At 47.4% G+C, this 144179-nt stretch overlaps 2 protein-coding genes and 3 pseudogenes across 2 annotated transcripts; 2 read left to right on the forward strand and 3 right to left on the reverse strand.

Annotated features, from left to right (window-relative positions):
• Positions 1-23601: 23601 nt before the first annotated feature.
• Positions 23602-37764, reverse strand: LOC147113600 (interferon-induced protein with tetratricopeptide repeats 5-like). The gene is made up of 2 exons (XM_085994844.1): positions 37627-37764; positions 23602-29064 (listed from the first exon to the last, which is right to left on the reverse strand). The coding sequence occupies exons 1-2, from the start codon at positions 37629-37631 to the stop codon at positions 27612-27614; spliced, it is 1458 nt and encodes a 485-aa protein (XP_085850970.1). The 5' UTR covers positions 37632-37764; the 3' UTR covers positions 23602-27611.
• An 18368-nt stretch (positions 37765-56132) lies between these two features.
• Positions 56133-58384, forward strand: LOC147113601 (large ribosomal subunit protein uL30 pseudogene; annotated as a pseudogene).
• Positions 58385-61552: 3168 nt separating this feature from the next.
• Positions 61553-63060, reverse strand: LOC147113602 (interferon-induced protein with tetratricopeptide repeats 5 pseudogene; annotated as a pseudogene).
• A 3910-nt stretch (positions 63061-66970) lies between these two features.
• On the forward strand, positions 66971-76457 carry LOC147113603 (protein NYNRIN-like). Its single transcript, XM_085994842.1, has 2 exons — positions 66971-72222; positions 72852-76457. Exon 1 carries the CDS (start codon positions 68018-68020, stop codon positions 71450-71452), a length of 3435 nt encoding a protein of 1144 aa, XP_085850968.1. The 5' UTR covers positions 66971-68017; the 3' UTR covers positions 71453-72222; positions 72852-76457.
• Positions 76458-87535: 11078 nt separating this feature from the next.
• LOC147113604 (interferon-induced protein with tetratricopeptide repeats 5 pseudogene) lies at positions 87536-97323 on the reverse strand (annotated as a pseudogene).
• Between the last annotated feature and the right edge of the window lie 46856 nt (positions 97324-144179).

Below are 144179 nucleotides of genomic sequence, written 5' to 3' on the forward strand. Positions count from 1 at the left end.
TAACCACGCCCAGATTGACAGGGAGGCCCTCAGCCTAGTGTGGGGAGTGAAAAAGTTCAACCACTATCTGCACGGGCAGAAGTTCACCTTGCTGACTGACCACCAACCACTTGTCTCCATCTTTAATCCAAAGAAGGGCATTCCGGTGATGACTGCGCAAAGGCTACAAAGATGGTCCCTTTTTCTAGGGGCGAACCAATATGAAATCGAGTATAAGGGCACGAAACAGCATGGAAACGCTGATGGGCTATCACGCCTGCCACTGTCTACTGCGGAGGAAGCACCAGCAGTGGACCCTGTCGAAATATTTTATTTGACTATAATTGAACGCTTGCTAGTAACTAACGCTGGTATAGAGAAAGAGACCCGAAATGACCCGACACTGTCTCGGTTATATGACTTGACGGTGAAGGGATGGCCAACACATGGCGACTCACTGTTGCCAGCATTCTCATCCAGAAGAGAACAGCTGTCAGTATGCCAGGGGACCTTGATGTGTGGATCCCGAGTGGTAATTCCACCCAAGTTAAGGGAGAGAGTGCTAAATGAGCTTCACGAAGGCAATCTGGGAGGGGTGAAAATGAAAAGCCTTGCTAGGGCTTTTGTGTGGTGGCCGGGGATCGATCAGCAAATTGCGGACCTAACAAAGAGCTGCTCTCGATGCCAGAAGGTCCAAAATGCACCACCACATGCCCCTCTACACCCATGGGAGTGGCCCTCATCTCCATGACAAGGGGTGCATATTGATTTTGCTGGTCCATTCATGGACTCAATGTTTTTAATAGCCGTGGATGCGCACTGGAAATGGCCTGAGGTGATCAAAATGTCGTCCACCACCACAGAGAAAATTATTGCAGTCCTACGGACCATATTTGCCAGGAACGGCTTGCCAGAGCAGATTTGCTCTGATAACGGACCACAGTTTGTGTCCGAAGAGTTTCGAAGATTCATGAAAAGGAATGGGGTAAGGCATTACACATCTGCCCCGTATCATCCAGCCACAAATGGATTGGCTGAGAGGTTCGTACAAACCTTTAAGAAAGCAGTAAGGGCCATGTGCGATGACGTCATTCCACTGCAGCATAAGGTGGACAATTTCCTGTTAGCCTACAGAAATGCGACACATGCAGTCACCAACCAGACCCCGGCCATGATGTTCTTTAACCGAAGGTTGAGGTCTCGTCTGGATTTGCTCAGACCAAATGTACGAAGAGATGTTGAGAATAAGCAATTCCAGCACATAAATGAGAAGCCGACAAGGAGCTTCAATGTAGGGCATCCAGTCTTGGCCCGCGACTACCGAACAGAGACATGGCAACCAGGAACGATATGCACACGGCAGGGGCCACTAATGTACACAGTGGATGTTGGGGAGAACATTGTGAGACGCCATGTCAACCAGATCCTAGAGTCACAGGAACGAGTCAACCCCATGTCTCGCGCACCTGGTGATGAACCCGACATGCAGGTAGCATCTACCCCAGAAACAGTAGCATTGGAAGCTGATGAACCAACTGACGACAGGGGGCCTCCGCACCAAGAGCAAGACACTCAGGAAAGGCGCTATCCAGAAAGGACCAGGAAGCCGCCCCAAAGACTGAATTTATAAATGGACTATTTTCAGTTAATGTGCATGTTAAAAGTGTTAATTGTTAAATGAATGTTATGGTACTGTTAATCTAAAAGGGGAGGAATTGTAGTGTATGTACCTTTAAGGGGAGAACTACTTTTTACAGCTCCTGTATACTGTAGTACCGGCAGTGACCATACCTGTATATAAACCCTGAGTAGGGATCTGTACGTTTAGTTTTAGAGTAACTCTCATCCAGTAAACACCTGTTGATTGTTCCCTGCAGTCTCGTGTCTAGTTATTGAAGGACACACAACATCAAAATACACGGATCTAACAAATAGGAGCAGGTCATCCGCATACTGGACTAACTGTTGGGGTCGGCTGAAACCTTTCAAGCAATCTGCCATACACTGATGGAAGATGCTGGGGCTGTTGTGGAACCCCTGTGGTAAGCAGTTCCAAGTGTACTGTTGGCCCTTAAACGTAAAGGCGAACTTGTTCTGGTCCTCTCTCCTCAGAGGGATGGACCAAAACCCGTTGGAGATATCCAGCACCTTGAAGGTGGTCGCGGAGGCTGGAATACTTCCTATGAGGTCGGCGACTGCTGCTACCGTGGGTGCACAGGTGGGGATGTTCCTATTGAGCACCCGATAGTCCACTGTGGCTCTCCAGGATTTGTCCGGTTTCCTAACTGGCCACAACGGAGAGTTTACATGGGTGGCTATTGGTCTCAATACCCCCTGTTTGACCAGAGAGGTCATGGCCGTTTCCATGTCCTTCTCTGCCTCTTTTGGGAAATTATACTGCTTTTGTGGTCGGGTCATGGGGTCCCCATCTACACTCACTTCGACCCCGTTCACCCTCCCACAATCATGCTTGTGAGTTGCAAATGCGTCGAGATGTGCTCGCATAAATGCCTGGTACTCCACTGGAGTGTTACTGACCATTTGCTCGAGGTCGTAACCCTCTTTGGGTTTTAGGGTACACAGGGTCCCCTTGCCCTGCTTCCCTGGGATAACTGCCACTTCACCCTCTTTGCCGGTGGATGCTCCCCACAGACAGTGGTTCCTAAGATCCACTAGGATCTGGTGGCCTATGACAAAATCCGCCCCCAGGATCCCCTTCCCTTCCTGCTCCCACTTCATTAAAACACAAGTCCACTTGGTGTGGAGTGCTCCTAAATGAATGGACAGCGGGACAGAGAATGAGCCAACCTGCTCGTTACCTGTGAACCCCATTAAGCTGTATGGGACCCCGTTAGACAGAGGTGAGGTAGCGGAGTTATCTGAGTCGACTATGGTGCTTGAAGCTCCTGTGTCCAACAGATAGGTCCCTTTTACCTTTTCCACCTCCATCTCAACAAGCAGTCTTTTCCATACATCATACTCAAGGGGACACAGATAGACAGGCTGCGCTGGCTCTAGTCATAAGTCTGTGTTAACTGGGGGGGGCAGATGGAGTTAAAGCACCCGTGGCTGTGGCTACCTTCCCTGGGCCAGCCAACAAAACCTGAAGTGCAGCTACTATCGAATCTACTGTGGGGGCAGAGGCCTGTGTTTCTGCCTTTGGGGCGGGAGCTGGGGCATTCTTTCCTGCACTATTCTTCCAAGGATTTTTACCGTCTCTTCTCCAATGCCCACTCTTCCTGCACCCGAAGCAGTTACGCCTCACATCGGAAGGGTTACCCCTTTCCTGGTGCCATTCCTTCTTACCCTGGCTGGGTTTAAACTTATGCACTTTCCCTTTTGTCTGTGGTTCGTCTGCCCCCCTACCGTTGTGGTAAGCCAGGGTCAGCTGTCTGACCACTGTCTCCTCGGTGACCTGGGGGCCCTTTGGGTCGAACCACAGCTCGGCCTTGGCTCTGATCCATGGCAAGCTGTTTGCCACCAGACTTTGGAGCCAGTGAGCCAGCTCATCCTGGTTCAAGTTAGCCCGGTCAAGATCCCCATTACAGGCACTCCTGTACACAGGCCACAGCCTGTCTGCGAAAGCCTGCAGGGTCTCCCCTGCTAACTGAGTAGTCTTCTCCACCCGGGAGAACGGACTACCATCATTCATCCCCAACGCCTCCAGAACTTGATCCCGGATGGCAGCGTACCCTCCCTGTCCCTTCTTGCACTCAGCAGAGAGAGACTGGTACAGCTTGCCATCCAAGGTGAACAGGAGCATCTTGGCCATTTCTGAGTCGTCGCACTCATTAATGCCTGCTGCTTGTTCCATTTCCAAAACGTGAACTGACGGATCTCCCTTGCGGGTGAGCTTACTCAAGTGGCTTACCATAGCCCTAAGCTGTTGTGTCCCATGGGGAATCTCAAACTGGCTTTCCAGGGGACCCAGGCCCCCACCTCCCCCCGGTCGGCCAAACTTTTGCTGTCGAGTCGGGCACATCGGCCCCAGCTCTGACCTTTCCTGCAATTGTTTGCCCACTTCACCCTGCTGCCAAACCGAGTCAAAACCCGGCACCACAGGTGATGGTGGTGTGTACTCCTCCCTGTCTTCCCTACAGATTGCTTGTCCCTCCTGCTGCCCAACCGAGTTGCTCCCCGGCGCCACAGGTGATGTCTGCACAGTTTCAACTTCTACTTCCAGGTCTAGCCGGGCTGCACCCGGGCTTACTAGGCATACCATGCCTTTTGCCCTGGACAGAGCAAGTTTTAAACTCTCTATCTGCTTTCGACAGGGGCCGTGATCTACCGCTTCAAACTCCCTTGTGCTTACTACTTGATAAGCTGCCTTTATATTCCTATATACTGCTCCTCCTGTTCCCTTAACTGTCTGGTTAGGCGAGCGTTCTCTTCTTTCAGTACCAGCTCATTTCCCTTCGCTTCGGTGACTTGACACCGAAAATACTCATACCTGTTTCTGTGTTTCTCTACGAATTGCAATTTCTCTTGATTCTGCACTTGTAATTCTTGCAATAGTTCCTCCCCTGCTAAAGCCCTAGCCTGAGACAGTTTGGCTGCCTCCCGCAGCTCTGCTGTCAAAGCTTTCACCTGCTGGTCTAAAAGCTGGATCTGTCGTAGGGCACAGGCCAACCAGATGGCCTTCTCTACCGACTTCTTATGATCCTGGCTCTCAATCCATTTGGCTGCAGCGTCCATGGGACACCCAGCACGCAACAGACTGGTTACCCACTTCTTGGTGATATTCACCTTTTCAAAAACGTAAGAGGAAATCCTCTCTTCCATCTTTGTCCTTTCATCAAACACAGGGTCTTTCTGGGATCCATATGGGTCCAGACCCATGGCAGCAGTCAGAGGTAGGGACGGGACATAAGGGAGTGCAGGGGTAGCTTTAGCCCCGGACCTTAAGACGGTCCAAGCCCAAGACCCCGGCTTCAAAGCCGTCCTCAACACAGTGATTGAGGGAAATAGGGGAGAGGGCCCTTACGGCGCAGCAGCCCTCTCCGTAGTAGAAGGCATGTTGTTCAGGGGGGAGCAGCGGGTTGTGCTGCAACAGCACCGGAGGGAATTCCTTCAACTGGCCCATGAGGGAACAGGAGCGGGGCATCCCGTGTAAGGGGTTTTGTCCTTGAGAGATTTCCCTGAGGTTTCTCTCTCTAGAGGCCTCTCTCTCTTGCACAGTAAACCTTGAGTGGTTCGACCCACTCACCCCTTAGATTCTGTACTCTGGACTTAGGCACAGGAACCACAATGTAGAGAAAACTCGTGTAGACCAAGTTTGATTAAACAAAATGAAATTTTATTGCATAAGGAAAAATATTAAATCAAATGCAAGCAGATAAGGGAATACATGGGAGGGAAAAACACACAAACAAATCATAACGACACAGTACTAACTAAAGCAAATACAGGCATCTTATACTTTACAAAGATCATTATGAAATAAGGAGACACACGGAACATCGAGGGACAACAACTCATGTTAATTGTACCCTTAAATCCACCCCCTTATTAAACCTATCGAGATCTGATTGTGAAGGGCCAGAAACATGCTCACCAATACCACTAGGAAGTGCAAGGTTTTGAAATCGAGTCTGTGTTTGGTCCTTTCAGGCGTCTCGTCTCCACGTGGATCGTGGAGTTCCTGCGAACTGCGCCACACCTCTCTCCTGAGGTGGGGGTCGGGGGCAACTGGACACCGGCGGGCCTGGATGGCGGCAGGGTCGAGAATCGTCAGCTCGACCCTGGTTAGAGGAGCCTTGGGCTGGCTCCCATCGCTTCTTCAGTTTCCTTTCTCTTCTCCCGAGCCGGGGTGGCTGGAAGGTTTCTTTGCTTGGGACCTTTATTATTTTGTTTCTTCTCCCAAGCTGGGTCGATGGCCTCTTGTTCCGGCAACGGCCCGGGTACGGTCGATGATCTCCCGATGTGCTTCCCTGGGGCGGAACGCCAGTTTCGAGACGGCCTTCTCGATGTTGGCTTTCCTCTTCTTCCTGCGATTGACTGCTCCTTCTTCAAGCTTGCTCGTCCTGAGTGTGTGTCGCTGCCGAAAAGGTCTCTCCAGATATACCTTTCTTCCAGAGGCTTCACTTCCCGCCCAAAATCAGGTTAGTCTTTGTTTTATTTTTGGCGGGCTGAGAGCACAGTGGGGTAGTTATTATATTTAAAATGTCTTAAACGGCTGGTAACAGGCCCATCTCTGGTTTGGAATTACCTCCATTGTTTTGAATGTCCTGCTGATCTCGTTATCTAGTCCTGGGTGCTGTTCTCATGAATATGAAATTGTCCCCTTTTGTCTGGGGCAACATTTTGATGGCCTCTGTCTCCAGGCCGATCTTGACTTGATCTACATCTAATCCATATGCATACATGTGGGTCTGGTTTCATTTTCTCAGAAACGGCTTCCAGAACTTACTGTGGGTTGAATCCAGAAATCTGTCTGAGGTTGCGCAGGAACCATTTTAAAGTGTCCCAATAAGCTGGTCACATGGTATGGCAGCCATTTTGTATGCCCCTTTTTTCTGGGCTTCTTTTAAAACAGTCTTTAAAATCATGGCCTCTTCTGCCATTTGACACATATTAATACAAAGTCCAATTTTGCGGATCCTACACCCGGGCCTGAGGCCACCTGGCAGCAGGTGGAACAGGCGGGATGGTGGCCAGGACTGAGGGAAGATATCCGCGAGTTCTGTGCCGGCTGTCTTGTGTGCGCCGCTAACAACCCTGACCCCCATAAAAGGAAGGTACCCATGGGACACATCAGGAGGGTAGAGGGACCATGGCAGTCGGTACAGGTCGACTACATCGGGCCCCTACCCACTGCCCAGGGAGGCTATAAGTACTGCCTAGTCCTGGTGGATGTGTTCACCAAATGGGTAGAAGCCTTCCCCTGCAGAACGGCCACAGCTCTGGGTACGGCCAGGATCCTGGTCCGGGAAGTGTTCTCGCGATGGGGGCTACTGCAGTATGTGGAGTCCGGCCAAGGGAGTCACTTTACCGGGCAGGTAATGCAGAATACCCTTATGCTGCTCGGCATCGAGGGGAAGTGGCACGTTCCCCACAACCCGCAGTCATTGGGGATTGTGGAAAGAATGGATAGGACCTTAAAAGAAAGGTTAATGACTGGCAGGGTTATGCGGACCCCCACCCATGTGCTAGCCCGGGTTCCCGCAGAAGTTCAGCTCAGAGAGGTGAAGCGGGACAGGTTCGCCTGAAACTTCTTTGAGCACCTTAAGCAGGTCCACGGGCAGGCGGCTGGGAACTTGGGAAAGCAGCATCGGAGTAACCGATTGCTGTTAGAACCCCATAAACACCACGAGTGGGAGGTAGGAGACCAGGTCATGGTGAGGAACTATGCTCAGGTAGGAAGTTTAGTACCGCTATACATGGGGCCCTACAGCATTGTAGACAAGGCCAGCCTCATGGTATACGCCATTAAGATGCCTCGGCGCAACAAATGTAACATTTGCATATTGAATTATCATTGGCCCACAGGCATCTGTAAGGAATACCTATTATATTCACATGTGAACACATGCTGAGTTGTCATTGGCCTGCAGGCATCTGTAAGGACGACTATTGTTTTGAAGACCCAGGCTAGGTGTCCTAACTCCATCTTTTCCACATGGAGATGTATGAGTAAGATCGCAGATCGAATGCTTCATAAAAGAGTTAAACTGTAATACTCTGTTGTCCTGCAATTTATTATTTTTGTACAATGTGTGAAAAACAAGACATGGTGTCAGAACAGGGATTGAAAATGGACATCGTTGGAGCTCCCTTGCCTCGAATCGATTGGGAATCTTTGAACTTACCTACAGAATGGCGCAAGTTCAAGCAACACGTGCAGTTGATGTTCTCGGGTCCACTGAAAAGCAAAGGGGAGGAAGAAAGATGCAGCTACCTACTCCTGTGGATCCGAGAAAAAGGGAGAGACATTTTGAACACATGGTCTCTCACTGCGGATGAAGCAAAGGTACTGAAAAGTTATTTTGACCGTTTTGAATCATATGTGATGCCCAAGAGAAATACAATATTCACTAGGTACAAGTTTCAGGAGAAAGTACAAGGAGCTAGTGAGTCATTTGAACAGTTCGTGACTGAGTTAAAACTGCTTGTAAAAGATTGTAAATATGCAAATAAAGATGAGATGGTCAGAGACCGCATCTTGTTTGGAATACATTCAGCTAAATTGAGAGAGAAACTTTTGAATGTTAGGTCCAGGCTAACGCTGGACAAAGCTTTGGACATAGCTAGATCGCACGAGATAGCCCAAGCACAGTTGAAAACCATAACCAGCGCCACGAGCAGCTCGCGTGAGCAGACAGTGCACACAGTTAATAGACACACACCAAAGAACACCGCCCAGAGAGTGTGTTTCAGAACAGAAAGAATAGAGAGAGTTCTAAAAATGAGCGACACAGACATAAAACGCTTCAAAAACTGTGGATATTGTGGAAACCAAATGCATGGGGAAAAGGAGCATTGCCCTGCCAAAGGAAGGCAATGTGCTAAATGTGGCAAACAGAACCACATTGCTAAAGTTTGCAAGACTGTTTTCAGAAAAGCAGTACACACAGTGAGTGACAGCCAAATGCCAGTTAGAGAGCCAAATGCAGAGGAACTGTTTATTGATTCTGTGTCACAGAAAAAACAGATTTCAGAGACTGAGCAAGCTTTTGCAGATATTGAGATAGGAAAACAGGGCACAGAGCTTAGGTTTAAACTAGACACTGGAGCTCAGGTTAATGTAATTCCTCTGAGTGAGTATCACAGCTTGAAGGATGAGTGTGAGCTACAGCCCACCTCATGCAGACTGACCAGCTATGGGGGTGAGCAGCTCATTGTAAAAGGCACATGCGTGATGAAATGCAAGTACAAAGAAAGCAACATGATGTTGGACTTTTACATTGTTGACACTCGAGCACCTCCAGTGCTAGGTCTAAAGGCATGTTTAGACATGGACCTCGTCAAGCTAGTGCTATCATTAACAGCACCAGTTGAGAAGCAGACAGTCATGGAGGAGTTTGCTGATGTTTTCAAAGGAATTGGACTATTCCCAGGTGAATGCACTATTCACCTTGACCCAGCAGCAAACCCTGTGGTTTGCCAACCGAGGAGGATACCCCTTGCTCTACATAGTCGCCTGAAGGAGGAGCTGCAGAGCATGGAGAATACAGAAATCATCGTCCAGGAAACAGAACCAACAGAGTGGGTCAACGTGTTAGTAGTGGTTGAGAAATCACGTACAGGCACGCTCAGAGTCTGTCTCGACCCCAGAGATTTGAACAAGGCTATCAAACGCCCTCACTACCCTCTACCAACGCTAGGTGACATCACAGCCAAGCTAGTGGGAGCATGTTACTTCAGTGTAATGGACGCACGATCAGGATACTGGACTATCAAGCTTACGGAAGAGTCATCTATGCTAACAATGTTCAACACACCATTTGGACGCTACCGATTTCTGCGTTTACCATTTGGTCTTATCTCAGCTCAGGATGAATTCCAGTGGAAGGTCGACGAAACCTATGAAGGCCTCGACGGAGTATTCGCAATCGTTGACGACATCCTCATCTATGGCAGGAATAGAGAGGAACATGACAGGAACCTCCGTGCGATGCTACAAAGATCACAGGAGAAAGGTATCCGGCTCAACCACGAGAAAAGCATAATCGGATCCACCGAGATCAGTTATTTCGGGCATCGCCTCTCAACTGATGGCATTAAGCCGGATCCAGAGAAAATCGCCGCCTTCAAGAAGATGGAGCCGCTGAAGAACCGTGCAGAGCTAGAGACAGTACTAGGCATGGTTAACTACTTAGCCAAGTTTGCCCCGAGCCTCTCCGAAATCAATGCACCCATGCGTCAGTTGCTCAAACAATCCAATGAGTTCCTGTGGGACAAACAACATGACACAGCATTTCAGAAAATGAAAGACCTAATCATCAGAGAACCAGGACCAGTTCTTGCCTACTTCGATCCCAATAAAGAGCTCAGACTATAAGTGGACGCGTCAAAGTACGGACTAGGCGCAGTATTACTGCAAGAAGGAAAGCCCATCGGTTACGCTTCCAGATCTCTCACAGACAGTGCTCAAATCGAGAAAGAGCTATATGCAATTCTGTTTGGATGTAAGCGTTTCCACCAGTACATCTATGGCCGACAAGTCATTGTGGAATCCAACCACAAGCCCCTCGAGTCAATCATGAGGAAACCACTAGCCGCAGCCCCACCAAGGCTACAGAGAATAAACCTTCAGCTACAGAAGTACGACTTCACAATCATTCACCGTCCAGGCAAAGACATTCCTGTCGCAGACACACTCTCCAGAAAGTCTCTTAGCTACCAGGACAGCAGCCTCAGTGAAGGCATAGATGTGCAGGTGCACATGGTGTACAACAGCTTACCTGTGAGTGACTCAGAACTGAAGGAGATCCGAGCAGAAACAGAGAACGATGCACAACTCACACTGCTGAGCAAAGTCACACATGAAGGATGGCCTGAGGAAAGGAGGAAATGCCCTCAGAGCATATCTGAATTCTGGAACCACAGAGACGAACTGTCACAAATCAACAGAATTGTCTTCAAAGGGGAGAAAATCATCATTCCTACCAGTCTCAGAGAAGAGATGTTGACAAAAATTCATGCTGGACAAATGGGCATGGAAAATGCAAACAAAGAGCACATGACATTATGATTTGGCCCGGAATGTGCAAACACATTTGGCCAGAAATTCCAGAACGGGGCTTGCAGCGCGTGCAAGCCCCGTATTTGCACTTACCCCGCGCTCCTGCCGATCAGCTCCAGGGACGCCTGCACTTGCAGAAACTGAAAGAAAAATCCCGGGCAGCGTATGACGTCACGCCGCCCAGGAGTGCAGCCAGCGCGGAGCCAGGAGCGTGCAGTGTAAGTGAGACACGCCCCTTGAGGTCTCAGTTTCACTGGACACGCCCCCAATGTTTCTGTCAAGCTGCTTTGCTTTTTTACATGCAAAGCAGCAGTTTAAATAGGTTTTTGGAAGTTTTTTGAAGATTTTGGTAACTTTTATAAACTTTTTTAAATGTTTACATTATTTTGAGTAATCTGAAGTAGTTTTAAAGAGAATTAAAGCAATTTAAAGACTTTTAAAAGCCCTAAAAGAATTTTTTTAATTCCATTTATTTATTTAGCAATGTCGTCGTCATACGTGTCTTCACACTGTTCCCTTTGGGGAACTGTATGAAGTGGTGGAAGGATTTATGGCCGTGATTAATGCTCATTCCGTGACCGTAACCATCTTTGAACCAGCCATTAGGGCGGTTAGTCCTATGGCGGGAGGGTTTTACGGGCTCCCACAAGCTATACAAGGAGGGGGGGCCACCCACACCCACGGACGCAAATATCCCACTGGATGTCAACCCAGAATTTAGAGCTGGAGCTCCGACTCCACTTGCCGGGACTGTCTGGAGCGGGGTTCGAAACCCTACCCTGATCTGGCCCAGCGGCGGGGATCCTACCGCTATGACAAAGGCTCAATCCGATTAGCAACGTGAAATGGCAGCATAGGGCTCCAGTCACGGGGAGGGAAAAGGCGCAGGAAACGTATGGGTGTCACCTTTTGTGCGGAGTGGGCCTTTTGCGTAGCAGTAAGCATCCCCGCCGCTGGGCCAGAAGGAGTAGGGTTTTGAACCCCACTCCAGACAGTCCCGGCAAGTGGAGTCGGAGCTCCAACTTTAAAGTCTGGGTGGACATCCAGCGGGATACTTGCGTCCGTGGGTGTTGGTGGCCCCCCCCCCCTCAGATGGGTTGTGGGAGCCCGTAAAACCCTCCCGCCATAGGACTAACCACCCTAATGGCTGGTTCAAAGATGGTTACGGTCACGGAATGAGCGTTAATCACGGCCATAAATCCTTCCACCACTTCATACAGTTCCCCAAAGGGAACAGTGTGAGGATACGTCCGATGATGACCTGTTGCGCAATGCACCTCCTTGGACCCTCAGTCGCAGATGCGAGGGGGCAAGTCGTGCAATTGTTAAATTTTTTATTTTATTGAGATGTAAAATGTTGGCCCAATAATTCCCTTCCAAATGCGCTAGTACGGTCGGGGTACTTACGCATCTGGCCGGATGAAATGCCGGTTTTCAGCATGCACAGTGCATGTGGGGAAAACCGGCATTTCCTGTCCTCTGAACGAAGGGGTTCAGAGGCAGAACGCGTGCGACTGCACAGGCAGCGCGTGCGCAGTATAATTCGCCGCTTTCATTAATGCTTTCAGTGAGGTCCAGTCATTACAACTTACACATGAAAAAAGCATGGGTACAGTTGCTGCAGAGGCTGCGGAGGAAGATATTTCTTATCGTGGAGCTTCTGAAAGTATGTATGTCTGTATATATTCCTTTGCGTGTTATGTATATATTCCTTTACTTATGTGTATGAATGTATTATTTAATTATGACTTTCAGAGAAAGTAACTTATTGGAAAATCATAATTAAAAACATACATTCATACACATTAGTAAAGGAATATAAAACATACATACATATACGTAAAGGAATATATGTGGACATACATACATAACTCATTCTCACATTCCATTCACACAGCCACAATTGCTCTTTTACCTACCGTTCTGAAAACCCTTTTAAAAAAATTTTTTAAACTTTTAAACTTACTTAAAATTTCTTAAAATAACTTCCCTCCCTTTCCCAAACAAAAATATTGCATTTCAAAAGCTCCACGATAAAATATATCTTCCTCCGCAGCCAATGAACAACTTTACACTTGCTTTTTTCAAGTGTAACTTCTAAGGACTTAACCTCACGGATTTCATGAATGAAATCCACGAAGTTCACTGCGCAAGCGCTGCCTGTGCAGTCGCACGCGCTCGAGGTCTGGAAATGCCGGTGTTCCCCGCATGCGCTGTTCATGCTGAACGCCGGCATTTCCAACGGCCAGAAGCGTGAGTAAGCCGACCGTACTCACGCTTCTGGCCTGGAATTTCTGGCCCATTGAGGACATTGTCGGAAAATGTTCCATTTGTCTAGAACGCCACCCATCAAATGTCAAAGAGCCCATGATACCTCACCATATCCCAGACAGGCCCTGGCAGGTCGCGGCAACGGACCTGTTCACATGGAACAACGAGGACTACATAGTGACTGTTGATTACTACAGCAGATTTTTTGAACTGGACAAACTTCACAGCACCACATCTGCAGCTGTGATCCACAAGCTAAAGGCAGCCTTTGCCAGGCATGGCATGGTAGAGACTTTAGTCTCAGACAATGGCCCCCAATACAAATCAAAAGAGTTTGAGTCATTTGCCAATGCATGGGATTTCACACATGTCACATCAAGCCCACATTACCCTCAAATAATGGCCTTGCTGAAAAAACTGTCCAGATTGCAAAAACACTCATGGACAAAGCCAAAGCAGACAAAAGAGACCCCTACATCAGTCTCCTTGAGTATCGTAACACTCCGGTTGACAACTTCAAGTCACCAGCACAGCTGTTGATGAGCCGCAGACTTCGCTCAATCCTTCCAAGCACCAACCAGCAGCTGCAGCTAAAGGTCGTCAGCTGCAAGCAAGTGCATGCAAAACGTGTACAGAGACAGCAACACCAAAAGAGTTGGTGTGACAGGTCAGCTAGACTATTGCCACCACTGCACAATGGGGAATCCGTCAGAATCCAGGAGTATGACTACTGGAAGCCAGCAGTCGTCATCCAGCCAGCTGACACTGAGCGATCATATCACGTCCGCACCCCAGATTGACAAGTGTACCGCCGCAATCGCAGGCACCTCCTGAACACCAAGGAACAACACCGTCATTCCAACGAGAGGATCAGTTCAACAGAGTGTGATGAACGGAGCTATACACAAAACTTATCATACTTACCTGAACCTAAACCTGAACCTGAACTGTTGACCGATTCAGGAGCATGCTCAGTTTCATACCACACAAGGTTGGGATGAGAGGTCAAGCTTAGAGTTATCCTTGACTTGTGAACTGTCAAAGGGTGTAGGCGGATCGCTGCCCTAAAAAAAAACTGTACATCGTTATTGAAACGTTGAGATGTTTTCAGTGCTAGTTAAATGCTGAGTTTACTTATATGTTTATGCTACCGAGAACATTATGTAGAAGAAAGGTTTAAAAGTAATGCATAACATTTTTCTTTTAAAAGAAAGGGGATGTAACATTTGCATATTGAATTATCATTGGCCCGCAGGCATCTTTAAGGAATACCTATTAATCACATGTGATCACATGCTGAGTTGTCATTGGTCTGCAGGCATCTGTAAGGACTACTATTGTTTTGAACACCCAGGCTAGGTGTCCTAACTCCATCTTTTCCACATGGAGATATATGAGTAAGATCGCAGACCGAATGCTTCATAAAAGAGTTAAACTGCAATACTCCATTGTCCTGCAACTTATTATTTTTGTACAAAGTGTGCAAAACAAGATACCAAATGGTTCCATATTAATCAGTGTAAACTGTTTAAACCCGAGGCAAGAAAGCAGTCAGTTGGGGTAAGGTCTGAGGATAGAGATCCTCAGCCTGCAGCGGGAACAAGTTCACAGGCTGCACAGGCAGGCACTGTGGCTTGTTTAAGGGGAGGAGCAATCCCGCCCACCACTTGGGACACTCCCCCACTCTTCTGGGATTCAGATGAGGAGGGACCTGAGCACGAGAACCCCACCCCGGACCCAGATTTGGGACCTGGGGCTGGAGACTCTCAGCCCGCAGCAACAGGCTGCGAAGAGTTACCTGCCCCTAGCCCAGGTCCAGGAGGGGTAAAGCCTGAGGAAGAAGATCCCCAGCCAGCGGTAGTGGTAAGCCCACAGACCGCACCGGAGGGGGCAGCGGTTCGGGTTAAAGGCCCACCAGCCAAGAAAACCCCACTCGCCAAAGTCCCTAGAAGGTCCCAACAGACGCCCCAGCCAAGGAAACATGTTCACCGGCTCCCCATTTTAAAGGGGCAGCCTCCCGAGTTAGGGGTAAGTCCAAGGACAGAGGTCCCCAGCTAGCAGCCACAGGCTGCGAGGGACTGGAAGTGCAGGGCAGTGCGGTCACGCCGCAGGGAGCGGTGTGCCGCAGCCCTAACAGGGATTATGCTGGCCGCCCAGAGACGGGCAGCGGATGTACATAGTTAAGTAATTTTAAAGGTAATTTATGTTTAGGGTGTTTAGTTTAATTTTAAGATAAGGATTGGTAGTTTAAGTAATCATCTGCTAAGAGTGTGTATATTTGAGTCGAGGTCGCGAGACCCGACTATGCTTCACCCAAGCCAGAGAATCTCTTGGTGACCCGGCTGTATGTTTTGTATCTGTTGCAGAAAGATTTCAGGATGAAGGGGGGCATATTCCTATTCGCCCTGATAGGACTGAACATTGGAAAGCGAGGTGACGTGGAGGAGTCCCACATCTATGGGTGCTCGGGAGAGCACCTATAGTAACCAATGGGGGTGGCGAACGGGATGCGGAACGACCGCTGTTTACTTCCACGAGGGAAGGTGGCCAGGGTGGTTGGGGTCCAATTCGACTCAGTACTCCAGCCAGACTGGGTTCACGTACGGTGAGGCCTCCCTCCTGTGCCCCAGGGTACAGGTCGTTACCTCAAGGGTTAGCGTAACCATAGGGAAACGTGTACGTTTAACGTGCAAGGGACAGATTCCTCTGGATAGGTGGTGGTGGCTTAGGAAGCTGAGCAAAGATATGAGAAATCCCGCAGTTGAGTGGGAACGGTTGGGGAACAATACCCATCGGACGATTACAGGGACTCACGGGCGATTAATTGTGTGCTGGGACAAGTGGTGGGAACCGGATCAAGGGATTTATGTGGGGGTCAGAGAAGGTCTGCCCCGTAGGCATATCCATCATTTTCCACCGGCAATGGCAAGATGCCAGGGAGGGGGTGGAGTTGGATTCCAGCCTGAAGGCATGCGCGGTCCCATACTCCCTGATCCCAGTGAATGCCACTGAACTTGTGACCCACCCTGAAAGCCCCTGCCCACGACCCAGGCAGCAAGGACACACATGGAGGGGTGCCCCGCCACCACCAAGGGACCAGGGAATGGGCTGGTACTAGTGCCTACGGATCAGGTGCTATACCAAGGGGTACACTATGCGGTAGCCTCCGTGATTTTAAATCTCACCGAGGTACACTTACCGGAGTGGTGCCGGTGCCCCAAGGAAACAGAGCAGCTATACCAGGCCCTATTAAAGGAGATGTTCAGAAAATTTTATGAGTTCCATTTCACCAATATCGACAAAACCGAACTGTACACCACACCCCATGAGTTTTTGGGTAATACAGGGAGACAAAGAAGGGGAGCATGTATGATGTTTTTACTGCATTTAACACTGGGTCCTCTGTCATCAACAGTTTAGATGACATAGAATTACAGATCCGGATAAACGGTTTAAAAACTCAGTTAAAGAAAATCCTAATGGATGAGAATAAGGTAGTGGGCTCAGAGCTACATGAGGACCAGGCCATGACGGTCCATTTAAAAGAAATTATAGCTGAGCTGGAGAAGCACGCAAAGACCGTGAATGCCTTCATAAGGGAGGACAGGAATGCTTCTGACCAAGCTGCTCAGAACGAGGTGTGCGTGCTGTATGGGGCGTGGTTGCTGGGCGAGGGCTGCAGTAATCTGGAGGATTTAAAACAGGGTTTAGTCCCCTCCTGGATCAGCAACAAACACCTCGCAGCCCTCCATCCATTTGAGAATGCATTAAGCCTGTGCCAACTCCGGCTAGCTTCTGAGGCCTACCCGGTCCCAGTGGATTGTGGATGGTCCAACCACACCATTATGGGTATAATAGTTAGGATGCCGGTAGGACAGCCCGTCCCGCCCCAGTATACAGGGTAGAGAACATTGGAGTCATTCAAGGGGGTGCGCACATTCGTTTCACAGCGGTCCCACCTTACGTCATAAAGTGGGAGCACGCTATGACAGGTGCTGACCTCTCGGGGTGCCGGAGCCGGGGAGCACACATAATTCTGTGTCCCCAGCACTTGAACGCCTATTCAAAACCACAGAGTGGGTTCAGAGCTGCTGGCGCGAAACCTATAAATTGTACCATGGAGGCAATGGCACAAGGCCATGTTCCCCCGCAGGTAGCATATATAGGAGGTGGGACATATTGTGTCACCACAGGAGCACCCCACTATCAGCATGGACAGCATAGCTGGTGTCCGGTTAGTGACAGCAGTTTCTGCTTTAAACCCGAGGCAGAAGTTCAAGTGTCCCAGGAACGAATTGTCTCCATTCCTGAACCCTCCACTGTTCACGTCACTGTAAAAGAGAATTTCACCAACCTACAGAAGTATGTAGCGCATTTCGGCTATGAAATCCCCCCTCTCCCACAACACCTTACCAAAATACTCAAAGCAGTTATAGTTTCACAGAAAGATTTTTACACTCTGGAGCAGAGAACAGTAGAGATAGGGGCTAAGATATTGGACATTGTAGTTCCACCCTGGTGGGACATTTTCAATAATATAGAGGTCCCTTCATGGATCAGACTGGCTTCCCACATTCTCGTGGTTTGCCAGTTGGGGATGGTATTGTACCTAGTATGCACTCAGTGCAAGGGAAAAGGTCAAATACTAGAATTCCGAAACCAAAGGACCTGGAAGGAACATTATGTTAAGGTGGAAGGAGATACACCTGTTATATTTGCTGTTTTGATTAGTAATTAAAGATTGTTTTTTATGTCCTTTTGTTGTTTTAATAAAGATGTTCAGCGTGTTGTTTGTTATAAAGATGATGTGTACCAAGTGGTGCAGGGGTGTTGGTCCCCCTCCATGCTTGGATATGAACGACTGTAATTATTCTATGTATGCTTATATACACTACATTTTTACAGAATGGGAAATGCATGTGTCGTGGGTATCTTAGATAGATAATTGCAGGGGAAGATTGACTATGGAGGTTCGGAAATTTTGCTCACCTTTTTAGGATGATACTTAAAGCAAGTTTAGTATCAACAATGGGGAGTGTAGGGTTCTCAAAATTCCCACATTCCCCAAAGTTATGGATAAAGGGACCCTGTTTGGACAAGTTATGAAAAAGACAGGGTACCCAAAATGGCTTCTGCAGCTTCGTGATCAAAAGAACAGGATTTTAAAAGCAAGGCTCTGCATGCAGGCAGATACCTTTTTTTCAAGCCTGGGACGAAACTTAAAATGCATAGACTCTGTGGGGCCAGACAAAGCAAACACAGAATATGCATTCCATTCGCCTTGAAACAGATCAGGTTAGAATGGGCCTCATCAAGGCCATCAGGTTTCTGCATATTTTAATCGGTAACAGCTCACAGAAGCCATCAAGTCATACATAACCAACAACCAGGACATCGAAACCATTATAACACAGAGACAGCCATTTCAGGAGTCATTAAAGTAAATGGCTGTAATCAGTTTAAACGAGCCCGCCAAAAGTTAGACAAAGGACTGACCTGATTTGGCACGCAGATAAGGAATGAAGCACCGGGTATAATTGTAGGCCCATCGGTAGTGATCGCTCTCTTTCTCTGGCCCCTTATCGTTTGGCTTTTGGCCTGCTGCCTCTCGTTCTCGTGCCCTGGCCTCGTGGCGGGCTCTCTTCTCGTTCCCCACACCGCTCAACAACCAAGGATGCCCATTACACCGGGGCCAAATGCGGAAGGAGAACGAGACCCGAGTTCAAAACCACACAGGACACACAGGCCACAAACGGGCAGACGAGACGAGACGAGATGAAGAATACGGTAAAGGCAGAGAAGGGCAGCGGAAAAACGCGTTGGGGGACAAATGCCCAGTTATAAGCTGGTGTTTGGTGAATAAGTTGGCGTTTAAAGCCTGGACAGTAAACTCAAGACAAACAGCCTAGTTATAAGCTGGCGTTTTTGAGAATAAGTTGGCATGCAAAGCCTTTGAGAATAAGCTAGCATTTAAAGCCTGGCTAGAAGAAGTGGACAGTGATAGTCCAGGTGACGAAAAAACTGGCGTTCGAAGGATGGGTAGTAAAATCAGTCTAATAGTGTAAACCGCCAACCGACCCCCCGCAACCGCAGCAATACCGCAGGCGACCGCCCGAGGAAGAAGAAGAAGAAGACCCATCGCGAATCAACAAGGACGTTGACGAAGACGAAGGGGTGCTTTATTCAGACGACATTGCCACGCCCTGTGACCACGTGGCGACGGGATACCCCAAAGGACAGGAAGGGCGAACCTAAAAACCCATCACCAGTTAAATCAACAGGTTTCGAATTGGTGAGCATGAATTCCTGGCCCCTCATAACTTAATCTAGTTAGGTATTGGGGGTGGGATAAGGTTAAGGGGATTTTTAATGTATTTGTTTCCCTCGATGTGCCATGTGTTCCCCATTCCCACATAGTTCTATCACCATCTCGTCTCGTTTTGAATACCTCTTAATGTCTTTTCTCTTTTGTTCTCTCCCAGCCCGGCCTCTTAATCTATTTCATTCCCTGTGCCTCTTTAGTCTTGATAAAGGGTTTTGACCCGAAACGTCAACTCTAATTTCTCTCCACGGATGTTGCCTGGCCTGCTGAGTTTTTCCAGCATTTTCTGTTGTTATTAAGTGTATTAACTGTTTTATGCCTGTAACTATACCAGTAATTCTCAGTAGTATTGTGTTTTATTCAGCCTTTTAATAAAAATTTGGCTTTCTTGCACCAAACCACTTGTCTACTCGATTTTTTGTATCGCCGCCTGTACCTAAGTCCAATGTCTAGAGCCCAGGGGGTGTGAAGCGATTCAAACCGCTCAGAGGCAGTCAGGGGTAGAGCTGACTGGACACACGTGCCAAAAAAACCCTACAGGGGTGATTTGATAGAGGAATTTAAAATTATGAAGGGATGGGACAGAGTAGATTGAAACTGACTGTATCTAGAGGTTGAGGGATGTAGAACAAGGGGACATAGACCTAATGCTAAATGTAAGAGATTTAGGACAGGGAGCAGGAGAAGCTTTTTTACACAGAGGGTTGTGAGGCTGTGGAATACACTACCAGAATAGGTTAGATCAGTGATTGAAGGAAAGGGGAATAAAGGGAAGTGGTAATTGGGTGGAGAGATGGGATTAGGACAATTACTCACGTGGGGGATGAGACACCAACATAATGGACCTGTTGGGCTGAATGGCCTGTTTCTGTTTTGTCATTTCTGTATGATTCATTATTAATTTAAAGGCCCAGAAATTCCGATCGCAGGCCTCCCGCGGGCGGAGGGCCGCATTCTGGAAAAATCTGCACGAAGACCGGAGGGCTCGCGAGGAGTGCAGAGTTCCGCTGCTGGGCCTCTCCAAACTGCCGGTGCGCAGGGCTCACGTATCCCAGAGGTGCAGGCGGTTCACAGCTTCCATGGGTCAGGTGGGCCATGGGGAGCATATCAGAGGAGGGAATCTCCCTTCATACATTTGACAGGAAGACCTGTCAAATATATGAATGGAGATCACCCCCAAAACATAGTAAAACTTTAAATACATTTTTAAAAAAATCACATTTTTAAAATGACTTTAAATTACAATAAATTAAGAATTTTAAACAAAAAATTTATTTTTTGAAAAAGTAATTAAAATTTTTAACGGGCTAAAAATAAGCATACCTTTCTTTAATGTATTTTTAAATGATAAATCAGTGGAAATTTTTTTTTCACTTTTTTCAACTCGTAAGAATTGTAAGTGTTTTCTGCGGGCGGAGGGTCTCCAAAAAACGGAACTCTCTGCCTGTAGAGGCCCTTCTCCCAGGCAGCCAGAGGATCTGTCAACAGCTTTCTTGACAGATCAGAAATACCGGTTTCCAGCTAATGCGCAGTGCATGCCTAAAACCAGCATTTCCAATGTCCCTACGGGTGAGCACACAGCACATACACACCCATAGGGATCGGAATTTCTGCACTGATGTAAATCCTGTCTGCACCTAGGCCTAGAGTTCCTGCTGAATATTGGCTAATTTTACATAGAATTATATGGAAAGTACAGCACAGAAACAGGCCATTTGGCCCAACTGGCCCATGATGTTGTTTAAGGAGATCAGAAATTTTGGGCTGGTATTGGCGGAGTGGGTGGTAAATGGGGCGGGGATTCGTTAAGTTGGAACTTTTCAGATCCCAATTATCCACCACCATCTCCTGTCAACGTCTAAAGGGCCGACCCCTTGGTGATGTCATTTGTCAAGTCGCGGTACTTACCACCTCTTCCGCACTCAGAAGCAATTGGCCTCACATAAAGCAGCATCCAGGATTCCTCGGCACAGGTACATTTAGAGAGCTAAGCGCACATTTCAAAGCCTTACAGGAGTTTGGGGGAGGGTGGGCTTTGCACCATCCAACTACTTTATCATCTGCCTGCCCACCAATTGCCCTTGTCCAGTCAATTTTCCCTCTCCCCCTTCGGACAGGGCAGAATGGGTTTCTGATTAGAGGTTTGACTCTACCTCTGCTTCCTGGGTGAAGAGGAGCAACAGAGGGAGTCCAGGCTGGACAGGCTGTGCCACTAAATTCAACACCTGTGGATACAGGCAGAGGTTCTCATCCCTGCACTGTCCGAGTTGCCGTCTTTCGGATGAGATGTTAAATCGAGGCCCCAATTGTCCTCTCAGGTGGGTGTAAAAGATCCCATGGATCTATTTTGAAGAAGAGCAGGTTCAGGCCAAGACTGAAGCATGCATCCCTGAAGACGAACAGAATTTGTTTTTCAAAATGTCCCCCATACAAAGGGAGTCATGGGTGGCTTTTACCGTTCTCAGGGTGCCCAGGTCCATTCCCTAACTGGCCACTTGTGGCACACTAAATATCTTCTTCTGAAGGTGTGTGACCCCCCCAGCTCTCCCAGTGCTAAAGACACGCAGTTTGTGGCCGACCCCCCCATGAACTTTGACACTTATGCCAGGTTGCATCTACCAGCACATTTTGGGTCCAAGGAATCTTTTGTCTTAAATAATTCTTAATCAACAGAACATTACCCCTTCTCTCATACAGCCTATCTCCACTCTGCCATTTTAAACTTAATTATAATAAACTACCAAGACAAAAATAAGGTGACTGACATATCATAGTATTGAACCCTTATTTGGTAGAGAACAGGTACTATCAGCAATAGTGAGCAGCACCATTCACCTACAATCTGTGACTACATTGGCACTACCCTGCTGACCACACCAAGGACATGACCAGAAAATGGGGTTCCATCAGTTGAAGGTTTGGATCTTCACCAGCAACTCTTTGCCTCTTTGCAATCCAATTGCTCAATTGTAAAGATAAAAGCAAAGCCTGTCATCAAACTAAGGTAGGAGCAGAGGAACAGCAGGTCAGTCTTCAAGGTAAGATTAATAGAGAGAGAGAGCAGGATATCCTCTCTTAGTTGGATGTACAATATGGCGGATCAGAATTTGAGAACGTGTGTAGTTCCCTCTTGAGGTGTAGGCAATGCTAGACCCCACTGAATGACATGTGACTCCTTCCTCCAGTGGTAATGCTGCCACAAGGGAATCACACTGCCCAGTCAACCATACATGACCTACTGAAGAAGTCAACAATCGTATCACATTGTGGCTCTCACTCCAACTGTTGCTCTGCACTTTTGTGCGACTGTGTGAAAGTGTAAGTTTTCCCAGACCATCCCAGCACGGTTAGAGGTGGATACGATGCCTGTCCAGTGCCAGAAAATACATCCTGGGGCCTGGAAGCACCCAGTAACCAGAAAGGTTATTTGTTGCCCTTCCCTCCTCTCCTTAAAGGTGTTGACTCCCTAGTGGGGTACAGTGCCATGGGCACTGGTCGCCCTCCAGTGCCTCACCCAGGTGTCCATTATTGATGTGGAGGGCTTCGACTGTAGCAGGTATTTGATTATGTGGGACACCACACCAATGTCCAAACCTGTCTTCCTTCAACAGGGAACGACATGCACTTCCCCTGCTTTCCAAACTTAGAGAGCTAGTAAAAACTGACCAAAACTTTCAAAAAATCTGTGACAGCCCCCGAGAAAGATGAGAACTCCAAAATATTTTTAACAACTTATTTGGTGAATTTTCAAGTATTTTGGATTCTATAATGAGCTCGGGCATTGGATTTTCTTTTAATATTTGGACGAAAGAGGAAGGATCCTTTGTTCTATTTTATTGCAAATTACGCTCTGTTTCCGTTTTGTGAATTGATTAACTTTTTGCATTTTAAACTTTTTCTCATCAGCAGCAAAATATCAATTACTAGGAGCAATAAAACAGGTTCAATGAATTTTACTTTTTCTTTAAAAAATTGCTGAATAGGTAAATGAGGGATTGGAAACAATTCTCATTGGCAGAGGATCATTCCAGTTTGTTGGCAAAATCTCTGTCTGTAATGATAAAGTTTTTATTATTTTGAACATCTTTTATCCTCTTAGCTTTCCTCCCTCTACTGAGCCTTCCTTTAGCTGAAATGACGACAGTCTCCATGAAATGTTCTTCTCAGCCTTTGCCCGCGCTATTCTGTGTTGACCAAGATGAAATGTATCAATTGCTGTTCACCAAATTGTGGCAAGTGGCCATAAACATTACCGACTGCCAGAAAATATCTTGCCGGTTTTTCCCATCATGTTCTGCACCACACTAACTGTCTGCATTCACACAGATCAACAACACAAATTAAATCTTAGCCACAGTTTCATTTTATTGGATATTTTAATATTCAATCTCTGATATTACAATTACAATTGAAATCTCTGTTTGTAAAATCAGTGTCTGCAACCATTGTGTTTTATTCTTTTTAACCTATTTTAACCTTTTTATAACAACAGAAAATGTTGGAAAAACTCAGCAGGCCAGGCAACATCCGTGGAGAGAAATTAGAGTCGACATTTCGGGTCTAACCCTTTTTCAAAACTGGAAAGGAAATGAAATAGATCGAAAGGCAGGGCTGGGAGGGAACAAAAGAAGTGAAGAGACATTAAGAGGTATTCAAAACGAGACAAGATGGTGATAGGACTAGTGGAGACAAAAGACAGCTCAGATTAGGTGTGAAATGTTCTGGCAGGATGAGAGACAGCTGCCATGTGGGAGAGAGAAAAAAAAGGAAGGCGGGGGAGGGAAAAACCAAAACAAAGGGGTGGATATAAAATATAAGTAAAAATGTAATAGGGGCCGAGGTTATGATCTGAAATTGTTGAACTCGATATTGAGTCCGGAAGGCTACAAAGTGCCTAATCTGAAGATGAGGTGCTGTTCCTCGAGTTTATGTTGAGCTTCCGTGGAACAATGCAAGAGGCCAAGGACGGTGAGGTCCGAGTGGGAATGGAGCGGTGAATTAAAATGACAGGCGATCGGAAGCTCGGCGTCACCCTTACGGACTGAAGGGAGGTGTTCCGCAAAGCGATCAAACAATCTGCATTTGGTCACCCCAATGTAGAGGAGACCACATCTTGAGCAGCGAATACATTATCCTAGATTGCAAGAAGTACAAGTAAATCGCTGTTTCACCTGGAAGGGGTGTTTGGGGCCCTGGACAGTGGGAAGGGGGGAGGTACAGGGGCAGGTGTTGCATCTCCTGCGCTTGCACGGGAAGGTGCCAGGCGAAGGGGAAGGGGTGCTGGGGCTGATAGAGGAGTGGGCTAGGGTGTCTCGGAGGGAGCGGTCCCTACGGAATGCTGAAAGGGGAGGGGAGGGGAAGATGCGTTTGGTGGTGGGATCAGTTTGGAGGTAGCGGAAATGGCAGAGGATGATCTGTTGAATGTGGAGGCTGGTGGGGTGAAAGGTGAGGACAAGGGGAACCCTATTGTGGTTCCGGGAGGGAGGGGCAGGGGTGAGGGCAGAAGTTCGGGAGATAGAACAGACACGGTCGAGGGCCGTGTCAACCACGGTAGAGGGGAATCCTCGGTTGAGGAAAAAGGAAGACATGTCAGAAGCACTGGTGTGGAAGGTGGCATCGACGGAGCAGATGCGGCGGAGACGGAGAAACTGGGAGAATGGAATAGAGTCCTTAGAGGAGGCGGGGTGGGAGGAAGTGTAGTCCAGGTAGCTGTGGGAGTCAGTGGGCTTGTAGTGAATATTGGTCAATAACCTATCCCCAGAGATGGAGACGGAGAAGTCGAGGAAGGGAAGGGAAGAGTCAGAGATGGACCATGTGAAGGTGAGGGAAGGATGGAAATTGGAGGCAAAGTGAATGAAAGTCTAGTTCAGGGCGAGAGCAGGAAACAGCACCGATACAGTCATCAATGTATCGGAAAAAGAGGTGAGGGAGGGGACCTGAGTAGGACTGAAACAAAGAGTGTTCCACATATCCCACGAAAAGGCAGGCATAGCTAGGACCCATGCGGGTACCCATAGCAACACCTTTGATTTGGAGGAAATGAGTGGAGTTAAAGGAGAAGTTGTTCAATGTGAGAACAAGTTCAGCCAGGCGGAGGAGGGTAGTGGTGGATGGGGACTGGTCGGGCCTCTGTTCAAGGAAGGAGCAGAGTGCCCTCAGGCTATCCTGGTGGGGGATGGAGGTGTAGAGGGATTGTACGTCCATGGTGAAAAGGAAGCGGTTGGGGCCAGGAAACTGGAAACTGTTAAAGTGGCGGAGGGCGTCCGAAGAGTCACGGATGTAGTTGGGAAGAGACTGGACAAGGGGAGAAAAGATAGAGTTGAGATGGAAGAGATCATTTCCGTGGGGCAAGAACAGGCTGAATCGATGGGTCTACCAGGGCAGTCCTGTTTGTGGATCTTGTGAAGGAGGTAGAAGCGGGCTGTGCGGGGTTGGGGAACTATGAGGTTGGTGGCCGTGGGGGGACAATCTCCAGAGGAGATGAGGTCAGTGACAGTCTTGGAAACGGTGGTTTGATGTTCGGTAGTGGGGTCATGGTCCAGGTGGAGGTAGGAGGAGGTGTCGGAGAGTTGGCGTTCAGCTTCCGCTAGGTAGAGGTCAGTCCGCCAAACAACAACAGCACCACCCTTGTCAGCAGGTTTAATGACAATGTCAGGGTTGGATCTAAGAGAATGGAGTGCTGCAAGTTCAGAGGGAGGTAGGTTGGAGTGAGTGAGGGGAGCAGAGAAATAGAGGCGGCTGATGTGACGGCGGCAGTTAGCGATGAAAAGATCTAGAGAGGGTAAGAGGCCAGGGGGAGGGGTCCAGGTAGAACGGGAATTCTGAAAGCAGGAGAAAGGGTCAGCTGTGCGGGGGGAAGACTCCTGACCATAGAAGTGGGCACGGAGACGAAGGCGGCGGAAAAAGAGCTCAACATCGTGCCGAGCTCGAAATTAATTGAGGTGGGGGCGTAAGGGGATGAAGCTCAGGCCTTTGCTGAGGACTGATCATTCGGGGTCAGAGAGGGGAATGTCAGAGGGGATAGTGAAAACGCGGCAGGGGGTGAGATTGGGAGAAGGGGGGTCAGAGGAAAGTGAAGGGGAAGAAGGTTCCGGAGGGGCGTTGGTGTCCAAGAGTTGATGAAGCCTGCGATCCTTGACATCGGAAAGGAAGAAAAAAAGTTTTTTGTTGAAGCGTCGGATGAGTCGAAGGATGAAATGGAACTGTGGACCCGGACAGCTTTGAGATAGAGTGCGCCGGTGTTGAGGTGAAGAGAGAGGTCGAGAGTGTTCGTGTTCATGAGATCCGAATGAACGCTCTGGATGGTAATCACAGTATAAAAAAATATCCAATCCAGCCCATAATGCTATAATGCTTTGCATGCATTGCTGTTAAAAGATCCTAAACAGATGATGATCATAATAAAACACATTGTTCATATATATTTGGAGATCAGTGTCTGTCTATCTGCCCAGTTTAATTGATTACCTAAGAACTTCATTGGGCGATTTTAAACCTACCCACTTGGCAGAAACTGGGATCAGCAAAGTGGGCGGGGTCCTCACTGACACACGTCTGGTGATGTCGTCGGCCCCCGGATGCGATGTCAACTCTGGCCTGTGCGGTGGAAGCCGCTACAGCTTTTCCAACATGCCGAAGCAGCGCTCAACAGAACCAGGATGTCAAAGGTTAAATGTTTTACTTTCCTTTGTGCAGTAAAGTCCCGCCAGGCCCCAAAATGAAAGTTTAGGCCTCCCCTGCCCTGGACTTCCCACGTTCCGCCCCTTTCTTTCCCCGGGATCCTCCCAGAACCTCCTTCAACGCACCTACCTGAACGCCGTACGGGCGGGAAGTGGACTGGCGGCACGATAATGAGGTTCAGGATTGAAATACCCTCGGGCCCGATATCTGCAGCAACGGGTGAGTTTCCCACTCCCCTTGCCACTCACCCACCCAAAACCCATCTGCCGTTAAAATCGGGCGCAAGTAATGTTTAATATTGTTTAAAAACAGTTCTTATAATTCATAAACAACTATTGTGGCTCTGTCCCATTGGCTCAATTAACTCTCATTCCCCAAAACCCACATTATTTTGTTTCCTTCCACGCATAGTAAAAGGTCTAAGGACACAGAAACAAATCCTATTTGGTTAGTGCACCGGTGATGTTAATATTCTTGAATGAAGCACAGGGATTTAAAATAATTACAATAAGATTATCGTTTGAAAATTATACACACGAGTAAAATGTTCATTTAAAAGAAAGTGCCAGCAGAATATAATAAGTGAAGCGAGTACCCGACCAAAGCTGCTCATAGATCAGAGAGTATTACTGCATCCTTCAAATGCTTCGTTTTAGCTGGGAAAGTCAGTGTTGCCTAGACAGAAAGGCGTAATTCACAAAGAGCACTCAGATATTCTTCTTTGCCATGATCAAACTCCAAGGCCTTTTCAAAGCACTCAATAGCTTTGAACTTCTCCCCATCCAGCTGGTGCATGAACCCAAGAACACCAAAGGCCTCGCTGTCGCTTGGATACATGCGAAGTCGTCTTTCTGCTATTATCTCCAGGTTTTGGCGACACTTTTTCCGTTTTATTGAGTCATATTTGACTTTCAGTCCTTCCAGAAAATGGGTGATGGCCTTTGATTCAGATCTTTTGTGATTCAGATCAAATAACCCAGCCTGTAAACAAATTGCCTGCTTATTTTCTGGACGAATACCTTCTAATTTCAGTAGATTTCTGTAGATCTCCTCTGCTTTGGGATATTCACTGTTCAAAGAATAGATTTCTGCTAAATCTAGTTGTGGCCGAATCGATGTCAGTGTGCGGTGCTCACATGCCTTTTCAAAATAGTGCTTGCATTTATTCATCAACTCATCTTTCTGTTGAAAAGCTGGATTGCGAGGGTTTTTGCTGCCTGGATATTTGATCAGTTGAAATAGCTTTTTTCTGTAACACAGACCTATTTGGTGGTGTAAGAAGGTGGAGTTTGGGGTAATTTCTAATGCTTTCTTCAACAGCCCCACAGCTTTTTCCACATCTCCTTCTCTTCTCAAAAATGTTGCTGCATAACGAGTTACATATGGAAGGTCAGGGGACTTCTGCAATGCTTGTTCAACTAATTTGAGAGCTTCCTCCTTTTGCTTGAACTCTTGTAGTTTTAGAGCCAACAGCACCATGGCTACAGAGTCATCTGGATCAAGTTCCAGCACACGTCGCAACTGCTTCATTGATTGACTGCGTTCACGGCTCTCTGGGGTACCAGAAAACCCTTCCAGACGAAACAGAGCAGTCGCATAACCAACATTCCATTCAGTGTTATCAGGATCTTCCTCCAGAGCCTTTTTAAAACATTCCTTTGCCTCTTCATAGTATTCAGCAGCAGAACTCAACAGTGACCAACCCTTCTCTCCGTATACTTCAGGTATCAGTGCTGTATACCGAGAGCCATTAGTAAATAGTTTACAGATCATCTCCAGCTTGTCAAGGTAGGACTGGGCCTCTGCCAGTTGTCCCATGTGATAATAAACCCAGGCATAGTTTCCATAGGTGATGATGATGCTTCTTTCAAATTCATGTTCAGGATTCTCTCTTTCAATCTTTTCAGCTTCCTTTAAGTTTTGAATTGCCTCTTCATAGTTGCCTTGCAGACTGTTTACAAAAGCGAGTTGGTTGTAAGACATGGCCTGATACTTCACACCAGCCTGTATTGAATCTTGCAATCTTTGCTTCATATTGTCCAAGTCAATGTTTTCTTTCTGTGGGCCCCACGTGAAGTGACATTGAAGCTGGTTGAGCTTCTCTTTCAACAAATCCTCCTGTGCGTTGCTGCAAGAGAACAAAATTCATCAAAATTCATCTCAGGCTAACTGAGAGTTGCCCTCCCTCTGGTTTCTTTAAGTAAAGCCTTCTCCCGACAACTCGGCCCATTGACCATGAAGACTCTGTTCACACAATGATGACCTCTGCAAAAACCACTGCAAAAACAAAGGGTGTGGCTGCTAAATCTTGGCTGTACTTTATAAGTTCCCGGAGGAACCCTGGTTCCAAATGGTTCGAGGTTGACCCGTATTGGGGACAGTGATTTAACTTTATCCAGCACAAGCAAAATTTAATACATTACAGTATTCGAGTAGCAGTTTAAAGAAAATAATTGAGACTTATATTACCCTGTTATCCTCTGGGAAGAAGCCGCACCGTGAGTAAGCTGCACCCTGTGTCTCTTGTCTCTCATCTCTCTTTGTCTCCCGGGTGTCTCCTTGATTCTTCCTGAAATCTTCTACTCTTTCTGAAATCTTCTACCCATTGTGGCTGTTATGATTCCCTTACTGTACCCTTACTCTCTTTCAAAACCTATGAAGTCCTCCTGAACCAATCACTGGCTTACACCCAAAACCCAAAATCCAGTCATAAAGATGCCACGTCTGCAGCACCTTTGTCTACGCAGGTTCTGCTCTTATGACACCCTTACATCATCTGTTTTTGACCATCAAGACTTATATCTGGGGTGGTTATGGCAACACAAAAGGAAATGTCTCCATAACGTAGAGATATGGAATCCTTGATGTTCCTGTGAAAGGTCTATGTTTTTACTCAACTGCAGACATCATAACATTTCAACAGAGTAGCAGCTACACCTGACCTTGTTTCCCAGACTAGTTGTACGCTGTCGCATCCATACTATTGATGAATATCCAACTTTAATCCGCAGCTTCCTATTTGACCAGAGCAATCCTTTTTCTCACCCCAGGCTGTCTGGTTACAACTCGCTCACAGACTTTTAATTATAAGCAAAAGGGTTACAGGTCATATATAATTCAGGTTATCATTGCATACAATTGATGATTACAAACTTCTACATTTAATTCTTACGCATGATTATGAAAGCACTACTGATGATTAAAAGATACTAATGATAAGTATAGTGTATGTACCTTGAAGAAGGAACTATATTCTGCAGCCCCTGTATACTGCAGTACCAGTAATGACCACCCCTGCATATAAGCCTGTGTAGTAACTTTGTATAGTAGTTCCAGTTTTGTCTCCATTCAGTAAACACCTGTTATAACCAACTTCTGCAGTCCGTGTCTCAATTACACACGGACATTACATTGGCGACGAACAGATCTGAACTTACCTACAGTTCTGCACCACCTCACGGGGATCCATCCCTGAAGCGAAGTTATTAGAGGTCGAAGCCAGAAGGAAGAAAAAACAAACAAACAGAAGAAACGGGCGTCGACCGTGGGCAACCGCCCTCTGATTCATCGAATTCGAAGATTTGCATGAGAGGCTGTCGAGAGCTGGGCTTGGTTATCCAGTCTATGGTGTTCCAGCTAATCGGGCTGGTGGCAGGTAGTACACTGATCCTTCCTGGGCTGCGGCGGGCTAGAGCTCGATCGGGTGGCTTTTCAACGGGGCCGAGCAGCGTTGTCGGGAAGAGGAGAGAGAGAGAGAGAGGGTGGAGCACCCAAGGCGCGGCTGGTGCTACGAAGCCGGGCAGCGTACAGACCCGAGAAGAGGGAGGGAAGTGTCCCATAGGGTCTGCTCTGACGACAGGAACAGTAATTAAAATAAAAGAAAAAGAAATTAGAAGCGCAGAAAGCCGCGAATAGCTGCAGTTTACCACGGGGACCGCGGAGAGCGGCGTTGGCAGCAGCGCGGGGGGAAGCGCGCAAAGACCATAGGGCGTCACCATCAAGGCATAAAAACGCCAGCAACAGCACTGGCAGCAGCGGAAAAGGCAGAAAGCACGGGAGGCGCCATCTTAATCCAGCGGGGAAGAAGGCAAAGCGCGGGAGGCGCCATCTTAGATCTCCAAGATGCCGAGGACTGGCAATATCACTGCCTTCGATAATGCAATAGAAGACTGGACCATGTATGTGGAAAGAGTCGAAGTATATTGCAAGGCAAATGAAGTAGCCGATGAGAAAAAGGCATCGGTACTACTAAACTTAATGGGCGCAAGAACGTATGGCCTATTGCGGAACCTGATCACTCCAGTCAAACCGATGGCGAAGAGTTTTAACGAAATTGTTGATATCCTACAGGAACACCTAAATCCTACACTGCTGCTGATAGCAGAAAGATTTAAATTCCACAAGAGAAATCAGCATAAAGGTGAGAGCAATGCTGATTACCTTACGGAACTACGCAAGCTATCAAAGCACTGCCAGTTCGGAGCAGGACTGGCAGATACCCTATGGGACAAATTTGTCTGTTGACTCCTGAGTGAAGGAACCCAGAAGAGGTTACTCTCAGAGAAAGAGCTGACGCTAGATAAGGCTTTCAGCGTGGCAGTATCGTACGAAGCAGCAGCAAGGGGAGCTGCGGAAATACAGCAAAAGCCACAGGAATACAGCACCCATGAAATGAGACGGGGATTTGAAAAATGTTATCGCTGTGGCAGAACAACCCATGACCAGAAGGACTGCTGGTCCAAGGACAAAACATGCAGGCAATGCAGAAAGATGGGACAAACTGCACGAGTTTGCAGGTCCGGGAAGAAGACTAACAACAACAAAAAGACTACTAAGGAACGGTACAGGAAAGTACAAAAGATGACGGACAGTAGTTCCGAAGACCAGAAGAGCGATAGTGAATCCGGGAACAAGAGACTAAGCTGTCTCAAACTACACAACGTAATCGCAAAAGAGGATCACCGAACCATTTGGGTCACCCTCACGATAGCAGGGTCCCAAGTCAAAATGGAATTGGATACAGGATCAGCCCTGACCGTCATGAATCGACGAGACTACGAGCGGCTATTCTCACACATACCCTTGAAAGACACATCCATTGTCGTGAAGACATATACGGGGAAGAAAGTATACCCCAGAGGGAAAATAAGGGTGCCTGTCGAATACAACGGCAAGGAAATACAGAAATTGTATCTGTACATACTGCAAGATGGTGGACCACCGTTATTGGGACGTGAATGGATCAGAAAGATAAGTTTAGACTGGCACTCCATTCAGGCACTGACTGTGGCTGGTAAAAAGGATGACGACGTCATACCTGGACGATTGTCAACAATCTTAGCTAACGCTAAAGAGATATTTCAACAAGGACTGGGCACTCTTAAAGGCGCAACCGCCTCGATAAAAATAGAAGAGAATGCAATTCCCAAGTTTTTCAAAGCAAGACCGGTACCGTATGCAATTCGCCCAGCCGTCGAGGCAGAGCTGGAGAATCTGGAGAATGCAGGCGTGTTATCTAAGGTAGACTGGAGCGAGTGGGCGACACCCATCGTTCCTGTCATGACGAAAACGTTAAACAATAAGTCTGAGGAGCCAAGGAAGGTTCGCATCTGTGGGGACTTCAAGGTGACTGTGAACCCAATCCTTCATACAGTACAGTATCCTCTTCTGAGGATAGAAGATATTTTCGCCTCACTATCTGGAGGGAAACGTTTTACAAAAATTGACCAAGCGCAAGCATATTTGCAAATGGAGGTTGAAGAATCCTCTAGGAAGTATCTCACGATAAACACTCACAAAGGTCTTTACCAGTATAATCGACTGGTATTCGGAGTAGCATCAGCTCCGGCTATATGGCAAAGAGCGATGGAACAAGTCCTGCAAGAGGGATTCCAGGGACTCAGTGTTACTTGGACGACATCCTAGTGACAGGTGAAAATGACAGTGAACACCTTGCCAACCTAGAGCAGGTGCTCACTAGACTAAGAGGACATGGGCTACGAGCCAATCGCCCCAAGTGCGAGTTTTTTAAGAAACAAATATCGTATTGTGGCCACGTGATTGATGAAGAGGGGTTACATAAGTCCCCTGACAAAATTGAAGCGGTAGTTAAGGCTCCAGCGCCTGAAAATGTGTCGCAACTGAGGTCATTCCTCGGATTGGTAAATTACTGCCAAAAGTTTTTGCCGAATTTGTCCACAATTCTGCACCCACTGAACGCCCTGCTACAAACTGGAGTAGCATGGAAATGGAGCGATGAATGTAAGCGGGCCTTTCAGAAGTGGAAAGGCCTGATCACTTCAAGAGAAGTATTGGCTCACTACAACCCATCACTACCGATAAGACTGGCGTGTGATGCGTCTCCCTACGGCGTTGGAGCGGTACTGTCACATAAATCCCTTGATGGTTCAGAGAGGCCGATAGCTTTTGCGTCATGCTCGTTAACTGCAGCCGAGCGTAACTACGCCCAGATTGACAGAGAGGCCCTCAGCCTGGTGTGGGGGGTGAAGAAGTTCAATCACTACCTGCACGGACAGAAATTTACTCTACTAACTGATCATCAACCTCTTGTCTCCATTTTCAACCCTAAGAAGGGCGTCCCGATAATGACAGCACAACGGCTACAGAGGTGGTCCCTTTTCCTAGGGGCACACCAATATGACATCGAGTACAAAGGAACTAAACAGCATGGGAATGCTGATGGATTGTCGCGCCTACCATTGCCGACGAAGGAAGAAGCACCTGCCGTGGATCCTGTGGAGATATTCCACTCGACCATAGTCGAATGTCTACCTGTGACGACTGCAAATATAGAAAAGGAAACACGAAATGACCCGACACTCTCCAGGGTCTATGATTTAATGGTGAAGGGATGGCCAGCACATGGCGAACCACTGTTGCCAGCATTCTCGCCGAGAAGAGAACAGCTGTCAGTGTGCCGAGAAACCTTGATGTGTGGATCCAGAGTAGTAATTCCACCCAAATTGAAGGATAGAGTGCTCAATGAGCTTCATGAGGGTCATCTGGGAGGGGTAAAAATGAAAAACTTAGCCAGAGCGTTTGTGTGGTGGCCGGGAATCGATAGAGAAATCGAAGAGATGACCAAGAGCTGTACAGGATGCCAGAAGGTCCAAAACGCCCCACCACAAGCCCCTCTACATCCATGGGAGTGGCCCTCATCCCCATGGCAAAGGGTACACATTGATTTTGCTGGTCCATTTATGGACTCGATGTTTTTAATTGCGGTGGATGCACATTCAAAGTGGCCAGAGGTAATAAAAATGCCCTCAACCACCACAGAAAAAACTATCACAGTCTTACGAACCATATTCACCAGAAATGGGCTGCCTGAACAGATTTGCTCCGACAATGGACCACAGTTTGTGTCTGAAGAGTTCCGGAGGTTCTTAAAGAACAATGGTGTTAAGCATTACACATCCGCCCCATATCATCCAGCCACCAATGGATTGGCTGAGAGGTTCGTTCAAACATTCAAGAAGGCTATCAAGGCAATGTGTAATGAAGTCATACCCCTACAACACAAGGTGGATAACTTCTTGTTTGCCTACCGGAATGCGACACATGCGGTTACCAACCAAACTCCAGCCATGATGTTCTTCAATCGAAGACTAAGATGCCGCTTGGATTTGGTTAAGCCAAACATCAGAAGAGATGTGGAGAACAGGCAGTTTCAGAATATGAATGAAAGGCCAACCAGGAATTTCAAGATAGGTCAACCAGTTTTGACCTGGGATTACCGCACAGAGAAATGGCAGCCAGGAACGATCTGCACACGGCAAGGACCTCTAATGTATACCGTGGACGTTGGAGAGAGCATTGTAAGACGCCATGCTGACCAGATTCTAGAGTCAGTGGAAAACGTCAAATCTACACCACGATCCTATACACCTGGTGTTGAAACCGAAGTACCAATTGCATCCACCTCAGAATCGGTGATATTGGAAGCAGACGAACCAAACAACGACGTTGATCCCAAATCAACTTTGCCAGAAGAACCTGATACCCCAAAGAGGCGTTATCCGGACAGGATCAGGACGCCTCCTCAAAGACTGAATTTATAATTGATTAACTTCAGCTAATGTATATAGCAACTGTAATTGTAAATATGTTATTTAATTATTAATCGAATGTTATGTACTGTTTAGCTAAAAGGGGAGGAATTGTAGTGTATGTACCTTGAAGAAGGAACTATATTCTGCAGCCCCTGTATACTGCAGTACCAGTAGTGACCACCCCTGTATATAAGCCTGTGTAGTAACTTTGTATAGTATTTACAGTTTTGTCTCCATTCAGTAAACACCTGTTATAACCAACTTCTGCAGTCCATGTCTCAATTACACACGGACATTACAATAAGATATTAAAACAATATTCTAAAAAAATCCACTAATCAGTGATAATCTTACAACTTACACTGGTCTCCTTCATGCTGGCTGGTGTACTAGCTCCTGGCCATTTAGTCTTCTCACCCAATGCACAGCAACACCTCAACCAACTCCAGCCCCAATGATATGATCAGGAGCATTGGTTGAAGTACTCAGTCTGCCTTTTGGTTCACCCATTAAACCTCCTTCTCATTCATGTATTCCATTCTGAAATGGGATTCCCCTCACTAAAAAGGCCAGTGCTAATTTTAAACACTCTCCCTCTCATATTGGCAGTCCAAGTAACTTTTTGCTAAACAGGATCGCCAACCTGATCCTCCACAGGGACCCTGCTGACTGTGAGCCAGATCATTCCCCACTCCAACATGCAGAAGGAGAAACTACCCTTAAAGCAGAAAAGAAGGCCCATCACAAAGGTATCCACAGCATTCTGAAAGACCATGTTTCATGAACTGACTCTTACACTGCTGAAAACCTTCCACCATGCCAACCTCCAGGTGAGGTGTTAAACAGGCAGCATCTGCCTGTTCCAGTGGTTCAGGTGGATGTTAAAGATTCTATCGCACTATTTGGAGAAAAGCTGGGAGTTGTACTTTCCAACATTCTTCCCTCCAGCAACACCACCAAAAACAGATTGGGTGGTCTTTCAACTCGTTGCTATTTTTGGGAACTTGCTGTGTACTGAGCCTCTGAGTGCATATCCTCTCCATCGCAAACACCGTCTACATCCACCGCTGTAACACCGTCTGATTCACCCCTGCCTCAGCCCAGCTGCTGCTGAAACCTTATCCATGCTTTTTTCACCACCAGTCTTGATTACTCCAATCCTTTCCTGGCCAGCTTCCCATCCTCTATCCTTCATAAACTTCAGCTCATATAAAAATCTGCTAGCTGCACCAAGTCCTGCTCACCCATCCTTGTGTTCGCTGACCTACATTGGGTCCCGGTCCACCAATATCACAAATTTAAAATTATCATCCTGGTGTTCAATTCTCTTCATGGCCTCACCCCTCCCTATCTCCATAACCTCCTTCAGCCCTAAAACGCACCGAGAATTCTGCGTTCCTCTAACTCTGGCGTTGTGTTGATCTCCCACTTCACCCCACCGTTGGCGGCCGTGCCATCAGCACAGACAGGCCCAAAACTCTGGAGTTCCCTCGTTAAAACTCTCCACCTCAATCTCCGCTGTTAAATTCTGCTTAAAATCTACCCACCCCTCTAATTATCTCCTTCTTTGCCTCGGTGTCAATTCTTGTCTGATTACATTGTTGTGAAGCACCTGGGGACGTTTTACTGCAGTAAAGGCTCATGTAAATGCAAGTTGTTGTTGTCATGCAAACTGAACTGTCACATTTCCCTACAAAACAACAGTGACTGCACTTCAAAATAATTCACTGAATGTGAAGCACTTTGGGACATTTCTGAGTGGTGTGATAAGGTGTTCTATCAATGCAAATTCTCTCTTGCTTTCTTCCTGTTAAATTCACATCGATACACTTTATCTCCCAGCTATCCCAGCTCATTCTTGCACTCTACTCCGCCTGCGTCTTGTTCATGTTGTCACTCGTCTCCCTTCCCCCCTCAATCCAAGCTGTCATTCTTACCCCTGCCCCAGTTCATGGTGGCATTCCTCCCTATGCTGCTCAGTTCAAACTGGCACACCTATCCTTTTCCCCCAGTTCAGGCGAGCTCTTTTCTCCCCCAACCACCCCCCCATTCTCAATTTAAGTAAGCACTTTTCCTTCTCCTACCCACTTTAAGCTGACACTCTCCTCCTGCATTTCATGCTAGGTTCATCTCCCATCCCAGTTCATGCTGTACTCTCCCTTTGCTTTATTGTTCAGATTGCTTTAGTTTGGATATATGAAAGTGCTGAAAATCACTGTTTTACATTTGTAGATCACTTCTAGATTCCCATGGAACACAAGTAAAACTTTCTTTCTTCAAACTCTGCAGACGGCCTGAGGGCACTTACAGAATACGCCTTTCCACGACAGTATAAAATTCAAGTTTAACTTTGTTTTTTCAACAAAGCCCGAGTGGTAACTAATTATTACCCGATATAATATTATAAACAGATCCGCCATTGCCTTATGTCTTCTGACCATCACCAGTCTTGGTGCAGCAGTATACCCTTATCTGAATGTCTCACTGTGAACAAATAATCTCAGCTCTCTGCATTTCACCTGCTTTGTAATGTATACTACTTCATTTGTGAAAACAAGCTCATTGTTTAAAAGTCTACATGTAAATTTAAATACAGAAGGAATTCCAATGATCTTTACCTCATAATGCTGATCGGATGGAAAATACTTTGAGTTCCTTTTTCACTTTCAATTGTACTTCCAATGGTGAGTTGATCGAGAAGAGTGTTGGGTGTGTTGTTTTCCTGCTCATTTATACTGTCCAGTTATTTAGTGCTATGAATCATTTCCTCAATGAGAATAGAAACTAAACCTAGAAAACGAAACTAAGTACCACAGTTTATTTCCAAGAAAATGTGCTGCCAGCACAGTAACATTGTGTGCTGTCAGCGAACTCCACAGAGCCTATTATAAACAGAGGCCAGTTTAGCAACTTAAAAAGACCACTTGGCCCAAAGGGTCCAATGTGTTAGGTTGATCTTATCTCTGCCCGCTCACCATATCCCTCAGCCACCTCCAGTTGTCTGTTGAGCCCTCTTATATTATTTGCTTCAATGCCATTTCCCTGATAAGTTGCTCCATATTTCTCTTAACCTTTATAAGGCTGCGTCCAGTTACTTTGCTGGATGAATGGCTGAAGCATTTGCAGCCTTGAGAATGTCAGTCAATGTTCCCTCTAATTTTTATTTTGGTGCGCAGCCCCTTTAATGGGCTGCGCCGCCCATTCAAGTTTTCGCACAGGTGCATATTTTTCCATTTAAAAGACGGTGAGCGGCCTGCGCGCAGCCTCCAGACCACTGCACGATCACGCAGTTTAACGGGAACATTGGTGTCAGTGCCTGGAGGGCTCCTAGTTTCTTGGATGCATCCTTGGTGAAGATTGTTGGAAACTGAGGGCGGGAAGTCCCATAGAGGGTGGTGTAGGCTGTCTGGGGCCAGATGGCAGCGACACTGGGGAAATACCATGCACCCGTTCAATGTGATGCAGGCAGCACGCCAACTGCATGCTGCCTGCTGATTAACATGATTGCAGTGTGCAGCCAGCGCTAACCGCGCTGTTGATTAGTTTCGGGCACAAAGTCGCATCTTGCTAGCACCAGTTAAAGGTAGCCTGCACTGCTTAAAGCTAGCTTGCACCTCTTAAAGGGGAGGTTTATTGTGCCTGCACCAGGTGCTGGAAGTCATTCTACAACTGATTCTGACCTGAGAAAGACTCAATTATGATTCTTCTTGGGTGAGAGCGAGCTCCAAGATTTTCTAATACTGCACTGGAGGCCTTGGTGGAGGAGGGGAGATGTCCGGATCCACAGGGGGCGAGTAGGCCCTCCAGGCACATGCTCAGAGCAGATAGCCATGGCGGTCAATGCCAGGACTCAAGCCCCGGAGACCACACTCACTGACGCACTTCTCTTTCTCTTGCAGGACAAGGTGGCTCACAATCGGAGGCAGCAGGGGCTACCAAAAGGGGCACAGGCACGCCTTCATAATTATACCCCCATGGAGGAGACGGTGCTGGCCACTCTTGGGAGGGCAATCTCTGAGGCAGTGGCCAACAGCGGGGCTGAAGCGATCCAAGATGACCGTAACCTCAAACATAATCCTACCTCTCCCATCCCACTTCCCCCTCATCCCACAATCTCTTCTGACTTACAAGCTGCAGATGGTATAAGCACACACCTCTTGCTTTCTCCCCCACACCTCACCACAACTTTACCCTGTGCCTTTCTCCTTTAAGATACCCAAGAACTGCATCCTGGCCACACACTGGTGGAGGAGCAGGAAGACAGTGATCATGAAGATACAGCGTTACTCGATATCACACTCCCAGCCACCAGCTCAGGTATTGACACACTCTGTACTTAATAGGATAGGGTAGACGCGGGATCTGCACATGGTGAGATACAGGACACAAATGGCCTGCAGCCAGGGCAGGGGAAAGGGTAGCACAGCTGCCAGCTTTCCGGAGGGCGAGGTCACACATGGGTTCTGCTGCAGAGGACTCAGATGAGGAATTCGATGGGGTGGTATACAGAAGAAGGTTGATGGGTATGCACAAGGAAATGCTTGGTGCATTGGCTGGCCTGCCAGAACGCCTGAGTGCAATGTCAAGCAGCATGGAGGAGTCCGGCACCAACCTTGCAGAGGGCTTTGAACAGAGCTTGGAGCCCCTGATTTCCAGCATGAAAGTGATGGCCAACTCAATTAGCGCACTTGTGGACCCAACCATGATGCAGGGTCTGATGCCTGATGACTCAGCTTCCATTGCAGCACAAGCGGAAGTGTCCCAGTGTCTGAGTGCTGCAGTGGAAGCTCAGACTTCGGATATGCAAGCTCAGACTCTCATGCATGCTTAGCTTGCAGCCACGCAAGCTCAGACTGCTGCCTTCATAGCTGAGTTTACCAGTGTTGAAAGGAGGCAGCAGGGTGCCACAGCAGTACAGCAATATGTCCTCTAACAGATTACTATGATTACTGAGGCGCCACCCTGGGGGAGTGGCAGTGGCTCCCTGGAGCACGAACCTACTTACATAGAAACATAGAAGATAGTAGCAGGAGTAGGCCATTCGGCCCCTCGAGCCTGCTGCGCCATTCAATGCGATCATGGCTGATCATCCAAATTCATGTACCCAGTCCTTGCTTTCTCCCCATACCCCTTGATCCCTTTAGCCTTAAGAAATATATCCAACTCCTTCTTGAATATATATAATGTATTAGCCTCTACTGCCTTCTGTGGTAGAGAATTCCACAGGTTCACCACTCTCTGGGTGAAGAAATTCCTCCTCATTTCTGTCCTAAATGGCCTACCCCTTATCCTTAGACTGTGACCCCTGGTTCTGGACTCCCCGTCCATCCGGAACATCCTTCCTGCATCTAGTCTGTCCAGTCCTGTCAGAATTTTGTAAGTTTCAATGAGATCCCCTCTCATTTTTCTAAACTCCAGCGAGTACAAGCCCAATCGACCCAATCTCTCCTCATACGTCATTCCTGCCATCCCAAGTATCAGCCTGGTGAATCTTCGCTGCACTCTTTCCATGGCAAGAACATCCTTCCTCAGATAAGGCGACCAAAACTGCACACAATACTCAAGATGTGGTCTCACCAAGGCCCTGTACAACTGCAGCAAGACATCCTTGTTCCTGTACTCATACCCTCTCGCTACGAAGGCCATCATACCATTTGCCTTCTTAACCGCCTGCTGCACCTGCATGCTTACCTTCAGCGACTGGTGCACAAGGATGCCCAGGACTCGTTGCACTTCCCCTTCTCCCAATCTATTGCCATTCAGATAATAATCTGCCTTCTTGTTTTTGTCTCCAAAGTGGATAACCTCGCATTTATCCACATTATATTGCATCTGCCATGCTTCTGCCCAATCACCCAACCTGTCCAAAACATACTGGAGTTTCTCGGCATCCTCCTCACAGCACACACCACCACCCAGCTTTGTGTCGTCTGCAAACTTGGAGATATTACATCTAGTTCCCTCGTCCAGATCATTAATATATATTGTGAATAGCTGGGGTCCAAGGACCGATCCCTGCGGTACCCCACTAGTCACTGCCTGCCACTCGGAAAAAAGGCCGTTTATTCCAACTCTTTGCTTTCTGTCTGCCAACCAGTTCTCTATCCAAGTCAATACATTGCCCCCAATTCCATGTGCCTTAACTTTACACGCTAATCTCTTATGCGGGACCTTATCGAAAGCCTTTTGGAAGTCCAAATACACCACATCCACTGGTTCTCCCTTATCTATTTTACCAGTTACATCCTCAAAAGATTCCAGCAGATTAGTCAAGCACGATTTACCTTTTGTAAATCCATGTTGACTTTGTCCGATCCGGTCACTGTTTTCCAAGTGCTCTACTATTACATCTTTTATAATGGACTCTAGCATTTTCCCCACTACCGATGTCAGGCTTACTGGTCTGTAATTCCCTGTTTTCTCTCTACCACCTTTATTGAACAGTGTGGTAACATTAGCTACCTGCCAATCCATGGGTACTGTTCCAGAGTCTATTGAATTTTGGAAGATGACCAGCAATGCATCTACTATTTCTAGGGCCACTTTTAAGTACCCTAGGATGCAGATTATCAGGCCTTGGGGATTTATCGGCCTTCAATCCCGTCAATTTCTCTAACACCATTTCGCTACAAATACTGATTTCTATCAGTTCCTCCCTTTCATTAGACCCGATGTTCCCCGACATCTCTGGGAGGTTATTTGTGTCGTCCTTTGTGAAGACAGAACCAAGGTATGTATTTAATTGGTCAGCCATTTCTTTGTTCCCCATTATAAATTCCCCTGATTCTGACTGCAAGGGACCTATGCTTGACTTCACCAATCTTTTTCTCTTCACATATCTATAAAAGCTTTTACAGTCAGTTTTTATGTTCCCTGCAAGCTTACTCTCATACTCTATTTTACCCCTCTTAATTAATCCTAAACTGCTCCCAATCCTCAGGTTTACTGCTTTTTCTGGCCAATTTATACGTCCTCTCCTTGGATCTTATGCTATCTCTAATTTCCCTTGTTAGCCATGGTTGAGTCATCCTTTTTGTTTTATTTTTATGCCAAACTGGGATGAACAAATTCTGTCGTTCTTCCGTGCGATCTTTGAATGTTTGCCATTGCCTATCCACCATCAACCCTTTGAGTGACATTCCCCAATCAATCCTACCCAACTGTCACCTCATACCATCGTAGTTTCCTTTATTTAAATTCAGGACCCTAGTCTCTGAGTCAACTACTTCAATCTCCATCTTAATGAAGAATTCTATCATATTATGATCGCTCTGACCCAAGGGGCCTCGCACAACAAGATTGCTAATTAATCCTTTCTCATTACATAATACCCAGTCTAAGATGGCCTGCTCTCTAGTTGGTTCCTCGACATATTGGTCCAGGAAACCATCCCATATACACTCCAGGAATTCCTCCTCCACAGTATTGTTACTAATTTGGTTAGCCCAATCTATATGTAGATTAAAGTCACCCATGATAACTGCTGTGCCCTTATTGCACGCTTCTCTAATTTCCCTTTTAATGCCATCCCCGATCTCCGCATTACTGTTTGGAGGTCTATATACCACTCCCACTAACGTTTTCTGCCTCTTGGTATTTCTCAGTTCTACCCATAGAGATTCCACATCATCAGAGCTAATATCCTTCCTTACAATTGTGTTAATCCCCTCTTTAACCAGCAATGCTACCGCACCTCCTTTTCCTTTTTGCCTATCTTTCCTGAATATTGAATACCCCTGGATGTTGAGTTCCCAGCCTTGGCCACCCTGGAGCCATGTTTCCGTAATCCCAATCATCATATTTGTTTACCTCTGTTTGTGCAGCTAATTCATCCACCTTATTATGAATGCTCCTCGCATTAAGACACAAAGCCTTCATGCTTGTTTTTTTTAACGCTCTTAGATCTTTTAGAATATTATTTACTGTGGCCATGTTTGATTTAAACGCTTGATTGCTCTGTCTGCCACTTTTGTTTTTCTCCTTCCTGTCTTTTGCTTTTATCCTTGTTTCCCTTTCCACTGTCTCCCCGCTCAGGTTCCCAACCCCCTGCCATTTTAGTTTTAAACCCTCCCCCAGAACACTAGCAAACACTCCCCCTAGGACATCGGTCCCGGCCTGCCCAGGTGCAAACTGTCCAGTTTGTACTGGTCCCACCTCCCCCAGAACTGGTTCCAATGTCCCAGGAATTTGAATCCCTCCCCCTTGCACCATTCCTCTAGCCACGTATTCATCTGAAATATCCTTCTATTTCTACTCTGACTAGCACGTGGCACTGGTAGCAATCCTGAGATTACTACCTTTGAGGTCCTATTTTTTAATTTACCTCCTAACTCCCTATATTCAGCTTTTAGGACCTCATCCCAGTTTTTACCTATATTGTTAGTACCTATATGCACCACAACAACTGGCTGTTCACCCTCCCCTTCCAAAATGTTCTGCAGCCGCTCTGAGACATCCTTGACCCTTGCACCAGGGAGGCAGCACACTATCCTGGAGTCTCGTTTGCGGCTGCAGAAACGTCTATCTATTCCCCTTACAATAGAATCCCCGATCACAATAGCTCTCCCACTCTTTTTCCTCCCATCCTGTGCAGCAGAACCACCCCTGGTGCCAGGACGTTGGCTGCTGCTGCCTTCCCCTGGCAAGCCATCCCCCCCCCCATCAGTATCCAAAGTGGTATATCTGTTTGAGAGGGGGATGGCCACAGGGGACTCCTGCACTATCTGCCTGCGCCTACTACTCTGTCTGTTGGTCACCCATTCCCTTTCTGCCTGTGCAACCTTTGCCTGCGGTGTGACCAACTGCTTAAACATGATATCCACGACATCCTCAGCATCGCAAATGGTCCAGTATGTATCCAATCGCAGCTCCAGCGCCGCAATGCGGTCCGCCAGTAGCTGCCGCTGGATACACTTCCTGTGCACATGGTTGTCAGGGACACAGGAAGTGTTCCTGAGTTCCCACATAGCACAGGAGGAGCATACCACGGGGCCGAGCTCTCCTGTCATGACTTACCCTTTAATTAATTCAAAATAAATTAAATCAAATCTATCCCACCAAAGACAATACAGTTAAATGATATATTTAAGGGGCCTGGTTTACAAACATTCCCCGCTACACCAGAGAGCTTAGAAACTATAAACCACAGAGTTAAAGTTTAAAAAAGAGAGAAATACTCACCAACCAATCACTCACCTGCTTTCTGGTGACGTCACACTTTGATTACTTTTTACTTTGCTCTCGGATTGGTAAGCCTACCTGGTACTGGGGCTCGCTTTTTGTACTGCCTTCGCCACTGCTCCTGCTCCTCACACGTCCGCTCAGCCGCTCTGAGGCCTACCTGGTCCTGGGGCTCGCTTTTTGTACTGCCGCCGCTCCCACTCCTCACAGGTCCACTCAACTGCGCTCTTTTTAGGTATTTCTTGATTTCTACTTTTAAAGTGCATATTTAGCACCCCTTCCCCTTCGCCCGGCACCTTCCCGTACAAGCGCAGGAGATGCAACACCTGCCCTTATACCTCCCCCCTTTCCACTGTCAACGGCCCCAAACACCCCTTCCAGGTGAAACAGCAATTTACTTGTACTACTTGCAATTTAGTATACTGTATTCGCTGCTCACGATGTGGTCTCCTCTACTTTGGGGAGACCAAACGCAGATTGGGTGACCACTTTGCAGAACACCTCAGTTCAGTCCGTAAGGATGACCCTGAGCTTCTGGTCGCCTGTCATTTTAATTCACCGCCCCATTCCCACTCAGACCTCACCATACTCTGGCTTTAGCATTGTTCCACGGAAGCTCAATGTCAGCTCGAGGAACAGCACCTCATCTTCCGATTATACACTTTACAGCCTTTCGGACTCAATATCGAATTCAACAATTTCAGATCATAACCTCAGCCCCCATTACATTTTTACTTATATTTTTTATCCACACCTTTGTTTTGGCCCTCCCCCGTTTTTTTCTCTCCCACATGGCAGCTGCCTCCCATTCTGCCAGCGCATTTCACACCTAATCTACAGCCGTCTTTTGTCTTCACTAGTCCTATCTATTATGTCCGTGTATAATTGAGACACGGACTGCAGGAGTTGATTATAACAAGTCTTTACTGAATGGAGACAACCTGGAAACTGAAACTACAGAAGCCTGCTAGGGTCTTTTATACAGGGGTGGTCACTGCCGGTACTGCAGTCTGAGACCAGTTATTCCCTTAAAGGTACATACACAACAATTCCTCCCCTTTTAGATAAACAGTACATAACATTCATTTAACAACTAAATAATAACTAATTACAATTACGATTGCTAGATACATTGGTTGAAGTTAAGCAATTATAAGTTCAGTCTTTGAGGAGGCTTCCTGATTCTGTCTGGATAACGCCTCTTTGGGATATCAGGTTCTTCTGGCAAGGTTGAGTCGGGATCAATGTCGTTGTTTGGTTCGTCTTCTTCCAATATCACCGATTCTGCGGTAGATGCAATTGGTACTTCGGTTTCATCGTCAGGTGTATCAGATCGTGGTGTGGAGTTGACGTTTTCCAGTGACTCTAGAATCTGGTCAGCATAGCGTCTTACAATGCTCTCCCCAACGTCCACGGTATACATTAGAGGTCCTTGCCGTGTACAGATCGTTCCTGGCTGCCATTTCTCTGTGCGGTAGTCCCGGGCCAAAACTGGTTGACCTATCTTAAAACTCCTGGTTGGCCTTTCATTCATATTCTGAAACTGCCTGTTCTCCACATCTCTTCTGACGTTTGGCTTAACCAAATCGAAGCAGCATCGTAGTCTTCGATTGAAGAACATCATGGCTGGAGTTTGGTTGGTAACCGCATGTGTCGCATTCCGGTAGGCAAACAAGAAGTTATCCACCTTGTGTTGTAGGGGTATATCTTCATTACACATTGCCTTGATAGCCTTCTTGAATGTTTGAACAAACCTCACGGCCAATCCATTAGTGGCTGGATGATATGGGGCGGATGTGTAATGCTTAACACCATTGTTCTTTAAGAACCTCCGGAACTCTTCAGACACAAACTGTGGTCCATTGTCAGAGCAAATCTGTTCAGGCAGCCCATTCCTGGCGAATATGATTCGTAAGACTGTGATAGTTTTTTCTGTGGTGGTTGAGGACATTTTTATTACCTCTTGCCACTTTGAATGTGCATCCACTGCAATTAAAAACATCGAGTCCATGAAGGGACCAGCAAAATCAATGTGCACCCTTTGCCATGGAGATGAGGGCCACTCCCATGGATGTAGAGGGGCTTGTGGTGGGGCGTTTTGGACCTTCTGGCATCCTGTACAGCTCTTGGTCATCTCTTCGATTTCTCTATCGATTCCCGGCCACCGCACAAACGCTCTGGCTAAGTTCTTCCTTCAATTTGGGTGGAATTACTACTCTGGATCCACACATCAAGGTTCCTCTGCATACTGACAGCTGCTCTCTTCTCGGCGAGAATGCTGGCCGCAGTGGTTCGCCATGTGCTGGCCATCCCTTCACCGTTAAATCATAGACCCAGGAGAGTGTCGGGTCATTTCGTGTTTCCTTTTCTATGTTTGCATTCGTCACAGGGAGACATTCGACTATAGTCGAGTGGAATAACTCCACTGGATCCACTGCCAGTTCTTCTTCCACCATCGGCAACGGTAGGCACGACAATTCATCAGCATTCCCATGCTGTTTAGTTCCTTTGTACTCGATGTCATATTGGTGAGCCCCTAGGAAAAGGGACCACCTCTGTAGCCGTTGTGCCGTCATTATCGGTACGCCCTTCTGAGGGTTGAAAATGGAGACGAGAGGTTGATGTTCAGTTAGTAGAGTAAATTTCTGACCGTGCAGGTAGTGATGAACTTCTTCACCCCCCACACCAGGCTGAGGGCCTCTCTGTCAATCTGGGCGTAGTTACGCTCAGCTGAAGTTAACTAGCGTGACGCAAAAGCTATCGGCCTCTCTGAACCATCAAGGAATTTATGTGACAGTACCGCCCCAATGCCGTAGGGAGACGCACCACACGCCAGTCTTATCGGTCGTGATGGGTTGTAGTGAGCCAATACTTCTCTTGAAGTGATTAGGTCCTTTTCTGAAAGGCCCGCTTGCATTCATCGCTCCATTTCCATGCTACTCCCATTCGTAGTAGGGCGTTCAGTGGATGCAGAATTGTGAACAAATTTGGCAAAAACTTATGGTAGTAATTCACCAATCCGAGGAATGACCTCAGTTGCGGCACATTTTCAGGCGCTGGAGCCTTAATTACCGCTTCAATTTTGTCAGGGGACTTATGTAACCCCTCTTCATCAATCACGTGGCCACAATACGATATCTGTTTCTTAAAAAACTCGCACTTGGGGCGATTGGCTCGTAGCCCATGTTCACATAGTCTAGTGAGCACCTGCTCTAGGTTGGCAAGGTGTTCACTGTCATCTTCACCTGTCACTAGGATGTCGTCCAAGTAACACTGAGTCCCCGGAATCCCTTGCAGGACTTGTTCCATCACTCTTTGCCATATCGCCGGAGCTGATGCTACTCCGAATACCAGTCGATTATACTGGTAAAGACCTTTTGTGAGTGTTTATCGTGAGATACTTCCTAGAGGATTCTTCAACCTACATCTGCAAATATGCTTGTGCTAGGTCAATTTTTGTAAAACGCTTCCCTCCAGATAGTGAGGCGAAGATATCTTCTATCCTTGGAAGAGGATATTGTACTGTGTGAAGGACTGGGTTCACCGTCACCTTGAAGTCCCCACAGATGCGAACCTTCCTTGGCTCCTCAGACTTATTGTTTAACGTTTTTTTCATGACAGGAACGATGGGTGTCACCCACTCGCTCCAGTCTACCTTAGATAACACGCCTGCATTCTCCAGATTCTCCAGCTCTGCCTCAACGGCTGGGCGAATTGCATATGGTGCCGGTCTTGCTTTGAAAAACTTGGGAATTGCATTCTCCTCTATTTTTATCGAGGCGGTTACGCCTTTAAGAGTGCCCAGTTCTTGTTGAAATACCTCTTTGGCGTCAGCTAAGATTGTTGACAATCGTCCAGGAGTGACGTCGTCATCCTTTTTACCAGCCACCGTCAGTGCCTGAATGGAGTGCCAGTCTAAACTTATCTTTCTGATCCATTCACGTCCCAATAACGGTGGTCCACCATCTTGCAGAATGTAGAGATACAATTTCCGTATTTTCTTGCCGTTGTATTCGACAGGCACCCTTATTTTTCCTCTGGGGTATACTTTTTGCCCCGTATACATCCTCAAGACAATGGATGTCTCTCTCAAGGGTATGTGTGAGAATAGCTGCTCATAGTCTCGTCGATTCATGATGGTTAGAGCTGATCCTGTATCCAATTCCATTTTGACTTGGGACCCTGCTATCGTGAGGGTGACCCAAATGGTTCGGTGATCCTCTTTTGCGATTACGTTGTGATGTTTGAGACAGCTTAGTCTCTTGTTCCCGGATTCACTATCGCTCATCTGGTCTTCGGAACTACTGTCCGTCATCTTTTGTACTTTCCTGTACGGTTCCTTAGTAGCCTTTTTGTTGTCATTGGTCTTCTTCCCAGACCTGCAAACTCGTGCAATGTGTCCCATCTTTCCGCATTGCCTGCATATTTTGTCCTTGGACCAGCAGTCCTTCTGGTCATGGTTTGTTCTGCCGCAGCGATAACATTTTGTAAATCCCCGTGTCATTTCGTGGGTGCCGTATTCCTGTGGCTTTTGTTGTATTTCCGCAGCTCCCCTTGCTGCTGCTTCGTACGATACTGCCACGCTGAAAGCTTTATCTAGCGTCAGCTCTTTCTCTCAGAGTAACCTCTTCTGGGTTCCTTCACTCAGGAGTCCACAGACAAATTTGTCCCGTAATGTATCTGCCAGTCCTGCTCCGAACTGGCAGTGCTTTGATAGCTTGCATAGTTCCTTAAGGTAATCAGCATTGCTCTCATTTTTATGCTGATTTCTCCTGTGGAATTTAAATCTTTCTGCTATCAGCAGCAGTGTAGGATTTAGGTGTTCCTGTAGGATAGCAACAATTTCATTAAAACTCTTCACCTTCGGTTTGGCTGGAGTAATCAGGTCCCGCAATAGGCCGTACGTTCTTGCGCCCATTAAATTTAGCAATACCGATGCCTTTTTCTCATCGGCTATTTCGTTTGCCTCGCAATATACCTCGACTCTTTCCACATACGTGGTCCAGTCTTCTATTGCATTATCGAAGGCAGTGATATCGCCAGTCTTTCGCATCTTGAAAATCTAAGATGGCGCCTCCCGCGCTTTTCCTTCTTCCCCGCCGAGTTAAGATGGCGCCTCCCGCGCTTTCCCGCCGCTGCCGCTGCTGCCAGTGCTGTTGCTGGCGATTATATTTATTTTACTATCCTGTAATGGTGACGCCCTATGGTCTTCGCGCTTCCCCGATCACTGCTGCCAACGCCGCTCTCCGCGGTATTTTTATTTTTCTATCGCGCTTCAATATTTGCTCCGTTAATTGAAGAACCGTTCCTGTCGTGGAGCGGACCCTCTGGGACACTTCCCTCCCTCTTCTTAGGTCTGAACGCTGCCCGGGTTCGAAGCACCGGCCGCGCCCTGTGTGCCCCACCCTCTCTCTCTCTTTGCTTCCCGACTCGCTGCCCGGCCCCGTTGCAGAGCCACCCGATCGAGCTCTAGCCCACCGCAGCCCAGGAAGGATCAGTGCACTACCTGCCACTAGCCCGGTTAGCTGGGAACCCACAGACTGGAGAAGCAAGCCTGGCTCTCGACAGTCTCTCCTGCAACTTTTCAATTCGATGATTTGGAGGGCGGTTGCCCACGGTCGACGCCCGTTTCTCGAGTTTCTTTGGATTTTTTTTTTTCTTCTGGCTCCGACCTTCAATAACGTCGTCTGAGGTGCTGCCGAGTTACAGGTTAGTTCGTTTCTTACTCGTTGCCAGTATTATGTCTGTGTATAATTGAGACACGGACTGCAGGAGTTGATTGTAACAAGTCTTTACTGAATGGAGACAACCTGGAAACCAAAACTACAGAGGCCTGCTAGGGCCTTTTATACAGGGGTGGTCACTGCCGGTACTGCCGTCTGAGACCAGTTATTCCCTTAAAGGTACATACACAACACTATCACCATCTTGTCTCGTTTTGAATACCTCTTAATGTCTCTTCACTTCTCTTTTGTTCTCTCCCAGCTCCCAAACTGGCCTTTTAATTTGTTTCATTTCCTGTGCTTTTTCAGTCTTGACAAAGGGTTTCGACCTGAAACGTTGACTCTGTTTCTCTCTCCACAGATGTAGCCTGGCCTGCTGAGTTTTTCCAGCATTTTCTGTTGTTATTTAGTACTGGGTTGTTTTCCTTTTTTAGTGTATGTATTGTTAATTGTATTCAAGTGGTGTACAGCAATTGGGCGCTCATTGTATTCAGGTGGTGGGAATTAATCAGGGACTCTTTTTCCCTCTTATAGGCTGGAATTCTGTGGAGGAAGGTGGGTTGGGGTTGGGGTTGGGGTTGGGGTTGGTGGGGGGGCTCCGAGGCTATCGGGAAACCCAGGAGGCCAGATTGAGAGGCTGGCTGGCTGCGGGCAGGTAGGCCTTAAACTGCACAGAGGAGGAACGGAGGGTTCACGTGGGGGCCGGGGCGTTAAATGGATCAGGGTGTGCGGGGAGAGAGGATTGGGGGGTGGCCAGGCAGACATTTGGGGGGGGAGAGGTGATCGAAGGACGGGCAGATGATCATGCAGGGGGGGAGAGGGGATCGGGAGTTGTGCAGACTATTGGGGTTTGGTAGAGGATCGGGGTTCAGGCAGATGATCGGGGGGGAGGGGGGAGACAGAGGATTGGGGCCAGATGATGGGGGTGGTTTGAAGGGTAGATCGTGACCGACCAACGGAATATTGTGTCCGGTCTCAGCATCACCTGTGGGCGGGGGACTTGAGGCCTGAAGGGGTGATCGGAGGCCTTGTGAGGGGGTCTCCGATCGCGGCGGTGGGTTAGGTAGGGACCCTGGATCCGGGAGGTAGGTATAAAGGCACTTATCTCCTGGATCCAGCAGTCCCTGCCTTGCTATAACTGCCGGGTTTCACGAATTGTGTGAAACCCGTCCACATGCAGTTAAAAAAAGAATGGAGGTTAAAAAAGAGGCTGAATTCTCACAGACATCGAATCAGGAGGTGGGTAAGCTCCTTTGATTCTAACTTTTTAAAAATGTGAGAGAGTAAACCAAAGATTGGGCTCTCACACGGGGAAAAGGCAAACCTGAAATAATGAAAAACTTTTTTTTAAATCATTTTTTTAAAGTTTCTTTAAAATTTTAATTGTCAATAAAATGGATGAATTTGACACTTAAAATTAAAATTAGTTTTTCAGGGCCATAAACTTGGTTTAACTGTAAATATGTGGTTCAAACCCCAGTTGCACCTCATCCAAAGGATCTAACTTTTAATGGGGTATTTAACAGCGGTGTTACCGCAGAAGAGCCGAAGTTTTACAAGACTTCAGCTGAAGCACAGACTGGGGAGGGAAATGGAGTTTGCATCACAGGATATTAACTGTGTGTGACGTTTGTGTGGTTGGGTATATGGCTGTGTGGGAATAAGTCAAAAGAGGAACCAGGCATAAGAGTTGGATGATACTAGTCCCGAGCTATGGGGTGGTCTTCAACTTCACCTTCGATATTCCCTCCATACTCCTGTGTCCAGAGCTTGTAATGTCCTGAGCTGTAATCCAGTTCAGATCTGTGCCATCCTGTGCAACCAGAGAAGTAGCCTTACAGAGGTCTGTTGAAGGAGCACGCACATTGACAGACATGTGGCCAAACTTTAGCCCATCTTCAATGGAGAGGACAATTGGGCGGAGTGCCGATGCGCTGTGGTCTGTTTAGTGCTGCCGCCTAAGACATCCTGAGGTCGTGGAAGGTGCTTTATGAAAGGTTAATGAGCAGACTATTCAAGTATAGTCAGCACTACAGATGAGCGACAAATTTGGGACTGTTTTCATTAATTAGAGGATTACGGGGACATTTGATAGAGGAATTTTAAAATTATGAAAGGATGGGACAGAGTAGATTGAAACTGACTGTATCTAGAGGTTGAGGGATCTAGAACAAGTGGACATAAACCTAATGTTAAATATAAGAGATTTAGGACAGGGAGCAGGAGAAGCTTTTTTACACAGAGGGTTGTGAGGCTGCGGAATGCACTACCAGGATAGGTTAGATCAGTGATTGAAGGAAAGGGGAATAAAGGGATGTGGTAATTGGGTGGAGAGATGGGATTAGGACAATTACTCATGTGGAGGATGAAACACCAACATGGACCTGTTAGGTTGAATGGCTTGTTTCTGTTTTGTAATTTCTGCATGATTCGGTGTAAATCCTGTCTGCACCTAGGCCTAGATTTCCTGCTGACTATTGACTAATTTTACATAGAATTATATAGAAAGTACAGCACAGAAACAGGCCATTTGGCCCAACTGGTCCATGCTGTTGTTTAAGGAGATCAGAAATTTTGGGCTGGTATTGGGCAGAGTGGGTGGTAAATGGGACAGGGATCTGTTACGTTGAAATTTTTCAGGTCCCAATTATCCACCAACATCTCCTGTCGTCGTCTAAAGTGCCAACCCCTTGGTGATGTCATTTGCAAAGTCTCTGTCCTTACTACCTCTTCCGCACTCAGAAGCAATTGGTCTGACATAAAGCAGCATCCAGGATTCCTCGGCACAGGTACATTTAGAGAGCTAAGCGCACATTTCAAAGCCTTACAGAAGTTTGGGGGATTGTGGGCTTTGCACCTTACAACTACTTTACCATCTGCCTGCCCAACATTTGCCCATGTCCAGTCAACTTTCCCTCCGTGTACCCCCGGCCCCTTCAGACAGGACAGAATGGGTTTCTGATCAGAGGTTCGACTCTACCTCTGCTTCCTGGGTGAAGAGGAGCAACAGAGGGCGTTCAGGCTGGACAGGCTGTGCCACTAACTTCAACACCCATGGATACAGGCAGAGGTTTTCATCCCTGCACTGTCCGAGTTGCCGTCTTTCAGATGAGATGTTAAAGTGAGGCCCCGATTGCCCTCTAAGGTGGGTGTAAAAGAACCCATGGCACTATTTTGAAGAAGAGCAGGTTCAGGCCAAGACTGAAGCCTGCATCCCTGAAGATGAACAGATTTTTTTTTCAAAATGTCCCCCATACAAAAGGAGTCATGGGTGGCTTTTGCCTTTCTCACGGTGTCCAGATCCCATTCCCTAACTGGCCACTTGTGCCACACTAAATATCTTCTGCTGAAGGTGTGTGACCACCCCCCCACCTCCCCCAGTGGGATATGTGTTGGTGTAGGGGTTACGGGGATCGGGTGGGATATGTGTCGGTGCAGGCTTGATGGGCCGAAATGGCCTTTATCTGCACTGTGGGGTTTCTGTGATTTCTGTGATAAAAACACGCTGTTTGTGGCCGACCCCCCCATGCACTTTGACACTTATGCCAGGTTGCATCTACCAGCACATTTTGGGTCCAAGGAATCTTTGTGTTAACTAATTCTTGATCAACAGAACATTACCCCTTCTCTCATGGCGCCTATTTCCACACTGCCATTTTAAACAATTATAATACAAACTACCAAGCCAAATATAAGGCAACTGACATATCATAGTATTGAACACTTGTTTGGTAGAGAACAGGTGCTATCAGCAATGGTGAGCAGCACCATTCACCTACAATCTGTGACTACATTGGCACTACCCTGCTGACCACGCCAAGGACACGACCAGAAAATGGGGTTCCATCAGTTGAAGGTTTGCATCTTCACCAGCAACTCTTTGCCTCTTTGCAATCCAATTGCTGAATTGTAAAGTTAAAAGCAAAGCCTCAGACATCAACAAACTAATGTAGCAGCAGAGGAACAGCAGGTGAATCTTCAAGGTAAGAGTAATAGAGAAAGAGCAGGATATCCTCAGTTAGGTGGATGTACAATATGGTGGATCAGAATTTGAGAATGTGTGTAGTTCCCTCTTGAGGTGCAGGCAATGCTAGACCCCACTGAATGACATGTGACTCCTTCCACCAGGGGTAATGCTGCCACAAGGGAATCACACTGCCCAGTCAACTATACATGACCTACTGAGGAAGTCAACAATCGTATCACATTGTGGCTCTCACTCCAACTGTTGCTCTGCACTTTTGTGTGAATGTGTAAGTTTTCCAGAACACCTCAGCAGTCACCTGTGGGTTAGAGGTGGATACGATGCCTGTCCAGTGCCAGAAAAAACATCCTGGGGCCTGGAAGCACACAGTAACCAGAAAGGTTTTTGTTCCTTACCCGTTTTCTCGGTTACTTGCTGCACTTCCCTCCTCTCCTTAAAGGTGTTGACTCCCTAGTGGGGTACAGTGCCATGGGCACTGGTCGCCCTCCAGTACCTCACCCAGGTGTCCATTATTGATGTGGAGAGCATCGACTGTAGCAGGGCATTTGACTATGTGGTACACCACACCAATGTCCAATCCTGTCTTCCTTCAACAGCCCCCAAGAAGGATGAGAAGTCCAAAATGTTTTTTAACAACTAATTCGGTGCATTTTTGTGTATCTTGGATTCTATGAGCTCGGGCATTGGATTTGCTTTTAATATTTTCACGAAAGAGGAAGGAACCTTTGTTCAATTTTATTGCAAATTACTTACTATTTCCCTTTGGGAATTGATTACTTTGTTATATTTTAGAACTTCTTTTTCTCAACAAAAGCAGAGGATCAATTACTAGAAGGAAAAAAAACGTTTCAATGAATCTTACATTTTCTTTTAAAAATTGCCGAATAGATAAATGATGGATTAGAAACAATCCTCATTGGCAGAGGATCATTCCAGTCTGGGTTCCAGGAGGCAAGTCTCATTGGCGTGTATGACTTCTGTTGGCAAAATCTGTGTCTGTACTGATAAAGTTTTAATTATTTTGAAACTCATTTATCCTCTTAGCTTTCCTCCCTCTATTGTGCCTTCCTTTAGCCGAGATGGCGACAGTCTCCACGAAATGGTCTTCTTCTCAGCTTTTACCCACGCTGCTCTGTGTTGGCCAAGATGAAATGTATGAATTGCCGTTCACCAAATGGTGGCAAGAGGCCATAAACATTACCGACTGTCAGAAAATATCTTGCACTGTGGCGGTTCCACCGGGTGTCCCTTACACATATAATGTATATAATTCACTTTAACCTAGCTGTACGTGTATTACTTACCTGTTTGGGCCATTGCCCCTTTAACTTACCTGTGGGGGCCGTTGCCCCTTTAAGACGCGCCCTAGCGCGCTGATGTCACATCACGCATTGTGTGACAGCCGCCGGCACAGCCCGGCCTACCGCGACTTCGGCCGCATCGGCTGGCAGACATGAGCGATGCGATCCCCCGCGGCAAGCGGCGGCTCAGCTCGGCCTCCAGCTCCTGCTACCGCGGTCGCGACTTCGGCCTCAATGGCCAGCCTCCGCACCGGGTGAATGCGCCGACATATCGGCGTGGGTCACGTGACCGCCCCAAGCGCGGGCCAACCCGCTAGCGTCAGGACGCGGTCACATGACATCCGAAGAGCGGGAAAACATGACTAAGCGTGATGATGTCATCACGCTCTCCCAAGGACTATGGACTCAGTCCTCGTGGAGTCCCCGTCGGGATAAGACCTATCTCGCATTGCTCCTGTATAAAGCCAGCTTACCTGTTGTATTTCATCAGTTCCAGTTAATAAACAACTTAGTGATTATTCATCCGCACTCGAACTAAATTATTTAGCAGGCATTCATCCCGAGAGGTCAACACGAATACCTACAATTGGTGACCCCGAGACCGTGAACGTTTTTCACAGCCGAAGCGCAGCCAACAACACCTCCAACGACGTGAGTACGGGCGCTCATCAATTCCTACACTACAATTGGTGACCCCGTATCCGTGAACGTTTTTCACAGAAGAAACGCGCATCCTGAACCTCGTCTTCACAGACGACGAACAACCGACTCCGTGGATGGTTTTCACGGAGGAAGCACACAGCCTGAACCTGGCGACGCCGTTTTTGTGAACGTATTCGCAAGGGCAGCACAGCCTGGAGATGATCACATTTTTCATGGACAAAAAAACAGCCGGACCTCGATTTTGCGAACGTTTTTCGCAAAAGAAGCACACCATGGAAGCACCAGCCATTTTGATGTCGCTGCCACACTTCAGGGAGAAACTACCACCCTCGTGCTTTGGCAAGGTAGAAGCCCAGTTCGCCGGGACCATCGACGCGGAGCAGACCACGCATTTGCTTACTGCTCCCGTGTTCAACTTTTCTACCGCCATGCGGGTTGTCTGCCCATATGTCCAACGCAACAGCAAGTATAAATCTCTCCAAGCGCGGGGTACAGCATGTTCGGGCCCACAAGGTCGGAGCGCGCCCGGCGGGGATACCACGAGGACTCACCCCCGCGAACCACGAGGACTCGCTCCTCCCCAAACACGAGGACTCGCTCCTCTTGAAACGCAAGGACCCATCCCTCGCGAACCACGAGGACCCACCCCTCGCAAACCTCGAGGACCCATCCCTCGCAAGCCATGAGGCTCCACCCCTCGTGCAACACGAAGACTCGTTCCCCGCCGACGACGCACCAGCCCGTCGGCCTGCTGGTTGTGTTACCTATCATACTTGCCGGCGAGTAAGAGAAGCGTGCCGCCTTCTCGGCAGTAGTTTCACTAAGTCAACAGAAACGACAAGCAGCGTTGCCGCCCTTCCGGCAGTTTCCCCCCACCGACCGCGACGACGACCCGGTCTGTCCCACCCTTTCTCTGGTCCATCAGCACAAGGGTCCGGAAGCGATTCCTCTCCATAGAGCACGTGCTAGAAACAGGTTTTAAGCTACAGAAGGTCGAAAACCTGCACTCTGATTTTAACGACCTGAGAAGAGCCGAGCGAATAGCCTTCCTACAGGAACAGTGAAAGAAAACCTACCGAAAGCAGGTTACTATTCCTTCTACGGTTTCATTACTGATATCAGGACTTGTAATATCCATATGTTCTGCAAAACTGCGTTTACTGGCTATATATGCAACCAAAGAGAGCACACTGCTCTCCTGCAGATTGAGGGGGTTTCTTGCCGCGCTGAAACTGACCTTTACCTGGGCACGAGAGGTGCCTACGTCTACAAAGCAAAGAACAGCACTGTCACTCCTGGTGGTAAACCACACAAGACTCGTGCTCATTCAAACAGTGGCATGGTCCGTGCCAAGTCCAGCAGTAACCTGCCTACCAGGGCTAGGGGGCACAGGATTCGTGCGAAGCTGTACCCATCAAGGATTTGAAGCACAGCTGCACGTCAATTGACAAATAACAAATGTTTCCTCGTCCGCTTAGTTAACTTCCAGTTCCTTTTGCACCGCAAGGCACAGATTTGAACGTAATGTTGAGATGAGACATCACCGATGACTTCTGTCCGCTCTACTGTTTAAAATGGCGTTCCCGGAAGCCTCTCAGAGACTTAATGCAATGACGGTGACCATTTTCTTCGGAAGACACACTCGGAACGTTAATTGCCCAAAAGAGCGTCTACGTAGCAGTCTCGCTCAGTGAATCCTTCCGGTTGGCTTGTTTGGGAAATATTGCGATGAATCCGCAGCTCAGCCTCCTTACACCATCACTACAGCCAACAAGACTCACAAACCATCCTTTTTAGGATCTGCCTTTGATATGCGTGTGATTGATTGCCCAGTCCTCAACAGACAAGTAGGGCAAGATTCATAGACGGTGCTCAAGATGCACACCCCGTTGCTCAATCGCTTCCTCAATGTTGCTGCCTCGCCAGTTTTTCGTTTCAAACGCTTTGGCAGGGGCACTCGAGGTAAAATTGTTGCGTCACCCTGTGGACAGTGGCTTTTCTAATTGCCTTCCTCATGAAGAACTCGATTCGGTCATTCCCATCAGTGATGAGGATTCGAAAAAATGCGGCTCAACACAGGTCAGTGAACCTTTTAGCCCTACTATCATCCTAAACGCTCCTTCCCACTTCGAAGCATCTGAAATTCAAAAACGAATAAAGCTTCAATCAACATGCTCCGTATTGCAGAGCCATACATTACATGGGAATATCCAAATCTGAAGTCTGTCCGTGAATTGATTTACAAACGTGGTTTCAACAGATCCAACACCAGCGTATCGCTTTCACTGCCAATGCCTCGATTGCAAAGCAGCTTGGAAAGTATGACATAATTTGTATTGGCGATCTGATCCATGGGATCTACACAGTCGGTAAGAACTTCAACATGGCCAACGATGTCTTGTGGCCCTTCAAACTGTCCTCGCCACGTGGTGGCATGAACGAAAAGACAATACCTTTTGTTGAGGGTGGTGCTGCTGGTAACAGAAAAGACCGAATCAACAGAATGATCAGAACTAGGAACTAAGGGCCTGCCCGTCTCCAACTCCGACACTTGGACAGCACTTGACGCGGGCCGACATTTGCCATTCTAGCCCGTTACATGCCGATGCTGTTTTTCAGCCACTCGCTCGCTGCGGCCGCCCATTCCCCCTTAACAAATGTAAACATCTACTGACGCAGCAAAAATCGAGGATGGGTCCAACAGACAGCCCGCGGCCGCGATCGGCCACGTGAAAGTTGCAGTCCGCACCGAGCACTGCTCTGCATAGCAACGGCTCACTCTCCGTTGTGCAATCGTCGTAGCACGATGGTACCCACCATTCTGTGCATGCCAGGCTCCCAACGATTATGCTCACCTGTCGGCGAGTTCACCAACCTCGCCCGTAAAGTCCTTCTGGATCGCCTGGTTGGCGTTCCTGCAGAGTTCGTCAGAACAAGGATTTCTACCATCAACAGAGCGATCGCCCGCGTCCGCCCGACCTGCCAGTCACTCTGACATGGCCTGCTGTTTCGTACGTTTCCACGGTCCTTCACCTGACGGATACGTTTTATTCGCCATGACGTGCGTAAGGATCCGCTGACGACTAGCATCTTCAGACCTCGCCCGCCAAGTCGAGACAGCACGCCCACTGAGACCAACTGCTCGTCAGGCCATCTCATCTTTGGACTTTTATTGAAGCGAATTCTGGGGGGGCGCATGTGGCGGTTCCGCTGGGTGTCCCTTACACATATATATAATGTATATAATTCACTTTAACCTAGCTGTACGTGTATTACTTACCTGTTTGGGCCATTGCCCCTTTAACTTACCTGTGGGGGCCGTTGCCCCTATAAGACGCGCCCTAGCGCGCTGACGTCACATCACGCATTGCGTGACGTACGCGTGACAGCCGCCGGCACAGCCCGGCCTACCGCGACTTCGGCCGCATTGGCTGGCAGACATGAGCGACGCGATCCCCCGCGGCAAGCGCCGGCTCAGCTCGGCCTCCAGCTCCTGCTACCGCGGTCGCGACTTCGGCCTCAATGGCTAGCCTCCGCACCGGGTGAACGCGCCGACGTATCGGCGCGGGTCACATGACCGCCCCAAGTGCGGGCCAACGCGCTAGCGTCACAACGCAGTCACATGACATCCGGAGAGCGGGAAAACGTGACTAAGCGTGATGATGTCATCACGCTCTCCCGAGGACTATGGACTCAGTCCTCGTGGAGTCCCTGTCAGGGTAAGACCTATCTCGCATTGCTCCTGTATAAAGCCAGCTTACCTGTTGTATTTCGTCAGTTCCAGTTACTAAACAACTTAGTGATTATTCATCCGAACTTGAACTAAATTATTTAGTAGGCATTCGTCCCGAGAGGTCAACATGAATACCTACAGCACCACACTAACTGTCCGCATTCTCACAGATCAACAACACAAATTATATCTTAGCCACAGTTTCATTTTATTGGTTATTTTAATATTCAATCTCTGATATTACAATTACAATTGAAATCTCTTTTTGGAAAATCAGTGTCTGCAGCCATTGTGTTTTATTCTTTTCAACCCATTTTAACCTATTTTTATATCCTTTAGCCTTCATCCCTCAACTGCGTTTCCCTTTACCGAGATGGTGACAGTCTCTGGAAAATGGACTTTCCCGGGTATTGTCCAAGCTGCTCTGTGTTGGCCAACGAGGGTCTCGGAAGGTTTGATGAAGAGCTGGTGCAGCTGACAAGTTACAGGGCAGGGAGACTCCCAGTGACAGAGGCTGAGATCCGAATGAACGCTCTGGATGGGAGTCCAATCGTCTGTCAGCAAAGCTTCAGAACAACAGGATCAAGGTGATGATGTATTTGAAGGACCTGCAGTGGTCGTTGGCCCTTTCTCAGCTGTTACAGATGGAAAGCCATTCACCTGATGGAATTTTTTGTGAAGAGGCAGCAAGTGAAAGATAGGACGGCAGTGTGGTTTTATAACACTCTCTATGGGCTGGATTGGATACTTTTATACACCGTAATTACCATAAAAATAGAACAGACTAGAAATTCATCTCAGGTGGTGGCTCTAAACAGGCGGTGTTGGATGGTTCGCCTGTTAGATGCTGTGCCTGATATTCAGTTGCATTGACTGCAGTGGAGCTGAATATCAGGCGCTGTGTATAATGGGCGGCCGATCCGATACCGCCTGTTTTGAGCCATCGCCCGAAACGAATTTCTAGGCCACAAAGTCACATGCTCAGAGTGCACTGAAGCTTATTTCACCTCCAATTATATTACTTTGCATAAATTGCTGTTAAAACACCCTAAACAGATCACACTAAAACTCCTATTTTACATATATATGTCCGTCTACCTAGTTATCTAGAACTTCCTGTGATGATTTTAAACCTACCCACTTGGCAGAAATTGGGCTAAGCAAAGTGGGCGGGGTCCTCACTGACACACGTCTGGTGATGTCATCGGGCCCAGGCTGCGATGTCAACTCTGGCTGCAGCTTTTCCAACAGGCCGAAGCAGCTCTGAACAGAACCAGGATGTCAAAGGGTGTGTTTTAATTTCCTTTGTGCAGCAAAGTCCCGCCAGGCCCCAAAATGAAAGTTTAGGCCTCCCCTGCCCCGCACTCCCTATGTTCCGCTCCTTCCGGCCAAGCGATCCTCCCAGAACCTCCTTCAACGCAGCTACCTGAATGCCGTATGGGCGGGAAGTGGACTGAAGGGACGATAATGAAGTTCAGGATTGAAATACCCTCGGGCCTGATATCTACAGCAACGGGCGAGTTTCCCACTCCCCTCGCCACTCACCCACCCAAAACCCATCTAAGAGTTAAAATCGGGCCCAAGTAATGTTTAATATTGTTTAAAAGCAGTTCTTATAATTCATAAACAACTATTGTGGCTCTGTCCCATTGGCACAATTAACTCTAATTCCCCCCCAAAACACATTATTTTGTTTCTTTTCACACATAGCAAAAGGGCCAAGGATATTTGCTTAGTGCACCAGTGAAGTTAATATTCTTGAATGAAGCACAGGGATATAGAATAATTACAATAAGATTATTGTTTGAAAATTATACACACGAGTAAAATGCTCATTCAAAAGAAAGTGCCTGCAGAATATAATAAGTGAAGCGAGTACGCGACCAAAGCTGCTCATAGATCAGAGAATATTAATGCATCCTTCAAATGCTTAGTTTCAGCTGGGAAAGTCAGCGTTACCTAGACAGAAAGGTGTAATTCACAAACAGCACTTCGATATTCTTCATTGTCACGATCAAACTTCAAGGCCTTTTCAAAGCACTCAATAGCTTTACAATTCTCCCCATCCAGCTGGTGCAGGAACCCAAGAACACCAAAGGCCTCGCTGTCTCTTGGATACCTGCAAAGTAGTCTTTCTGCTATCATCTCCAAGTTTTTGTGACACCTTTTCCGTTCTATTGAGTCATATTTGACTTTCAGTCCTTCCAGAAAATGGGCGATGGCCTTTGATTCAGATCTTTTCTGGTGCAGTTCAAATAACCCAGCCTGTAAACAAATTGCCTGCTTATTTTCTGGACGAATATCTTCCAATTTCAGTAGATTGCTGTAGATCTCCTCTGCTTTGGGATATTCACTGTTTCAAGAACATTCCTGCAAAATCCAGTTGTGGCTGAATCGTTGTCCGTAGGCGGTGCTCAAATGCCTTTTCAAAATGGCACTTGCATTTATTGATCAACTCAGCTTTGTGTTGAAAAGCAGGATTGCGAGGGTTTTTGCTGCCTGGGTATTTGATCAGTTGAAATAGTTTGTTTCTGTAACACAGACCTATTTGGTGGTGTAAGAAGGTAGAGTTTGGGGTAATTTCTAATGCTTTCATCAACAGCCCCACAGCTTTTTCCACATCTTCTCTTAAAAATGTTGCTGCATAACGAGTTACATATGGAAGGTCAGGGGACTTCTGCAATGCTTGTTCAACTAATTTGAGAGCTTCCTCCTTTTGCTTGAAATCTTGTAGTTTTAGAGCCAACAGCACCATGGCTACAGAGTCATCTGGATCAAGCTCCAGCACACGGCGCAACTGCTTCATTGACTGGGTTCATGGCTCTCTGGGGTACCAGAAAACCCTTCCAGACGAAACAGAGCAGTCGCATAACCAACATTCCATTCAGTGTTATCAGGATCTTCCTCCAGAGCCTTTTTAAAACATTCTGTTGCCTCTTCATAGTATTGACTAGCAGAAGTCAACAGTGACCAACCCTTCTCCCCGTATACTTCAGGTATTAGTGCTGTATACCGAGAGCCATTAGTAAATCGTTACAGATCATCTCCAGATTGTCAAGGTAGGACTGGGCCTCTGTCACTTGTCCCATGTGATAATATACCCAGGCATAGTTTCCATAGGTGATGATGCTTCTTCTTTCAAATTCATGTTCATGATTCTCCCTCAGAATCTTTTCAGCTTCCTTTAAGTTTTGAATTGCCTCTTCACAGTTGCCTTGCAGACAGTTTACAAACGCAAGATGGTTGTAAGACATGGCTTGATATTTCACACCAGCCTGTATTGAATCTTGCAATCTTTGCTTCATATTGTCCAAGTCAATTATTTCTTTCTGTGGGCCCCACGTGAAGTGACATTGAAGCTGATCGAGCTTCTCTTTCAACAAATCCTTCTGTGCTAGCTGAGACTTGCCCTCCCCTCCGGTTTGTTTAACTAATGCCTTCTCCCGACGACTCGACCCATTGACCATGAATACTCTTCACAATGATGACCTCTTCAAAAATCACTGCAAAAACAAAGGGTGTGGCTGCTACATCTTGGCTGTACTTTATAAAATCCCAGAGGGACCCTGGTTCCAAATGGTTCGAGGTTGACCCGTATTGGGGACAGTGATTTAACTTTATTCAGCACAAGCAAAACTTAATACATTACAGTATTCGAGTTACAGTTTAAAGAAAATAATTGAGACTTATATTACCCCATTATCCTCTGGGTAGAAGCCGCACTGTGAGTAAGCTGCACCCTGTGTCTCTTGTCTCTCATCTCTCTTCATCACCCAGGTGTCTCATAGATTCTTCCTGAAATCTTCTACTCTTTCTGAAATCTTCTACCCATTGTGGCTGTTAAGATTCCCTCACTGTAACCTTACTCTCTTTCAAAACCTATGGAGTCCTCCTGAACCAATCACTGGCTTACACCCAAAACCCAAACTCCAATCATAAAAATGCTACGTTCACAGCACATTTGTCTACGCAGTTTCTGCTCTTACGATACCCTTACATCATCTGTTTTTGACCATCAAGACTAATATCTGGGGTGGTTATGGCAACACAAAAGGAAATGTCTCCATACTGTAGAGATATATCATCCTTGCTGTGAAAGTTCTATGTTTTTAATTAACTGCAGACATCATAACATTTCCACACAGTGTAGGGATCGCAAAATCCCCTCAGCCCCCGAAGATCGGGAAATATTAATCCACATCGTGGGCGAAGACCTGTGTGATTTAAATTGTCTCTGGGTTGGACAATGTTTTAAATCATATCCAGAACCAGAAAAGGCTGCATTAAAAAGCTTGTAAGCTGGGCAGCACTTGGACACTGGAATCAAAGAACTTTGTGTAAATCGCACACTTTAAGATTGTACATTTTATTAAAAGATGTACTCTTCAGTTTTAGACTGTTAAAAATGGCTGAACAGACCTCATGGAAACAGAATTTTAAAGGACAGACAGGCTGTTAGCATATGAAACAGACAGGCTGTTAGCATATGAAAAAGCTCAGCGCTGCCCTGTAGTGGGTTTGAATGGAGCCCGAGCTGTCAGTCACTCTGTGGTATTGGGCGGGTCCGGTAACCTACAAGCTGTTTGTTTACAGTGGGGAGTAGCCTGTTTGAATCAGCCAATCATCAGACAGCAAGCACACTGGGTTGTTTACACCCATCCATTCACTGAAGTTGACTCTAAGATCAAGTGCTTGAAACTGCCTGCATGAACAAAGGGACTTTGTTTGCTAAGCACTCAAGACGGTCAATCAATTGTGGTTCCAGATGACCACAGGACAATGCTTTGTTTATAAAGCAATTGAATGCTATTAGCATTTGTTTGTATATCAAGTGGACACATCCAAACTGAGGGGGAATCGTTTAAATGAATGGGAGGACACATTCAAACCACTGCAGCTTTATTCGAAAGCCATCACAGACAATGGACACATTTAAACTGCAACTTTATCCAAACCCATCCCAGACAAGTGGACAGTTTGGATCTCTTTTGTTTTAACCCAGAAACATCAGATCTGGGCGGGCCCCCAAAAAATGGGTATAAGAGATAGCTTCCCAGAAGCATCTCTCTTCTCTTTTACTCTTTGGACTGCAGGTGAGCAAGGCTTCTGACCCACTAGCAAGACAATCTAGTCAGAAGTAAAGGGGTGGTAATTTAAGGGAAATGTTACTAAGACTGTAAGGTTAACATTGTAGCCATTTATCCCTCATTTTTGCCATCTGCCTTCCCCTGTTAAGCAATTTTGCCGTGAGTACTTTGATCGTGTGGTGTAGTTTCTTTAGTTTTAATAAAGTTTGACTTTCTTGCATCCAGACCATTTGTCCATTTTTAATATATCATTAATTATAAGTTCCTCCAGTCAGAACTGGAAGGAGGGTTTAGCGATTCGAAACCGCTGATTGGAATTGGTCACAGTGCAGTGGCAAAGGCTGCCTGACCAGGTAAATTACCGTAAACCAGGTGAAGGATGCCCCCCTACAAATTGGCGACCGCGGCAGGACTGGAGGCAGTTTTTGATATGATAAGTGGTCTGGATCTGGAGAAAGGATCAGCTCTTGCTTTTCTTGCTTTCAGTCTGTGGGTAGCCCTGCAGAAGTTAGCGGCAGTGTGTAAGCTGACCTATTATGGTATAGGTGGCTGGGTTAAGAAGGGTAAGATGAGGGTGTGGGAGGAGGTTACAGAGGCCAAGAATCGGGAGCCAGAGATTGAAAAATGCCAGGTGGAGGTAGAATGCCTCATAAGAGAGGTGAATGATGCCAGAGATAGTGGGATGAGGGTGCGGGAAGAAAATGCACGCCTCACACTAGAGGTCACGAAATGCCAGGCAGAGATAGAGCGCCTTGTGCAGGAAGTCACAGAGGCTAGGGACAGTGAGATGAGGCTACAGGAGGAAAACGCACACCTCACCCGAGAAGCTAGCGAGGGCAAAAGCCACGCGAGGCACAAGATAGAGTTCCTAAAGTGCCACATTACAGAAGCAAAGAGTAGCGAGATGAGACTGCGGGAAGAGAATGCCCGCCTCACCTCAGAAGTAACAGAGCAGGAGGAAAAGGTTAGGGAGGTAAAGACAGCTTATAAGCTGGCCTGTGACCAAAGGTTTAGTGGAGCAGATCATACCCCATGTAACAGAAAGATAGAGAGTTTGGGTGTGGAGTTTTTAAGGACTAAAGGGATGGTATGTCTCATAAGTCCGAAGGGATGTCTGTCGGACAGTACCAGCAGCCCAAATCAAACCGCCCCACAGGCAGCACCCAGAACAGAGCTGGCTAGGGAATTAGAAATCCCAAGACCGCAGCCCACAGCTCCAAGTTTTGAGGAGCTCTGGCAGCAAGAAGGGGTGGACAATGGGGTGGTAGGAGAATGCCAGCAGGTCCCGCTGGGCAGGCGGGGACCAGGACCAGTGTACCCCCTCCGACAACGGAGGTACGGTCCGCCTGTGAATGATAATGACCCAGGGGCTGTTCAGCAGACCTATCTGGTACCCTATGATACCCAACAGCTCAGAGACCTGGTGAAACATTTTCCCCTGCTCTCCGAAAATGGAGACCCCTCAATGCACTTCCAAGAGATAGAACAGGCAGCCTGTGTTAATGGCTGTGATGACGAAGAGAAAGCCAAAATGTTGCTTTTCTCTGTAGATAGTAAGCTCTATCAGACCCTTTCAGATGAGGCTAAGAGAGGGCAGAAGGGTTTTGAGGACCTAAAGGAGGAAATACTGGAAGCCATGGGTGCGAACGACGGCAGTCCGTTCGATCGCATAGAGAAAACACTGCAGAAGGAAGTGGAGACCCCACAGGCATTTGCAGACAGGCTGTGGCCAGTCTACAACAGCGCGTGTATAGGGGGACAAGATAGGGCACACCTGAACCAGCGGCAGCGGACCCAATGGCTTCGCTGCCTGGTGTCCAATTGCCTGCCACAGATAAGAGCAAAGGCTGATACTTGGTTTGCCTACCGAGACCCCCTAGCAACTGAAGAGATTGTAATCCGGCAGCTCACGGTAGCATATAGGAATGGTAGGAATAGTGGGACCCCCCAGCAAAAGGGTAAGGTCCACGAGGTTAAACCTGCGGCTCAATACAAGAAAGAGTGGTGCCAGGAGTGGAGCCAGCCCTCCCAGAACAAGGTCACTTGTTACAGGTGCGGGGAGGATGGCCACTGGCGCAGGGATTGTAAAAAGCCTGGGAGAGACAATAAAGCCAGGAGCCCCGCAGCCCCAACTCAGAAGGCAGAGACAGAAACTCCTCCCGATACAGTCGAGTCCGTCATGGAGTTGATAAAATCGTTCCTCAGGGCCAATCAGGGAAAGGTAGCAGCCATCAGTGGTGCTGCAGCCCCCTCGCCCACCTCTGCCTCCGCACAATGACTGGAGCCCGCGCAGCTTGTCCATTTGTGTAACCTCCGGTACGATGAATGGAAGAGACCGCTCGTACAGATGGAGGTAGAGAAGGTTACAGGGACTTAGCTATTGGATACGGGGGCATCATGCACCATGATCCATACGGATAATCCCACCACCTCACCTCTGTCTAACGGGGTTCCATACATACTATCGGAATTCACCGGTCAGGAGCAGGCGGGGGTATACTTTAGACCCCTCTCAGTCCGTCTGGGCATGCCCCAAACTAAGTGGACGTGCATCCTGGCAAAGTGGAATAAGGAGGAAGGAAAGGGGATCCTAGGGGCCGACTTCATGGTGAGCCATGGGATCCTCGTGGATCTCTGCAACCATTGCCTTTGGGGGGCTGGCACAGACAGGGAAGAAGGTGTAGTGGTCATCCCGGGTAAGGGGGCCTTGTGTATTGTGAAGCCCAAAGAAGGTTACGACCTCGGGCTCATGGTAAATGGTGTCCCGGAGGCACTGCAGGCAGTCGTGCAGGCAAACCTCACAGCGTTTGCCACCTATAAACACGACTGCGGGAGGATCACAGGGTTTGAGGTTAAAATAGACGGGGACCCCATGGCCCGACCACAGAAGCAGTACAATTTCCCCAAGGAGGCAGAACCCGACATGGAGGCAGCCATCACATCCTTAGTTAAACAGGGAGTGTTGAGGCCCATAGCCACTCATGTTAATTCTCCACTTTGGCCGGTTAGGAAACCGGACAATTCATGGAGAGCCACGGTGGACTATCGGGTGCTTAACAGCAATATCCTCGCGTGTGCCACCACAGTAGAAGCAGTGGCTAATCTTATTAGCAGTATTCCAGCATCTGCGAACACATTCACGGTGCTGGACATTTCGAATGGGTTTGGTCCATCCCTTTAAAACGGGAGGACCAATATAAGTTTGCCTTCACCTTTAAGGGACAACAGTATATCTGGAACTGTCTGCTACAGGGTTTCCACAACAGCCCCAGCATCTTCCACCAATGCATGAAGGATAGTTTAAAAGAGTTCAGTCAGCCCACTCAGTTACTGCAGTATGTGGATGACCTGCTTTATTTACCAACTCGGTCGGGAGCATGGCCCACTACTGGCTGAGCTGCTGCAGAGAAAGGGGTTTAAAGTCAACCCCAAGAAGGCGCAGATCGGTCAGCAAGAGGTTAAATTCCTGGGTCTGACTGTCCGCACAGGAGAGAGGGCCATAGATAAGGCAAGGAGGGAAGCGGCCCAGGAGTTACCGATTCCCAATTCAGTAAGAGGGGTGAGGTCGTTCTTGGGATTGACGGAGTACTGCAGGGATTTTATAGAGGACTATGCCGCCACAGCGGCCTCTCTGCTCCGTCTCCTACTCAAGGGAGTGGAGTGGTCCTGGGATGAGGGATGTCAGGCAGCATTTGTTAAGTTAAAGGGAGACCTGCAGACCGCACCAGCCCTAGGAGCGATAGATGGGAAAAGGGAGTTTTTTCTGGAGGTAGCAGCCAGTGGGGATAGCCTGAGTGCTGTGCTGCTCCAAGAGCGGCACGGTAGGCTGAGGCCCGTGGTCTATTCCTCCAGAATACGCACCGATGTAGAGAGGAGCTACTCAATATGTGAAAGGCACCTTTTAGCCACATATTGGGCTGTGAAGGAATCCCGGATCTTCGCAGGCACCTCTCCCATCACCCTCCTCACACACCACACACCCACTCAGATGCTTTTGGATGGGGGGATTAAAGATGGGACAGTCAGCAGCATCCGCATTGCACGCTGGACCCTTCTCCTCTCACAGATGGATCTGAAGGTAAAGGGCCTTTGCGAGCCAAAGCTTGCGGCCAATATGGTATACCCTGGAACAGCCCATCGATGTTCCATAGATGGGGTATGGGAAGTGAACATATGTTTACGGGCCGGGATACATCCCACGGGCCACAAGATCTATGTAGACGGTTCCAGCATGGTATCCGCTGGGGTACGACTCACGGGTTGTGGGATCTTTGACCCAACGGCAGACATTGCCTTGGCAATCAAGCTCCCTAACACCATGAGTGCCCAGCAGGCTGAACTGTCCACGGTGATGTACGTGGTTACACACCCCGACATCTTCCCTAACCCGTATACGATTTGCTCTGACAGTATGTTCACTTGCAACTCGTGTACGGAGTACCTGGCCATCTGGTCCCGTCGTGGGTATACCTCCGCCGACAGGAAGCCCTTGACAGTAAAGCCCCTGCTGGAGAAAATCCTGGCAGCTGTAAGGGAGGAAGGTGCAGTTTTCATCCATAAGGTGAAAGCTCATTCCTCCACAGAACCCCGCAGCCAGGGCAACCAGCAAGCTGATATGCTGGCCAAGGAGGGTGCACGTGCAGGCACTTTCTGGGACCCACATGAGTCCGGGCCAGCGGCAGCGATTACAGGCAGGGATGGGACACAGGGAAAATCAGGAATATTATTGGCCCCGGAGCTTAAAACGGTCCAGGCACAGGACCCTGCCCTAAAGGCAATAATTAGCGCAGTGATGGAGGGCAAAAGGATAGAGGGCCCCTACAGCACAGCCCCTCTCACCGTAAGGGAGGGCATGCTGTTCAAGGCAGAACAGTGGGTAGTACCCCAGCAACACCGGAGGGAGTTCCTTCAGCTGGTGCATGAGGGGCCGGGAGCAGGACACCCCGGGCCTGAGACCACCTGGCAACGGGCGGAACAGGCGGGATGGTGGCCAGGACTCCGGGATGATGTCCGCGAGTTCTGTGCTAGCTGTCTTGTGTGTGCAGCAAATAATCCCGATCCCCACAAAAGGAAGGTGCCCATGGGACACATTAGGAAGGTCGAGGGACCATGGCAGTCAATCCAGATCGACTATATAGGGCCCTTGCCCACCACCCAGGGAGGCTACAAATACTGCCTCATCCTGGTGGATGTGTTTTCCAAGTGGGTGGAAGCCTTCCCCTGCAGGACGGCCACAGCAATGGGGACTGCAAAGATCTTGGTGAAGGAGGTGTTCTCGCGGTGGGGACTGCCCCAGTTTGTGGAGTCCGACCAGGGAAGCCACTTCACTGGCCAAGTCATGCAGAACACCCTCATGCTGCTTGGTATCAAAGGGAAGTGGCACGTAGCCTACAACCCACGGTCCTCAGGGATTGTGGAGCGTATGAACCGTACTCTTAAAGAAAGATTGAGGAAAGAGGCAGTGGGGTCACCCCAAAAATGGGCAGAGACCCTACCTCTGATCCTCATGGGGATCCGGGCCAGCCAGTCCAAAGGTACAGGGCATTCACCACATGAGCTCATGACCGGCAGAGTTATGAGGACCCCCACTCATGTCCTTGCCCCAGTCCTCACTGAAAGACAAATGCAGGAAATAAACTGGCATAAATTCGCCCGAGCCCTCCTAGAACACCTCAAACGAATTTATGGGCAGGCAGCAGACAGCATGGGGAAGCAGCATCGGAATAACCGGCTGCTGCTCGAGCCTAGCAAGAGTCACCAGTGGGAGATAGGAGACCTAGTGATGGTAAGAAACTATGCCCGGGTGGGAAGTTTAGAGCCACTCTACATGGGACCCTATAGTATAGTTGATAGGGCCAGCCCCATGGTCTATGCAGTAAAACTACCCCGGTGCACAAAGTGGTTCCACGCCAACCAATGTAAATTGTATAAATCTGACCATACAAGTTCAAGGTCACAGGCTGTAAAGACAGGCACTGTGGCTTGTTTCAAGGGAAAAGTTGTCCGGCCCACCAATTGGGACACTTCCCCGCCCCAGTGGGACCTAAGTTTTGGCCAAAGTTTAAATTTGAACCAGTTATTTAGTTCAGAAACAGAGAAACCACAGCCTGAGAGTAGAAATCTGCAGGCTGCTGCGAGTTCATTCACAGAAAATTGCTCGGGGGGCTCCAGTGAGGAGCCACCCTGTGAAGAGACTGCCCGCGCATGCATAGTCGCTGGTCTGGAGACAGGAATTCCCCAGTCTTTTGAACGGTCTGTTCGCGCAAGCGCAGTTCCCCAGCCCATGACCACAGCGGCTCCTCTTCAGTTTTCCCGCGCAGGTGCAGTCACCTGTTTGAATACAGAGGTTTCACAGCCTCTGCCGTGGGGCTCCGGGGAGGAGGTCCGCGCAGGCACAGTCAGCTGTTTGAATACAGAGGTTTCACAGCCTCTGCCGCAGGACTCCGGGGAGGAGGTTCGCGCAAGCGCAGTCGCCTGTTTAAAGGGACAAGCTTCCCAGCCCGCTTTTAGAGTGGTTCCCCCTATGGTGTGGGACTCTGGGGAGGAAGGGATAGCAATTCCTCTTGCAGGGGACATATGGAAGGAGCCAGTACCAGGTTTTGGACCTGGAGAGGAAGATTTTCAGCCACCAGCAGCTGGTGGTGAGGGGATACCTGCCCCCAGTACAGGAGTGGGTAGGGAAAAGGAGACAACCCCGGATTACTGGCAGGCTGCCAGGTATATTAAACTGCGGGCTGTTTGCATCAGGGGGAGAAGGTTCCCAGCCAGCTAGGGCTGTGACCCAGGCTCAGGGTCCGTCAGCCAAAGTTTCCCCCACAGAGACGCCCCTCAGAAGGTCTCAGCGGGTCCACAAGCCCAAGATAAGATGGTCACCAGAGTACCCACCACAAAGAGCAATCTCCCGAGCCCGGGAGGAAACAGATCACAGAGCTCCCCAACTAGGAGCCATAAGCTGCCAGGGACCAGAAGCAGAAGGCAGTCCAGCTTCGCTGCAGGCAGCAGTAATCTGCGACAGTGACACCAGAGCTTAGCCTGGCCATCCGGAGATGGGCGGCATTTGTATTACAGCTTTGTGTTAAGTTACCAATGTTTATAGCGTGCTTTTAAGGTGTTTAAATTTTAAGTTTAGAATGTAACTAGTAGGTTTGAGTTTAAGTTTAAATTTTAAGTTGAAAGGTGTGCCAAATGCTTGTATTTTGGTCCGAGGTCAAGGGACCCGACCATGTCTCCACCTAAGGCAGCAGGTCAGTGAGAGACCTGGCTGCATGTCCTTTTAAGTTCTTTTGCAGGAGAGTGGACAAAGTAGCAGCCCTGTTCGCCCAGCCTGAGCTGGGCATCGAATGAAGATATGGTTATACAGAATGTTGGGAATCACCTCGCCACTGGACAAATCCAGGAGGAGACCCCACAGCGACCTTCGGGAGAAACCGGACAAGGTCCGGAGGAACCTGCCTACTCATCCTACGTGGAAGAGATGGCCCCAGCTCAGCACTATCCTGACCGAATTTCACTTGCGGGAGACCTCGCTATTGAGGAGTCATGGTGGGGAAGCATGGGCGCCTTGTCAAATAGGGACGCATTCCCCGGGAATGGGTGGTGATGGCCTGGGAAAGATTGTAAAGGGGAGGGGGAGACCCAAGAGTCGCGTGGGTGTGTTCGTGGAAGGGAAGAACTCACCCGGGGCCCACGGGCAAAGTTAGAGTGTAAGTGTGGTTGGGAAGGATGAGTGGGTGGCCGGATCTGGGATCCAAGTTTGAGTGTGGGGCCAGTGAGAGCCGCCACACAGGCACCCATCATTTTCTGCAGCCAGTCGAGGGAAGACGTGAGTGGGAGGGACTGGGAGTCGCGATCCCATACTCCCCGGTCTCGGTCACTGAAACATGAGGGGTACCCCGCCTCCACAAAGGGACAAGGGAACGGCTCAGGGCTGGTGGATCAGACTGTTCTATAAAATCAATTCTGTATGTTTTAAAAAGTTTAAGGCCAGTAAAGGTGGGGGGGGGGTGCGTGGAAGCAACATTTACTGCCCGAGTGGGAGGAGCAATACCCACTCGAATTTCGCGACCCCTCTTTGGCATGTGATGGTTGGGGTTTATTTCAGCATTTTGTTTCAAATGTTTCAGCATTTCGTTTCAAATGTTTAATGAAGATTTTTAAATTTTGTTTTACAGTTCCAAGCGGTGCAGAGGCGTAGGACCCTCTCCGTGCTTGCGATCATTTTGATTACATTGTATAACCAAGATTGCAACATTTTGTAATATGTTATAATGTAACAAGCGGTGCAGAGGCGTAGGACACTCTCCGTGCTTGGGATCATTTTGATTACATTGTAGATCCAAGATTGCAACATTTTGTAATATGTTATAATGTAACAAGTGGTGCAGGGGTATGAGACCCGCTATTGTAACATTTTATAATTGATGTATCTGTAGATGCCTACCGTACCACGGTTTTTCTCGGATTTGAGGGGAATAGACGGGTCGGGGGATCAGTGGTAGGTAGCTATAGGTAAATACAGGGGGTGATTGTTTGTGGGGGGGTTCAGAAAACTTTGCTCACTTCTTCAAGAGGATACTACAAGCAAGTTGGAAGTATCCAAGGGGGGAATGTAAGGGTTGCAAAATCCCCTCAGCCCCCAAAGATCGGGAAATATTAATCCACATCATGGATGAAGACCTGTGTGATTTAAATTGTCTCTGGGTTGGACAATGTTTTAAAACATACCCAGAACTGCAAAAGGCTGTGTTAAAAAGCTTGTAAGCTGGGCAGCACTTGGACACTGGAATCAAAGAACTTTGTGAAAATCGCACACTTTAAGATTGTACATTTTATTAAAAGATGTACTCTTGAGTTTTGGACTGTTAAAAATGGCTGAACAGACCTCATGGAAACAGACTTTAAAAGGACAGACAGGCTGTTAGCATATGAAACAGACAGGCTGTTAGCATATGAAAATGCTCAGTGGTGCCCTGTAGTGGGTTTGAATGGAGCCCGAGCTGTCAGTCACCCTGTGGTATTGGGTGGGTCTGGTAACCTACAAGCCCGTTTGAATCAGCCAATCATCGGACAGCAAGCACACTGGGTTGTTTACACTCATCCATTCACTGAACTTGACTCTAAGATCAAGTGCTTGAGACTGCCAGCATGAACAAAGTGAATTTGTTTGCTAAGCACTCAAGACTGTCAACCAATTGCGGTTCCAGATGACCACAGGACAATGCTTTGTTTACAAAGCAATTGAATGCTATTAGCATTTGTTTGCATATCAAGTGGACACATCCAAACTGAGGAGGAATCATTTAAATGAATGGGAGAACACATTCAAACAACTGCAGCTTTATTCGAAAGCCATCACAGACAATGGACACATTTAAACTGCAACTTTATCCAAACACATCCCAGACAAGTGGACAGTTTGGATCTCTTTTGTTTTAACCCAGAAACATCAGATCTGGGCGGGCCCCAAAAAATGGGTATAAGAGATAGCTTCCCAGAAACATAAACATAGAAACATAGAAGGTAGGAGCAGGAGTAGGCCATTCGGCCCTTTGAGCCTGCTCCACCATTCAATGAGATCATGGCTGATCATCCAAATTCAGTACCCTGTCCCTGCCTTCTCCCCATATCCCTTGATCCCTTTAGCCTCAAGAAATACATCCAACTCTTTCTTGAATATATTTAATGAACTGGCCTCCACCACCCTCTGTGGCAGAGAATTCCACAGGTTCACCACTCTCTGGGTGAAGAAGTTCCTCCTCATTTCAGTCCTAAATGGCTTGCCCCTTATCCTTAGACTATGACCCCTGGTTCTGGACTCCCCGGCCATCCGAAACATCCTTCCTGCATCTAGTCTGTCCAGACCTGACAGAATTTTATAGGTTTCGATGAGATCTTTTCTCAATCTTCTAAACTCCAGTGAGTATAAGCCCAATCGACACAATCTCTCCTCATATGTCATTCCTGCCATCCCAGGTATCAGCCTGGTGAATCTTCGCTGCACTCCCCCCATGGCAAGAATGTCCTTCCTCAGGTAAGGTGACCAAAACTGCACACAATACTCAAGGTGCGGTCTCACCAAGGCCCTGTACAACTGTAGCAATACATCCTTGTTCCTGTACTCGAACCCTCTTGCTACGAAGGCCAGCATACCATTTGCCTTCTTAACCGCCTGCTGCACCTGCATGCTTACCTTCAGCGACTGGTGCACAATAACACCCAGGTCTCTTTGCACTTCCCCTTCTCCCAATCTATTGCCATTCAAATAATAATCTGCCTTCCTGTTTTTGCCACCAAAGTGGATAAACTCACATTTATCCACATTATAGTGCATTTGCCATGTTTCTGCCCAATCACCCAAACTGTCCAAATCGTACTGGAGTTTCTCGACATCCTCCTCACAGCTTACCCTCCCACCCAGCTTTGTGTCGTCTGCAAATTTGGAGATATTACATCCAATTCCCTCATCCAGATCATTAATATATATTGTGAACAGCTGGGGTCCTAGGACCAATCCTTGCGGTACCCCACTAGTCACTGCCTGCCACTCAGAAAACGACCCGTTTATTCCAACTCTTTGCTTTCTGTCCGCCAACCAGTTCTCTATCGAAGTCAATACCTTGCCCCCAATCCCATGTGCCTTAATTTTGCATGCTAATCTCTTATGTGGGACCTTATTGAAAGCCTTCTGAAAGTCCAAATACACCACATCCATTGGTTCTCCCTTATCTATTTTACCAGTTACATCCTCAAAAAATTCCAGTAGATTAGTCAAGCATGATTTACCTTTTGTAAATCCATGTTGACTTTGTCCGATCCTGTCACTGCTTTCCAAGTGCTCTGCTATTACATCTTTTATAATAGACTCCAGCATTTTCCCCACCACTGATGTCAGGCTTACCGGTCTATAATTCCCCACTTTTTCTCTACCACCTTTTTTGAATAGTGGGGTAACATTAGCTACCCTCCAATCCATGGGTACCGTTCCAGAGTCGATTGAGTTCTGGAAGATGACCAGCAATGCATTTACTATCTCTAGGGCCACTTCCTTAAGTACCCTGGGATGTAGACCATCAGGCCCTGGGGATTTATCAGCCTTCAGTCCCATCAATTTTCCTAACACCATTTCCCTACAAATACTGATTTATTTCATCAGACCCTATGTTCCCCGACATCTCTGGGAGGTTATTTGTGTCCTCCTTTGTGAGGACAGAACCAAAGTATGTATTTAGTTGGTCTGCCATTTCCTTGTTTCCCATTATAAATTCCCCTGATTCTGACTGTAAGGGACCTACGCTTGACTTCACCAATCTTTTTCTCTTCACATATCTATAAAAGCTTTTAAAGTCAGTTTTTATGTTCCCTGATAGCTTACTCTCATATTCTATTTTCCCTTTCTTAATTAATCCCTTTGTCCTCCTTTGTTGACTCCTAAACTGCTCCCAATCCTCAGGATTATTGTTTTTTCTAGCCAATTTATATGTCCTCTCCTTGGATCTTATGCTATCCCTAATTTCCCTAAAGCATCTCTCTCTCTTCTCTTTTACTCTTTGGACTGCAGGTGAGCAAGGCTTCTGACCCACTAGCAAGACAATCTAGTGAGAAGTAAAGGGGTGGTAATTTAAGGGAAATGTTGCTAAGATTGTAAGGTTAACATTGTAGCCATTTATCCCTCATTTTTGCCATCTGCCTTCCCCTGTTAAGCAATTTTGCCGTGAGTACTTTGATCATGTGGTGTAGTTTCTTTAGTTTTAATAAAGTTTGACTTTCTTGCATCCAGACCATTTGTCCATTTTTAATATATCATTAATTATAAGTTCCTCCAGTCAGAACTGGAAGGAAGATTTAGCGATTCAAAACCGCTGATTGGAATTGGTCACAGTGCAGTGGCAAAAGGCTGCCTGACCAGGTAAATTAACATAAACCAGGTAAAGGGTGCCCCCCTACAACAGTGACAGCTACACCTGACCTTGGTTCCCAGACTAGTTGTACTCTCTCGCATCCATACTGTTGGCAAATATCCAACTTTCACCCACAGCTTCCTATTTGACCAGAGCAATCCTTTTTCTCACCCCAGGCTGTCTGGTTACAGCTCAGTCACAGACTTTTAATTATAAGCAAAAGGGTTACAAGCCATATATAATCCAGGTTATCATTGCATACAACTGATGATTACAAACTTCTACATTTAATTCTTACACATGATTATGAATGCACTACTGATGATTAAAATATACTAATGATTATAAAATATTAAAACAAGTATTCTAAAAAAAAACACTAATCCGTGATAATCTTACAATTTACATCGGTTTCCTTCATGCTGGCTGATGTACTAGCTCCTGGCCATTTAGTCTTCTCATCCAATGCACAGCAACACCTCAACCACCCGCAATCCCAATGATATAAACAGGAGCATTGGTTGAAGTACTCAGTCTGCGTTTTGGTTCACCTATTACACCTCCTTCACATTCTTTTATACCATTCCGAAATGGGATTCCCCTCACTAAAAAGGCCAGTGCTAATTTTAAACGCTCTCCCTCTCATATTGGCAGTCCAAGTAACATTTTGCTAAACAGGATCACCAACCTGATCATCCACAGGGACCCTGCTGACTGTGAGCCAGATCATTCCCCACTCCAACATGCAGAAGGAGAATCTATCCTTAAAGTAGAAAAGAAGGCCCATCACAAAGGTATTCTTAGCATTCTGAATCACCATGTTTTATGAACTGATGCTTATCCTGCTGTGAACCTTCCACCGTGCCAACCTCCAGGTGAGGTGCTAAACAAAAGCAGCATCTGTCTGATCCAATGGTTCAGGTGGACGTTAAAGATTCTATTGCACTATTTGAAGAAAAGCAGGGAGTTGTACTTTCCAACATTCTTCCCTCCAGCAACACCACCAAAAACAGATTGGGTGGTCTTTCATCTCGTTGCTATTTTTGGGAACTTGCTGTGTGCTGAGCTTCCGAGCGCATATCCTCTCCATCGCAAACACCGTCTGCTTCCACCTCCGTAACACCGCCTGATTCACACCTGCCTCAGCCCAGCTGCTGTTGAAACGTTATCCATGCTTTTTTCAGCACCAGACTTGATTACTCCAATCCTTTCCTGGCCAGCTTCCCATCCTCTACCCTTCATAAACTTCATCTCATCTAATAATCTGCTAGCTGCACTAAGTCCTGCTCACCCATCCTTGTGTTCGCTGACCTACATTGGGTTCTGGTTCACCAATATCACAAATTTAAAATTCTCATCCTGGTGTTCAATTCCCTTCAGAGCCTCACCCCTCCCTATCTCCATAACCTCCTTCAGCCCTAAAACCCACCGAGAATTCTGCGTTCCTCTAACTCTGGCGTTGTCTTCATCTCCCACTTCACCTCACCGTTGGCGGCCGTGCCATCAGCACAGACAGGCCCAAAACTCTGGAATTCCCTCGTTAAAACTCTCCACCGCAATCTCCGCTGTTAAATTCTGCTTAAAATCTACCCACCCCTCTAATTATTTCCTTCTTTGCCTCGTTGTCAGTTGTTGTCTGATTACGTTGCTGTGAAGCACCTGGGGATCTTTTACTATGTTAAAGGCGCTATATAAATGCATGTTGTTGTTGTCCCACAAACTGAACTGTCACATTTCCCTACAAAACAACAGTGCTGCACTTCAAAATAATTCACTGAATGTGAAGCACTTTGGGACATTTCTGAGTGGTGTGATAAGGTGTTCTATCAATGCAAATTCTTTCTTGCTTTCTTCCTGTTAAATTCACATCAATACACTTCATCTCCCAGCTATCCCAGCTCATTCTTGCACTCTACTCCGCCTGCCTCTTGTTCATGTTGGCACTCATCTCCCTTCCCCCCTCAATCCAAGCTGTCATTCTTACCCCTGCCCCAGTTCATGGTGGCTTTCCTCCCTTTGCTGCTCAGTTCAAACTGGGACACCTCTCCTTTTCCTCCAGTTCATGCAAGTTCTCTTCTCCCCCACCCCACTATTCTCAATTTAAGTAAGCACTTTTCCTTCTCCTACCCACTTTAAGCAGGCACTCTGCTCTTGCATTTCATGCTAGGTTCATCCCCCATCCCAGTTCATGCTGTACTCTCCCTTTGCTTTATATTTCAGATTGCTTTAGTTTGGATATATGAAAGTTCTGAAAATTAATGTTTTACATTAGTCGTTCCCTTCTAAATTCCAATGGAACACAAAGGGCACTTTCAGAATATGCCTTTCCACGACAGAATAAAATTCAAGTTTAACTTTGTACTTTCAACAAAGCCCGAGTCGAAACTAATTATTACCTGATATAATATTATATACAGATCTGCCATTGCCTCATGTCGTCTGACTATCACCAGTCTTGGTGCGGCAGTATATCCTTATTTGAATGTCTCACTGTGAACAAATAATCTCAGTTCTCTGCATTTCAATTCTGCTTTGGAATGTATGCTACTTCATTTGCGAAAACAAGCTCATTGTTCAATAGTCTACACATAAATTTAAATACAGGTGGAATTCCAATGATCTTCACCTCATAATGCTGATCGGATGGAAAATGCGTTGAATTCCTTTTTCACCTTCAACTGTACTTCCAATGGTGAGTTGATTGAGAAAAGTGTTGGGTGTGTTGTTTACCAGCTCATTTATACTGTCCAGTTATTTAGTGAATCATTTACTGAATGTGAATAGAAACTAAACTAGAAAACAAAACTAAGAACCAAAGTTTATTTCAAAGAAATAGTGCTGCCAGCACAGTAACATTGTGTGCTACCACAGAACTCCACAGAGCCTATTATAAACAGAGGCCTGTTTAGCAATGGAAAAAGACCACTGGGCCCAAAGGGACCAATGTGTTAGGTTGATCTTATCTCTGCCTGCTCACCATATAGTCACCTCCAGTTGTCTGTTGAACCTTCTTATATTATTTGCTTCAATGCCATTTCCCTGGTAACTTGCTCCATATTTCTCTTATCCTTTGTAAGGCTGCGTGCAGTTACTTTTCTGGATGAATGGCTGAAGCTTTGGCAGCCTTGCGGATGTCAGTCAATGTTCCCTCTAATTTTTATTTTGGGTGCACAGGCGCATATTTTTCCATTTAAAAGCTGGTGAGCGGCCTGCGCCGACCTCCAGACCACTGCACGATCACGCAGTTTAACGGGAACATTGGTGTCAGTGCCTGGAAGGTCTCCTAGTTTCTTAGATGCATCCTTGGTGAAGTCAAGGCCAGAACATGAAGATTGTTGGAAACTGATTGTTGGAAGCCCCATAAAGGGTGGTGTAGGCTGTCTGGGTCCAGATGGCAGAGACACTGGGGGATTACCATGCACCCGTTCAATGTGATGCAGGCAGCACGCTAACTGCATGCTGCCTGCTGATTAATATGATTGCAGCGTGCAGCCAGCACTAACCGCACCTTGATTAGCTGCATGAATTAGCAGTGGGCCCAAAATCGCACCTTGCTAGCACCAGTTAAAGGTAGCCTACACAGCTTAAAGCTAGCTTGCACCTCTTAAAGGGGGGGTGCATTGTGACTGGACCAGGCACTGGAAGTCGCTCTACAACTGATTCTGGCCTGAGAAAGACTCAATAATGGCTCTACTTGGGTGAGAGCGGGCTCCAAGATTTTCTAATGCTGCACTGGATACCTTGGTGGAGGAGGAGAGATGTCCGGATCCACAGGGGGCGAGGAGGCCCTCCAGGCACACACTCAGAGCAGATAGCCATGGCGGTCAATGCCAGGACTCAAGCCCTGGGGACCACACTCACTGACGCACTTCCCTTTCTCTTGCAGGACAAGGTGGCTCACAATCGGAGACAGCAGGGGCTACCCAAAGGGCCACAGGCACGCCTACATAATTATACCCCCATGGAGAAGACAGTGCTGTCCATTCTTGGGAGGGGCAATCTCTGAGGCAGTGGCCAACTGCGGGGCTGAAGCGATCCAAGGTGACCGTATCCTCAAACTTAATCCTCCTTCTCACATCTCACTTCCCCCACGTCCCTCAATCTCTTCTGACTTACAAGCTGCAGATGGTGTAAGCATGCACCTCTTGCTTTCTCCCCAACCATTCACCACAACTTTACCCTGTGCCTTTCTCCATTAAGATATCCAAGAACTGCATCCTGGCCACACACTGGTGGAGGAGCAGGAACACAGTGATCATGAAGATACAGTGTTACTCGCTATCTCACTCCCAGCCACCAGCTCAGATATTGTCACACTGTGTCGTTTATAGGATAGGGTAGATGCTGGATCTGCACGTGATGAGACACCGGACACAAATGGCCTGCAGCCAGGGCAGGGGAAAGGGTAGCACAGCTGTCAGCTTTTCGGAGGGCGAGGTCACACATGGGTTCTGCTGCAGAGGACTCAGATGAGGACTTCGATGGGCTGGCATACAGAAGAAGGCTGATGGGTATGCACTAGGAAATTCTTGGTGCATTGGCAGGCCTGCCAGAAAGCCTGAGTGCAATGTCAAGGAGCATGGAGGAGTCCGGCATCAACCTTGCACAGGGCTTTGAACAGAGTTTGGAGCACCTGATTTCCAGCATGAAAGTGATGGCCAACTCAATTAGCGCACTTGTGGACCCAACCATAATGCAGGGTCTGATGGCCGATGACTCAGCTTCCATTGCAGCACAGGCGGACGTGACCCAGTGTCTGAGTGCTGCAGTGGAAGCTCAGACTTCGGATATGCAAGCTCAGACTGCTCTCATGCATGCTTAACATGCAACCACGCAAGCTCAGACTGCTGCATGACAGGATTGATCAATGCCAACATGGATTTACAAAAGGTAAATCATGCTTGACTAATCTACTGGAATTCTTTGAGGATGTAACTGGTAGAATAGATAAGGGAGAACCAGTGGGTGTGGTGTATTTGGACTTTCAGAAGGCTTTCGATAAGGCCCCGCTTAAGAGATTAGTGTGCAGAGTTAAAGCACATGGGATTGGGGGTATGCTACTGACTTGGATAGAGAACTGGTTGGCAGACAGGAATCAAAGAGTTGGAATAAATGGGTCTTTTTCCGAGTGGCAGGCAATGACTAGTGGGGTACCGCAGGGATCAGTGCTAGGACCCCAGCTATTCACAACATATATTAATGATCTAGATGAGAGAACTAGATGTAATATCTATAAGTTTGCAGACGACACAAAGCTGGGTGGGCATGTGAGCTGTGAGGAGGATGCAGAGAAACTCCAGTATGATTTGGACAGGTTAGGTGAGTGGGCAGATGCATGGCAGATGCAGTATAATGTGGTTAAATGCGAGGTTATCCACTTTGGTGGCAAAAACAGGAAGACAGATTATTATCTGGATTGGGAAAAGGGGATGTGCAATGAGACCTGGGTGTCCTTGTGCACTATTCGCTGAAGGTAAGCATGCAGGTGCAGCAGGCGGTTAAGAAGGCAAATGGTATGTTGGACTTCATAGCGAGAGGATTTGAGTACAGGAGCAAGGATGTCTTGCTGCAGTTGTACAGGGCCTTGGTGAGACCATACCTTGAGTATTGTGTGCAGTTTTGGTCGCCTTCTCTGAGGATAGCTATTCTTGCCATGGAGGGATTGCAGCGAATATTCACCAGACTAATACCTGGGATGGCAAGAATGATGTATAAGGAGAGATTGGGTTGATTAGGCTTACATTTGCTAGAGTTTAGAAGAATGAGTTCAGAAATCTGTGTGGAGTTTGCACATTCTCCCTGTGTCTGCGTGGGTTTCCTTCGGGTGCTCCGGTTTCCTCCCACAGTCCAAAGATGTGCGGGTTAGGTTGATTTGGCTATGATAAATTGACCCTTAGTGTTCGGGGATTAAATACGTGGGGTTACGGGGATAGGGTGGGATATGTGTCGGTGCAGGCTCGATGGGCCGAAATGGCCTCTATCTGCACTGTGGGGATTCTGTGATTCTGTGATTCTGTGATTCTGTGAATGAGAGGGGATCTCATTGAAACTTATGAAATTCTAACAGGACTAGACAGACTAGATGCAGGAAGGATGTTCCCAATGGCGGAGGAGTCCAGAACCAGGGGTCACAGTCTAAGGATAAGGGGTAAGCCATTTAGGACTGAGATGAGGAGGAATTTCTTCACCCAGAGAGTGATGAACCTGTGGAATCCTCTACCACAAAAGGCAGTTGAGGCCAATTCATTAAATATATTCAAGAAGGAGTTAGATATAATTCTTAAGGCTAAAGGGATCAAGGGGTATGGGGAAAAAGCAGGGACAGGGTACTGAATTTGGATGATCAGCCATGATCTCATTAAATGGCGGAACAGGCTCGAAAGGCCGAATGGCCTACTCCTGCTCCTATCTTCTATGTTTCTATGTTTCTCTATTTTAGCCGTAGGGTCATAGATTCTGCACCTGGTGAGACGCTGCCCCTTCACGACCGAACTGGACATGTCTATGTAGATGTCCCGGCCCCTCCGGTTTATCCCGGCCCGGAATCCTTCATCTACATCCCACACCCCTTCTAACATACACGTGTGGGCCGTCCCTGGGTAAATCATGTTGGCTGCTAGCTTTGGCTCGGTCAACCCCTGCACCCTCAAGTTCAACTGTATGAGCAGTATAGTAATCTCGGATGTAATGCTTAAGTTGTCCACCAGAGGGAGACAAATGCTAAGGGGATTATAATTACTAGTCTTAAGGTAAAATTGCATTATGGGTAGAATGACATCATAGGATCCACCATCTTAGATTGCTCGTGCAGTTGATTTGATGTGCATGCCTGTAGTTGTGAGAGCTCTGTTCTCTCCTGGTTCTGTGTAAATTAAAAGCAAAGTTTTGAGTTCCTGAAGTCTCACTTATATCCCTTATTTGGACCTTAACCACCCGGTTATAACAAGCAGTAATGTCCAGCGAGCATTGCGGGTACTGTTTACCATCCCATCTTTGATTCTCCCATCCAACAGTATCTGAGTGGGTGTGTGGTGGGTCAAGAGAGCTATTGGGGATGAACCCTTAAAAAGCTGATAGCGCTTTACGGCCCAATTCATTGCTAGGAGGTGCCTGTCGTAGTTGGAATATCCCCGTTCTACCTCGGTGAGAACCCTAGATGAGTATACCATGGGTGGTAGCTTGCCGTGTCACTCCTGGAGCAACACCACATTCAAGTTATCCCCGCTGGCTGCTACCTCTAAGAAGATTTCTTCCCCATTGTTAATGGCTCCCAATGCGGGTGCCGTCTGCAAAACCCCTTTGAGGCAAGTGAACACTTCCTGGCATTTCTGATCCCACTCCCACTCGACTCCCTTGCGGAGGAGCCAAAGCAGAGGGGCTGCCGTGGCTGCATAACCCTCTATGAAGAAAAGACCTTACCCCGGTCACATTCTTGGGAGCTGGTAGCTCCTGTACTGCCTTCCTCCTAGCCTCGTCTATGGCCCTTTCACCAGCCCTTATGGTCAGCCCGAGGAATTTGACTTCCTCCTGGCCAATCTGGGCTTTCTTGGGGTTGACCTTGAACCCCGCCTCCTGCAACAGTTTTAACATCTCGTCCAGTAGTGGCCCATGGTTCTCCCCCTCTGCGGAGAACAAAAGCAGATCGTTCACGTACTGGATTAACTTGTGGGGTCGACTGAAGCCTTTTAATGCATCTGCCATGTATTGGTGGAATATGGAGGGGCTGTTGTGGAACCCCTGGGACAGGCATGTCCTTGTATACTGCTGCCCTTTAAAAGTGAATGCAAACTTGTATTGGTTGTCCCGTCTGAGGGGAATTGACCAAAACCCATTGGAGATATCCAGTACCATGAATGTGGTTGTGGTTGCTGGAATGTTCCCTATCAGATTAGCAACAGCTGCGACTGTGGGCGCGCAAGCTGGGATGTTCTTATTAAGGACCCGATAGTCCACGGTGGCTCTCCATGACTGGTCGGGTTTCTTCACCGGCCAGATTGGTGAGTTCACGTGGCTGGCTATTAGTCTCAACACCCACTGTTTTACCAGGGATCCCAGTGCCGTCTCCAAGTCGGCTTCTGCCTCCCGGGGGTTACAATACTGCTTTTGTGGCCGTGACATGGTGTCCCCTTGCACCCGGACCTCTACCCCGGTCACCCTGCCACAATCGTGATTATGGGTGGCGAATGCGGCGATGTTGTCCCATACATTCGCCTGGTACTGGGCTGGGGTGCTACTAACCAACTGTTCCAGGTCGTAACTCCCTTTGGGTTTCATGGTGCATACACTAACCCCTCCTCCCTTATCTCTGGGGATCACTATCACCTCCTCTGTCTTGTTCGAGACCACTGCCCCCCACAGGCAGTGATTCCTCAGGTCCACAATGACCCGGTTGACTAACATGAAATCAGCCCTGAGGACTCCCCACCCTGGTTGCTCCCATTTCATTAGCACGCACTTCCACGTGGTGCGGAGGGATCACAGAAATCACAGAAATCACAGAAACCTCACAGTGCAGATAGAAGCCATTTCGGCCCATCGAGCCTGCACCGACACATATCCCACCCTATCCCTGTAACCCCACGTATTTAATCCCCCTAACACTAAGGGTCAATTTATCATAGCCAATCAACCTAACCCGCACATCTTTGGACTGTGGGAGGAAACCGGAGCACCTGGAGAAAACCCACGCAAACACGGGGAGAATGTGCAAACTCCACACAGACAGTCGCCCGAGGCCGGATTCGAACCCGGGTCTCTGGCGCTGTGAGGCAACAGTGCTAACCACTATGCCACCGTGCTGCCCCTAGCTCTATTCTCAGGGGTTTGGACATTGCCCCCGCCTGCTCATTCCCTGTGAATCCCATTAGGCTAAATGGGACCTTGTTAGACCAGAGTAAATTTGTCGGGTCCTTCGACTGGACCACAGTGCTGGAAGTTCCGGTGTGCACCAAATATCTCCCCTGCACCGTCTCCACCCCCATCTTAACACAGGGCCTGTCCCAATCATCATATGTGAGCGGACACAGGTACTCAGGCTGGACGTGTTCTAGTCAGGAGGAAGGCTGACATGCGGGTGTGGTCGGCGTTATGCTGCTCACGGCAGCGTCTAGCCTTCCTTTGTCCTTCCCCAGCACTGTGTGAAGGGCGGTCACCAGAACATCAAACGGTTCATTGGTCACCTCCTTCGCCTCGGTGACCTGGGGCTTTTGCATGGTAGGACCCCCTCGGCCTGACCCCCACTTTTGGGCCGGGCAATCCCGCCTCCAGTGTCCCATCTTTCCACACTTAAAACAAGTCTTAGACTCGTCGGTTACCCTTTCCTGACGCCATTCCTTCCTATCCCACTTACTGGCCTCTATCTCATGTACCCTCCATTTGTGTTTGACCTCCTCCCTGGAATCGGCCTTAAAAGCTAAGCTCAATTTCCGGAGCATGCCTGCCTCCGTGTTCGCGAGGTCCTCGGAGTCAAACCATGCTTCTGCCTTGGCATTAATCCGTGGCAGGCTGCTTGCTACCAGGGTCCTGAGCCAGTGATTTTTGGGGACCCTTATCAGTTGCTTGGTGCACCTCCAGTTGCCTTTGCATACACCGGCCGTAGCCTGTCTGCAAATGCAGCTGGTACCTCGCCGGCCAACTGTAGAGTCCGTTCCACTTGTGAGAACGGACTACCCTGGGTATGCCCCATGGCTCTCAGGTTCTCCTCTTTCAACCCCTTTGTGTTGCCTCGCCCCGCTTTTGTGGCTGCGGACAGGCTCTGATACATTTTCCTGTCAAGGGAGAGCAGCATCAGCCTGTGGATCTCGCCCTCGCTACACCCGTTGATCCGCCCTACCTGCTCGACCTCCATAAAGTGAACGGAGGGGTCCCCAGCCTGTTTTAGTTTAGACAACTCTGCCACCATGGCTTGCAACTGCGGGGTGGTGAATGGGACCATGTAATCGCTCTGCAGCGGGCCCTGGTCACCGTTTGGTGTGGGTGGACAGTACGTTTGCTGCCGCAGAGGATACATTGGTCTCAGTGGTGCTTCCGGCGCAGGTGGGACTTCCCTGTACTGAACCTTATCCTGTGCTTCCTGACCCTCCTCATCCCACTCCACCTGGGCTTCCCCTGGTGCCATTAAACAGACCATGCCTCTGGCCCCAGACAAGGCTTGGGTCAATTTTTTAATACTTTCTTCATAGGGACCGTGATCAGAGTCTGCATAGCCCGTACTTCTAGCTCTCTCATGAGCTATTTTAATGTCCCTTAGCTGACCCTCCAAACCATCAGCTCTCATTGTTATTCTTGCGTTCTCCTTCTGTAGGGCCTGCTCATTTAACCTGGCCTCCGAAACCTGGCACCGCAGGTATTCCCCCATATTACAGGAGGTCTCTTCCTGCGCGCGTCTTTCCTGTCTTTTCTCGCGCAACTCCTCCACTAGTCTACTCCCGACTATCCCCCTTGCGTCTGACTTGTCTTCAGACTCCTTCAGCTTGTCTTTGAGCTTTTCAACCTGCTCCCGGAGCAGTTGAACTTGCTTTTGGAAGCAGAGGAGCCAAATCGCCTTCCTGTGCTCCTTGCTCCCTGTCCACTCTGCAGCCCTATCCTGGCGACTCTCAGAGCACAACATCTCCAGCACCCATCGCTGGGATTCATTAACCTTTGTAAACACGTAGGAGGAAATTCTGTCCTCCATTCTGGATCTCTTGCCCTCCAAACTGCCCATATCTAATCGACAACCTATCATCCTGACGCGGTCGCCAATTCTGTAACCAGTTTTTGCGGTGGCCAATTTCCTATGGGTTCTGCCGCAGTCGCCAATTCTATAACCGGTTTTTGCGGTGGTCAATTTCCTAAAGGCCCTGCCGCAATCACCAATTATTGTAAGTGGTTTTGCCTCGCCCGTGGTGAGCACAAAAACCCCCTTACTACAAGTTCTGGACGATAGGGGTTACTGAGGACAGATTGGAACATGGACAGCGTTTTCGGGCTCACCCATACAGTGTTTATTAAGGTTGACAAAACCACTCCACTCGCATACAGTACAAGCGGTGTGAACACAACAGTGCAGTTTAAAACAGTACAACCCTGACTTGTCCAAAAATCCCCTGCCGTGCTAACCTTTCACAGCTTAAAATCATCCTCCCATGAACTAAACTATCACAGGACCCTTCCAACGCTAAACCCCCTCTGGTTTGGTAGGAACATACAGGTACCCCCTCACACTGCTAAGTGATCTTGTGGGTGTGTAGGCTTGGCAATGCTCACCTAGCTTGCCCTTGATCTTGCTTGTAGCTTCCGCCCATTCATCTCTGCTATCTGGTTCCGTACCAGCCTTGCGGCATGTGAGTCCCAGTCTGAGTCGAAGTCCGTCTCAGTTGGAAGAGCAAGGCTCAGCTCCTCTTGACACTCCATTGTGTGGAGTGCAGGAGAGAGAGAGAGATCTATCCAAACTGCTCTCTGATATACCCCTCCAATACACAGACCGCTGTGGGCACATGGACTCATGGAAATGGTTTCCAGGCCTTCTCCCAGGTTTGGATGTTTTAGATCTCATGTTGATCTCCCAGCTGATTAACTTAACGAGCTCATCTTCTCCAGAAACAATGAGTCGCCAGCCTCGTTAGTCATGACTTGGGAGTGGGCCTCTCAGGCCATTGTTCCCAAAGACAGTCCGTTACTATACGAATGCAACCTGGTTACGTCAGCCACCTTCAGCTTGAGTGTTTTCCACTGCTTCTCCCCAAACAGACTGTCCAGTTTTTAATAAGGGTATATGTTCATAATCTAAAAATCCACGAAGTCTGCACCGACTGCTACAATTCTCTTGAATTCAGAAGAATGAGAGGGGATCTCATTGAAGCATACAAAATTATTACAGGGCTTGATAGGGTGGATGCTGGGAGAATGTTTCCCTTGGCTGGGGAGTCTAGAACCAGGGGCCACAGTGTCAGGATAAAGGGTAGGCCATTCAGGACTGAGATGAGAAGAAATTTCTTCACACAGAGGGTGGTGAATCTTTGGAATTCTCTACCCCAGAGGGCTGTGGAGGCTCAGTCATTGGGTCTATTCAAAACAGAATTTAACAGATTTCTGACTAGTAAGGGCATCAAGGGATATGGCGATAAGGCCGGTGAATGGAGTTGAGGCAGATGATCAGCCATGATCTCATTGAATGGCGGAGCATGCTCGAAGGGCCGAATGGCCTACTCCTGCTAATATTTCTTATGTTCTTATGTTCTTAAATACAGCCAGTTTTCTGCCAAGTCACTGGCATCAACTGTGAGTGAACTACTACAAGGCTTCAGCAGAAGAACAGATTGGGGAGGGAGGAAAGAACATGTCAAAAGGGAGCTGATTCAATACAACCTTTAGCCCATCTTCAATGGAGAGGACAATTGGGCGGAGTGCCAATGCGCTGTGGTCTGTTTAGTGCTGCCGCCCAAGACGTCCTGAGGTCGTGGAAGGTGCTTTATGAAAGGTTAATGAGCAGACTATTCAAGTATAGACAACACAACAGATGAGCCAAAAATTTGGTCCTGTTTTCATTAAATAGAGTCATACGGGGTGACTTGATAGAGGAATTTAACATTATGAAAGGATGGGACAGAGTAGATTGAAACTGACTGTATCTAGAGGTTGAGGGATGTAGAACAAGGGGACATAGACCTAATGTTAAATGTAAGAGATTTAGGACAGGGAGCAGGGGAAGCTTTTTTACACAGAGGGTTGTGAGGCTGCAGAACACACTACCAGGATAGGTTAGATCAGTGATTGAAGGAAAGGGGAATAAAAGGATGTGGTAATTGGGTGGAGAGATGGGATTAGGACAGTTACTCATGTGAGGGATGAAACACCAACATGGACCTGTTGGGCTGAATGACCTGTTTCTGTTTTGTAATTTCTGCATGATTCGATGTAAATCCTGTAAGTTCGCAGATGACACGAAAATTGGTGGGGCGGTAAATAGCGAGGAGGGTAGCCTCAGTCTGCAGGACGATATAGATGGGTTGGTCAGATGGGCGGAACAGTGGCAAATGGAATTTAACCCTGAAAAGTGTGAGGTGATGCATTTTGGAGGGACTAACAAGGCAAGGAAATACACAATGAATGGTAGGACCCTAGGAAAGGCAGAGGATCAGAGGGACCTTGGTGTGCATGTACATATATCCCTGAAGGCAGCAGAACAGGTGGATAAGGTGGTTAAAAAGGCATATGGGATACTTGCCTTCATTAGCTGAGGCATAGATTATAAGAGCAGGGAGGTTATGATCAGCTATGATCTCAGACGAAGATCAGCCATGATCTCATTGAATGGCGGAGCAGGCTCGAAGGGCCGAATGGCCTACTCCTGTTCCTATCTCTATGTTTCTATGTTTCTATGATGGAGCTGTACAAAACGCTGGTTAGGCCACAGCTGGAATATTGTGTGCAGTTCTCGTCGCCACACTATAGGAAGGATGTGATTGCTTTGGAGAGGGTGCAGAGGAGATTCACCAGGATGTTACCTGGGCTGGAGCACTTCAGCTATGAAGAAAGACTGGACAGGCTGGGGTTGTTTTCCTTGGAGCAGAGAAGGCTGAGGGGGGACCTGATTGAGGTGTACAAAATTATGAGGGGCATAGATAGGGTAGATAGAAAGGAACCTTTTCCCTTAGTAGAGGGGTCAATAACAAGGGGGCATAGATTCAAGGTAAGGGGCAGGAGGTTTAGAGGGGATTTGAGAAAGAACTTTTTCACCCAGAGGGTGGTTGGAATCTGGAACTCACTGCCTGAAAGGGTGGTAGAGGCAGAAACCCTCACAACATTCAAGAAGCATTTGGATGAGCACTTGAAATGCCATAGCATACAAGGCTACGGACCAAATGCTGGAAAATGGGATTAGAATAGACAGGGATTGATGGCCGGCGCGGACATGATGGGCCGAAGGGCCTCTTTCTGTGCTGTATAACTCTATGACTCTATGACTCTATGACCTAGGCCTAGAGTTCCTGCTGATTATTGTCTAATTTTACATAGAATTATATAGAAAGTACAGCACAGAAACAGGCCATTACTCTTAACTGGTCGATTCTGTTGTTTAAGGAGATCAGAATTTTTCGGCTGGTATTGTGCAGAGCGGGTGGTAAATGGGGCGGGGATCTGTTACGTTGCAGGTTTTCAGATCCCAATTATCCACCACCATCCCCTGTCGACGTCTAATGTGCCGAACCCTTGGTGATGTCATTTGTCAAGTCTCGGTCCTTACTACCTCTTCAGCACTCAGAAGCAATTGGTCTCACATAAAGCAGCATCCAGGATTCCTCGGCACAGTTACATTTAGAGAGCTAAACGCACATTTCAAAGCCTTACAGGAGTTTGGGGGAGGGTGGGCTTTGCACCTTCCAACTACTTTACCATCTGCCTGCCCACTATTTGCCCATGTCCAGTCAATTATCCCTCTCCCCCTTCAGACAAGGCAGAATGAGTTTCTGATCAGCGGTTTGACTCTACCTCTGCTTCCTGGGTGAAGAGGAGCAACAGAGGGAGTCCAGGCTGGACAGGCTGTGCCACTAAATTCAACACCTGTGGATACAGGCAGAGGTTCTCATCCCTGCACTGTCCGAGTTGTCGTCTTTCGGATGAGATGTTAAAGCGAGGCCCTGATTGCCCTCTCAGGTGGACGTAAAAGACCCCATGGCACTATTTCGAAGAAGAGCAGGTTCAGGCCAAAACTGAAGCCTGCATCCCAGAATTTTTTTTTCAAAATGGCTCCCATACAAAAGGAGTCATGGGTGGCTTTTACCTTTCTCAGGGGGTTCAGCTCCTGTTCCCAACTGGCCACTTGTGCCACACTAAATATCTTCTTCTGAAGGTGTGTGACCCCCCACCTCCCCAGTGCTAAAGACAGGCTGTTTGTGGCCGACCCCCCCATGAACTTTGACACTTATGCCAGGTTGCATCTACCTGTACATTTTGGGTCCAAGGATCCTTTTGTCTTAACTAATTCTTGATCAACAGAACATTATCCCTTTTCTCATACATCCTATAGCCACACTGCCATTTTAAACTTAATTATAATACAAAGCTACCAAGACAAAAATAAGGCAACTGACATATCATAGTTTTGAACCCTTGTTTGGTAGAGAACAGGTGCTATCAGCAATGGTGAGCATCACCATTCACCTACAATCTGTGATTACATTGGCACTACCCTGCTGACCACGCCAAGGACACGACCAGAAAATGGGGTTCCATCAGTTGAAGGTTTGGATCTTCGCCAGCAACTCTTTGCCTCTTTGCAATCCAATTGCTGAATTGTAAAGATAAAAGCAAAGCCTCAGTCATCAACAAACTAAGGTAGCAGCAGAGGAACAGCAGGTCAGTCTTCAAGGTGAGAGTAATAGAGAAAGAGCAGGATATCGTCAGTTCGTTGGATGTACAATATGGCGGGTCAGACTTTGAGAATGTGTGTAGTTCCCTCTTGAGGTGCAGGCAATGCTGGACCCCATTGAATGACTATGTGACTCCTTCCTCCAGTGGTAATGCTGCCACAAGGGAATCACACTGCCCAGCCAACCATACATGGCCTGCTGAGGAAGTCAACAATCGTATCACATTGTGGCTCTCACTCCAACTGTTGATGTATTGGAAACAATCCTCATTGGCAGAGGATCATTGCAGTCTGGGTTCCAGGAGGCAAGTCTCATTGGCGTGTATGTCTTCTGTTGGCAAAATGTGTGTCTGTAATGATAAAGTTTAATTATTTGGACCTCTTTTATCCTCTTAGCTTTCCTCCCTCTACTGTGCCTTCCTTTAGCCGAGATGGCGACAGTCTCCATGAAATGGACTTCTTCTCAGCTTTTACCCATGCTACTCTGTGTTGACCAAGATGAAATGTATCAATTGCCATTCACCAAATGGTGGCAAGTGGCCATAAACATTACCAACTGCCAGAAAATATCTTGCAGGTTTTTTCCCATCATATTCTGCACCGCACTAACTGTCCGCATTCGCACAGATCAACAACACAAATTAAATCTTAGCCACGGTTTCATTTATTGGTTTTTTTAATATTCAATCTCTGATATTACAATTACAATTTAAATCTCTGTTTGGAAAATCAGTGTCTGCAGCCATTATGTTTTATGTTTAGCCCATTTTAACCTATTTTTATATCCTTTAGCCTTCCTCCCTCTTGCGTTTCCCTTCACCGAGATGGTGACAGTCTCTGGAAAATGGGCCTTCCCGGGTATTGTCCAAACTGCTCTGTGTTGGCCAACGAGGGACTCAGAAGGTTTGATGAAGAGCTGGTGCAGCTGACAAGCTACAGGGCAGGGAGACTCCCAGTGACAGAGGCTGAGATCCGAGTGAACGCTCTGGATGGGAGTCCAGTCGTCTGTCAGCAAAGCTTCAGAACAACAGAATCAAGCTGATGATCTATTTGAAGGACCTGCAGTGGTCGTTGGCCCTTTCTCAGCTGTCACAGATGTTTAGCCTTTCACCCGATGGGGGAACTTTTTGTGAAGAGGCGGAAAGTAAAAGATAGGTTGGAAGAGTGGTTTTATTACTCACTCTGTGGGCTGGATTGAATTTTTTTTTACGCCGTCATTACCATAAAAAGAATATAAGTCACATGCTCAGAGTGCACTGAAGCTTATGGCACCTCCAGCTATAATGTTTTGCATGCATTGCTGTTAAAAGACCCGAAACACATGATGATCACAATAAAACACATTCCTAATGGGCCAGAAATTCGGGTCCCCACGGGTGAGTACGCACTGGGTCCTCACACGTAGGCATGCGCGGGAAACCGGAATGTCTGTTCCCTTAAAGGAAGGGGTTCACAGGTCGAACGAGTATGCCAGAGAGGCAGCGTGTACACCTGGAACTTACGTTTTTTTTGCAGGTTTCTTCGGGAGGGTAAGTCTCCAGCAGCAACGCTTTTAAAAAGCAGTCGCAAGGCCTGCTTTTAACAAGGTAAGTGGTGAATTAAGTCAAATTAAAACATTTTTTCCACAGGTTTATTATTTTTAAATACTTTAAAAAAGGTACGTTTATTTTTTGCCCCGTTAGAAACTGTAATTAATTTTTTCAAAAATTTAAATTATTGTTTAAAATAGTTATTTTATGTAATTTATAGTTATTTTAAAAATGTGATTAAAAAAAAATGTATTTGTAGTTTTAGTTATGTTTTGGGGCTGATCTCTAATTCATGGATTTGACAGCTCTTCCTTTCAAATCTATGAATAGAGATTCCCTGCTACGATTGGCTCACCATGGCCCACGTGATCCCAGGGGACGCTTCGAACTAACTGCGCCCCTGGGATGCGCAAGCACTGTGTGCCGGCAGTTGGAGCAGGCCCAGGATTGGAATCCCACGCGGGCCCACAGCACAACGGCCGGCACGTTTGTAAGTGCAGGTTGGAGGCTTGCACCCGCGGGAAGCCTCCGACCCAAATTTCTGGGCCATTGTTCATATATATTTGGAGATCAGTGTCTGTCTATCTACCCAATTTACTAGATTACCTAAGAACTTCCTGGGGGTGATTTTAAACCTACCCACTTGGCAGAAACTGGGCTAAGCTGCTCACCCAAAGTGGGCGGGGTCCTCACTGACACACGTCTGATGATGTCGTCGGGCTCCGGCTGCGATGTCAACTCCGGTCTGAGAGGTGGAAGCCGCTGCAGCTTTTCCAACAGGCCGAAGCAGCTCTGAACAGAACCAGGATGTCAAAGGGTAAGTGATTTACTTTCCTTTGTGCAGGAAATCCCCGCCTGGCCCCAAAATGAAAGCTTAGGCCTCCCCTGCCCCGGACTCCCCCCGTCTTCACTTCCACCCCCTGGGATCCTCCCAGAACCTCCTACAAAGCACCTACCTGAATGCCGTACGGGCGGGAAGTGGACTGAAGGCACGATAATGAGGTTCAGGATTGAAATACCCTCGGGCCCGATATCTGCAGCAACGGGTGAGTTTCCCACTCCCCTCACCACTCACCCACCCAAAACCCATCTGGAGTTAAAATCGGGCCCATGTAATTTTTAGTATTGGGCCAGAAATTAGGATCGGGGGCTTGCCGCGCGTGCAAGCCCCCGATGTGCACTCACCCAGCGCGCCGACATCTGAAGCCTGGGCCTGCTTGGAATTCCTGTCACTGGCCCGGTTCAGATGTCGGCGCGATGTGCTTGCCTGATCCAGCGGCGTAGTTAGTGCGATGTGCCGGCTGGGATCAGGTGAGCACTGTGCAGCCAATCAGGGGAGGGGAAACTTCATTCATGAGTTTGATAGTAAGAACTGTCAAACTCATGAAAAGTACGGGCGCCCAAAAGAATAGTTTAACTTTAAATAACATTTTTAAAAACATCCCAATAATTAAATAAACTATAAATAACTTTAAAAAACTATTTTAAACAATTAATCAAATTTTTGAAAAAAATAATTTTTTAAGAAATCGGGTCTAAAAATAAACTTACCTTACTGTAAAGTCCTTAAAAATAATAAAGCTGTGGAAAAAATGATATAATTTTAAATAATAGACCACTTACCTTCAAGAATCAAGTCCTTACGCCTCCTTTTTATATGTCTAAAAAGTTCAGGCCCTTGCACACGGGCAAACCTGTCAAAAAGAAGGAAGTTCAATGCGTGCGCGCAGAGTCCTGCGCGCACGCGTTGGACCTCTGAACCCCTTGGTGGAAATGCCGGTTTCACGCGCATGCGCTGTGCATGCTGAAATCCGGCACTTCCTCCGGGCACACGCGTGAGTACCCCGTCCGTACTCACGCGTTGTGCCCGGAATTACTGGGCCAATATTCTTGAATGAAGCACAGGGATTTAGAATAACTACAATAAGATTATCGTTTGAAAATTATACACACGAGTAAAATGCTCATTCGAAAGAAGGTGCCAGCAGAATATAATAAGTGAAGCGAGTACCCGACCAAACCTGCTCATAGATCAAAGAGTATTAATGCATCCTTCAAATGTTCAGTTTTAGCTGGGAAAGTCAACATTGCCTAGACAGAAAGGCGTAATTCACAAAGAGCACTTAGATATTCTTCATTGTCACGATCAAACTCCAAGGCCTTTTCAAAGCACTCAATAGCTTCACACTTCTCCCCATCCAGCTGGTGCACTAACCCAAGAACACCAAAGGCCTCACTGTCTCTTGAATTTGTGAAAAGTCGTCTTTCCGTTATCATCTCCAAGTTTTCGCGACACCTTTTCCGTTCTGTTGAGTCATATTTGACTTCCAGTCCTTTCAGAAAATGGGTGATGGCCTTTGATTCAGATCTTTTCTGATTCAGTTCAAATAAGCCAGCCTGTAAACAAATTGCGTGCTTATTCTCTGGACGAATATCTTCTAATTTCAGTAGATTTCTGTAGATCTCCTCTGCTTTGGGATATTCACTGTTTAAAAAACAGATTACTGCAAAATCCAGTTGTGCCCGAATCGATGTCAATGGTCGGTGCTCAAATGCCTTTTCAAAATGGTACTTGCATACCTTGATCATCTTAGCTTTCTGCTGAAAAGCAGGATTGCGAGGGTTTTTGCTGCCTGGATATTTAATCAGTTGAAATAGTTTGTTTCTGTAACACAGACCTATTTGGTGGTGTAAGAAGGTAGAGTTTGGGGTAATTTCTAATGCTTTCTTCAACAGCTCCACAGCTTTTTCCACATCTCCTTCTCTTCTCAAAAACTTTGCTGCATAACGAGTTACATATGGAAGATCAGGGGACTTCTGCAATGCTTGTTTAACTAATGTGAGAGCTTCCTCCTTTTGATTGAACTCTTGTAGTTTTAGAGCCAACAGCACCATGGCTACAGAGTCATCTGGATCAAGCTCCAGCACACGTCGCAACTGCTTCACTGATTGACTGGGTTCACGGCTCTCTGGGGTACCAGAAATCCCTTCCAGACGAAACAGAGCAGTCGCATAACCAACATTCCATTCAGTGTCATCAGGATCTTCCTTCAGAGCTTTCTTAAAACAATCCTTTGCCTCTTCATAGTATTGACTAGCAGAACTCAACAGTGACCAACCCTTCTCCCCGTATACTTCAGGTATCAGTGCTGTATACCGAGAGCCATTAGTAAATCGTTTACAGATCATCTCCAGCTTGTCGAGGTAGGACTGGGCCTCTGTCAGTTGTCCCATGTGATAATATACCCAGGCATAGTTTCCATAGGTGATGATGATTCTTCTTTCAAATTCATGTTCGTGATTCTCCCTCAGAATCTTTTCAGCTTCCTTTAAATTTTGAATTGCCTCTTCACAGTTGCCCTGCAGACAGTTTACAAAAGCGAGATGGTTGTAAGACATGGCTTGATATTTCACAACAGCCTGTATTGAATCTTGCAATCTTTGCTTCATATTGTCCAAGTCAATGATTTCTTTCTGTGGGCCCCACGTGAAGTGACATTGAAGCTGATCGAGCTTCTCTTTCAACAAATCCTCCTGTGCGTTGCTGCAAGAGAACAAAATTCATCAAAATTCATCTCAGGCTAGCTGAGACTTGCCCTCCCCTCCATCCGGATTCTTTAACTAAGGCCTTCTCCCGACTCCTGGACCCATTGACCATGAAAACTCTGTTCACACAATGATGACCTCTGCAAAAACCACTGCAAAAGCAAGGGTGTGGCTGCTGAATCTTGGCTGTACTTTATAAAATCACAGAGGAACCCTGGTTCCTAATGGTTCAAGGTTGACCCGTATTGGGGACAGTGAGAGTAACTTTATTCAGCACAAGCACAATTTAATATATTACAGTATTCGAGCAGCAGTTTAAAGAAAATAATTGAGACTTATATTACCCCGTTATCCTCTGGGTAGAAGCTGCACCGTGAGTAAGCTGCACCCTGTGTCTCTTGTCTCTCATCTCTCTTAATCTCCTGGCTGTCTCCCTGATTCTTCCTGAAATCTTCTACTCTTTCTGAAATCTTCTACCCATTGTGGCTGTTATGATTCACTTATTATACCCTTACTCTCTTTCAAAACCTAAGAAGTCCTCCTGAACCAATCACTGGCTGACACCCAAAACCCAAAATCCAATCATAAAGATGCCACGTCCGCAGCACCTTTGTCTATGCAGGTTCTGGTCTTATGACACCCTTACATCATCTGTTTTTGACCATCAAGACTTATATCTGGGGTGGTTATAGCAACACAAAAGGAAATGTCTCCATATTATAGAGATATGGCATTCTTCCTGTTCCTGTGTTTTTAATTAACTGCAGACATCATAACATTTCAACATAGTTGTAGTGTCCGCGTATCAATAACACACGGACTGCAGGAGAACGGTAATAACAGGTGTTTACTGAACAGAGGGTATGCTGGAACTGAAAGTACAGATGCCTGCTACGGCTTTATATACAGGTGTGGTTGTTGTGTATGTACCTTTGAGAGAGAACTGTTTTACAGCTCCTGTATACTGTAGTACCGGCAGTGACCACACCTGTCTATAAAGCCGGAGCAGGCTTCTGTACTTCAGTCTTGAGACTACTCTACTCCAGTAAATACCTATTGATTGTTAAGTTACAGCATCCGTGTAGTTCTTGGGGAAACATCCTATTTAAAGAATCACGGATCTAACAGTGGCGACGAGTGTCGATTCGAATCTACCTGCAACTCTGCATTTCCCTTCGAGGATTCGCTCCGGGAGGGCAGTGGAAGAAAGTCGAGGCCAGAAACACGGGCGTCAACCACGAGCAACCACCCAGTCGTCCGGCAGAGAGTGAACATCGCAGGGGAGGCTGTGGAGAGCCGGGCTTGGTTCCCCAGCCACGACGATCAGCAACAGACTGACGACAGGTACAGTGCAGACCCTTCCCAGACAACGGCGGCTGGAGCCGACCGACGGCAGAGAAAAAGCCGAGCAGCGTTGACGGGGTAAGATAGAGGGTGAAGCGCACAGGGCGCAGCCGGGGTTTGAAAACCGAGCGGCGTCGAGGAAAAACAAAATGGAGAGAGAGAGGGTAAAGCAGCAGCCGGGTTCAGGACTGAGTGGCGGAAATGGGAAAGGCGCACAGAAAAAAAAATGCGCAGAGCACAGCCAGGGCTCAAGGGCTGAACAGTGTCCGCGGGGAGAAGAAGGGAGAGCGCGGGAGATGCCAATGAGCCGCAGAGAAGAAGGAAGAGCGCGGGAGACGCCATTTTTAGAAGCTGCAGCGGAGAAGAAGGGCGAGCGCGGGAAGAAAGGAAAGTGCGGGAGACGCCACTTTGTGCCAGCGGAGAAGAAGGGAAGCGCTGGAGATGTCATTTTTGACAGTTAAATCACACCCAGGGATGCCGAAGAGTGGCAGTATCTCTACGTTCGACAATGAAGTCGAAGATTGGGCGACATATGTGGAACGTATTGAGGTGTACTGCAGGGCGAATTAAGTGCCAGATGCTAGGAAAGCACTGGTTTTGTTAAATTCCATGGGTGCAAAAACTTATGGGTTACTGCAAAAACTAATAACCCCAGAGAAGCCTGTGAATAAGAATTTCGAAAGCATAGTAGAAATCCTACAGGACCACTTAAACCCCACACTGCTGTTGATAGCAGAATGATTTATGTTCCATAAAGGGAACCAACACAAAGACGAAAGCAATGCTGAGTACTTAACGGAACTGCGCAAGCTATCATAACACTGCCAGTTTGGAGTGGGACTAGCAGATACGTTAAGGGACAAGTTTGTGTGTGGGCTTCACAGTGAAGGAACCCAGAAACGGCTTCTATCAGAAAAGGATCTTACGCTGGACAAGGCTTTCAGTATGGCAGTATCACACGAAGCAGCCACAAGGGGCGCTGCAGAGATACAACGGAGACCACAAGAATATGGCACCAATGGAATGTCCTATGGAACAGGGAAGTGTTATCGCTGCGGCAGAACAACACACAACCAGAAGGATTGTTGGTTCAAGGACCAAGTGTGTAGACAGTGTGGAAAAGCAGGACACATAGCAAGAGTCTGCAGGTCTGGGAAGAAAACCAACAGCAAGAAATCTCCACAGGAGAAGTACAAAAAGGTACACAAGGTGATGGACAGTAGTTCAGACGAACAGAAAAGTGACACAGACTCCGGAAGCAAGTAGCTGGGTTGTCTGAAACTACATAAGGTAACCAAAATGGAGGATCACCAGACTATCTGGGTTACACTCAAGATAGACGGAGTCCAAGTGAAAATGGAATTGGACACAGGAACAGCCTTAACAGTCATAAACCAAAGGGACTACAAGCGGCTATTTTCACATATACCCTTGAAAGCTACAGAGATTGTCTTGAAGACGTACACGGGGCAAAAAGTCTACCCCAAAGGAAAAATAAGGGTGAAAGTGATATACAAAGGCCAGGAAATACCTAAAATGGACTTATATGTATTGCCAGATGGAGGACCACCACTGCTAGGACGTGACTGGATCCGGAAGATACAATTAGATTGGCATTCCATACAGGCACTGAAGGTTGAGGCCAAAAAGGATGACGACGTCACACCTGGACGACTGTCAAAAATGCTAACTGACGCAAAAGAAGTGTTCCAGGAGGGACTCGGAACACTAAAAGGCATAACAGCAATGATTAAAATAGAGGAAAATGCAAGCCCAAAGTTTCTTAAGGCCAGACCAGTGCCTTATGCGATCAGACCAGCCGTCGAAGCAGAGCTGGAAGGGTTGGAACGTTCAGGAGTACTGTCCAAAGTAGACTGGAGCGAGTGGGCTACACCCATCATTCCTGAAATGAAGAGGTCGTTCCTCGGGCTGGTAAACTACTACCATAAGTTCTTACCAAATTTGTTCACGGTATTACACCCACTGAACACCCAACTGCAAACAGGGGTGCCATGGATGTGGAATGACGAACGAAGACGAGCTTTCCAGAAGTGTAAAGAATTGATCACATCAAAAGAGGTGTTGGCCCATTTCAACCCAGCACTACCAATTCGTTTGGCATGTGATGCATCACCCTATGGTATTGGAGCGGTGCTATCGCACAAATTCCCAGATGGGTTGGAGAGGCCAGTAGCCTTTGCGTCTCGTTCACTAACCTCAGCCGAGCGCAACTACGCCCAGATTGACAGGGAGGCCCTCAGCCTAGTATGGGGAGTAAAAAAATTCAACCACTATCTGCATGGGCAGAAGTTCACCTTGCTGACTGGCCACCAACCACTTGTCTCCATCTTTAATCCTAAGAAGGGCGTTCCAGTGATTACTGCACAACGGTTACAAAGATGGTCCCTGTTTCTAGGAGCAAATCAATATGAAATAGAATATAAAGTCACAAAACAGCATGGAAACGCTGATGGGCTATCACGCCTGCCACTGCCTACTGTGGAGGAAGCACCAGCAGTGGACCCTATCGAGATATTTTATTTGTCAATAATTGAACGATTGCCAGTAACGAACGCGGATATAGAGAAGGAGACCCGCAATGATCCGACACTGTCTCAGGTATATGATTTGACGGTGAGGGGATGGCCAACACATGGCGACTCACTGTTGCCAGCATTCTCATCCAGAAGAGAACAGCTGTCAGTATGCCAGGGGACAGTGATGTGTGGATCCCGAGTGGTGATTCCACCCAAGTTAAGGGAGAGAGTTCTAAATGAGCTTCATGAAGGTCATCTGGGAGGGGTGAAAATGAAAAGCCTTGCTAGGGCTTATGTGTGGTGGCCGGGGATCGATCAACAAATCGAGGACCTAATAAAGAGCTGCTCAGGATGCCAGAAGGTCCAAAATGCACCACCACATGCCCCTCTACACCCATGGGAGTGGCCCTCCTCTCCATGGCAAAGGGTGCATATTGATTTTGCTGGTCCATTCACGGACTCAATGTTCTTAATAGCAGTGGATGCTCACTCGAAATGGCCTGAGGTGATAAAAATGTCCTCAACCGCTACAGAGAAAACGATTGCAGTCCTACGGACCATATTTGCCAGGAATGACTTGCCAGAGCAGATTTGCTCTGATAATGGACCACAGTTTGTTTCCGAAGAGTTTCGAAAATTTATGAGAAGGAATGGGGTAAGGCATTACACATCCGCCCCATATCATCCAGCCACAAATGGATTGGCTGAAAGGTTCGTACAAACCTTTAAAAAGGTGATAAAGGCCATGTGCGACGATGAAATTCCACTACAGCATAAGGTGGACAATTTCCTATTAGCCTACAGAAATGCGCCACATGCAGTTACCAACCAGACCCCGGCCATGATGTTCTTTAACCGAAGGTTGAGATCTCGTCTGGATTTGCTCAGACCCAATGTGCGAAGAAATGTTGAGGATAAACAATTCCAGCACATCAATGAGAAGCTGACAAGGAGTTTCAATGTAGGACAACCAGTCTTGGCCCGTGACTACCGAACAGAGAAATGGCAACCCGGAACGATATGCACAAGGCAGGGGCCATTAATGTACACAGTGGATGTTGGGGAGAACATTGTGAGACGCCACGTCGATCAGATCTTAGCGTCACAGGAATGAGTCAACCCCATGTCTCGAGTACCTGGGGATGAACCCGACATATCGGTAGCATCTACCTCCGAACCAGTAGCAGTGGAAACCGATGAACTAACCGACGAAAAGGGGCAGAATCGCCTCCGCACCAAGAACAAGAACCTCAGGAAAGGCGCTATCCCGAAAGGATCAGGAAGCCGCCCCAAAGACTGAATCTATAAATGGACTATTTTCAGTTAATGCTCCATGTTAAAAATGTTAATTGTTAAATGAATGTTATGGTACTGTTAATCTAAAAGGGGAGGAATTGTTGTGTATGTACCTTTAAGAGAGAACTGTTTTACAGCTCCTGTATACTATAGTACCGGCAGTGACCACACCTGTATATAAAGCCGGAGCAGGCTTCTGTACTTCAGTCTTGAGACTACTCTACTCCAGTAAATACCTGTCGATTGTTAAGTTACAGCATCCGTGTAGTTCTTGGGGAAACATCCTATTTAAAGAATCACGGAGCTAACAGTGGTCACTGCCGGTACTACAGTATAAAAGCAGTTCTCTCTTAAAGGTACATACACAACAATTCCTCCCCTTTTAGATAAAAAGTACATAACATTCATTTAACAATTAAATAATAACTAATTACAATTACAATTTTCTCTGTACTATATACATTAGCTGAAGTAATCATTTATAAATTCAGTCTTTGAGGAGGCTTCCTGATCCTGTCTGGATAGCGCCTTTCTCAAGTATCCTGTTCTTGCGGTGGAGCCGATTCTGGCTCATTGTCATTGGTTGGTTCGTCAGCTTCCAATACCACTGATTCAGAGGTAGACGCAATCTGTACTTCGGGTTCATCACCAGGTGCGCATGCTCGTGGTATGGGTTTGACTTGTTCCTGTGACTGTAGAATCTGGTCAGCATGGCGTCTCACGATGCTCTCTCCAACGTCCACTGTGTACATTAGTGGTCCCTGCTGTGTGCATATCGTTCCTGGCTGCCATTTTTCTGTTCGGTAGTCGCGGGCCAAGACTGGTTGCCCTATCTTGAAGCTCCTGGTTGGCGTCTCATTGATGTGCTGGAATTGCTTATCCTCAACATCTCGTCTTATGTTTGGTTTGAGCAAATCCAGGCGACATTTTAACCTTTGGTTAAAGAACATTATGGCTGGAGCTTGGTTGGTGACTGCATGTGTCGCATTCCGGTAAGCAAACAAGAAATTATCCACCTTGTGTTGTAGTGGTATGTTGTCGTTATACATCGCCTTTATTGCTTTTTTAAAGGTCTGAACAAACCTCTCAGCCAATCCATTTGTGGCTGGATGATATGGGGCAGATGTGTAATGTTTTACCCCATTATTCCTCAAAAACCTCCAGAAATCCTCGGACACAAACTGTGGTCCATTGTCGGAGCAAATCTGTTCTGGCAAGCCATTCCTGGCGAAGATGGTCCATAGGACTGCAATAGTTTTCTCCGTGGTGCTGGAGGACATTTTGATGGCCTCTGGCCATTTCGAATGTGCATCCACGGCGCTTAAAAACATTGAGTCCATAAATGGACCAGCAAAATCAATGTGTACCCGTTGCCATGGAGATGAGGGCCACTCCCATGGGTGTAGCGGTGCCTGTGGTGGAGCGTTTTGGGCTTTCTGGCATCCTGTGCATCTGTTGGTCATATCCTCGATTTCTTTATCGATTCCCGGCCACCACACAAACGCCCTGGCTAGGCTCTTCATTTTTACCCCTCCCAGATGACCCTCATGAAGCTCATTGAGCACTCTATCTCTCAACTTGGGTGGAATTACCACTCGGGATCCACACATCAAGGTCCCCCGGCACACTGACAGCTGTTCTCTCCTTGGCGAGAATGCTGGCAACAGTGAGTCGCCATGTGCTGGCCATCCCTTCACTGTCAAATCATAGGCCCGAGAGAATGTCGGGTCATTTCGGATTTCCTTCTCTATACTTGAGTTTGTAACAGGTAGACATTTGACTATGGTCGAATGGAATATCTCAACAGGGTCCACTGCAGGTGCTTCCTCCACCGTAGGCAACGGTAGGCGCGACAGGCTATCAGCGTTTCCATGCTGTTTCATACCCTTATACTCTATGTCGTATTGACGTGCCCCTAGAAAAAGGGACCATCTTTGCAGCCGTTGCGCCGTCATCACCGGAACGCCCTTCTTTGGGTTAAAAATGAAGACAAGAGGCTGGTGATCAGTCAGTAGGGTGAATTTTTGCCCGTGCAGATGGTGATTGAACTTCTTCACCCCCCACACTAGGCTGAGGGCCTCCCTGTCAATCTGGGCATAGTTACGCTCGGCTGAGGTTAACGAGCGCGACGCAAAGGCTATTGGCCTCTCTGAACCGTCAAGGAATTTGTGTGACAGCACCTCTCCAATGCCGTAGGGAGACGCATCACATGCCAACCGAATCGGTAGTGTTGGATTGTAGTGGGCCAATACTTCTTTTGAAGTGATTAGGCATTTACATTTCTGAAAGGCACGCTTACACTCATCACTCCATTTCCATGCTACTCCAGTTTGCAGCAGGGCGTTCAGTGGGTGCAGAATTGTAGATAAATTTGGCAAGAACTTACGGTAGTAGTTCACCAACCTGAGGAACGACCTCAGTTGCGACACATTTTCCGGTGCTGGAGCCTTGACTACTGCCTCAATCTTGTCTGGGGACTTATGTAACCCCTCTTCATTAATCATGTGGCCACAATACGAGATTTGTTTCCTGAAAAACTCGCATTTGGGGTGGTTGGCTCGTAGCCCATATTCTTGCAATCTAGTGAGCACCTGCTCCAGGTTGGCAAGGTGTTCACTGTCATTTTCGCCCGTAACCAGGATGTCGTCCAAATAACACTGGGTCCCCGGGATCCCTTGCAGGACTTAATCCATCGCCCTCTGCCAAATAGCCGGAGCCGATGCTACCCCGAATACCAGTCGGTTGTACTGGTAAAGACCTTTGTGAGTGTTTATCGTGAGGTATTACAGCACACCCGAACGCTCCAGACTCTCCAGCTCTGCTTCGACGGCTGGGCGGATCGCGTACAGTACCGGTCTGGCCTTAAAACATTTTGGGTTTGCGTTATCTTCAATTTTTATCATTGGCGTTACTCCTTTTAGAGTCCCAATCCTTGCTGGAACACCTCTTTCGCGTCAGTTAGAATTTTTGACAGTCGTCCAGGTGTGACGTCGTCATCCTTTTTGTTAGCCACAGTTAGCGCCTGAATGGAATGCCAATCCAATTGTATTTTTCGGATCCATTCACGTCCCAATAATGGTGGTCCTCCATCTTGTAGTATATATAGATACAGTTTCTGTGTTTCCTTGCCGTTGTATTTAACGGGCACCCTTGTTTTTCCTCTGGGGTAGACTTTTTGCCCCGTATATGTCTTCAATACAATGGACGTGTCCTTCAAGGGTATGTGTGAGAATAGTCGCTCATAGTCTCGTCGATTCATGACTGTTAGGGCTGATCCTGTGTCCAATTCCATCTTTACTTGGGACCTTGCTATAATGAGGGTGACCCAAATGGTTCGGTGATCCTCCTTTGCGATCATGTTGTGTAACTTTAGACAACTTAGTCTCCTGCTCCCGGAGTCGTTATCACTCTCCTGATCTTCTGAACTACTGTCTGTCATTTTTTTAACTTTCTTGTACTTTTCCTTAGTCGTTCTTTTAGTGTTGGTTTTCTTTCCCGACCTGCAGACTTGTGCTATGTGTCCCACTTTTCCACATTGCCTGCATACTTTGTCCTTAAACTAGCAGTCCTTCTGGTCATGGGTTGTTCTGCCACAGCGATAGCACTTTTCTGCTCCATATGTCATTTCGTTGGTGCTATATTATTGCGGTTTCTGTTGTATTTCCGCAGCTCCCCGTGCTGCTGCTTTGTAGGATACTGCCATGCTGAAAGCCGTTTCTAGCGTAAGGTCCTTTTCCGAAAGTAGTCGTTTCTGGGTTCCTTCACCCTGGAGCCCGCAGACAAACTTATCCCTTAAGGTATCTGCCAGTCCCGCTCCGAACTGGCAGTGCTTCGATAACTTGCATAGTTCCGTAAGATAGTCAGCATTACTCTCATCTTTGTGCTGGTTTCTTTTATGGAACTTGAATCTTTCTGCTATCAGCAGCGGTGTAGGGTTTAGATGTTCCTGTAAGATATTGACAATCTCTTCAAAGCTTTTCTCCATTGGTTTAGCTGGGGTAATTAAATTCCACAATAGGCCGTACGTTCTCGCGCCCATCAAATTTAATAATACCGACGCCTTCTTTTCATCGGCCACCCCATTTGCCTTGCAGTACACTTCAATTCTTTCCACATACGTGGTCCAGTCTTCTATTTCATTGTCGAAAGCAGTGATACTGCCACTCTTCGGCGCTTTTCCTTCTTCCCCTTGCTGCCAATGCTGCTCCTAGCATTCTAAATAGTAATGGCGGTGCCCCGCGGCTTCGGCGCGTCTCTCTTTTGTCAGTTAAATTCCTACGTTTTATTCTTCTTCGACGCTGTCCACTGCGCGTCTCTTTTACTTCCCCTCTTTTTATTTTCTCTAACGCTGCCCGGCTCTTGAGCACTCCACCCTCTCTCTCTCTTTTCCTTCCCGACGACGCTGCACGGCCCCCTTGCAGAGCCGCTCAATCGAGCTCAAGCCCGCCGCAGTCCGGAAGGGTCAGCGCACTACCTGCTACCAGCACGATTTACTGGAACACCTTGACTGGGGAGCCAAGCCCAGCTCTCCACAGCTTCAACTGCGATTCGCTGGACTCCGATGGATCACTGGGCGGTTGCCCACGGTCGACGCCCGTTGCTCTGGCTTCGACCTCCAAGAAGCTTCTTTTCAGGGATGGATCCCCGCGAGGTGATGCAGTACTGCAGGTGAGTTCGAACCTGCTCGTCGTCACTGTAGTGTCCGCGTATCAATAATACACGGACTGCAGGAGAATGGTAATAACAGGTGTTTACTGAACAGAGGGTATGCTGGAACTGATAGTACAGAAGCCTGCTACGGCTTTATATACAGGTGTGGGCACTGCCAGTACTACAGTATAAAAGCAGTTCTCTCTTAAAGGTACATACACAACAATTGTGGCATCTACACCTGACCTTGGATCCCAGACTAGTTGTACTCTGTCGCATCCATACTGCTGGCGAATATTCAACTTTCACCCACAGCTTCCTATTTGACCAGAGCAATCCTTTTTCTCAGGCCGTCTGGTTAAAGCTCACTCACAGACTTTTAATTACCTGTATAAGCAAAAGGGTTACAGGTCATATATAATTCAGGTTATCATTGCATACAATTGATGATTACAAACTTCTACATTTAATTCTTACACATGATTATAAATGCATTACTGATGATTAAAAGATACTGATGATTATAAGATATTAAAACAAGTATTCTAAAAAAATCCACGAATCCGTGATAATCTTACAATTTACACCGGTCTCCTTCATATTGGCTGATGTACTAGCTCCTGGCCATTTAGTCTTCTCACCCAATGCACAGCAACACCTCAACCACCCGCAATCCCAATGATATGAACAGGAGCATTGGTTGAAATACTCAGTCTGCCTTTTGGTTCAAACATTACACCTCATTCTCAGTCATGCAATCCATTCCGAAATGGGAGTCCCCTCACTAAAAAGGCCAGTGCTAAATTTAAATGCTCTCCCTCTTATACTGGCTGTCCAAGAAAATCTCGACTAAACAGGATCGCCGACCTGATCCTCCACAGGGACCCTGCTGACTCTGAGCCAGATCATTTCCTACTCCAACATGCAGAAGGAGAACCTATCCTTAAAGCAGAAAAGAAGGCCCATCACAAAGGTATCCTCAGCATTCTGAAAGACCATTTTTCATGAACTGACTCTTATCCTGCTGAAAACCTTCCACCTTGCCAACCTCCAGGTGAGGTGTTAAACCAAGGCAGCATCTGCCTGTTCCAGTGGGTCAGGTGGACGTTAAAGATTCTATCGCACTATTTGAAGAAAAGCAGGGAGTTGTACTTTCCAACATTCTTCCCTCAAGCAACACCATCAAAAACAGATTGGGTGGTCTTTCATCTCGTGGCTATTTTTGGGTACTTGCTGTGTGCTGAGCTTCCGAGCGCATATCCTCTCCATCGCAAACACCGTCTACATCCACCTCTGTAACACCGCCTGATTCACCCCTGCCTCAGCCCAGCTGCTGCTGAAACCTTATCCATGCTTTTTTCACCACCAGAGTTGATTACTCTAATCCTTTCCTGGCCAGCTTCCCATCCTCTATCCTTCATAAACTTCAGCTCATCTAAAAATCTGCTATCTGCACCAAGTCCTGCTCACCCATCCTTGTGTTCGCTGACCTACATTGGGTCCCGGTCGACCAATATCACAAATTTAAAATTCTCATCCTGGCGTTCAATTCCCATCATGGCCTCACCCCTCCCAATCTCCAAAACCTCCTACAGCCCTAAAACCCACCGAGAATTCTGCGTTCCTCTAACTCTGGTGTTGTGTTCATCTGCCACTTCACCCCACCGTTGGCGGCCGTGCCATCAGCACAGACAGGCCCAAAACTCTGGAATTCCCTCGTTAAAACTCTCCACCGCAATCTCCGCTGTTAAATTCTCCTTAAAATCTACCCACCCCTCTAGTTATCTCCTTCTTTGCCTCGGTGTTAATTGTTGTCTGATTACGTTGCTGTGAAGCGCCTTGGTATCTTTTACTACGTTAAAGGCGCTATATAAATGCAAGTTTTTGATGTTGTCGTGCAAACTGAACTGTCACATTTCCCTACAAAACAGCAGCGACTGCACTTCGAAATAATTCACTGAATGTGAAGCATTTTGGGACATTTCTGAGCGGTGTGATAAGGAGTTTTATCAATGCAAATTCTTTCTTGCTTTCTTCCTGTTCAGTTCACATCGATACACTTCATCTCCCAGCTATCCCAGCTCATTCTTGCACTCTACTCCGCCTGCCCCTTGTTCATGTTGGCACTCGTCTCCCTCCCACCCTCAATCCAAGCTGTCATTCTTACCCCTGCCCCAGTTTATGGTGGCTTTCCTCCCTTTGCTGCTCAGTTAAAATTGGTACACCTGTCCTTTTCCCCCAGTTCAGGCGAGCACTCTTCTCGCCCGTCCCCCCATTCTCAATTTAAGTTAGCACTTTTCCTTCTCCTACCAACTTTAAGCTGGCACTCTCCTCTTGCATTTCATGCTAGGTTCATCCCCGATCCCCGTTCATGCTGTACTCTCCCTTTGCTTTATAGTTCAGATTGCTTTAGTTTAGATATATGAAAGTGCTGAAAATAACTGTTTTACATTAGTAGATCCCTTCTAGATTCCCATGGAACGCAAAGTAAAACTTTCTCTCTTCAAACTCTGCATACGGCCTGAGGGCACTTACAGAATACGCCTTTCCACGACAGTATAAAATTCAAGTTTAACTTTGTACTTTCAAAAAAGCCCGAGTAAACTAATTATTACCTGATATAATATTACAAAAGATCTGCCTTTGCCTCATATCCTCTGACTATCAGCAGTATATCCTTATTTGAATGTGTCACTGTGAACAAATATTCCCAGGCTCTATGCATTTCACCTGCTTTGAAAAGAATGCTACTTTATTTGTGAAAACAAGCTCGTTGTTCAATAATCTACACGTAAATTTAAATACAGGAGGAATTCCAATGATCTTTACCTCATAATGCTGATCGGATGGAAAATGCGTTGAATTTCTTTTTCAGCTTCAACTGTGCTTCCAATGGTGAGCTGATCGAGAAGAGTGTTTGGTGTGTTGTTTACCAGCTCATTTATACTGTCCGGTTATTTAGTGCTATGAATCTGTTCCTGAATGTGAATAGAAACTAAACATACGAAGCGAAACTAAGAACCAATGTGTTTATCCCAGTAATTGAGAGCCAGCTGAGTAACATTGTGTGCTGCACTGAACTCCACAGAGACTATTATAAAAATAATAACATAAGAAATCGGAGCAGGTGTAGGCCAGACAGACCTTCGAGCCTGCTCATGACTGATCTGATCTTGGCCTCAACTCCACTTTCCTGCCTGTTCCCCATAACCCTTGACTCCCCTGCAGCTCAAATATCTGTCTATCTCTGCTTTGAATATATTCAATGACTCCACCTCCACAGCTCTCTGGGGTAGAGAATTCCAAAGACTCACGACCCTCTGAGAGGAGAATTTCCTCCTCATCTCCGTCTTAAGTTAGTGACCCCTTATCCTGAAACTATGCCCCCTAGTTCTAGATTCACCCACGAGGGGAAACATCCTCTCAGCATCTACCCTGTCAAGTCCCCTCAGAATCTTATACTTTTCAATAAGATCACCTCTCATTCTTCTAAATTCCAATGAGTATAGGCCCAACCTGCTCAACCTTCCCTCATAAGACAAACCTTTCATCTCAGGAATCAATCTAGTGAACCTTCTCTGAACTGCCTCCAATGCAAGTATATCCCTCCTTAAATAAGGAGACCAAAACTGTATACAGTACTCTAGGTGTGGTCTCACCAATGGCCTGTATAGTTGTAGCAAGACTTCTCAACTTTTATATTCCACCCCCCTTGCAATAAAGGCCAACATTCCATTTGCCTTCCTAATTACTTGCTGTACTTGCATGCTAACTTTTTGTGTTTCATGTACGAGGACACCCAGATCCTTCTGTACCACAGCATTCTGTAGTCTCTCTACATTTAAATAATATTTTGCTTTTCTATTCTTACCAAAGTGGATAACCTCACATTTTCCCACATATACTCCATCTGCCAAATTTTTGCTCACTAACTTAACCTATCTATATACCTTTGCAGAATCTTTGGGGGTGATTTTGCCAGCCCTGGGGAGGCGGGTATGGATGCGGGACTGCCGGGATATTGGCAGAATTTGGAGGCGGGTGCCCAAGCCGCTCCCAACCCGCCTCCGTGCCATCTTGCCAGGAGGCGGGTAGCCGTCCCGCGCCGGGTCCCATCTCCTTGGAGGCGGGAAGGGATTAAAGCCTATTAGCTGCCTGTTAACAGGCAGAAAATAGGGTTATCCCCTTTTTGTCCTCACAAGTGTGGGCTTCCCGAAGGCTCCAAAACCTGCCAGGTCAGCGAGGCGAGTACTGGGTCTGTGGGGTTTGGGGGGTGGTGGGGCTGCAAAAGTGTGGTGTGAAGGTAAGTGATGGGTGCAAGAGTGGAGAGGTGAGTATCTGAGGTAAGTGCAAAGTGTTAGTAAAAGTGTACTTACCTTTGTTTCTCCCTGCAGGCTTCAGTCGGTGTCTATGCGGAGAGTCTCGGATCTCCGTGTTGCAGATGAGAGATGGCCGTTGCATTCTCAGATGCAACAACTGTAGTGTATGTACCCGTCTGCCTTTAAGGAAACTATTGTATGTAACCGTTCACCTTTAAGAGAACTACTTTAGGTGTGGCACTACTTGTTTGGCTTCTGTATACTGTAATACCGACAGTGACCACACCAGTATATAAGTGTTGTGGCAGGATTGCTGGGGCAGATTCGCCCTGACCTTCGAATAGTAAAGACCTGTTTGTTTGTTATTCCTGAAGTCTGTGTCGTTATTAACTGTACAACCCACAGACTTTACAGTGGCGACGAGTCCGATCGTACCCTGCGGCAAGACTACCAAAGCAACTAAAGAGCGTCGAAGAGAGGCAACCGCCCTCGTCGTTCTGCTGGAAGAAAACACGAGGCTGCAGCAATAGAAAGGAGGAAGACTTTAGCAACAAAAGCTTCCATCAGCAACAGGCACTGACTACCCTTCTACCACGGTGCGGAGTGAGCCGATCAGCAGGAAACAAGGCGGCCGCGGAGACTGTGAGTAGGGGAAAGTGTAACGAAATCCGGAGGATAAGGGCTGTGCACTCGACCACGGTCGAGGGAGAGCGGAGCCGGTCAGGAAGTCGGGTCCAACGGCATCGTGAGACAGCCGGACCGCGATCGGCGGGAATAAGCCGGGCAGCGACCGAAGCCACGAAGCGCTGAGACCGGGAGCTGGCGCGGGAAGAGAGAAACTCAGCCGCAGCCGGGGAGGGAAGCACCGGACTGCATGAGGGCTGGGAGGCGAACGGGAACAGAGCGTGTGGGAGAGGCAGAGCCGACCAAAGGAGGCTGCATGAGAGCCAGTCCAGCGGCTGAACTGTCCTCCACCAACGGGGTACCCAGCGCCGGTAGAACCGAACGTGCGGGAGAGAGAAAGACAGAGCCGAGTAAGGGGAGCTGTGCGAGAGCCAGCCCAGCGGCTGAACCTGTCCGTTGTGGGGAAAGCGTACCCCTTCCACCAGGGAAGAAACGCGGGAAGCCGCCATTAGGCGGCGAAGACGACAGAAGCGGGAAACCGCCATTGAAGTGGGTGGGGAGAGAAGGAAAGAGCGGGAAACCGCCATTTTCGCGGGAAAAGCCGCCATCTTAGGAAAAATAAATAAATAAATAAAAATTGTGTTGTACCCAAGGAAAGGAAGATGCCTAAGCGGGGGGACATCAACGATTTTAATTCTGAGATAGAAGACTGGGCCACGTACGTGGAACGTATTGAGATACATTGTAAGGCTAACAAAATAGCTAAGGATGAAAAAGCTTTAACCTTACTTAACATGATGGGTGCGAAAACATTCGGGTTGTTGAAGCATCTTCTCTCACCAGCTAAACCGGCGGATCAGACTTTCGATGATATTGTAGTAGTGCTGAAGGATCACTTGAACCCCACACCGTTGATACTGGCTGAACGATCCAAATTCTATGCAAGAACGCAGAAGAAAGACGAAAGCAACACGGAATACTTGGTCGAACTGCGTAGGCTAGCGGAACACTGCCAGTTCAGAGGGAATCTGACAGAGGCACTGCGAGACAAGTTCGTATGTGGATTGTCCAAAGAAGGGACGCAAAAGCGACTACTGGAAGAGAACGACCTCACACTAGACAGCACACACACACACAGGGCAGCACGGTGGCATAGTGGTTAGCACTGTTGCCTCACAGCGCCAGGGACCCGGGTTCGAATCCGGCCTCGGGTGACTGTCTGTGTGGAGTTTGCACATTCTCCCCGTGTTTGCGTGGGTTTCCTCCGGGTGCTCCGGTTTCCTCCCACAGTCCAAAGATGTGCAGGTTAGGTTGATTGGCTATGATAAATTGACCCTTAGTGTTAGGGGGATTAAAATATGTGGGGTTACGGGGATAGGGTGGGATATGTGTTGGTATAGGGGTTACGGGGATCGGGTGGGATATGTGTCGGTGCAGGCTCGATGGGCCGAAATGGCCTCTATCTGCACTGTGTGGTTTCTGTGATTTCTGTGATAGACAGGGCTGTCCTTATAGCTGCATCGCACAAAGCCGCAGCGAAAGGAACGGCGGAAATGCAGCTAAAGGCGACGGCACTCGGGGTGGACCAAATTACCTCGAGGACAACAAAATGCTATCGTTGTGGGAAGACAACACATGACCAGAATCAATGCTGGGTTAAAAACCAAGAATGCAGGAAATGTGGCAAGATCGGGCACATAGCTAAGGTATGCCGGTCAGGAACAACGTACAACAATAAGGAGTCACCACAAAAATGGTACGGAAAAGTGCAAGAGGTGACTAGGAAGAGTCTGAGGGAACAGAAGTCGGACTCACACTCCAAATGCAAAGGACTGGACAGTCTGAGAATTCACAATGTGAGTAATGAAGCTGACCGACAAACTATCTGGATAACGCTACAGATTGCAAAGGTCCAAGTAAAAATGGAAGTGGACACCGGATCGGCGTTGACGGTCATGAATAAGCATGACTATAAAAAGTTTTTCAAGCATATTCCACTACGGGATACGGAACTAGTACTACAGACATACACGGGGCACAAAGTATTCCCCATCGGAAAGATAGAAGTCAAGGTGAGATACAAGGATAAAGATCACCACCGGTTGGACCTGTATGTGTTGCCTGAGGGAGGTCCACCACTTCTGGGACGGGAGTGGATCCGAAAAATAAAGATGGACTGGCATTCACTAAACACCATGACGGTGGATTCGGAAAAAGAGGATGTCAAACCGGAACGGTTGTCCAGGATATTGGACGAAGCTAAAGAGGTATTCCAGCAAGGACTGGGAACACTGCGAGGAATTAAAGCAAAGGTTAAGATTGCAGAACATGCATGCCCAAAGTTTTTTAAGGCCAGATCGGTACCTTACGCAATACGACCAGCGGTGGAGGCAGAACTGGAAGAACTTGAACGATCAGGGGTTCTGTCAAAAGTGGACTGGAGTGAGTGGGCCACGCCCATTGTTCCCGTCATGAAGTCCTCACCAAGTAATAAGCCAGGGGGACCGGGGAAGGTCCGTATCTGCGGAGATTTCAAGATCACTGTGAATCCGATGCTTCACACGGTACAATACCCGCTTCCGCGGATTGAAGATATCTTTGCTTCGTTGGCTGGAGGGAAGCACTTCACGAAAATAGACCTGGCTCAGGCATATTTACAGATGGAGGTCGAGGAAGAGTCACGCCAGTACCTCACCATCAACACTCACAGAGGCTTGTATCGCTATAATAGACTGGTCTTTGGGGTAGCTTCGGCGCCAGCAATTTGGCAGAGGGCCATGGAACAGGTGTTACAAGGAATTCCAAGCATGCAGTGCTACTTAGATGACATTTTAATCATGGGAAAAGATGAGGAAGAACACCTCACGAATTTGAAACTGGTACTCACCAGGTTGAAGGAGTATGGCCTTCGGGTTAATCGCAAGAAGTGTGAGTTCTTCCAAAAACGGATCTCATACTGCGGTCATGTCATTGACTGAGAGGGACTGCATAAGTCACCTGAAAAGATAGAAGCGGTCGTGAAGGCCCCCGCTCCAGGAAACGTTTCACAGTTAAGATCATTCTTGGGGTTGATTAATTACTATCACAAGTTTCTGCCAAATTTATCCACGGTGCTGCATCCGCTGAATGATCTGTTGCGGAAAGAAACACCATGGAAGTGGAGTGAAGAATGCAAAAGGGCTTTTCGCAGAAGCAAGGAGTTGATTACCTCTGAAGAAGTGTTGGCTCATTTCAACCCAGCATTACCCCTTCGTCTAGCTTGTGATGCTTCCCCGTACGGAATTGGGGCAGTACTTTCGCACAGGCTACCAAATGGCTCGGAAAGGCCAGTGGCATTCGCGTCACGATCATTGACACCCACGGAGCGAAATTACGCTCAAATAGATAGGGAGGCCCTCAGTCTTGTGTGGGGCGTGAAGAAATTCAACCATTACCTACAATGTAAAAAGTTCACATTGCTGACAGACCACCAGCCGTTGGTGTCCATATTCAACCCAAACAAGGCCGTTTCCACCATGACAGCACAAAGGTTACAAAGGTGGTCCGTGTTACTTGGGGCACACCAATATGAAATTGAGTACAAAAGGTCCAAACAGCATGGAAATGCTGATGGGTTATCACGCTTGCCATTGCCGATGGTGGAAGAAGCGAGTACAGTGGACCCAGTAGAGTTGTTCCACTCATCCATAGTGGAGTGTCTGCCGATAACAAACTCAATGATTGAGAATGAGACAAGGAATGACCCGACTCTTTCACGAGTCTATGATGTAACGGTGGAGGGATGGCCAGCACAGAGCGAACCAACACTGCAAGCATTTTCACAGAGGAAAGAACAACTGTCAGTGTGTCGAGGAACCCTGATGTGTGGATCTAGAGTGGTGATTCCACCCAAACTCCAAAAGAAAGTGCTAAAGGAGCTGCACGAAGGACATCTGGGTGGAGTAAAGATGAAGAATCTAGCAAGAGCGTTTGTGTGGTGGCCAGGCATTGATGGAGACATAGAGGAGATCACGAAGAACTGCCTAGGATGTCAGAGGGTTCAGAACGTGCCACCACAGGCTCCTCTGCATCCATGGGAGTGGCCCTCATCTCCTTGGCAAAGAGTACACATCGACTTTGCTGGTCCATTTATGGACTCGATGTTCCTAATAGCGGTGGATGCCCACTCCAAGTGGCCGGAAGTAATTAAGATGACCACCACCACGACGGAAAAAACCATCACAGTGTTAAGGACTATGTTTGCTCGGAATGGCCTGCTGGAACAGATCTGTTCTGATAATGGACCGCAATTTGTGTCCGAAGAATTCAAGAAATTCTTAAAGAGCAATGGGGTTAAGCATTACACGTCAGCCCCATACCATCCCGCCTCCAATGGATTGGCTGAAAGGTTTGTCCAGACCTTCAAGAAGGCCGTAAAGGCCATGAGTAATGAAGACATAAGTCTACAACATAAGGTGGATAGCTTTTTGTTGGCATACCGGAATGCAACACATGCGGTCACAAATCAAACTCCCGCAATGATGTTTTGTAATAGACGCCTAAGATGCCGGCTGGATTTGCTCAAACCAAACGTCAGAAGGGACGTAGAGAACCGGCAATTCCAGGGCATGAATGAAAGGGCCACTAGATCTTTCCAGATCGGTCAAGGAGTTTTGGCCCGGGACTACTGTACCGAGAAATGGCAGCCTGGAACTATTGGAAAAAGGCTAGGGCCGTTGATGTACACCATGGACATTGGGGACAATATAATCAGGCGCCATGTTGACCAAATCATAGGGTCCGCCACAAATGGGCAACCGACTTCACCACCTTACCCGGGTAATGTTGAGTCTGAGATACCCAGAACACCTACTTCCGATCTGGTAATACTGGAGTCAGCTGAACCTGACACTGTCTTTCAAGCCGAATCGACTTTGCCAGAAGCACCTACTAGCCCGCCTGGAATGACGACACCACTGCGGCGTTATCTGGACAGAATCCGGAAACCTCCAGAAAGACTGAATCTATGAACTGTCTTACATAAGCTGTATATATGTTATAATGTATGTTCACTATGGACTCAGTATGTTGAAAGCTAAAAAGGGAGGATTGTAGTGTATGTACCCGTCTACCTTTAAGGAAACTATTGTATGTAACCGTTCACCTTTAAGAGAACTACTTTAGGTGTGGCACTACTTGTTTGGCTTCTGTATACTGTAATACCGACAGTGACCACACCAGTATATAAGTGTTGTGGCAGGATTGCTGGGGCAGATTCGCCCTGACCTTCGAATAGTAAAGACCTGTTTGTTTGTTATTCCTGAAGTCTGTGTCGTTATTAACTGTACAACCCACAGACTTTACAACAACCATCTAATTTCTGTAAAAGAAAGAAGTTTGATGAGGTCTTAATTTCAAGACCTCATCAAACTGCAGAGAATTTCACTGTTTGACAGCCTCATCGAGCTGTCAAACGATGAAATTTAGCTGTCAAAAGTTTTTGACAGATGAAATGTCATACGTTGATGTGCTTTGCAACCAGCTTTCCCTGAATTGGCCTGCTAAGCCCACTGGGCAGGCTTAACAAGATCATTCACAGGAAAGTAGCGTGGGTTGGCCACAAATCAATGGAGACAGGAAATCGACCCATCAAGCAGCAGTCCCACCTCCAACGTGCCCTCATTAACAAAATTGCCTACTTTGTGTACTCCTCACAACTTGCTTTGCCACCTATCTTTGTATCACCAGCAAATTTGGCTACAGTGCATTCGGCCCCTTCATCCAAATCATTAATATAGATTGTAAATAGTTGAGGCCTCAGCACTGATCCCTGTGGCACCCCATTAGTTAGTTTGCCAACCTGACAATGACCTGACTCTTTGTTTTCTGTTGGTTAGCCAATCCTCTATCCATGCTAACATATTACCCTCAATACTGTGAGCCTTTATCTTGTGCAGTAACCTTTTATGTGGCACCTTATCAAAAGCCTTCTGGAAATCCAGATACACTATATCTACTGGTTTCCCTTTATCCACCCTGCTCGTTAGATCGTCGAAGAACTCTAATAAAGTCACCAAACTTGATTTCCCTTTCATAAAACCATGTTGACTCTGCTTGATTGTATTATGATTTTCTAAATGTCCTGCTACTGCTCCCTTAATAATGGATTCCAGCATTAGGCCAATGACAGATGTTAGGCTAACTGGCAGATAGTTTCCTGCTTTTTGTCTCCCTCCTTTCTTGAATAGGGGTGTTATATTTGCGGTTTTCCAATCCGCTGGGAACTTTCCAGAGTCTAGGGAATTTTGGAAGGTTACAACCAATGCATCCACTATCTATGCAGCCACTTCTTTTAAGACCCTAGGATGCAGGCCATCAGGTCCAGGGACTTGTCAGCCTTTAGTCCCATTAGTTTGGTGTGTAATGGGAACGTACCACTAAGTCGATGATGGTGGCTGCGAAAGCTGGGAAAGGACATGAAAAACTCTACTATCGAGTGGGAGCAACTGGGTAACAATACCCATCGGACAATTACGGGGACTCACGGACAATTACGTGTGTGTTGGGACAAATGGTGGGAACCAGATGAAGGAATACATGTCTGTATGTGGGGTCCAAAACGCGTCTGCCCCAAGGGCGTATCCATCTTTTTCCAGAGGTAGTGGCAGGACGAAGGAAAGGGGATGAGATGGGATGTCAGCACTCGGGCGTGCAGAGCCCCATACTCCCCGATTCCAGTAAACGCCACTGAACTCATCACCCGCCCACACAAGCCCCTGCCCACGATCCCGGTAGCACTAGCCCAGAAGGAAGGGTGCCCCACCACCACAAAGGGACCCGGGAACGGGTTAGTATTGGTACCCACCGGTCAGATGCTGTACCAAGGGGTACACTACGCGGTGGCCTCAGTGATTTTAAACCTCACTGAGGTACGATTGCCGGAGTGGTGTCCCAGGGAGACGGAACAGTTGTACCAGGTACTGTTAACCCGAATGTTCAGACAATTTTACGACTTTGACCTTGCCGACATCGACAAGGCCAAATTATACAGCACACCACAGGAAGTTTTGGATCGGGTAGGGAGGCAAAGAAGGGGTACTGTAAATGACATTTTCACTGCTTTTAACACCGGAACGTCTGTTGTCAACGCGCTAGACAACGTGGAGCTGCAGACACAGATCAATGGTTTAAAAACCCAGTTGAGGAACATACTGACAAGCGAAAATAAGGTAGTGGGTTCTGAGCTGCATGAAGACCAAGCCATGACACTGCACTTAAAGGAAATAATTGCTGAGCTGGAGAAGCACGCTAGGACAGTGAATGCGCTCATTAAGGAGGATCGGAATGCGTCCGATCAGGCTGCGCAGAACGAGGCTTGTGTGCTATAAGGGGCGTGGTTACTGGGCGAGTGCCGCAGTAATCTGGAGGATTTAAAACAAGGTTTGGTCCCGTCCTGGATCAGCAACAAGCACTTGCAAGCGCTCCACCCTTTCGAGAACGCATCAAGTCCGTGCCAGCTCAGACTAGCTGCAGAGGCGTACCCAGTCCCAGTGGACTGCGGACGCTCGAATCACACTATCATGGGAATCGTAATAAGGATGCCGGTGTTGGGTCCCGCAGCAAGGCCCGCCCCGGTATACAGGGTGGAGAACATTGGAGTCATTCAGGGGGGTGCGCACATTCGTTACGCAGTGGTCCCACCTTATGTCATCAGATGGGAGCGTACGATGACAGGCACCGACCTCTCGGGGTGTCGTAGCCGGGGAGCACACATCATCCTGTGCCCCCAGTATTTGAATGCCTTTTTGAAACCACAGTGCGGGTTCAGAGCCGCTAGCGCGAAGCCGATAAATTGCACCATGGAGGCAATGGCAAAGGACCATGTGCCCCCGCAGGTGGCATATATCGGAGGTGGGACATACTGTGTCACCACTGCAGCGCCTCACTACCGCCATGGACAGCACGAGTGGTGTCCGGTCAGTGACAGCAGTTTCTGTTTCAAACCCAGGGCTGAAGTTCAAGTGGCACAACAACAGATTGTCCCCATTCCTGCACCCTCCACCGTTCACCTCACTGTAAAAGAGAATTTCACGGACTTGTAGCGATTCGTCGCGCATTTTGGTTATGTCATTCCCCCTCTCCCCGAACACCTCACCAAGATTTTAAAAGCCGTTATAGTTTCACAGAAACATTTCTACACACTGGAGCAGAAGACAATAGAGATAGGAAAAGACATATTGGATATGGTCACCCCACCATGGTGGGACCTGTTCACCAATATAGAGATCCCGGCCTGGATTAGAATAGCATCCCACATCCTAGTAGTGTGTCAGGTTTTTAATTGTAATATTTTTATTGTTCGTGCATTGCAAGAGAGGCAAACGCCTCCAGAGGCACGAGAACACAGGAGAATGGAGAGAACGCTATGTACGAGTGGGGGAAGAGGACACCCCAGTGTAGACAGCTAGCGTTAAAAGTTAAAAGGCGTCCCTCCATCTTTAGATTTTCAGCTACTGCATGGTTTAAGTGTGTGAATATTGTAATGTTATAGCCGTTTGGTGAAGTTTGTTTTTTTGATTAATAAAAGGTGTATGCAGGTGGTGCAAGGAGCATTGGGCCCTTCACATCTGAAAGATGAATGTGTTATAATTTAAGGTAATACTGCCTATGATTGTCCAATTGTACACAAGGTAATTTTCTGAAATGGGAACTGCATGTGTCATGGGGGTCATAGATAGTTAATTACTGGGAATGTTTGGACGTGAGGAATCGGGAAAAATTTGCTCACCAAGGATTATTGATACTGTAAGCAAGCTATCAGTATCACAGGGAGGACTGTAAGATTCGAAAATTTTCATTATATAATCACACGAGATAACAGGATTAATAATACAGCTTTATTGACCAAAAGAAGCTTGTACAGATAAAACCTTTGTTAAAAGGGCATACAAAATGGCCGCCGGACCTCGTGATCAGTTTCTTGGACCATTTGATTTCTGTTACTGCAAGCCAGACAGGCTTGTGGATTGAGAACAGTAAGCCCGTGAAAGCCAGTATCGGGAAACCGAAACTCAGGGAAATGGGCATACATATTCAATTGGATTCTAAGTACAAGACAGTTTCAGGCAACAGGATGGGGCCCATCAAGATATGGGCGGACAATGAATGAACACTTAAACTCATTTAATGTACAAAGGAAAAACCGTTTAACAGCCATCAAGGGAAATCTCCAGACCGATCAATATGCGAACCGAGTTACGGTGACAAAGTAAAAGACATTATCGGCCAGGAAGGCCAATTAAGCTATCACCGGCTCCCGTTACAAGACAAAGCGCCCCTGCAGAGATTTCTGCCCGCCAAAAATATTACAAAGACTGGACTATGATCTGGCGGGAGATAAGACTGGCCCAAAAGGGTATAACTATGGATTTTGAAAAAGTCCATCGGCGCCTCTTCTACCTCGGTAGCTTCGGAATTCGATCAGGACGTTTCTTCTTTTAAAGACGCTTCGGACGGACTTTTCGGAAAAGGACAACGTGGTCGGTGTTCAGCCAGACAAGGCTCGGCCACGACGGGAAGACGACAAGGGTGGCCCGGGTACCATTGTCGGGAGATCATCGACGACCCAGGCCGAAGAAGAAGACACCCTCAGGAAAACCGACGATCCAGGCCGGAGGAAAAGGACATTCCGGGCCTAGCACTGCCGTGCCTCAACATCCCATTCTCAGGGTTTTCCTCACTGGACTCTCCCATGTGCATCCAGTTATTCAACATCACATCGGTGGCAGAGACTCCTCCATGAATCCAAATCCACAACAGCTTTAACTGATCCATCCTTGACGAGCGCTCATCAAGGCTGTGTCCACTGCCTCATCGCCTGAGAGAGAGAGAAAAACAAGCTGCGCCAGAAGTTTCCAAATCCACGTGACGACGGAAAGCTGTGCCGAAAGGCTGCGAACCCCCTCTTTTGCAAATCTGAAAGTGGTGAGCATGATCCCGAGTTCCTCAAGTCGAAACTTAGTTTAGGTCTAAGGGGAGGGAGAGGGTAAGGGTAATCGTAATGTGTTTCCCCTTCTTCGATGTGCCGTGTGTTTCCCATTTCCATGGAATCAAGTTTATAGATATGTGCATGCTTGTAGTTGCTTTGATTTGTGCTTATGATATGTATTTTGTAATGCTGCAAACTGTTTAATAATAAAAGCATCAATTTCGTGCTATTCAACCTGGTCTATTGAGTCTTTCTCTGCACTACAGTTCCCTGCACCTAAGTCCAAGGTCTAGAACCGTAGGGAAGAGTGGGTCGAACCACTCAAGGGTAATTATTGCACGAAGCCTGGTAGGAGACCAGAACGAGCAAGAGAAACCCCCTACACATTGGCAGCTTTGATAATGTCTGTCAATGTTCCCTCTAACTTTTATTTTGGGTGCGCAGCCCCTTTAACGGGCTGTGCCGTTCATTCAAATTTTTGCACAGGCGCGTATTTTTCCATTTAAAAGCCTGTGAGCGGCCTGCGTGTGACCTCCAGACCGCTGCACGATCACGCAGTTTAACGGGAATATTGGTGTCAGTGCCTGGAAGGGCTCCTAGTTTCTTGGATGCATCCTTGGTGAAGTCAAGGCCAGAACAGAAAGGTTGTTGGAAACTGAGGTGCATTGTATTTGGACTGGGCGCTGGAAGTCATTCTACAGCTGATTCTGACCTGAGGAAGACTCAATAATGGCACTACTTGGGTGAGAGCGGGCTCCAAGATTTTCTAATGCTGCACTGGAGGCCTTGGTGGAGGAGGAGAGATGTCCAGATCCACAGGAGGTGAGGAGGCCCTCCAGGAAGAAGGTCAGAGCAGATAGCCATGGTGGTTAATGCCAGGACTCAAGTCCTGGGGACCACACTCACTGACGCTCTTCCCTTTCTCTTGCAGGACAAGGTGGCTCACAATCTGAGGCAGCAGGGGCTACCCAAAGGGGCACAGGCGTGCCTACATAATTATACTGCCATGGAGGAGACAGTGCTGGCCATTCTTGGGAGGGCAATCTCTGAGGCAGTGGTCAACGGCGGGGCTGAAGTGATTCAAGATGACCGTATCCTCAAACTTAATCCTTCCTCTCATATCCCACTTCCCCCTCATCCCACAATCTCTTCTGACTTACAAGCTACAGATGGTGTAAGCATGCACCTCTTGCTTTCTCCCCCACCCCTCAACACAACTTTACCCTGTGCCTTTCTTCTTTCAGATACCCAAGAACTGCATCCTGGCCACACACTGGTGGAGGAGCAGGGAGACAGTGATCATGAAGATATAGCGTTACTCGATATCACACTCCCAGCCACCAGTTCAGATACTGTCACTCTGTGTACTTTATAGGATAGGTTAGACGCGGGATCTGCACGTGGTGAGACGCCGGACACAAATGGCCTGCAGCCAGGGCAGGGAAAAGGGCAGCACAGCTGCCAGCTTTTCGGAGGGTGAGGTCACACATGGGTTCTGCTGCAGAGGACTCAGATGAGGACTTCGATGGGGTGGTATACAGAAGAAGGCTGATGGGTGTGCACGAGGAAATGCTTCGTGCATTGTCAGGCCTGCCAGAACGCCTGAATGCAATGTCAAGGAGCATGGAGGAGTCCGGCACAACCTTGCATAGGGCTTTGCGCAGACCCTGGAGCCCCTGATTGTCAGCATGAAAGTGATGGCCAACTCCATTAGCGTACTTGTGGACCCAACCATGATGCAGGGTCTGATGGCTGATGACTCAGCTTCCATTGCAGCACAGGCGGAAGTGACCCAGTGTCTGAGTGCTGCAGTGGAAGCTCAGACTTCAGATATGCAAGCTCAGACTGCTCTCATGCATGCTTAACCTGCAGCCACGCAAGCTCAGACTGCTGCCTTCATAGCTGAGTTTACCAGTGTTGAAAGGGGGCTACAGGGTGCCACAGCAGTTCAGCAATATGTCCTCCAACAGATTACTAGGATTACTGAGGCTCCACCCTGGGGAAGTGGCAGTGGCTCCCTGGAGCACGAACCTACTGTCAGGATGACAGCATTTGTTCTCCCACCACTGCCACTCTGCCCGTACCCTTGCTGTTGCCTGTCAGCCCCTCAGACCAGACTGCTTCCGCCCGTGCCGAGGTGGTGCATTCTATAGCTAGGCATTCTAGGACACGAGCTGCTCGAGGTCATCCTGCAAGGCTATCTGCAGTCTCCCCCATGGAAATTCTGCAGCCTTCCACCAGCCATGCTGCAGCCACTGGGGTAGCACTTCGTAGGAGCAATAGGACAGGCAAAGGCACATGGAAGACAGGCACTAAGGCAATGCACAAGGGTGATTAGTTGACTTTTCTATGTTATATTGGAAGGAATGGTGTATAAAGTGGATTGGAATATTTGTTTTGTGGTGGTTTTCATTTCAGTATTGTGGCCAAGAGGATGCTATGATGGTCCACATCAGAGGGAAGGTAAGGTGTGGAACTATTGGTGAATGTGGAATTGGGATTGTTTTCACTGGAACCGCAGTCAGATGCGTCGATCATGGACAGCCCGCGTAGAAAGAGTCTGTCTGTGTTGCCTTCTCCCTTCCACTTCCTGCTCCTCCTCTTCCTTCTCCTCCTCTTCCTTCTGCTCCTCTTCCAATTCCTCTTGTTTCGCTCGGTCCTCCTTCTCTTCCCCTTCCTCTTCCTCTTCCTCCTCCTCCTCCTCCCTTCCTCCTCTTCCTTCACCTCTTCCTTCTCAGCTGGTCGCCACCTGACTGGTGCCAAGGTCTGTGCCGTCATGATGGCGAGGTTGTGGAGCATGCAGCAGACTATGATGATCTGGACATATGCTCTGGTGAGTATTGCAGGGCTCCTCCTGTTACATCCGTGTATAATGAGACACAGACTGCGGAGAACGGTACAACAGGTGTTTACTCAACATGGCTCACATTGCAACTGAACTGTACAGATTACTACTCAGTGTTATATACAGGTGTGGTCACTGCCGGTGCTGCAGTATACATGAGCTGTAAAACATAGTTCCCCCCCTAAAAGGTATATACATTACAATTCCTCCCCTTTTAGATTAACAGTACCATAACACTCATTTAACAATTAAATATCAAACTAATTACAATTAACACTTGTAACATGCAACATTAGCTGAAAATAGTCTATTTATATATTCAGTCTTTGGGGAGGCTTCCTGATCCTTTCTGGATAGCGCCTTTCCCGAGTGTCTTGCTCTTGCTGCGGAGGCGATTCTGGCCCCCTGTTGTCGGTTGGTTCATCAGCTTCCGATGCTACTGTTTCTGGGGTAGATGCGACCTGTACGCTGGGTTCATCACCAGGTACGTATGGGCGAGGCATGGAGTTGACTTGTTCCTGTGACTCTAGGATCTGGTCAGCATGGCATCTCACGATGCTCTCCCCAACGTCCACTGTGTACATTAGTGGCCCCTGCCGTGTGCATATCGTTCCTGGCTGCCATTTTGCTGTTCGGTAGTCGCGGGCCAAGACTGGTTGCCCTACATTGAAGCTCCTTGTTGGCTTCTCATGGATGTGCTGGAATTGCTTACTCTCAACATCTCTTCGTATGTTTGGTCTGAGCAAATCCAGGCGAGATCTTAACCTTCGGTTAAAGAACATCATGGCTGGGGCCTGGTTGGTGACTGCATGTGTCGCATTCCGGTAGGCGAACAGGAAATTGTCCACCTTGTGCTGCAGCGGAATGTTGTCATTGTACATAGCCTTTATTGCCTTCTTAAAGGTTTGTACGAACCTCTCAGCAAATCCATTTGTGGCTGGATGATACGGGGCGGATGTGTAATGCCTTACCCCATTCTTTTTCAAGAACCTCCGGAACTCTTCGGACACAAACTGTGGTCCGTTGTCGGAGCAAATCTGTTCTGGCAAGTCATTCCTGGCAAAAATGGTCCGTAGGACTGCAATAGTTTTCTCCGTGGTGGTGGAGGACACTTTGATGACCTCAGGCCATTTCGAGTGCGCATCCACACATATTAAAAACATTGAGTCCATGAATGGACCAGCAAAATCAATATGCACCCGTTGCCATGGAGATGATGGCCACTCCCATGGGTGTAGAGGGGCCTGTGCTGGTGCATTTTGGACTTTCTGGCATCCTGAGCAGCTCTTGGTCAGGACCTCGATTTGTTTAACGATTCCCGGCCACCACACATAAGCCCTGGCTAGGCTTTGCATTTTTACCCATCCCAGATGACCCTCATGAAGCTCATTGAGCACCTATCCCTTAACTTGGGTGGAATTACCACTCGGGATCCACACATCAAGGTCCCCCGGCACACTGACAGCTGTTTTCTCCTTGTCGAGAATGCTGGCAACAGTGAGTCGCCATGTGCTGGCCATCCCTTCACCGTCAAATCATATACCCGAGACAGTGTCGGGTCATTTAGGGTTTCCTTTTCGATACAAGCGTTAGTTACCGGTAGGTATTCAACTATAGTCGAATGGAATATTTTGACAGGATCCACTGCTGGTGCTTCCTCCGTAGTAGGCAGTGGCAGGCGTGATAGCCCATCAGCATTTCCATGCTGCTTCGTGCCCTTATATTCAATCTCATAGTGGTACGCCCCTAGAAAAAGTGACCATCTTTGTAGTCGTTGCGCAGTCATCACCGGAATGCCCTTCTTCGGATTAAAAATGGAGACAAGAGGCTGGTGATCAGTCAGCAAGGTGAATTTCTGTCCGTGCAGATAGTGATTGAACTTTTTCACTCCCCACACTAGGCTGAGGGCCTCCCTGTCAATCTGGGCGTAGTTACGCTCGGCTGAGGTTAGTGATCGTGACGCAAAGGCTATTGGCCTCTCTGAGCCGTCCGAGAATTTGTGCGACAGCACCGCTCCAATGCCGTAGGGTGAGGCATCACATGCCAACCGAATTGGTAATGCTGGGTTGTAATGGGCCAATACCTCTTTCGATGTGATTCGTGTTTTGCTCTCCTGGAAAGCTCGTCTACATTCGTCACTCCACTTCCATGGCACCCCAGTTTGCAGTAAGGTGTTCAGTGGGTGTAGTATTGTTGACAAATTTGGCAAGAACTTATGGCAGTATTTTACCAGCTCGAGGAACGACCTCAGTTGTGACACATTTTCCGGTGCTGGAGCCTTGACGACTGCCTCAATCTTCTCTGGGGACTTATGTAACCCCTCTTTATCTATAACGTGGCCACAATACGAGATCTGTTTTCGAAAAAAGCTCGCATTTGGGGCGGTTAGCTCGGATCCCATAATCCTGCAATCTAGTGAGCACCTGCTCCAGGTTGGCAAGGTGATCACTGTCATTTTCGCCCGTGACCAGGATGTCGTCCAAATAACACTGGGTCCCTGGGGTCCCTTGCAGGACTTGTTCCATTGCCCTCTGCCAATTAGCCGGAGCTGATGCTACCCCGAATACCAGCCAGTTGTATTGGTAGAAACCTTTATGGGTGTTGATTGTGAGGTATTTTTTTGATGCTTCTTCTACCTCCATTTGCAGATACGCCTGGGCCAGATCAATCTTAGTGAAGCATTTCCCTCCAGATAGCGAGGTGAAAATATCTTCAATCCGCGGAAGTGGATATTGTACAGTGTGAAGGACCGGGTACACTGTTACCTTAAAGTCCCCACAGATGCGAACCTTCCTTGGTTCCCCAGGCGTGCTGCTCAATGACTTTTTCATCACATTGACGATGGGTGTAGCCCACTCGTTCCAGTCTACCTTGGACAGTACACCTGAACGTTCCAGACTCTCCAGCTCTGCTTCGACGGCTGGGCGGATCGCATAATTTTGGGCTTGCGTTTTCTTCAATTTTAATCGTCGCTGTCATGCCTTTTAGTGTTCCGAGTCCTTGCTGGAACACTTCTTTCGCGTCAGTTAGGATCTTTGACAGTCGCCCAGGTGTGACGTCCTCATCCTTTTTGTCAGCCACAGTCAGTGCCTGTATGGAATGCCAATCCAGTTGTATTTTCCAGATCCATTCACGTCCCAGTAATGGTGGTCCTCCATCTTGCAATACATACATGTCTAGTTTTGGTGTTTCTTTACCGTTATATATAACGGTCACCCTTATTTTTCCTTTGGGGTAGACTTTTTGCCCCGTGTACGTCTTCAAAATAATTTTTGTGTCTCTCAAGGTTATGTGTGAGAATAGCCACTCGTAGTCCCGTCGGTTTATGACTGTTAGGGCTGATCCTGTGTCCAATTCCATCTTTACCTGGACTCCTGCTATCTTGAGAGTGACCCAAATGGTTCGGTGATCCTCCGTTGTGAACACATTATGTAGTTTCAGACAACTCAGTTCCCTGCTTTCGGAGTCATTATCAATCTTTTGTTCATCTGAACTATTCTCCGTTATCTTATGTACCTTCTTGTACTTTCCTTTGGTCAGTTTCTTATTGCTGGTTTTCTTTCCCGACCTGCAGACTCGTGCTATGTGTCCTACTTTTCCACACTGTCTGCACACTTTGTCTTTGAACCAGCAATCATTCTGGTCGTGTGTTGTTCTGCCGCAGCGATAGCACTTCTCTGTTCCATATGACATTTCGTTTGTGCCATATTCTTGCGGTCTCTGTTGTATCTCTGCAGCGCCCCGTGCTGCTGCTTCATATGATACCGCAATGCTGAATGCCTTTTCCAGCGTAAGGTCCTTTTCAGATAAAAGCCGTTTCTGGGTTCCTTCACTTTGAAGCCCACACACAAACTTGTCCCTTAAGGTATCTGCCAGTCCCGCTCCAAACTGGCAGTGTTTCGATAGTTTGTGCAGTTCTGTTAAATAATCAGCATTGCTTTCATCCTTATGCTGGTTCCGTTTGTGAAACTTGAATCTTTCTGCTATCAGCAGCAGTGTGGGGTTTAAATGTTCCTTTAGTATCGTTACTATGTCTTCAAAACTCTTTTCCATTGGCTTTGTTGGGGTTACTAGATTTCGTAATAAACCATACGTCTTTGCACCCATTAAATTTAACAATACCGACGCTTTCTTGTCATCTGGCACCCCATTTGCCTTGCAGTACACCTCTATTCGTTCGACATATGTTGTCCAATCTTCGACTTCATTGTCAAATGCGGTGATACTGCCACTCTTTGGCATTTTGGGTGTGGTTTAAAATGGCATCTCCCAATGGCTTAAAATGGCATCTCCTGCGCTTTCCTTCCTCCCCTGCTGCTGCCAACGCCGCTCCCGGCGGTTCTCGTGGCAATGGCGGCGCCTCGCGGGTTTCTGCGCATCTCTCTCTCCCTCTCTCCGACGCTGCTCGGCCCCTGAACACCAGCTGCGCCCTGTGCGCTCTGCCCCCTCTCTCTCTCCCCCGTCGACACTGCTCGGCCCTTTGCTGTGCCGCTCGGTCGGGCTCTAGCCCGCCGATGTCCGGGAAGGGTCTGCGCACTACCTGTTGCCAGCCCGTTTCGCTGGACCACCTCGACTGGAAAGCCAAGCCTGGCTCTCGACAGCCTCCCCCGCAATTCTCGAGTCTCTGCTGGATGACTGGGCGGTTGCCCGTGGTCGACGCCCGAGTCTCTGGCCTTGACCTCCAATCCACTGATCTCCAGGAACGAATCCCCGGGAGGTGATGCAGAGTTGCAGGTAGGTTCGAACCTGCCTCGTCGCCAATGTTACGTCCGTGTATAATGAGACACAGACTGCGGAGAACGGTACAACAGGTGTTTACTCAACGTGGCTCACACTGCAACTGATCTGTACAGATTACTACTCAGAGTTATATACTGGTGTGGTCACTGCCGGTACTGCAGTATACATGAGCTGTAAAACATAGTTCCCCCCCTTATATAGGTATATACATTACACCTCCAGTGCAGTCCAGGCAGGTGATCCATTGCTGAAGCACCCTAATGTTCTGCTCCATGATATTTTGTGTGCCAGATTGGCTCTCATTGTACATATGCTGGCCATGTGTGGTTGAGTTGTGGAGCGAAGTCCTGAGACAGGCGGTGAAGGGATAGCCCTTGTCACACAGCAGCCAGCCTGTGGTTTGACAAGGTGCCTCAAAGACTGAGGGAACAGCGGACTGGTGCAGAATAAAATCATCATAACTGCTGACAGGATACCAGGTATTCGCCATCATGATGTGCTGAGCATGGTCGCACACCAAATGCACATTCAGCGAGTGGAAACATTTGCAGTCACGATACATCTCAATATTTAGATGCAGCGCCTGCTAAGCCACATACGTGGAGTGGAAGGTGCCCTGCACCATCTGTTCAGAGAGAAGACAATGAAGTTCCCTCTCCTGGCATAAAGAATGTCTGTCACCTCTCTTATACAGTAGTGGACAGTGAACTGGGAGATGTTACAGATGTCACCTGCTCCAGCCTGGATGGATTCCGTGCGAAGGAATTCAGGGCCATGGTCACCTTCACAGCCACTGGCAGCGCTGGCCTTGCCCTGGTGTGAGGCTGCAGGTCCGGTTGCAAGAGGTGGCAAAGTTATGTCAGCACCTCCTTTATAAAGCGCAGACGCCTCACACACAGCTCCTGGCTCAGGATGAGGTAAGAGAATTGCTCTCGGAAGACCCTAGGTGGTTAAGGCCTCCTGCTGAGAGCTCTTCTCCCTCTCCTCCTCCTCCCTCTGTGAGCAGATTGCCCTCTTCTTCGCTGCCTCTGCTCCATCTCCCTGTCATGTTGCAGCCCAAGGGTGATGACAGCCACAGAAATTCGGGTCCCAACGCATGAGTACGCACGGGGTACTCACGCGTCGGCCGAATGAAAGTGCTGGTTTCGTGCATGCACTGCACATGCGCAGGAAACCGGCACTTCTGTTCCCCTGAAAGAAGCGGTTCAGTGGTCGAACGCATGCGCCGGAGAGGCCGCGCGTGCACATTGAACGTACGTTTTTTTTGCAGTTTTCTCAGGGAGGGTAAGTCTCCAGGAGTTACACTTTTAAAAAGCAGGCGTAAGGCCTGCTTTTAACAAGGTAAGTTGTGAATTAATTAAAATTAAAACATTTTTTCCACAGGTTTATTATTTTTTAATACTTTAAAGAAAGGTAAGTTTATTTTTAACCCTGATAGAAAATGTAATTAATTTTTTCAAAAATTTAAATTATAGTTTAAAATAATTACTTCATGTAATTTATAGATATTTTAAAAATGTGACTTTTTTAAAAATTTGTTTGAGATTTAGTGATGTTTTGGGGCTTATAGTGTTTATAGGTTTGACAGCTCTTCCTGTCAAACTTATGAATGAATCATTCCCTGCTACCATTGGCTCTCCATGGCCCACGTGATCCCAGGGGACACATCGAACTAACTGCGCCCCTGGGATATACAAGCACTGTGCGCCGGCAGTTGGAGGAGGCCCAGGATCGGAATCCCACGCGGGCCCACAGCTCAACCGTCGGTGCGCTAGGTAAGTGCTGGTCGGGGGCTTGCACCCGCGGGAAGCCCCCGACCTGAATTTCTGGGCCATTATTCTTCACTTACCGATGAGATCTCATGGCAGCACATGGTACATCCAGTAAGCCAGAGTCCTGTGTTTCACATTTATTGTTACAGTCCTTCTAGGCTTTACACTTTAAAATGAACTTATAGGGCAGGATTTTAATTGGGCCGTGGAGGCGGGATTGGAGGCATGTGGGGGGTTAAAATCCCGAAATCGAGGGGCACGAACCCATCCCGCCCCCAACCCGCCTCCATGCCAGTTTCAAAGGAGGCGGGTACCCGACCCGCACTGGGACACGCCTCCCCGAGGCAGGAAGGGGATTAGTGCCAATTAACTGCCTGTTAACAGGTAGTTAACAGGCCATTTTTAGCCTAATCCCTATTTTCATTCTTGAAGTGTGGGATTCCCGACGGCTCCAAACCACGCCAAGTTAGCGAGGCGGGCCGTCGGGCTGAAGGACTTGGAGGGGTCAAGATGTCTGTTGTTCAGGTGAGTGATGGGTGCATGAGTGCAGAGGTAAGTGTGTTTGGTGTGTTTAAAGTGTTTAAAGAAGTTTTACTTACCTTTACAGCCTTCCTTCCTTCAGGTCTCGGGAGTCCCACATCTCACCGGCACAGAAAGCAGAATGGCCACGATCTGTCAAAAATTGCAGCATTCAGCTTTCTGTTCTGGAGAGATCTCTAAATCATCCTGAGAGGAAGGAATTAACTTAGAGTACAGATTGTCAGTGTTTGACAGCTTCAAACAGCTGTGAAATGCTGATATTTCATCTGTCAAAAGGTCTTGACAAATGAAATATCAATCTGTGACGTCACCTGTTGCCAGGTGGCCCTTAATTGGCCTGCTAAGACTGCCGGGCGGGCTCAACAAGGTCAATCAAGTCAAAATCGTGTGGGTTGGCTACAACTCAATGGAGGCGGGAATACAACCCCGAAAGTTGTAGTCCCGCCTCCTATCCGCCTCCTCAATGAAAATCCACATTTGTTGAAAATCCAGCCCATGTGTTTCTCCACTAAGGGTCTCTCTGCCAGTGTAAATCATTTGGAGTTTTGTTTCCAGTTTTCTGATGGTGCATCTGTAATTCTAGCCTGCTCCGTAACTTTTTATTTAAACTGCAGATTAAAACAGTTAATTTCTGCCCTTTTACACCAAAATGTCCCATTATGTGGTCCAGGCAGCGGGCGGTCGATGGGGGTCGTTTGGTCCGACTGCCTGCCTCTTTTCCGTGGCCACGTTCACGCCCGGGTGGCCCTGGAGATGGAGCACGTGGTGTCCGCCGGCACGCTTGAGGCCTTTCACGGCCGGCGGGCACCGCGGGGACTGGAGTGCATCATCACCACCGACAATCAAATTTTAATTTAAGTTGCTAAGTTTTATTTAATGCTTTATTAGCTATAGTATTCTTTTGTTTAAGTGTGCATCAAAAAGAGTACACCAAAATTTCCATTTAACGAGTTACACAGATACCATATTGAGGTAGTTTTACATAATAATGGTTAACAGCTGACATTTATTTCGTGCCTTTAATGTTTCTGTGTCAGCTGTGGCTCATTGATAGCACTCTCTAGGTGGGAGGGGCTAGGAATGAGCAGGTGCTGCTGGTTGCCTAGTTACTGCAGGGATTTGGAGTGAGCTTGTAAAAGGTTGGTGGTGTTTTTTTTTCCAGGTTTTAGGGCCTTTTTGGCCCATAAACATCAGGCAGATGGTTGCTGAGGGGCCCGGAGGACAGTGTTCCCAAGATGAATTGAATCAGGGGAGAAACTGTTGTTGGAAGGGAGAGAAAAAGGTCCAAAGATTTGGGCTGGGGACCCTAGGAGGTTTGGAAAAGAAAACACGATGGTGGTTCAGTGCGAGGATAGGAGATACGAGCTGGGGATATTATCCAAGCAGTACATGAGGACTGTGGCGAAGGAAGCTGCTTTGCCCACCGACCAAAGTCGAATGTTGGGTTCAAGGTGATGGTCAGTGACTGAGAGGAGGTGGAAAGACTTTTACTCAGATTGAAGGTTGGTGATGAGTACTTGGAAGCATCTCTGCTATATTCAGAAGAGGTGGTGGTGGGCTCATTCTTAAACTTGCCGGTTTATATTGAGGATGAGGTGCTAATCAAAAAGTTGGAGTCGTGGGACATTAAAATGTTCTCGGTACTATCCAGGAACACGGGTAGCAGATGGAACCCGTTATGGTAAGGTGTGGTTCCCAGAGTGGGTGAAGTCATTACCGTACAGCATGAAATTTAAGACAATGGAAGGAGTGCAGTACTTCCGAGTACTGCATGATAACCAAGTGAAGGTTTGGTATTATTGTCTTGGACACGACCATCTTGTAAGAAGCTGTCCGGACTTGTACTGTTATAATTGTGGCAAGTCTGGACACATCACTCAGAGCTGTAAGGCGGAGAGCTGTGGTGTGTGTCACAAAGGCCCCACCCGCTGTGAGCGTGAGGCAGAAAGAAGCTCTATGAGTGACAAGGAGATGGGAGAAGGAGCAGGAGGTGTGAGTGGAATGGTCGGAGGAGCGGAGCAGGTGGAGGACACAGCTGGTGAATTCAAAGAGAAAAGCGTGCAGGAAGAGGCAGAAAATTGCGGAGGAGAGAACAGGATGGAGATGGTATGAAAAATGCACCAAGTACAGTGGAAATGGACAAAGACAGCAGAGAGCAGCATGGGCCGAGGGCAGAGTTGAGCCATAATATGGTTCAGCTCTCCCTAAAGAATCTGGGGTCCACGGGGGGAGAGGAGGCGGGAGCGGGGTGTGTGGTAAATGTAAGTACTCCAAAGAAAGACGGGGAGTCGGACATCTCGGTGAGCAGGAGGGGGCAAGACAAGGAGAGGGTGCAAGAGGCAGGAGCCTTAAAGGGGCAGCAGGATGTGAGCAGCTAGACAAAGACGCCAGAAGGGAGCAATATTGGTGCGCCATTGTCCCAGAGAGAAAAGGATCAGGGAGCAAGGGATGATGAGGCCGAAGGGAGCGGCACTGTTGGAGAAACCGCGATAGCAGGAAGACGATGTATCTGACGGGGTGCAGGATTATTTATCTGATGGGGAACAGGAACAGAAGGTCACAGAAGAGCTCGAGAATGAGGAATCCAAGGGGGACAGAGACATGGAAGTAAGGGTTGGGGTGGCATCGTGTGGAAAGGGAAAAGTTAGTGAGGGGCAGAGGGAGGAAAAAGGGGCAGCTCCTCAGCCCAAACCTAATGCAAGGAAGAGGCTGAAAGAGCAGAGAAGTTTCAAACAGGAGGTGAAAAAGAGCAGGAGGCTGCAGGAAAGAGCAACACCTGCCCAAAAATTTGAGAAGGAGCATGAGAGGAGGGAAAGGCCAGAGATTAAATGATGGGGAGATTATCAGGCATACTTCCCTTATTCAGAGCCATGATTACATTGGTCTCGATTAATGTGAACAGACTGAGGGGTGAGAAGAAATTGCAGCAGTTGTTGCAGTGTTTTAAAGGCACTGACTTGTTGGGCTCGAATTTATTAATGGGGATGTGATGGAGGCGGGACGTCACTTTTTGGGTTGTAGTCCCACCTCCATCGACTTGTGGCCAACCCATGCTATTTTCCCTTGATTGACCTTGTTAAGCTCGTCCAGCGGGCTCAGCAGGCCAATTAAGGGGCACCTGGTTAATGATGACGTCAGCGATTGACATTTCATCTGTTAAGAGCTTTTGACAGATGAAAAACCAGCGTTTGACAGCTCTGTGAAGGTGTCAAACACTGACAATCTGTCTTCTAACTTGAGTCCTTCTACTCAGACTCAGTTAGAGAGCTCTCCAGACCAGAAAGCAGAGGCTGCAGCTTTTGACAGTTCAGCGGCCATTCTGCTTTCTGTGCCGGTGAGCTGAGGGACTCCCGAAAACTGAAGGAAGGAAGCCTGCAGGAGAAAGTAAAGGTAAACACTTTACACTTACCTCACACACTTACCTCTGCATACATGCACCCATCACTCACCTGCACAACAAACATCTCGACCCCTTCAACTCCTTCAGACCGTCGGTCCGCCTCGCTAACTTGGCGTGATTCGGAGCCATCGGGAAGCACACACTTCAGGGCTAAAAATAGGGATTAGGCAAAAAATTGCCTGTTAACTACCTGTTAACAGGCTGTTAATTGGCATTAATCCCCTTCCCGCCTCGGAGAGGCGGCTCCCAGCACAGGTCGGATACCCACCTCCTGGGACATTGGCACAGAGGCGGGTTGGGGGTGGGATGGGTTCCTGCCCCCCGATTCTGCAATTTTCCCACCACTCCTGCTTCCAAACCCGCCTCCACGGGGCTTGGAAATCTGAGCCAGTTGTGTCTGCAAGAAACCTTTTGGGATGAGGATATCCTAGAAAGAGTTTGGAATGTTTGGAAGGGAGAGGTGTTTGCAAGTTATGCAAACAATAATCGTAGATGGGTGGCTAATTTGGTGAGTCCATCCATAAAAGAGAACGTTGCCTTGGTGGCTAAGGACACTGAGGGGAGATTTTTATGGCTAAGGGTAAAAATGGAGGAATTTAATTGCGATATTTTAGTATCTATGCACCGAACGACCATTGCAAGTGGCGCGAGTTTTTTCGGTGGTTATTCACTGAAGTGGCAGAGGTGGAAAACCCTTATATAGTGGGGGATTTTAATGTATTTTTATCTCGGATGGACATATCAGCCCAGATGACCTTTTAAGGATGATAACTCCAGAGGGATGACAAATTTAAATTTGAGAGACTTATGGATGGATCGGAACCCCATAAAAAAGGAATTCTCCAGAACAGGTTGTGTGGGTGATGTTTTAAAACAGAGCCGAATAGATTTTGTGTTAATGCGGGAAGGGTTAACTTCTGAGGTGATGGAGATTTATTTTAAAAAGTATTTTTTAGTGACCACTCGGCTTAGACTCTTAGAATTAGGAACAGCAGAGTTTAGATCAGTCCAGGGGTATGGATTTTACACAACCAATACCTGAAAGAAATTGCTTATAAAGAAGGGATTTTAAATATAATAAAGATTGCTCAGAAGGAACCTTTGTCCTTGAAAGAAGAGTTTGGTCGGAAAATTTCAAATATGAGGTAAAAGTTTTTTCGGTACGTTATGGGAAAGGGCGGCAGCTAACCGGCGTCGAGAAGAGAATATAAACAAAAGGTTTACAAATGTCTGTAAAGCAGTTGACGGAGGGGATAAGGGAGCTGGGACTAAGTTCCGGGTTTTAAAGGAAGAGTGAAAAATGCAAGGGGGCCATTCTCTGTGCAAAGGCTAAAGATGAATTGGAGGGCGAAAGATGCATGCGATATTTTCTAGAGCAAGAGAAACTGTGAGAGAGATTATCATTAATTGGAGAGTTGAAGGTTGGGGAGAAGATCATTAATGAAACTGGGGAGATTGTAGAGGCAGCTAGCAGCTTTTATCAAGAGTTATATACAAAAGAAGAGATTTCCAATTTGATGATGGAGAAGGTTAGTGCTTTTATTGAAGAGGGTTTAAAGGAGGATGAGAGAAGCATGTGTGACAAAGAAGTAGGATTAGCAGAAATAAAAGTAGCAATAAGTGGAATGAAGGGGTGCGGGGAGGGGGGTGGAAACCCAGGGTCCGATGGATTAAGTGCAGAATTTTATGAAGAATTTTTTGAGATTTTAAGTCCATTGCTCTTAGAGGTTTTTAAGGAGATTAAAATTGATGGAAGCCTGGCCTCATCTATAAGGAGAGGTGTCATAAGCTTAGCTTATAAAAATGAAGGGGATAGAAGTGATCTGAAGAATTGGAGGCCCATCACATTATTAAATGTGGATTTATAAGATGTGGGCGAGGGTTATGGCAAATCGTATGAAGGAGGTTTTGCCGCAGATAGTTTTGCCCTCTCAGTCCTATGGAGTCATAGGCCGGGATATCGCAGACCCTGTGGTCTCAATGCAAGATGTGATAGAGCTCGTGGAAAAGAGAGGGAGGCTTATGTATTAAAGATAGATCAAGAGAAAGCATTTGATAGGGTTTTTTATTGATGGTTTTGAAAGCATTTAGTTTCGGGGAAAATTTCATTGAGTGTATAAAGATTTTTTATTCAGACATATTTAGCTGTGTTAAATGTAATGGTTTTTTATCCAAGTATTTTCCGATACAGAGATCAGTGTGACAGGGTTGTCCCCTGTCCCCATTATTGTACACATTGGTAGCAGAACCATTAGGGTACATGATGCGAAAGAAACAAAATGTAGTTGGGATTGGGCTTTCCAGTTCTGGGCTGGAGTCGGTGATGCACCAATATGCAGATGACACAATCTTAACATTGAGAAATGGAGTGTCAGTGAGGAAAGCTATAGAAGTAGCAGAGGAATATTGTAGAGCTTCATGTAAGCTTTTTATTTTGACTGACATTAAATTGACAGCAAGACCAAATCTTTTGAAACAATTTGGAATAAATTTATTAAACACACAAACTCATGCAAGTTTATTAGACACACACAATCATGCACATCAAAACAATAGCCTACTGGCATTTATGGACTCTACTCGATTACAACACGTAAGGTAATGAGTTAGATTTACACAGTCTGGTACTTCCCTGAGTTAAGCAATGCACGTGGCCTTTTTCCTTGCTTCTTGGTCTGGTCTGTAGAGGGAAGGCTTCTTGTTTTTCCACGTCAGAGAGAGAGAGAGCCTTCCTTTGGGTACTTTGTTTTATATCTTTTTAAGTCCATTGTCTCTACTCTAAATTGCTAAGGCCCCATGATTGGGTCTTAGATTCATGGCAGCTCTTGATTGGCTTTCCTTTGAACATGTGTCTGGTGCAATTTCTTGCTTAAGTTAATTGTTTGTTGACGCCTTTTATTTGCTCTTGAGTTTCGTTGGTGAATTTTGATGGTGTCTCTCTGGGGGGTTATCCTGTTATGCAGGTTTCGTTTGTTAAGTTTCGCGTGGTTGCCTTACCCAGGGGAGATCCATACACATCAAATTTATCTTTATTACATACATCTTCTATTAATAGTCTCGAGTCCATCACACTTACAAAACATATATTTTTATTCTTGCATTCAGGAACCAGAGTGAATTATAGAAAGTCCAAATGCCTGGTTGCAGGAAGGGATAGGGGGGAATGGTTGGAGGAAAGTCCCTTTAAGGTGGTGGAAGTTCTGGGGGTGCATATGGGATGCAAGAAAGACAGGGATGAAGTGGATCGATTAAATTGGGAACCAAAGGTTATGAAAATTAAAAAGATTTTGGGAACATGGGAAAGAAGGTAGTTGAAAGTGCAAGGAAGAGTGACAGTGGTGTCTGCTCTCCTGCTATCTAAGCTATGGTACTTATTGACGATGGAGGATATTCCTGCGTGGGCAGAAAAGTCCATCCAAGAGGCTTGTGTGAGGTTTTTATGGGAAGGGAAACCAGCCTTGGTTGCTTACAATACCATCATTGGACAAAGAAATCAGGGAGGACTCAATTTCCCAGATATTGATTTGAAGAAAAAATCCTTTAGAATCAAATGGGTGAAGAGATTTGTTCAGAAGTCAAATACAGTACAAGTATTTGGAAGAGTTGTTTTGAGCATTTTTAAAAACAAAGTGGGATAAGAGGGCAGGGGATATTGTATATGGAATACAGTAATATGTTTTTAAAATCGATTAAACCTCTCCCTACGTTTTATAAGGGGGTTGTAGAGACTTAGGCCCAATTTTTAAAAAGTGTGCCGTTTATCCCTAAGGGTGCTGAGGAATTTTTAGAACAGCCCTCAATTTTGAACAGGTGGGCCAACATTGAAGGAGAGGTATTATTTAATCAAGCTTTTATAAAAGCTGGTATTATATGTGTGGATGATGTATTATATGAGATAATTCCAGGTTGGTTGCCGGAAGCGATAGTGAGGGACATGGTGTGGGAGGAGGATCAGGAGGTAGAGGAAAAAGCAATTATGATCATGTATGAGACAATTGTGAGGGCAATGCCACAGGATTGGATGGAAGAAATAAATGCGGAAAACTCCAAAGCAAGTAAAATGCGTCCTGCATTTCCAAGCTTTGTACTGGAGAAAGGGGGAGAGTTTGTCCAATTTGACAACTGTAATACTCAAGGTTTCTATCAGGTATTTAGGGAATGGAGATTCAAGACACCTGCTGGTCAGGAATTTTGGCAGAGTATATACCCACAGCTGGACGTCAACAGGATTTGGAAGGGAGTGTGGGTGAATTTTAAATGTCCCGAGTGGCTTGAACTGGATTTCAAATTGGCTCATAACTGGATTTTTACCATGACGGTTGTAAGATTTGGATCACAGGCTCACACAGATTACCCAACAGGGTTTTAGAAGTTGCAAGGCTTTTATTAAAGAGCTACAGTTTTAAAGCATAATCAGATATTACATATGGTTTAAGCTGAGTATAATAGACATACAACCTGTGACAGTAGGAGCGATCTACGACTCCCGAATCGGAATGACACGACCAGACGGACGGGGAGGCAGTAGGGTGGTCTCGGATTGGGTGGATTCCTGCAGTCTGCTGCAGTGGTCACTTCCATTGGGTCATCTCTCAAGCTGCTGGAGGTGTTAGGCCATCAGCCACCTCAGAGGCTAAACTTAACCAAGGTGTTAGGCCGTAGCCACCTCGGAGAAGCCTTCGCCCCTGACTGCCTGATTTCCTTTCTCGGTCGTCTATATTTATAGTTATTTTGGTGGGCTGGTAATCACCTGGTGTCAATCATTTGATCCCCATCCTATTGTCCAATTGTGAAGCAGGAAGGCATCCCTCGCCACCCCTTTCTGCATGGCTGATGAAGCCTCCCTCTTATCTTTCTGAGGAATGTTTTGTTATGTTTCTTTAAGGACATTTTATGACTTTTCGGCTCCATTTTTGTCTATTATTCCACCACCCTGTGGTGTTTTGCATTTTACGATTCCCTTATCACTTCTATTTGTCTTTTGATGCTTGATATTCAACCTTGCTGGCATTTCTGCTTTCTGTTCCCGGCTACATGTTGTCAGTCTCTGTTCTAAGAATTAAAACCCATCTTTGAATCTAACAGCGATTTCTTACACGGTCTTGTGTAAGGTTGGGCGAGTGGACGGGGTGACTGGCCCAGTGTGTGGGACACGGGATGAGATTCTGTCCCATTTACTGGTGTTATGACTGCAGTTATATAATTTTAAGTATTATGTTGAACAGTTATGTGAGGATTATTTTGCTAGGTGGGGAATGGAGAGCGAGAATGGGAACCCCGTGGGACTCAATTTTGAGATGGGGATTGCAGGAGAGCCTGCCCGAGTCTAGTGGAGTGGCAATTAATTTAATGTTCAGTTTGGCTAGATTCGTGATTGTGCAATGAAGGAATGCTCTAGTTTTTAAGGGGAGGAGAATCAATCTAAAAGAGTATTTTCAATATAAGCTAAAGGATCATTATAAGGCACTGTGGATGTTTTATTCAGAAAGGAGTTTTAAGATAGTATTTTATGATCAATTTTTAAAGTACAATCGATTAATATATGTTACAGGAGACAAATTAAACTTCAGGTTTTGATGTTAATATCTGGTGGAGGAATGGCTGTGCAGAGCGGCGGAATGAATTTGAATGATCCAATGGAATGATCACGATGTTGTAAATATTCTTAATGTTCAATAAATGATTTTTTTAAAAAGTTGATAGCACACTCACCTCTGAGTCAAGAAGGTTGTGGGTTCAAGACCCACTCCATGGGATTTGAGCACATAAAGCTAGGCTGACCCTGCAGTGCTGAGGGAGGGCTGCGCTGTCGAAGGTGCGTTTTTCAGATGAAGCATTAATCCGAGGCCCCGTCTGCGCTGTCAAGTGGACCTAAAAGATCCCGTGGCACTATTTTGAAGAAGAGTAAGGGAGTTATTCCCGATGTTCTGGCCAATATTTATCCCTCAACCAACATAACACAAAAACACATTATCTGGTCTTGTAAAATGCTTTGAGACGTCCGGTGGTCATGAAAGGTGCTATATAAATGTACGTCTTTCTTTTTGCTTTTACAGTAAATGTCCGAAGATGATCCATCGATGAGGAGGAATGGATACTCAGCAATAGTAAAGGAAAGGTGAAAGGTTAAAAAGGAAGAATTTTAGCAGGTATTGACGGTGGGTCGAGAAGGAGCAAGGTACAGGGGTTTAAGGGGAAGTGATCCAGACAGCAAGGCCAATGAGGCTATTTTCCATCTCTCAGAATTTCCTGCTTAAGGCTGCTCGTAAACAAAGTGTATGAGAGCCTCGGTGAGAGCCACAAATTACTTTAAAATATTTAAACAGGGCAAAGGTGCAATTTCCCAGCTTTTTCAGTTGGCTCTCCCCTGGATCATGTTATTTGCTTTGTGAGCCTATTTGGGGCGGTCCTCAGGAAAAGAGTTTTCTGAAAAACTCGCTGCTCCTTTAATGACTCCATTATGGAGCCTTAAAGGAGCAATGACTTTTTAGGCATTATTTTGTTTCTATTTTTAAAGTGCATATTTAGTACTGGGTTGTTTTCCTTTTTTAGTGTATGTATTGTTCATTGTATTCAAGTGGTGGGAATTATTTGGAGACTCTTTTTCTCTCATATAGGCCGGAATTCTGTGGAGGAAGGCGGGTTGCGGTTGGTGGGGGGGCTCCGAGGCAGTCGGGAAACCCGGGAGGCCAAATTGAGAGGCTGGCTGGCTGCGGGCGAGTATGCCTTCAACTGCACAGAGGAGGAAGGGACGCTTCATGTGGGGGCTGGGCCGTTAACTGAATAGGGGTGTGGGGGAAAGAGAAAGGATATGGGGTCGTGCGGATGATCAGGGTTGGATGATGGGATCTGCATGTGCTACATCCTGAAGTTGCGGTCAGTTTCAAAGGGGGAATGACAGAGAACGTTGTTCGTTCACTGTTATTACCCACTGCAAATTCCGGGCCATCCTGTGTCTCTGTAGATTAAGGCTTGTAAGTAACTAAAGACTAGGCTCTAGTGTTCTATCCTTCACCACCTGGCTATCTGACGTTTCCATGTATTTTTGGCACCATTTTATTTTGTTATAAGAGGTAATTTTTTTTAATGACCATTAAATACAGACAATTTTCTGCCAAGTCACTGGCATCAACTGTAAGTGAACTACTACAAGACTTCAGCAGAAGAACAGGTTGGGGAGAGAGGAAAGAACATGTCAAAAGGGAGCTGATTCAATAAAAACTGGCCTGGATGCTCAGTGAACAAGAAAGCAATGCAGACCAAGCTACAGAGTCCAGCGATGTTTGACAAGTCAGGTTAAAATTAACGCAGGGTTTGGTTTTGAATTGCCCCACTATAGTATAGAATTGTTGAACTGGTAAAATATGAGGGAAGGCTTGCCAATGAGATCAGCATGCGCCAGCTGCTAGTTTGTACAACTGTAAGAGAACCTTTACAAGACTTCAGCAGAACAGTTAGGGGAAACAAAGAAGGCCCATAAGGGCAGCAGGTGCCTGCTGCTCCTCTGACCCCACTCCTCCTCACCTGCGCAATGTGACTCACCTGATGATACGTCCTCAAGCTCACGATCTGTATTCTCTGGGAGTGGGTCGCTGTGCTGGTGATTGCAAACCATCAGCGAAAAGGAGGCAGGGGTAGCTGTGAGGTGCTGTCTTGTTATGGGCCACCGGCAGTGCTGCCAGACTGCTGTTCTGGGCCTACAATACCAGAAAAGATGCCAACACCATGAAACAGAGTTTGCAGCACAGGATATTAATTGCGTGTAATGTTTGTGTGGTTGGGTATATGGCTGTGTGGCAATGTGTCAAAAGAGGAACCAGGCATAAGAGCTGGATGTGTAAGGGGTGGTGTATGTGGTCAGCTTCACCTCTGACTCCCTGAGCAGTTCAAATCGCTCCCACTCCCTTGGTTCTAGACTTTGGACTTATTTGGGGAAGTGTATCCAGCTGCAGCTACTGGCAGACCACATTGTGGCGCTGGAGCTGCGATTGGATTCATACTGGACCATTCGCGATGCTGAGGAATTCGTGGATAACATGTTTGAGCAGTTGGTCACACCGCAGGCAAAGTTTGGACAGGCAGAAAGGGAAGGGGTGACCAACAGACAGAGTAGTAGGCGCAGGCAGGTAGTGCAGGGGTACCCTGTGGACATCCCCCTCTCAAACAGATATACCGCTTTGGATACTGATGGGGGGGAATGGCTTATCAGAGGAAGGCAGCAGCAGCCAACTTCCTGGCACCAGGGGTGGCTCTGCTGCACAGGACAGGAGGAAAAAGCGCAGGAGAGTTATAGTAATAGGGGATTCTATTGTAAGGGGAATAGATAGGCGTTTCTGCGGCCGCAAATGAGACTCCAGGATGGTGTGTTGCCTCCCTGGTGCAAGGGTCAAGGATGTCTCAGAGCGGCTGCAGAACATTTTGGAAGGGGAGGGTGAACAGTCAGTTGTCGTGGTGCATATAGGTACTAAGGATATAGGTAAAAAACGGGATGAGGTCCTAAAAGCTGAATATAGGGAGTTAGGAGGTAAATTAAAAAATAGGACCTCAAAGATAGTAATCTCAGGATTGCTAGTGCCACATGCTAGTCAGTGTAGAAATAGAAGGATATTTCAGATGAACACATGGCTAGAGGAATGGTGCAGGGGGGAGGGATTCAAATTCCTGGGATATTGGAACCGGCTCTGGGGGAGGTGGGACCAGTTCAAACCGGACGGTTTGCACCTGGGCAGGGCTGGGACTGATGTCCTAGGGGAAGTGTTTGCTAGTGCTCTGGGGGAGGGTTTAAACTAAAATGGCAGGGGGTTGGGAACCTGAACAGGGGGACAGAGGAAAGGGAAACAAGGATAAAAGCAAAAGATAGGAAGGAGAAAAACAAAAGTGGCAATCAGAGAAATCAACGGTTTAAATCAAACATGGCCACAGTAAATAATAATTCTAATAGGTCTAAGAGCGTTAAAAAAACAAGCCTGAAGACTTTGGCCTAGAAGTTCAGTTAAGGCCCGCCAGCAGGCTAACGCCCAAAAGTTAGCGCTGCACGCGGAGCCACTTGCGCCCGCCGGAAATTCAGTTTCAGCGCCCCAACTCGAAGGCAGCCGCTATTCAAGGGTTTCGGCGCCCCCGCTTGGGGCGCTGAAACTGAAT

Source organism: Somniosus microcephalus, chromosome 8 (assembly GCF_052327205.1).
Source record: "Somniosus microcephalus isolate GS21.2 chromosome 8, FLI_Smic_1.0, whole genome shotgun sequence".
Classification (NCBI taxonomy): domain Eukaryota; kingdom Metazoa; phylum Chordata; class Chondrichthyes; order Squaliformes; family Somniosidae; genus Somniosus; species Somniosus microcephalus.

What these genes read in the sequence shown, in the direction of transcription:
- LOC147113603 (XM_085994842.1), top strand. Translation starts at nt 68,018, where the DNA reads ATGTGGATGACCTGCTTTATTTACCAACTCGGTCGGGAGCATGGCCCA.